The sequence below is a fragment of the Adiantum capillus-veneris genome, chromosome 27, assembly GCF_014529385.1.
Source record: "Adiantum capillus-veneris isolate H3 chromosome 27, ASM1452938v2, whole genome shotgun sequence".
Classification (NCBI taxonomy): Eukaryota; Viridiplantae; Streptophyta; class Polypodiopsida; order Polypodiales; family Pteridaceae; genus Adiantum; species Adiantum capillus-veneris.
The window spans coordinates 24,060,054-24,204,232 of record NC_140957.1 but is presented as its reverse complement, the minus strand read 5'-3'; the positions used below and the strand labels follow the sequence as shown (position 1 = coordinate 24,204,232).

The following is a 144,179-nucleotide window of genomic DNA, read 5'->3' as shown; positions in this document are numbered from 1 at the left end:
CAACAACTTCAAGTGTCTCATTGTTGTACACAATGCATGGCTTCTCCTTATGGTTGGTTTTCACAAGCATAACCTTTGTTTTGGATTCATTCACAGTCAGCCCACGATGCAAAAGTTCTCAAGGAAAACCATAAGCTTTTGTGCATCTTCTAAAGTGTGTGCTAGAAGCACTACATCATCCGCATACAATAAAAGCATGATTATCGCAGTGCAAATACTGACCTCTTCAATGCCTTCTTCTTGCATAAAGTCAAGTACCATTTGTTCCAATTGATCGATGCATAGACCAAAGAGAGTTGGTGACAATGGACATTCTTGTTTAACCCCAATAGTGCTTTTAAAAAAAAATTGAAACTCCTCTTTCCATGCACAATTGACACATCAACTTCTCATAGATTCGAGAAACCGCAAGCATAAACTCACTTGGCACTTGGAGTTCTTCCATTCTTTTCCACAAATTGTTACGTGGAATCATATCAAAAGATTTCTTAAACATGAAGAGTCACAAGATGATCAATGGTGCTATGGTATCGATGAAAAACCGCTTGTCCTTTTGCACGCTTGTCATTCTCTTCAACCCAATCACTCAATTTCATCTCCAACCATTATAGTCCAGTAGTTGTTTACATTCTTTACATCCCTTCCTTTATGCAAAGGCTTGACCAAGTTAGTACTCCAATCATAAGGCATACCATGTTGAAGTGCAAGGTTGAACATATCACACATCCACTCATGTGTAAAATCTCCTTCCATTTGATCATCTCCGGTTTGACACCTTGAAGATCTCCCGCTTTGCGAGTGGCCAACTTTTCAAGCACATCGCATACATCCTCAATAGTTTTTTAAAAAAAGGGCATACATGGGAGTGATCCATAAAATGACATTTTTTCAGCATTTAGTTGCTCATATAATTGCCTACAATGTGTGTACATATCCACAAGACTCAAGTTACCAAAATTCTCAACCTGCTTGCCCTTCAAGTTTCTCCAAAATCTTCCACATGCACTGCATGCCTTTTCTTGGACTTAAAAAGTTGTTGCTTTACTTCCCATCTTCTTCTCTTCTTTTCAATCAATGCTTTGTATGTATGCAAAGGACTTTGATAGTTGCTTTTATCCATAGTTACATCAAGCTTTATCAAAAGGACTTTTGAGCATCTTGACATTCTTTATCAAACCATATTTTGCGTGATATATCTTTGTTGATACCATGGAGATTCTTTATGACAAAGCATTCTTAGGCACAAGAAAATAACTTTCTTGAAAGCTTCCCATTTAGTTTTCAATGGTGTGTCATATTGAAGTTTTGTCATCCATAACGTTTGCTCAACCATTTCAATGTACATTGGTGCTCGTTTGAAATCCATACGTAGTGATAACTTCTCTTCCCTTTGGCTGAGATTATTATGCTTAGTTGCTTCTCCACGTGCAAGGTCAATACATAAGGTCCGAGGTTTGATTTCGGGGTCCATTGGCCAAACATAAAACTCTTTATGCGATACATGATGGCTTAGGAGAGTAGCATATGGTCAATCACACTATCCCCATTATGTTTTCTACATGTAAATCCATTGGTTCCACTCCACAAACATACACCATTGGAAATGAGCATACCCGTGCTAGTACACATGTGTAAAAGTAACTTTCCATAGTGATCCAGCTCTTTCTCATCCATTGAAGTACGATCATACAAGTGAACTTCCTTCAACTCCCTTGAAATGTACGGCATATCAAATTGTTGAGTATCATGTTGCAATGTTTTTGTGTGAACATTCATATCCCCAAATACAATAACATCACCTTCGCCTTTGAAATAAGCAATGTCCTCTTCTAAATCAAAAAATAGCTGATCTCTATCCATGCAATCGTAAAAGGGGGAATCATGATGAGGAATGTAGCAACAACTGGCTACAAAAATGGGTGCTCTTTTTGGTGTCATAATTTTCAGCCATACATAACGTTTGTACTTGTCATCTTTCACAATTGATACAAAATATTCCAATCCTTTCTTAACCATACATGCTACCCCTCCTTGCCCTCTTTGTTTCATGTCGCTCCTTCAAAGCATTCAAGTCCACAAGAGAGCATTTACATTCCTTGACTTCCTCTTCAAGTTATATCAAACGTGTTGTTTGCATCTCAAGTGTCCTCTTGAGATTCTCATTCTCAACCCCACAAGAACCCTTAGCGTGCCATTCTCCATTGCAAGTGCCTGTAAGTCTTCACCTTGTTTGTTTACAGTCTCTTGCAACGATACTAGAAGTATGCCATGATCATGGTTTCCGATGTTGTTGGTTGAGTGGTTGTGTTGCTTGTTACCACATACATGTGGTAGTGATGTGTGTGAACACGCTAGGACCACCGGGGCATTTTTTTCCTCTTTAGGAGGTTTTTTCCCCTGAGCATTGCATATACGCCCATCACTCTAGGGCTATCAATCTTTCCATTGCACACTAAGTAACACACTCTCTATCGCATGTCTTGAGCTTGCTTCGTCTTCTCCAAGCTGTGCGCGTTTCTCTGCAACCCTAATTTCAACAATTGGTATCAAAGCAGGTTGCATCCTCACGGGCTTAGTCGCCAACTGCTCCAACACACGCCTACTCATTTTCTCCGATTTCAGTGAGCTTTGGCAAGCATTCGCAGGTCGAAAAATATTTCGAGATTGCTTGTAGAGCTTGGTCTGCTCAGATTTTTGATTCGGGCTCATTTCGGCCTCCGTTTCCACTACAGGCAGGTCTACACAGGCAATTTCGTCATTTTGTGCAGAATTTCTGTCAGTGCGGTTTTCTGCATAACAGGTGCCTCATAGTCTTCTACGGTTTGTGCTATATAGCAAGTGTTGTTCCTTCTCCGTTTCTCCTATTTTAAGGGCAGTTTTCACATCAGGTGCAGCATTTACCATGGCTGACAACAACAACACAGATGTGTTCAAGATGTTTGTTGGCTGACAATAGGTTGGATGGGGACAATTACCCTATGTGGGCTTATATGATGCAACACATTCTTGTGTCAAAGGGCGTCTGGAATATTGTGCAGGGCATTGATGTGCGTCCTGGTTCTTAGGATGTAGGCGATGTTGAGGATGTTGCAGGTCTTGCTGCAAGGATTGCTGCTATTAGAGTTGTTTTGCCTACGGCAGAACAAGCTTCTTGGGATGTAAAGGATGCGCAGGCTCATGCATTGATTGCGTTGTCTGTGAAGAGCACCATTGTTCCTCACATCCATTCAGCAAAATCTGCAAAACAGGCTTGGGATATTTTGGCTGGTCTTTATGCAAGCCGCAATGAGGCTAAAATTTCTTTGCTGCGTAAAGAGCTGGAGTCGAAGATTATCCATGAGGAATATGATATGGACACTTTCCTTGCTAGTGTCAAGGATATCAATGAGCAACTTATTTCTGCAGGTGAAGTCATTTCAGACAGTTCCCTTGTGCAGACTGTTCTTGATGTCTTAACACTAGGTTGGTAACCTAACAGGACATAAAAGTGTCCTTTCAGGGTTTTGAAAAAAACCTCCAAAACCATAGTAGATCCACTCATTTTGTAAAATCCTTTCATGAGGTTATAGTTCAAGGCCTACTACACATGGAAAAAATAAGAAACTTGTAAAATTTCTTATCTTTTGGTCACACCAAGCCTCCAAAGTTGATGGACCAGTACATTTTCATCAAAACAGTCATTTCTTACGTTTTGTTGCATAAAAATAAGATTAGGGATTTTTGTAGGACTTGAGATAAATTCCCTAGTTAACTTCAATGGGTTGGTGATTAGAACATATGATTACTTCTCACTCACTATTTTTTGTTTTGCCAAAAGAAATAGGTACAAAAAAGTTGAATTTTTACCATTTTGCAAACCTATCATCAAAGTTTCTATAGCCACGCTCAATACAAATAATATATGCATGTTTTCTTAGTTCCCTATTGTCCTTTAGGTTCATAAGGAGCCATGGAGCATGTCAAAATATTAATACATCTCTTACCAAGGGGAATCTTGGGGACAAAGATGAAGTGCTAAATACAGCAAACATGAAAAAACTGGGTTCAACATTATGAGTTATAGAATCCCATAGAAACTATTCAATATCTCGCCAAATTTGATCCTTATGACTAGATATGGCTACTACCTACAAAATGCATGTAGTTGTCACAAGAAACTAACAATATTGAAAAAGCTATAATTGATATACTAGAATGTTTCGTTTTCTTCTATAATTGAAAAAATCAACCATCGTTGTCTACTATGCAAAATAGGGTATTAGGTGCCCCAAAACTCAAGGAATATTAGATTTATGTTACAATATGCGACATAGAAAATCAAAACTGCATTTGGATATCATGAAAGCCACCAAAAAATCATAGAAGAGCTAAAATTGGCTAAAAAACAGGATTTGACAATTTTTGTAATTTGGTCATAACTTACAACTTTAACATTTATTTCTCCCTAGAAGCATCAAGACATATTGAGGACTACTAAAGATAGTTCTCTAGCATTATAGACCTCACAAACATGAATTCTAGAGTGGTATAGTTGCAAAAAGATGAAAAAAGACAAAAACAGGACCCGTTTTTTCACACAGTTTAGGTTGTGAAATGTTGTGCAAGGACAAGGTTAAAGATGGAATTGATCTTCCAAAAAAATGTCAAGTTTTTTTCAGCTCATGAGACAAATTTCTAGACAGATAGCACCTCAAAATCCATTTTGAAACTCTTGACATAATTCAAGGAAAATGGTCACTTAACAGGACATAAAAGTGTCCCAGGACATAAAAGTGTCCCATTACCAACCTAGTGTTAACAGATTCTTACCAGATTTTTGCTAGTACTTGGAGACTAATGACCCAAGAAAATCTTGAAGTTTTCAAGTTTGATGCATTATGCACATTGTTGTTGCAAGATTCACCTTCCAAACAAAACTAGGCAGCGTGCACTTGAAAAGGCTTTTATTGCTTCTCAAAGAAAGGGTGGTAACAGCAATGCACCCACTTCTTATGGTTCTGCTGCGAGTGGCAAAACTTCTGTTCCTAATGCTTCTGCTGGCAGCACTTCGTCTGGCAATTCTGGTGATAAGGGCAAAAAGAAGATGCGTTGCCATTATTGTAAAGCTAATGATCACTTGATCAAGCAGTGTCCTAAATTGAAGGCCAAAGACGCTAAGAAGAAAGAGGGTGGTTCCAATGCAAATGCTGGTTCCACTACAAATGCAGCCATTGTTGAGTCTTCTGTGAAAGGAGACTGTGATGCTGATGTTGATGCAGAATGGGCTTTTAGCGCAGAGTGTACTCACAATCCTGTTGTCCATGATGCATGCTTGTCAGTTGTGCACATTCACATGTGTGGTATTTCGAGAGTGGTTCTACAAAGCACATTACCTCACATCGTGAATTGTTCACCTCTCTCGAGTTTGTCCCTCATGTTAATTCTGTCAATGTGCCAACAATGCCTCTTATCCAGTTCAGGGAGTTGGAAAGATTGTGCTTACTGCTGCAAATGGCAGTTCCTTCACACTTGTTGATGCACTTTATGTACCTAGTAGGATCAAGAAGAATCTCTTGTCTGTATCCGCACTTGCTAGACTTGGACTTGTAGTCAAATTTGTGGATGACAGATGTACAGTTCATGATCTCAGTTTTGGTGATGAAATTGTTGCATCTGGCCTTTCGTGCTGTGGGCTGTATAAGCTCACTTTGTATGACAAGTGTGGAAAAAATTTTGCAAATGCTATTGCAGATTCAAGGGCTATTTCAAATGCAAAACTTTGGCATGCAAGTTTTGGTCATCTGAATTGTGCCAGTTTTTTGCGTTTACAAAAATCTGATATGGTTGCTTCTTTGCCACCTCTTGAAGCACCTGTCAAACATGTTTGTGAAGGCTGTATTTTGGGTAAGATGCAACGTTCTAAGTTTCCAAAGGATGGTTCAGTTCGGGCCACATGCAGGTTGCAGCTTGTGCATAGTGATGTTTGTGGACCCATGCAAACTCCGTCCTTGGGAAATTATCTTTACTTCGTGACTTTCATTGATGATTACTCCAGGCATGCATGGGTATTTCTGCTTAAAGCGAAGTCCGAAGTTTTTATGTGCTTCAAACAATTTCTGGCTATGGCTGAAAATGTCTCGAAATGTACTATGGGCACCCTCCGTTTCGATCAAGGGGGGGAGTATATGTCTCATGAATTCAATGCATTTCTGGCTAGTCATGGGATAAAACATCAATGTACAGTGCTTTATACACCTCAGCAAAATGGTGTTGCTAAGAGGAAAAACAGGTCACTTATGGAAATGGCACGATGTATGGTCAAAAGTCAAGCTTTGCCGCATTGTTTTTGGCTCTTGTATGTGGTCCAACAGAAAGCACATTGTATGTAAAGTGTGAGGGTCATGTACTTCTCATTGTGGTTCTTTATGTCGATGATTTGTTGATCACTGGACCAAATGAGAGACATATTGCTGAATTTAAGGCTGATTTGAATGCTACTTTCAAGATGAAAGATTTGGGCTGTTGCATCATTACTTGGGTATACAGTTTAAGCAGTGTGATGGTAGTATTACCTTGTGTCAGAAAAGTTACATAGAGACATTGCTATGTAAGTTTGGACTTGAGGATTGCAAACCTATTGCCACTCCCATGGAAACAGGTTTGAAGTTGAGCCTACATGATGCTGGCGATCCTGCTGATGTCACTCTTTACCAAACTGTTGTTGGCTGTCTCATTTATGTATGCAACACGAGGCCAGATATTCAATTTGCAGTCTCATAGGTCAGCAGATTTATGCATAGCCCAGGGGTCTAAGCATTGGCAGGCTGTCAAGAGGATTTTCTGCTACCTTAGTGGCACTTTACATCTTGGCTTGTTTTATTCCAAGGGGGAATCATTGCCGCCAGACTTACATGCTTTTTCGGACTGAGATTGGGCTGGTTGTTTTGACACGCGAGTGTCCACAAGTGGTTTTTGTTTCGTGCTTGGAACTTCATGTATATCATGGTTGAGCAAGAAGCAACCTACTGTGGCCACTTTGAGTTGTGAGGCTGAGTACAGGGCAGTGAGTACAGGGCAATCTTCACAGCTACGGTTGAGTGTGCATGGCTCAGACGCGTAATGGCTGATTTGGGTGTTGGACAGGACTCTGCCAACACTATCTACACTGACAGTCAGAGCGCATTGGCACTTGCGAGGAACCCAGTTTTTCATGCTCGCACAAAGCACATTGAGGTGCATTACCACTATGTTGGGGAGAGGCTCTTAGCAAAAGAGATCAGCTTGGCTTATGTACCAACACAGGACAACCTTGCAGATCTTTTCACAAAGGCATTGTCTCATGAGAAGCTCGAAGCTTTCCGCAAATCTTTAGGCTTACTCCCCTTTGTGGACTGATCATGTCCTCAGGGCATGGCACTTCCCTTTACTCATGTGCCAGCTCTCATTCACCGCATCAGTCCAGGGGGGATTTGTTACCATATACATGTGGTAGTGATGTGTGTGAACACACTAGGACCGCTGGGGTATTTTTCCTCTCTTTAGGAGGTCGAGCATTGTATATACGCACATCACTCTAGGGCTATCAATCTTTCCATTGCACACTAAGTAACACACTCTCTATTGTGTACCTTGAGCTTCCTTCGTCTTCTCCAAGCTGTGTGCGTTTCTCTGCAACCCTAATTCCAACATTGCTATCTCCACACTTAGGAGATTTTGGATCAATTTCTACAATGGTTGTGTACCTTGTTGAAGAAGAATAACCCTTGCGAGTGCCAGAAGACATTGTATTTAAAATAAGAGATGAGAGTCAATTTTTCTAAACCTGTTCACTTCAGAATGCTGCTACAAAAATAACTCTGAAAATTTATGTCTTTACATCAATGCGTAGAGGGTGTTGTGCTCTTCGATTGGCTATAAATCACCCAAATCGGAGTTCGGATGAAGAAGTTATGATCAAAAAAGTGAAGTGTTGTCTACCAAGTCAAAAAACGACTGCACTAGAGAAGGGGGGGGGGGGGGGGGGGGGGGGGGGGAAGAAGGGTCGTTCCCATGGGTGGGATGGGAAGAGAGACAGAGAGATAAACACAGGGGGCGGTAGGTTTTCACGGGGGAAGGGGAGAGAGAGGGGGGGGGGGGGGGGGGGGGGGGAGGGGGAATACAATTTATTTTTAAAAAATTAATATGGGTTTAAAAATTTATCAAATATTACTAATAACTACTAAATTGAATATAAAATGCTTTTAAATCTTCTAAACACAATTAAACACTTTCACTCTCATCTTTTCAATCTCCTGCTTATCTTTTCTACTCTACTATCATGTCATGCACTATAGTCTTCTCTTCTTGTAAAAGGGCTTTTCCCTTTACCAATGGGAAGATTATCTTTGGGGTTAAATATCTACAGGAGCATGTTGCGCCACAAAAATTTACTGCATGCAATTGTCATGGTTGGGAGTGAAGAGTTGATCGTGCCAATGGAGAGAACAAGCAATCACTTGGGAGAGGAGTTTTATGTTGTGGACGAATCTCTCTATACAAAGTTTGTGGTGCTAGTCAAAGTTGACACAATCTCAAATTCAAGTGGCATGGATGCTCCCTTGTTGGATGTTCCCTACATATACCTTACTAGTCCAAGAAAGGAACAACTCTTTGGAGAGTAAGCATTGCAAAACTCTATCGAGGTAAGGAGTACAAATAGTATGTTGTCATTTTTTAATGCAATGATGAAGCCCAACACCTTGACGAAGCTTCTTTCAAAAATAGTGGAAATCAAACAAGTGTCAGAAACACCAAAGGTGTACAATAGTAACATGGTGTTTGAGTTTCCACCAACCCTAGGAAAGGTTCATCCAATGTATGCTAAGGAACATAAGTATGATCCACAGCATTGGACCAAACCACAAACCTCAAACATCATATTTTTTGGAGTGTGTCACAAAAGTCAGTGTGCAGGTGCTCTAAAGTGTCTCAATGAAAGTTGTCCCAAATTAGTTAATTTTGGGAAGTCAAACACAATGCATTTCAATGGTAGCATGCTAAAATTGCCTTGCATGGGCAAGTTTTGCGATCGACGTGGTGGCAAGCTTGCATGGGCAAGTTTTGCGATCGACGTGGTGGCAAGCTTACTTGCCACTATTGCGGTCAACCGCCCATTTGTTTGCGTACATGTGATTGCTTCGTATATTATGTCATGCCAAGGGATCAGAGCATGAGCAGATTAATGGTACATCAAGGAACTCGCCAACATGACATGAGGGATGGTTCATCAAAAGGGCTCACCGAATAAAACCAAAAAAATGGTTGTATGAGTTCTCAGTGTGGATAGACATGTAGGCGTAAGAAAGGTACAAATGTGTGTGGCGCAGGAAGTTGTGACAACAACTTCTATGCAAGAGGGGGCTCTAGCCATGTACTTGGTGAGCAAGAATTTCTAAATGTTGTTGAGGCAATGGGTCCCTTGGTGGAGGACAATTGGTGAGGATGTTTCTCTTGTTTGGACATAATATTTCAAAGTAATTTAACCCTGAAATACAGGTTTCAAATATCCATGGTTGCAACTAAGAATGGGCCAACAAAGGAGAGCTTTGGTGTGGACTCCTTTTTTGTGGCTAAAAAGAGATTGCACATATGTTTTTTTTTTCACAAAAGCAGGTTTCTCGGGCAAGGAGTGGAAGGGGAGTGGTGCTTTGTGTTCAAGATGTCTACAATTGGTCCTGCATCTGGATTGAATTTGGTTGATTGAATGTGACAAAGTGGACATGGAGATCTTCGGCACACGTGGGTGTAGTTTGATCACACTCATCGAGTGGTGGATTGGGTGACCATGGCATGCCACTTTTATGATCTAGGGTTTGTTGTCTTAGGAACATATTTCAAAATTTTCGTATATCTTAAGAAACAACCAACAACGTGTTTACTAATGTGCTTGTCTTATGTTGTAGCATGTAGGATCTCCTCAGTATTGCAACTTGGGAGATGAAAGAGGAAGACATGGAAGCACAAATTCTTTTCTGGAAGTGCATAAATGAAGTTACCGAGGGTCATGGATGTGAGAGAGCGAATTTTCATGGATTCATGGCGAATGAAGCTCAAGACAACTAGAATGCAATTTGCACTTTGTCCAATGGTAGCAAAGACAATTTCTTACAACATTAAGATCAATCTTGAATTTTTCATTGGAAACAACAAAGTACATTGTCTCTTCATCTCAACAAACTCACAAAGACATGTGCGAAAAGTGGCATCTAGCCCCCTCTAAAGAGACAGCTGCAGCGGAATCTTGTCTCCTTCGACAATGGTGGTGAAATGAAAATTGCATAGATAAAAACATACCTGCAATGGACTCTTGGTTGAGTTGGTGGGTGGTGCATCCGTCATACAAAGAGGTTTGTTTTTTGAACCCTTCGTCTGCAAGCTAGCTACCATGCTTGCTCTTGGCCAAGTTGGTTCTTGGAGTGTTTGCCCCATCAGCACTTTCCTCTATTGCTGTCATGATGCTCCCCAATGTGCGTATTCAATGTGCAATACACACCACCCACCAACTCCACCAAGAGTCCGTTTTAGGGATGCTTTTATCTGTGCAATTTTCATTTTTCCACCATTGTTGAAGGAGACAAGACTCCATTGCAGCTACCTCTTTAGAGGGGCCTAGACGCCACTTTTTGCACATACCTTTGTGAGTTTGTTGAGATGAAGAGACAATGTACTTTGTGGTGTGTGCCACCATGCTTTGTTTCCAATGAAAAAGGCAAAATCGCTCTCAATGTTGTAGAACATTGTCTTTGCCAGTACCATTGAACAAAGTGCGAATTGCATTCCAGTTGGTTTGAGCTTAGTCCGCCACCATGAATCCATACACTACAAGAGGTTGTGTGCTCTTGTGACGCTGTTAGCGACGGAAATACATTGGGTTTTTATAACCCCCGGCATCGCTAAAACCGTCGCTAATAGCGTCGCTACGAGAGCGTTGCTATAAGCGTCGCAATATAGCGACGCTCATAGCGACGGTTATAGCGACGTTTAAACAAAAGTCTATAGCGACGCTCATAGCAACGCTACAGAGCCATAAATAGCGACAGTTATAGCGACGCCCGAGAGAAATTTTTTTTGGTGACAGGGCATTGAATGCCCTTCCACCCATCAACCATATTGTACTTGATTCACTTTTTAAAAAAAGTGCAAGGGTAGATAATAGACCCAAAATAGTCACCCACAAGACGCATTGTTTGCAAAATTGACAAGCGTAAAATTGACACTTGTACACATCATAGGCAAAATGAATTGATTGGAAAATGTAATAATGACAATTGTACAACATCATAGGCATAAAGAATTGATTGGCAAAATGAACTGCGGTGACAAATATAATAATATACATGGTTCAAAAAGACGTATAAAATCCGTCTCATGATACATAAGCTATGAGAAACCCTAAACTAATGCTATCTAGCTACGGCTAAACTGACGTCGTCTAGTCAGACGTCTCATCGCGTCCAAGCGGCGTATCTGTCGGATTCTACAAAAAAAGACAATAAGACAGCTTTCAGTAAGTATAAACATATAACGACATTTATAAAACAATACAAAAAATAGAAAAGAGTAAACCCTAATACTAACCATGCCGCCGCGAGAACTGAGAATGTCCATCAGGGCGTTTAAGCCCTTCCTGCCTGCGTACTCGCGCTCGTACAGTGTGGGATCACGTCCTGTCATCGACCACTGTCAAAACATACAAAGATTTCATTATGTTAGAATTAAAAAACTCATAAACCCTAAACTATCGAACATAAAGAGCAATGCGAAAACACTTACAAAATCGGCCTCAAATGATGCCCATCCACCGCTCCCCAAGTGGTACGAGCTCCCTGCCTCTACTCGCGCTCTGGCTGCATTCTTTTGTTGCTTCCACTTGACGGGATTCTCGCGCGCTGCTTTCTTCGCATTCTTCCAATCTTCTTTGGCCAGCCAATCTGGCCTGATCCACCCATGCTTGATTGCTTTTTGCACTTCGGAACGCTTGTGTTTGCAGTATTCGCGCATTCAAATCTTCATCAGGTCTTCATTGAAGCGTTGATCCCGTGTTGGAACGGGAAACTCATCATGAAGTATGTTGATGACTCTGTTTTTTAAATCACTTGGTACTTCACTCCATTTGTTTAGTATGTAGTGTCTAAACAGCTGAGAGCAAAGACCACGCATGCGCGAGATCACCTTCTTGCCGTCATCATCCATGATGATGCCGCCGCTGAAGTCGACGGAGTAAGGCAAGCCCTCTGGCCGGTGACGCGTGAACCTGGGTGTCCCTGCAGGGGTCTCTAGCGGCGTGTCGATGGGGGTACGGACGTCAGGTGTCTCCACCGGCGTCTGGGCCCCGAAGCGAGGAGTGTCGAGTGGGGTGGCTCCTGGCGGAGTAGGTAGAGGTGTGTAGCTGCTAGGAACAGTCAGCCGCGCAAAACCTGGCGTAGATGGCGATGTTGTGGCTGGTGTGGGGGCGGGCAAAGAAGGGGAGGGTAAAAAGCCTCGTCGAACACGAGGCGGTGTGGAGGCATCGACGGCGGAATCCCCACAACAACCGCCACCAACACCACTCGAGCGCCGGTGTCTAGACGAGTGTGAAGATCATCTCGTCGACGCCGAAGCTTCGGAGCGCGCCGAATGCTCCGAAAGAGAGGGAGATGCGGATGGAGTAGGAACGCGCGATGATGCGCCAGAGCGATGACGCTCCATGTACCACTGTCTCTGCTGCGGTGACAAAGAAGAAAGAAACTCCCCATCATCCATACCTGCATTAAACACACGAATATTTAAACTTAATATTGAATAAATAGAGTAGACAATGACGCAAAGACCATTAAATACAATGACGTAATGACGCATATAAATACAATGACGCAATGAATTGAGTGAAAGAATAGGCAAGTCGAAAACTCAGAATTTTCAATCAACAGATGTGAGCGCGAGTAGAAAAGAGCGTTATACACCATGGAAGGTACTTAGAGAGCCAGAGCTTTTACAACACGGAGCAAAATTGTTCAAATACAATATTTGTGGCTTTAAGAGATCTCTCTCTCATCCTCGCATAACTCAGCATAACTTCCTATATCTATATAGAGCTCTCCGTTTAAACACATATCCTCTGTTTCATTTTGTAGCTCCTCTGCATGCACCCCATATAGAGTAGTAGCATCTTGATGCTCGTTTGGCACCACCGCAGCGGCTTCTGATTGAGCATCTTCTCTGATCTTCTCCATTGATGCCGTTGTGATTGGCACATGGTAGCCTTCATACGTCCTTGCACTACGAGGGGCTACCTCTATGACATACCACCAGTTTGATGTAGACTTTGTAGGATGAAATATTACCTGCCAAAGCCACATAACTTACATGAGAGCTTTCAAGCACATAACTTGTAAAAGGGGGATGTTAACTATTTACATACTTACTTGTTCACAATGCTCGGGTAGTACGAAAGTGTCTCTTAGGTCAGTCCATTTCTTAGTAGAATCCACCTCAAGAAAACCAGACTCTCCTCTACGCACAGTAGCATTGCGACCCTCCATGATTATCTTGAACCATTGCACGTCGAACAAGTCGACAAAAAATCCTCTGTAATCGATCCTCAAAATCTCTTGCAGCGTGCCGAAGTAAGTGAGTTCCGCCACCACAGGATCTGCATCAGAGGAACGTCGTCAACTAGACTGTTCAAATTTTGCCATGATTCCACAATCTTGAGTAAAACGCTTTTTGTCGATCCGTTCCACCCTAAAATGTCGACCTTTACACCATGTTGCTGTGTATGACTTATACTACAACGAACAAAGATTATGAGTGGCCGTTCAAACGTTTAGAAATAAAGTCACTAGCTAGTCGTACATTGCAAACTTACCTTGGTCGCGCAACCCCGAGAGTACTCCCACTCTTCCTCAGTCACTTCGTCACTGCATTGTTGTGCGCTTTTCAATTGGTTGTGCAACCATCTTAAGCTCATGAATGTTGGTAGGCTCTCCAGAACCGTCGGATAGTGCATCGGTGGTCGTCTTCCCCGTCTCCACTCGATTCGCACCCTTTGTCGCTCTTGCTTTCCACCATCATATTGTGAAATCCACTTTTGCATCACTGGATTGTGAAGCATGCAAAATCGGTTGATTTTAGCCTCTAGATCTTCCATCATCTTCTTCTCAACACCGAGATTGCACATGACAATCCCAGATATGCGCTCATCATCTATGGTTCGCCATAGCGTGTCCCGGGCTTTATCAAATCCGTCTAGCCACTCTCGAATGTACACTAGGGACTCTGATACCAACCAACCTTCTGCCATGCTACCCTCCGGACGTGCCTTTTGACGCACATATCCCTTAAGCGTTTTCATGAAACGTTCTAAGAAGAACATCCATCTGGAATGAACTCTGCCAGCTATTTCCACCTCATCAACTATGTGAACAAGAAGATGCACCTGAATGGTTAGCATGGTAGTAGGAAAATGTTTCTCAAACATGCACACAAGCTCCGCAGCATTTAGTTTGGCGAATGGTATGGAGTCTACGTTGATCTCCTTTTGTGACATCCATTGCACCAGCTTTGCAAGTTTCTAGATTGTGTTACGGATGTCGAGAGACAAACATCCCTCAATGGCAACCGGTAAAATAAACTGTAAAGTATGTGCAGCAATGATATTAAAGTCCACATTTTATGCAATGATATTAAAGTCCACTATGAACGTACCTGACACATTTTATGCCAATCGTGTTACTTCAAACCGGTAAGCTTTCCTTCTTTAGTAAAACACGTTCGGAGCGGGTGCATTACGCCAGTGGGGGTCCGCAAAGATCGAATGGTCTCTTTTACTTTGCGTTCTTGGGCTCCTGTGAAAATCCATGGTGCTTTAGGGAGTTTTATCGATCCATCAGACGCTGTTTGCGGCCAATATTGCTCCATACGATCCACATTTCTAAGGTCAACTCTGGCTCCCAAAGTATCTTTCTTGCCGGTCAGATGGTCCCATAGTAGATTACCCACATTCTTGAATATGTGCATTGGATCGAGCAAGTGATTGATCATGAGTCGGGGCCAGTATGGTAACTCGTACCATAGAGATAGTCTCTTCATCCCTGGAGGCAATCCGTCATCGCACATCTCCTTCTGCTCTAACCATGCTTGTGCAGACATCCTTGGTGGCTCTCTTCCCAAAAAGCCGTCGCGTAACACATGATTCTCTGGAAGATACGCTTGATGACCTTCGTAGATTTGCTTCTTCAGTGAGGGCGCCCTACGTGCATTCAGTCTAGGTCCACATGTGACACATGCTCTGTATCCGCTTGTTTGAAGCCCTGCATGTATACACATGATAATAGATCAACCATGGGAAAAAACAAGATTTACAGTGTCTGAGTGAGGAGTGTCAATAGATCACCTGAGCATTCTGTTAGCCCGGGATAGTCATGCATGGTCCACATTAGAATGCCTTTGATCAAAGCATTCCGTCGTCCTGTGTGTCGGCTCATATCCACCACCTCTATGCCAATCCACAATTGTTGTAGCTCTTCCAATAGTGGACGAAGATACACATCCATATTCCCCACTTTATATCGCCCTGGCACAATCAAGCTTAGCCATAGGTGCCCCTTCTTCGTAGTCAACCACGGAGGAATGTTGTAGTTGACGATGACAACGGGCCATACACTGTAAGATGTTGATCTTTGACCAAATGGATTTACGCCATCCATAGCCAGGCCTAAGCGCAAATCCATACCATGCTTATCCCTTGAATAAGATAGCAGGTATTTGGTTGCCTTACCACCTTGGTAGACAAGCTCGAATATTATCTTCACCCCCTCTAGCTTTGGGATCTTCATATGCCAATTGGTATCCCATTCCCACATCATTCACTTCGACACATGGAAGCTCATCAACATTCTCTGCATCTGTAAATTTTGGAGCATCACTCACACATATAGACTTATCTATGCATATTTCCTCTACCTTATCTTCTTCCAAAATATATGTGCGTATTAGAAACCCATCCTCCCCCATGTAAAACCTGCACCCCCTCTAAATAGGCATGCCCATCAGTAAGAATATCATTACATGTTGGACCATATGTATGTAAGCCACATAGAAAAGCATCAATGATTCCATCATCATCTTGGATTACATAAACATCATGTGCATACCCTTCCTCTACAATACACATAGGCTCTTGCTCTTGTTCATATATATTAGATGATCCATTCATGGTATCCTGTGGAGTCTCCACATCATAATAAGCGTCTTCTTTCTGACTCAAAAACTCTTCACTTATCTGTAAACAATCTGTAGGCATGATATTCCTTTGTGAGCCGATCACAGAGAGCAACCGATAGCTTCTTCAATTGCATCATATGGATTGCTATGAATTTTTTTCATCCGCTTCTACTTCTGCTTTTGATGGCCCTTCATCCTGATTATTCTCCCAAAGTGCATTATCTTTTAAGGAAAAATATGAAAGATCCAAATTAAGCATAAACACTTCAACTATGTATTCATCTTTAGCATAAATTAGTTTCTCATCTTGTAGTAGGCATGAATTGACCAGAGCTTCTAGTTTGGCACTAACAGATCCCTGAACACTCGCATAGGTCGACATCTTCTCAAACAATTGATTATGGGGAATATTTCTTGGTGAGCATTTTTTGGCGAGCGATGTTTTGGAATCTGACGAGCATATTCTAAAAAGATTCTTTTCCTCTCTTCTCAACTTTATTCTCTCTCTTGATTCTCCGGCGGTCTTTCCCCCCCTTCCCCCCCCCCCCCCCCCCCCCCCCCTTCTCTCTCTCTCTCTCTCTCTCTCTCTCTCTCTCTCTCTCTCTCTCTCTCTCTCTCTCTCTATGTCACACACAAGGAGAAGTATACACCTAAATCAATTTACATCAAGATTAGTACTAAGAAAAAGAGAGATTAAAAGAAAATAAACCAAGATAATCCAAGACATCTTTGCCAAAGGCCCAATTTTTACCCAATCTATATTAACTTTGCCAGCTACAATGCATGACGGAAAATGTGTCACAAAATTGTACAATCATGGGCTTTACTCTAAGTTTGGAAATGTACGTTCATGGCTAAGAGCATTGTAGACATGTACTTTGCTTAACACGGGTTGATGTATGAACATGTTTTCATTTTGGCTCAATCCAAGAACTCTTAGGAAAATGAACTTCAAATGCTTGCAAGCCAATAAGATTTTTTCTTGGCCTCCCTGCAGTAGGGTTCATTCTTGATGTGCACCTCATACACCCCCACATGTCCATCTACTGCGTGATGCTCAACCTTGAAGACTTCATGCGCTTTATCTACAATGCATTTCTCTTCAATCACCTTAGCCTTTAAACAAAGAGTGAGACCAATTTTCTTAGTTGCCTCCTCTGAAATGGAAGTCTAAAATTTAACTCTTATGCCATTTCGCAGTATTGAACCACTGCTACCTGCTTTTATTGAAACAAAAGAGGAATCACCTCCACTTTTGGAAGGAGTTTACATTGTTGTTGCACTCTCTCGATCTTTTCAAATTGTCACCACTTGAAATCCTCCTTCAAGTAATACCTCAACTTCTTCATTAGTGAGATTTTTTTCAAGATCAACCGGCCAAGTTGTTGGAGGAGGAGCTAGCCTTGGTTCTATATTATGATCCACCACATAGAAATGAATAACATGTCTGGGACAGAACCAAAACCAATGTCTGAGTAGACCATTTGGATGTTTTGTATGGGCCCCTCAAAGGATGGTGCAGGAGTCTCTTTACTACATGCCACAATATTTTGTCCACATGTTTTTCCACTGGTGGTGGTGCCACTGCATGTCACATGACTACTAAGAGTGGTTCCTCTGATTGCCTTTCATTCCAAAACACAAAACTTCATCTTCTCTTTGGAATTCTCACTCCCATCTACTACCCCTAAATCTTTCGTGAAAATGATCTTCCTTGGCCTTTCATGTGTTGTGCGGTCTCGTTTTTTTGCATTGTACCCTAGCCTATGTGTCAATTCACTCTCAACATCAACCACAATCGATGGCTCTCGCTTTTGCCAAACAATTTCTTTGTCTCCTTCAAGAGGGATGCAAGTATTATACATTGGTCTTCCAAATCTAGCCTCATTTCCTACTCTTATCACTTGTGTTGGACTAGAGGAAACTCTTTCCTTGAGCTTCTCTAGTGAAGGACCCTTTCCAATATGTTTACCTTGAGAGTAAGAAACCGCCTTCATGCTTTGTAGTATTGCATTTGCCATATCTGAAGTACATGCGTCATACAATGAGTTTTTTTTTGAACCCTTCGTCTACAAGCTAGCTACCATGTTTGCTCTTGGCCAAGTTGGTTCTTGGAGTGTTTGCCCCATCAACAGTTTCCTCTATTGCTTTCATGATGCTTGTACTTCAGATATGGCAAAAATTCTTTTCTGAAAGTGCACATATGAAGTTATGGGGGGTCATGGATGTGAGAGAGCAGATTTCTATCACTACAAGAGGCTATTCATATTAGCGACGCTCACACAGTGACGCTCAAAAAAAAAATTCCCGGCGTCGCTATGAGCGTCGCAAATTTACAAGTAAATTTGGGACGCTCATAGCGATGCTGGCTGGGCTAAAAAAAAAAACAGAGAGCGCCCAAAAACTCAGATCTCAGATCTGAGTTTTTCAACGCCCTCAAGCAAGGAGCAGGTAACGCTCTCCCTCTCTCTCTCTCTCTCTCTCTCTTTCTTCTCCACACACACACACACACACACACACACACACACACACACACGAGGAGAGGAAGGAGAGCCAGGTATGCTCCTTCCCTCTTCTCACTCTCATGTTCCCTTCCCCTCTTTCTCTCTCCCTCTCTCTCTCTCTCACACACACACACACACATAGTGTTTTTGAGTGAGAGAGAGAGAGAGAGAGAGAGAGAGAGAGAGAGAGAAAGAGTACAAACATAAACAAAAACGCACACACACATACATAAACAAAGAATGCACACACACATTGAGAGAGGAAAAGAGAGAGAGAGCATGCATAAACAAAAAACGCACACATTGAGAGAGGAAAAGAGAGAGAGAACATGCATAAACAAAAAACGCACACATTGAGAGAGGAAAAGAGAGAGAAAACATGCATAAACAAAAAAACGCACACACATTGAGAGAGAAAGAGAGAGAAACTAATTTAACGTCGTAGGAAACTAATTAAAATTAAAAGACCTAAAGATCTAGCCGACGAGGAGTTGAACTCAAGACCTATTATTCAAGAGGGAAATGGCATAACCAATCTATCATACTTGGCATGGGTGATAGAAAGGTTATACCATTTATCTCTTTTTATTGGCACACACATCCACACACGCGCACACACACAAGAAGAAGAGAGTTATAACGTCGTAGGAAACTATCCTAAAAGACGTTAAAGATTAGGTTAGATATAGACTTACGTTAAATTAGATTTAGGTTTATTTAAGTTAAATTACATTAGATTTAGGTTTAGTTTTAGTTAGATTTACGTTTATTTACGCTAGATTTAGATTTACGTTATATTAGATTAGATTTAGGTCTCCATAGACTGCGATGCCTACATGAAGCGGGTGAAGAAAGCCCTCAATGGAATATAGGGTATTGCTGCCTTCACTCATGGTGGGCTCCGTCGATCCAAAAGTACTGGTGAAATGTCTTCAGAAGATAGGGAAGAAGGTGGATCTTCAGGGCGGCAAGAGTCACTACATCCCCGACAATGACCATCTAGACAACCTCTAGTCATTCAACAGCAACTTCAAAGTTAGTAACAAGAGCAAGAACGGTCCAAAGGGCCAATTGCTGTCGTCAGATGTGGATGGAGATGAGGCAGCGTCACCGCCGGAAGTTAACTCTCACATCTTTAGTGATGAGAATGCCAACTCTTGCTGAGTTATGTGAAAAATTATGTGTTAAATCAGTTTTAAGGTTCTTATAATCCCTGTTAGTTTAGTTCTTTGTTTTTAATATAACATAATTTACGTTAGATTTAGATTTATGTTATATTAGATTAGACTTAGGTTTATTTAGGTTTACCCACACACACACACACACACACACACACACACAAGAAGAAGAGAGTTTTAACGTCGTAGGAAACTATCCCAAAAGACGTTAAAGATTAGGTTAGATGTAGACTTACGTTAAATTAGATTTAGGTTTATTTTTAGTTAGATTTACGTTTATTTAGATTTACGCTTATTTACGTTAGATCGAGTCCATGCAAGAATTACTTACGGTTTAGGGTTTAGAGTTAGACGAACAGTGAAAAGATCTACTGTGAAAAGATGTTAAGATGCTGTGAAGTGCTACAGCTAGAGAAGAGGCAAAGGGGTTTTGTCCACTACATGCAGTATCATGTAGACGTGGGTCTGTAGATTTCTTGTACCCACAAATATAGGTATTGACCAATAAAGACGAGATTATAACCCGGTGGTTCTGATCTCCGTGCACCTCTAGACCGAGGTGTGCGGGGATTGGACATGACTAGAGAATGTGAGGTAGGTAGAGAGAGAGAGAGAGAGAGAGAGAGAGAGAGAGAGAGAGAGAGAGATAAGACGAAGAATGCCAATAGAATATTAAATTTGTTGTCCAGGTTATAAGATTTTTATCCTCATTATGAGTAGTGACGAGGATGTGGGACCGTCCAACCGAAACACCTATCTCTCAACGAGGGTCTTATGTCCTTGTAATCAATGCAAGCATGCTGTGCGATGGACAAGACGTGTTTCTTTGCAGCACGTTCGCGAATTTGGCGAGTTCGATCCATCTATTATAGATCGAGTTGTTGCCAATTATAACTCATCGGACTCTGACGCTGGCCAACAAGCAGCAATCTTGCAACCCAATAGACGTGTTCGCAGGCGCTTTGGTCAAGCAGCATATGTGAGGCCACAAGATGTAGCCTCTGACAGCTCGGGGCATGATCATGCAAAGCACATTCCCAACGAGGCAATGTTTGAGCCCGAGATTGATGAAATGATCGAGACGATCATGGATTCAGAAAGGCTTATCTATGATGATATGAAAAGTGAAGCCGATGCGCCATTGTATAATGGAGCACGTATGTCTAGATTGAAAGCACTCCTGGTTCTTCTCAACATGCAGGCAAAGTTTGGATGGAGTGACACTAGCGTCACAGCGCTTTTCAGGTGATCTATTACAATTAGTTTACTTTAATAAAACTCTAAATGTATAATGATTTGATAGATTTTTACACGACTGTATCATATTTTTATGTTGTGTAGATTGCTGAAAGAGCACATACTACCAGCTGACAATGTGATGCCAGATTCCCGAGATGAAGCAAGAAAGATTTTGCGAAACTTGGGGATGGATTACAATTCTATCCACGCTTGTCCTAGTGACTGCATTCTTTTCAGAGGGGAATACATAGATATCGAGTAGATCTCCACGGGACAAAAATTCCACAAAAGGTTTTGCGACATTTCCCTCTGCTTCCTCGCATCAAGCATTTCTTCGAATGTAAGTCCATGGCCGCCCTAGCATCATGGCATGAGGAGAATAAATCTTCGGATGGTGTGCTACGAATTCCTGCAGATTGCGTAGCCTGGAAACATATAGATGGAACATGGTCGGATTTTGCCAGGGAAGCTCGAATTTTCTATGGTATTTTCCTTATTGTTGATCATGTCAGCAAATTTATGGTTACCAACAGCAAAAGGGAGTAGTTGTTCTTGTATGCATACCAAAAGCCAGATTATTTTACCAATACCAACATGGTTTGTATGATTTCTCTTGATTGAGGATAGGTTTCCATGTTGCAAAGGATAGGTTTCCATGTTTTGCAAAGATTACAAGTGCTTTGTGCTCAGTAATGAAGTTCAAACCGAGTGGATCCAAAAAAAAATTGAAGCAAATTCAACATGGTTGCATAGAATTGGGGCCAAGCTATGGCGTTATGTCATGTGCCAATGCTCCAGATTATGAATGCATTATGGGTTTTTGCAACTGCATATACCAGAAGGGTTTTATTAAGCTCAAATGTTTGGACAGTTTCGGACAGCTTTAAGAAATAGAAGTGCAGCTTGATGTGATGTGAGTGCCTTCTTACAAGGAATGAAGTATGCTTGTTTAGAAAAACGGTCAATAACAATCCAAATCATATCACGCTTGTGAACACTGAGTGAAAAACTAGTAACAAAATTCATTGAAATATGTTTCCAAAGTTTTCGAGAAATGGGGAGAGGGTGTAAAAGTTCCAATTTCTTACTACTACTTTGATCTTTTGACAAATCAAACAAGTTGAAACATACTATTTAACATCACTTTTCATAGCTAGCCAATACAAATCACGACATAAGTTTTAAAAAGTAGCAGCAAATCCTCTATGTCCAGCATAGAATGGTTTGTGCAATTCTTCAATGATCAATGTACAAAAGGTTTAGTTACACTCATTTTTTGTTTGAAATAAAGAAAGTTTTTTTGAATAGTGTATTCCAAAAGTGTGTACACAAAATTGTCAATCATATGCAACCATGTGGGTTTGAAATCATCATCTTGTGCATAAGTGTTAGGCATAGAATCAACGAAGTATCCGTAATGGTTGATAGATGACTAAGAGAGGGTCTTCAACTCAAAGCATCAGCTACAACATTTTCCTTACCATGTTGGTATTGAACGTTGGGTTGAAAAAGTTGAATGAAGGCAGCCCACTTAATATGTTTATCATCTATTAAGGGTTGAGACAGTAAGTACTTGATACTTTGTTGACCAATTTTGATGATTAAATCAACACCCATTAAGTAATGTTTCCAAATTTTTAAAGCGTGATGACAGCAGTCAATTCTTTATCATAGGTATTAAACATTGATTCAAAAGGTTTAAACTTATGACTTATAAAAGTGAGTGGATGGTTATCTTGCATAACAACTGCACCGATACCTTTCCACTAGCATCAGTGACAACAACAAAGAATTGTCTATCAAAATCAGGTAGTTGCAATACAGGTGCATTGATCAAATCATTCTTGATTGCATTAAAGGAACTTTCTTGCAATTCAGACCATGCATAAGGAGAATTTTTCTTTAACAAGAGAGTGAGGTAATGAGATTTGTAAGCAAAGTTACATACAAACTTCTTGTAATAACTGTATAGACTAATAAAAGAATGAAGTTCATACACAATTTTGGGTCTAATCCATGACTGAATGGCTTCAATTTTCTTGGGTTCTATATGTATTCCCTTGCTTGATACAATGTGTCCCAAATATTCAATCTTGGATTGGAAAATGAACTCTTTTCAGGATTCAGATACAAGTGGTTGTGTGCAAGCAGATCAAATACACGTGCTAAGTGCTCTTTATACTCTTGTTACAATTTACTGAATACAAGAATATTGTCAAAGAGTACAATCACAAAATATTGATGGTCAATGAAAATTATGTTCATCATGCGTGTGAATGTGGCTGGTGCATTTGTTAGACCAAATGGCATGACAAGAATTCATAGTGTCCCGTTTCTGTTCTAAAAGCAATTTTGTAGACATCTTGGTCAAACATTTTGACTTGATGATACCCTGATTTGAGGTCGATTTTACTAAAGATGTTTTCCCCTTTCAGTTTTCTAACATATCATCCACTCTAGGAATAGGAAACCTATTCTTGATGGTGATCTTGTTTAAAGCCCTGTAGTCGATACACATACAAAAGGTTCCACAAAAAGTATTGGAGCTCCGTATGGTGAACTACTAGGTCTTATAAGTCCTTGATCAAGGGATTCAGTGATTTGCGTTTGTATCTCCATGTTTGCAGTCAAATTTACACAGCAAGGTGCTCTACAAGGAGGTTCACTACTCGGTATAATATCTATTTTGTCATCTTCTAGGCGTGAAGGTGGAATTCCATGTGGCAGGTTATGCATGAAACACCTTTCAAATTGTGAGAGAAAATCATCATGTGAGGAGTTATGTGAAGTTTTAGTTTCAGCAAAAATTTGATTTACAAACACTATATATGTTTTCCCTTGTTTTCAAATTACTCTTTTGGCTTGAGTGTGAGAGAGAAGTGGAATGATTCAAGGACATGGTACATGTTTTATAATTAATCAACGGATCAAATTCATGATGGAATGGCATTCCCAAAATCATGTCAAGACCATGCAATGGTACTACCAAAAATATACATACTTGTGTAAACTCAATAATGTAAACTTCAACGGTGACTTGGGTTTTGCAATTAAAACAATGATTATTAAAAACAATTTTGACCTTGTGAAGTGAAGAGATTTCACAGAGAGAGAGAGAGAGAGAGAGAGAGAATTGTTGTGCTAAGTACAAAAATAAAATCATGGCTACTGCCATCATCTAAAAGAATGGTGACATTTTCACCCTTGACTATGCCTTGCACTTTAAACAAACTGTGAGGAGATACAGGAGTACCTAAAGATGGGTTCTCATCGTGATCATACTCATGTCCACTTTATGTTGCACATCTAACTTATAGTCATGCATCAATAATCTACAAAGAGATTCGTAAAGCACTTATTAACTATTAACAATCTACAAAAACATATAAATAATTTTGCTGGTTAGTCAAACCTCAAAGATACCAAGATAATACTGTCATTGACATATTTTTTCCAGTCTTTAAGAATGTCAACTGACTTAGCATCCAGGGAATTATAATCTTTTCTTTGAAGAAGGCCATCCTCTAAGACAGAAGCCACCCTCAAGACTTTGTGATCGACACCTCTCAACAATGAAGAGAGTTGAGCTTCAATCTCCCTGAGTTTCTTTGTTTCCAGCTCCTCCTTGTCAACTTTGAGCTCCTCCACTTCTTCCAGAACATCATCATCCTTTATGATTTCCTCAATCACCACTTCATGCTCTTTTTCCTTTCTTGATGGGGGTATGTTGAGGATGTTGAAGGTTTTTCCATTTTCTTTGAAAAGGTAGTCTTGAAATTGCAAATGTCAAAGCCTTTTGTGCTCTCCTTATCTCCCTCAAGCATCTCACCTTCTAAGAGAATCTCTATTTTATTTATAGCATTTTTTCAAATAATACGCTGTAAAATGTATAATCGGAAGAAATCTTTGATCAAAGGTTTCTTCGATCGAATATTTCTTCAATCGAAGAAACCTTTAATCAAAGAAACATATGATATATACGCCTCTTCAATTGAAGGAGCGCATTGCAGCTTTCAGAACATCATCATCCTGTATGATTTCCACAATCACCACTTCATGCTCTTTTTCCTTTCTTGATGGGGGTATGTTGAGGCTGTTGAAGGTTTTTCCATTCCCTTTGAAAAGTCAATCTTGGAATTGCAATTGTCAAAGCCTTTTGTGCTCTCCTTATCTCCCTCAAGCAGAGCATCTTTGTTTTATTTATAGCGTTTTTTCAAATAATATGTTGTAAAATGTATAATCGGAAGAAATCTTTGATCAAAGGTTTCTTCGATCAAATATTTCTTCAATCGAAGAAACCTTTAATCAAAGAAACATATGATAAATATACCTCTTCAATCAAAGGAGCGCATTACAGCTTTCAGTTTGGCAAAGACAGAGGTGACAGAGTAAGCATGTATAATTCCATTTTTCAGTTTTATTTTTAACTTTTTTTTTGGCTAATTTGTGTTGTGCTAGAGGTTCACCTTGCACATAGAACTAGTTTGCAGGTGCCTAGGCCTATTTTGAGGTTGTGTCAACATAGTCACAGTCCTGGAATAGATAGGACATTAGAGCTTTGTCTCGTGTTTGTGTAGACAATTTGTTCACACTCCAAAGTGAGCCATAGGGAGTGTAGAACCCCACTCGTGCTGTGTAGAGGCTCCTTCCTTCCATTTCAGAGATGGGGTAGGGGTTTTGTGATGTGTATGAGAATACTCACACTTCAGAAGCTAAATATACAAAACATATCTAGGATTTTTCTATCCACTATAGTTTACTTTACACGTTAGAGACAGAGCTAAACTATAGTATAAATAAAATATACACATTGCCACATTTGAAGAGTGAAGAATTTCTTTGTTTCTTTTTCTAGATATTATTTTTTATAAATTAAAAATATATTTTTTTTAAGAAATAAAAAACACTATGCACCCACTTTTGCGTGCCCTGCTTCCTACTATGGCGACGGATCAAAAAGAACAAACTACAACAAGACACACAAAATAGATTCAACAAATTTGAACTGCCAATGACCATATCTCATAGATACCAACAAAAAAGATGACATATCTAAACTATAGACGATAGATCTATGCAGATAGCAACAAAAACGATAGCAAATGCACCCTTCCTAGCCTTTCTTACTGTATAGAAAAGAAAAAAATGCAATCTCAACATACAACAAGGGCTTTGATTCGAGCTTGGCAAAGTTTTAACACTAACCTTTGGAGGTCTTTAATGAAGCTAACCCTATAAAAAAAAATTAAGCTCCATTAGATGCACGTTGCTCTTTGATAGACTACCTCCTTTTGGACCCCTATTGAGATGTAACCATCTCTCCTCTTGGTCCCCTACTGAGATAATTAGTCTAGAAGCACTTATTACACATTGCTCTTTGGTAGACAATCTCTTTTTGGCCCCCTATTGATATGTAACCATCTCTCCTCTTGGTCCCCTGCTGAGATAAGTCTAGAAGCACTTATTGCACATTGCTCTTTGGTAGACCATCTCCTTTTGGACACCTATTGAGATGCACATTGCTCTTTGGTAGACCATCTCCTTTTGGACACCTATTGAGATGCAACCATCTCTCTTTTTGGTCCCCTGCTGAGATAGATCTAGAAGCACGTGTCTCTATTCTAGCTCTTGTTCCCATTTATTCTCCCACATTAAATGATCATTTTAATATGAGAAAGTCATTTGGATTAGCTAGATATTAACTTTTATGACATTACCTCTCTCTTGAAATCATAGTCGTCCTCGACTATGAGGTAGAGAAGATAAAGCCTAGTCATTAGTCCATGTTTCTTAGTGGGTAGAGGATCCCTTTTTACCCTACGACATCATTCCAAGATGGATGACTAATCCATTTGGTGCTTGGGAGACTTAGCTGTCACGAGCATGTCTGCTCTTTAGTCCATATCATACTTCCAAAGTAGAGTGACAAGTTCTACTTGGTGTTTGGGAGATGTCGTCACCACAACATGATCCTAAGCATGCATACTTCTTAAATTTTGTGCACAATAAAAGAAAGAGAATGAGTCTTATAAGACAAAAACAATGCTCATTTAAAATGTATTTTCATTTGCTTACTCTAGTGTAGCATTGTAAGCATTGACAAGGTTCATATTATCCTTAAGCTAGGTTCCTTGCATCCATCTAGCATCTTTAAAAGATAATTATTTAACTTAATAAGATATCGTCAGATAATATTATCGTCTCTTAATACCTTGTCTTCATGTCATAGGATGTGTTGGGGTAAAGCCACATGTGGCCGGTTAGGCCAGGTGCCCGCCCACTATACTTATCATTATGTACATAATAGAATAAGAGGGCTCACATATAGAGAGTGAGTTTTAGCCCCTGCAAACACAAGGTCTCCTCTTCTCCTCTCTTTTCCATTGCTATACACACTCACACACGCTATCCTCTCTTCTCCATTGCTATACACTCTTCTCCATTGCTATACACACTCACACACGCTATCACTCGTGCACTTCAGCTGGTATCCGAGCTCAGGGATTGGAAGCACCATTGGAGCTCAACGGGGAAGCAAGCAAAGAAGCAGCAAAAACTGCAGCACATTTTTGCAGATCTATTTTGGCCTATCAAAACATCTTCATTCAAGCCGATTCCTATTCACCTTGGCCGATTTTTTGTCCTCTTCAACTTTGCAGAAGAATTTTTTCTCAAAATCTTTACCAATTTTGAGACACGTCACTCAAATTGCCTGCACGTCCAGGTACACAACTGCAGATTTGTATAGATATGTTTTGACCTATAAAAACATCACATTTTAGGTCCATTCCCGAGTCTCCCAATCGTTTTTTGCGTGGTCCACAACTTTGCAGAAGGAAGTTTCTGCAAATTCTGAACAGTTTGGGAGATATGCGCCGACCGACTGCAGGGTGTTCGAAAAGTTGCAGATTATATATGCCTATTGTGTTGATTTGCTACATTCGGAGAGCTCGGATTGAGCTTCATCATTATCTTGTTTTGCACATTGATGTTTTGTTCTCAGTGAGAAGAGAGTGTGGGTTGAGATTTTCAACAAATTTATGCGCATACGTTGAGAACACTTTGTGGATATATACATTCTTGTGGACTCTAAGGATGCGAGAGTCGGATTCATCACAGGATATGTGCATTGAGTTGTTCGATGAAGCAGATTTCAAGAGCGTGGTGCATGGATTTCCAGAGATCTTTGCAAGAATTTTTAAGATGATTGAGAGCTGAATTTTCAGCTGATTCATATGCTCATTTGATACACATTTGGTACATGCTCAATGCTCGTTTATATTGCCATGTGGATGCACATGATGTGCGCTTTTTGGAGGATGATATTCTTCGCCTTGCAATGGCATATGTTTGCTGATTTTCAGCTCTTTTGAGCATCAATTTTGTGTCATATATTGGTTGGTTTGCATCCAAGTTTATGCTAGTATATGCCTCGCTCATAGAGTGCGGTTGATGCACTTTGTGTTTCGGATTACAGGATTGTTTTCAAAGTTTAGGAAGTTGAGACTTTGGGGCACCTCAAGTATGCTTGAGAGCGGATTTTGTGCATGATTTGCTCATGGTTTTGAGCATGGTTAGATAGCCAAATACTGCTGAAACTCTACCGAAGTTTTCTTGCGAGTTTATTTGTTTATGCGCATGGTTTGCAATCGTGTTTTTATTGCATTTGGCACTCAGTGGTTGCTTTGTCATAGTGTTTTGGCATCGCATTGTGAAGTGTTTTCTCACCAAATTACGTTATTTGACATATATGTGGTAATCTCTTCAGGAGGAAGATTGTTGATGATAGTTTCATCGCTTATCACATAGTGCTCTTGGATTAGAGCGGGTTTTTTGGCATCATTTGAGCGATTTTACTCACTTTGTTTTGTTACATTGATTGCCATACTTGCTAGTACTTCCCTTAGACAGCTTATGCCAGCTTATGTTGTATTTTGACAGTACTTGGTGTATGAGTTAGCCAGGCTCTGGCTATTGTCAGTTGATCGATTTGTGCTTGGTCTTGCCACAGGTTATCGCCATGGATTTGGCATGTACATCATTGTCAGGGTTTGTGCTTTTCCATACAAAGTTTGATGGTTCAAACTTTAAGCATTGAAAAGCAGGTATGCATGATGCATTGACTCAGTTGGGCCAAGTGTTGCCACTACAGGGTATGGATGCTAGGCCAAAGTCTATGATTGACGTTGAGTGGGAGGACTTAGATGAGCTTGCACGTTCGACAATCATGTTACACCTTGGTGTGTCTATCTATCGCATTGATTTGGATGCATGCACAGCTAGAGAGTTATGGCAGAGATTGCGCAATGCTTTTGGCACAAATGAGTCTAGAGAGATGCCTACAATCGAAGGACAATCTTGCAGACATAGAGACGTTGTGTGTTGGCATTATGGTCATACAGGTCATGTACGTAGGCGTTGTTTTCAGCGGGGATGAGACAGTGCAGGAGACAACACAAGAGGGATGCTATCACTTTGGATGACGTGGGAGCAGATGTAGCGTATGTGGCTATGCATGACGGAGATGTTGCCTTTGCTTCCATGTTTACTCTTGACTTTCTTATGTCAATTTTTGACGACACATTACCTTCGCATTGGATACTAGATGTGAGTGCTAGATTTCATGTCACGCTGAGTCGTGAGTATATGCTAGTGATATGCTTGGACGTGTGTGTCTAGCTGATGGTTCACTGCATGACATAGTTGGTGCAAGAGATGTCAAACTATGGTTGCCGAGTGGTGCATCATACGTGTTGCAAGATTGTGCGCGTATGTCGCACGTGTCAATGCAAGGAACTTGCCGATACACCGCGTGTGAGCCACAAATGGCTCCAAGCACACAACAAGCCTAAACTAGGCGCAAAGATGACGATGGTGTGTCACTCACCGCTCTACACTTGCTTCGTGGAGAATTCCTCGCCGCGAAGAAGAGGAAGACGCCGCTACCCCGCGCTCAACCGCCTCGCCACCGTGGTGTCGCCGCAATGCTCAATTGCACTCTCTCTCTCTCTCTCTCTCTCTCTCTCTCTCTCTCTCTCATACACACACACACACACACAAGGAGATGAAGAAGAAGAAGATGGAGATGGAGCAAGAGCACTCTTCAATTGCACAAATGAGAGAATGAGTGAATTTTAGGTTTAGTTGACTTTTATATGAGCTCGCCCCATTCACACTTGGGCGCCCATGCTTAGCCAATGCTTAGCCAACTAATCCCTTGAATGTTCCAGCTAGAGTGCGCCTCTCATTGGCGATCACTCTTACCCTTTTCCTATTGGACCGACAAGCCCGGTACCTGACTCTACCAAGTAAATAATACAATCATCCGTCGTAGGTGATAGGGTGTCCATGATCCGTGAGGGTTAACATGTCCCCCTTCCTGATGTAGATTCCGTCCTCGAAAGCTATTGAGTTGAAGCTCGTTCGTCGAGGTGGAAGAGCATCTGAGATGAATGTCCTTAGCCTCCTTTAGTACACTGCAAAATCAAACAACATTGGCACAGTAATTGCATTCTCATAAGCAATTAAAAAGCATATGCAGTTGTAGGCAGACAATTTGATTGGTAACAGAATTTTAAACCATTTGTCAGCAATAAACATTAAATTTCAATATAATCAAATGCATAAACATATGTAAAGGTAAAAATTAAACAAGTCTGGGGTCGCTAATTTAACGATCGAAAGGTACTAGAGATCGACTATTAATACTATGAGTAAGCTTCTTAATTTTCTTTGGTCAATTAAGTTGTTTAATCGCGAGAGCCAAGTATTTCATGTTCGAGGGCTGACTAGAGGCTATACCTAGAAGACCTTGTAGTTAAGCTACGATAAAAGGAATTTCTCATGAAATCATCGCCTGACTGATTACCTTTTCTTTGACCCCCCAAAGTCTTTTCACAGTGATTCAATTTTGATGTGTGTGCTTATTTTGTATGCCTTGGATTTTTTGCTTTTCAAGGAAAAGCGCCCACACTGGGAACCTCTAGGGCTCTAGTACCATAGGCGATACATGTGAGTGGAGTACCCAATCAAGCTGAGATTTCTCTTCCAACTTAAGATTTTACATTGCGGCACTTTGATTTTTTGTTTGTTCGTTTTCAGCATTTTAATTTTGTAACTTTGGGGGGTCATATAACACTGTTACACCTCCCAAGGCTCATCACACTAGTAAACTCCCTTTATAATACTTAAGCTAAAGGTCAATAGGGACTAAGTCCACTAGAAATCCCTAGTACATTTCACACAATGCTGCCTAAATCGAATTAAGAACCTAAGTAACCATTGATTATTAGGAAGGCATTCCCCATGGTATTAAGAGAAGATCTCTAACACCTAGCTTGGTCAAACTAGCTTAGTCAGACTGCTTGATTTTTAAACCTAGACAAGTGATTATGACAAAAAATTACATTGAATTTAATGTTTGATACTAAGCAAATGCACTGAATATTATGCTACCAATCACAATTAAAGCAGACAAACATGGATGCAAAAAGATAAGGGGCAATGCTAATGGACAAGAAACACCTGTTTGTGTTGATGGTCGCGCTTGATTTGAAGTGTGAACGAGGGAAAGATTCCATGAAGGTCCAAATCCTAACAACAGCAACACGTTCCTGTACACACTAAGAAACACAAAGAATACCTCTAAGAGGCACATCAGTGGGAAAAAAGAACTTTGGTAATCACTCAAATCTAAAACAGAAACACTTCTATCATACTAATCTTACCTACCCTCCATCACTTGAGTGTTGAGGATCAAAGGTGTTTGATGACATAGGTTTTTGTTTCAGTGTACCGGATGTGAATGTGTAGGTCTAGGTCAATGTTTTGACTTTTATTGTGCATACTCGTTGCTAATTGCTCTTGCTCTTTATTATTTTTGTTTTTTGTGAGTATAAGTCTTTATATATACATTCCCTAAGATTGGGAGATTGAGAGGTCAGAGAGGAAGGTTGAGAGGGGAGTGAGTGAATGATGACTGTCAGCAAACACTCCCCCCTTCCTTGGGTAGATCATACCGTTTGAAATGTGCTCGTCACCCTATGAAACCAATTGTTCCAGTTGGTAATAGGTGGGGATTTTTGCCAGTAGTTTTCTATTACCTTAGGTGCCTCGTCGAGTTGCAAGGGTGGTAAGGTACTCTCCAAGGATCGAACTTGAAGTGGTTCATTAGGTGATTCTTGAACACTGGGAGGTGTGGATTTCTTTATAGCTTCATGGAGGTCCACTATTGTAGGTGGAGACTGTGGAGAAGCTTTTACTTCTATGGATGCATTACATGAGGAGCTAGAAGCTTCATGGAACTCCCCTCTTCCTGAGCTAGGTGAAACAAATCGTTCTTTCTTCGCTACCCAAACTAGCTCTGGAGCGAGTGTGTAGCATTCTGAGATTTTTTTCTTTCCACGATCGTCGATTCATTTTTGAGCTACGGGATTGGGCTCACATGGGTCAGGTGACAAGTAATAACACAATCTACGTTTTGGCACCCAGATTTGATCATTTCCTTCATACTAGCCTTGGACTTCCAATAGTCGTTTAGGAATCCATCGCAACATTTTCTTACTTTTCTTGGAGCGAGTGGTACTTTTCTTACAAGGCTTGTGTTTTTTAGCACTAGCTATGGTTGCTAAAGAAGCTTTAGGGACCCACTTGTATGTTTTCTTCGTTACATTAAGATGAGTCTTGTCAGAAGCTATATGCATTGCTTGGAGCATATTTAAGGGTACGGGAATTTCATCCCCCCAGGTGTTACCCAAGTCGTCCCCCTATTTCCCTAAGTGTCTATGGTTGCTGCTAGGTGAACCCAATCCACATTGTCCGACTCAGTCATCCTAGGTAGAACATCCATATAAGGAGAATCTCCCCCAACATCAGTGTCCGCTTTACACGTGTAACAATACTGCAATGGGGCCGAGTGAACTGTTGTGTCAGATCTATGATCAATTATAAACCTGTTTCCTAAAGGATGTGCTCGACCAGTCACAAGATCCACTCGAATGACAGAATCTTGGAATTGCAAGTAGACATGGTTTTTAGACCAGTCATGCACATCTTTGCTTCCCTCATGAAAGGACGTCCTAAGATCATTTTCGATGCCATAGTGTGTTTGGAGAAATCCATAACAATGAAGGTAACTCTTATTTTATGTCCAAAGACCTTGATCTTGAGATCTTCTAGCATCCCAATAGGTTTAACAATAGACCCATTGGCCATCTTCACTACTATAGTTGTGGTGGCAAGGTGAGGTCTTCCCATAGTTTCCCATCAATTTTTAGTCACAATGCTAACCCCAGCGCCACCATCAAGGATTCCCTTCACGGTTAATCCCTTAGTAGTGATTGGTATGGTCGCATTGGATTCATCACCCTCAAAGTATTGTCCCAACTTATTAATAGGTATTTCTATAACAAGGTTCTCATCTAGGTTGGGTTGTGGATCTAAGTGTTCCTCCTCTATTGGCATCTCCCCCGCTCCATCCATCTGTGCAAATTGTAATAGCCCAAACTTCAGTTCTCCATTGAGGAAGGCTCAAAGAGTTGAGACTAGCTCAGGGTCTTTGTATAGTTTGGACATGATGGTGGTTCTAACTTCTGAAGATATGAAATCCATCAATTTGGCAATGTTTAACGGCACATTTTGGACTTCAGTCCCTTGACGTGGGGAAGATGGGATCTCCATTTCTTCGATAGGATCAGGTAGTCCCTCTGTAAACATTCTTTCCATCAAGAAGTGAGTACGCCCACTTTCCCATGACTTTAAGTCACTTTCTTCTTGGATGACACTAGGTATGGCTAAGGGTCTATGGTCTTGGTGAGGTTGTTGTTGCGTAGGGAACACGGTGTCTGTAATTTGGATCTGCATAGGTGCATGTTCTAGACCCCTTTGGGTATCTTCTACCAAACTCCTTAATTGCTTGACTCGCTCAATCTCCTCTGTAGGGTTTGGATAAGTTCTTATCTTCTTCTTGGATCCTGGCCATTGTGGCTCATGAAGATCTTCCTTGTTGGTTTCTATCTTAGTGGTCGTTTTGGTCTCCATGGTTTCTCCTGAATCAGAATCCTCTTCAACGTCATTCATATATACGGGGTCGTCACCAGTCCCTATGTTGGTCTTTGAACTGGGGTCTAACTTCGCTGCTTTTTGCGATCTCTTCCTTCGTGTTTTCTTCTTTTTCTGAGATTGGGCAATTGATGCCGTGTCTTGTTTTTGGAGCATCGATCGTGTGAGTACGTTTACTGGTACCACAGGTGTACTTTGTGATGGCTCCTCGGTAACTTCAATCAAGTTTAATGGCATGATCTTCAGTGCATTTGGATTATTTGGACATTGGGCAATCAAATGATCTATGCCACATCGATTACACATGAGTATCGGCATTGTAGACGTGCTCGCTTGATTGCTTTGCATTAGTGTGGCGTTCTTTTGTAGCCTAATAGGACACTCGGCTACACGATGTGGACCTCCACACTCATAGCATTGAAGAGGTGGTCTCTTAGCAGTGTAATTGATATTTTGGCCTCTTGCAACAAGAGCAGCTACTTGATATACAGGTTTGACTTGTCCCCAATAGTCCTCCATGTAGTATTGTAGACTTTCTTCAAGCACATCCATTCCATAGGCAATATTAGGATCTATGTCTTCCTCACAACCTTCCAAACAAGCAATAGATGACTCACAACCCACTTGATTCACAGAAGTGATTCTCGGATGTGGTGATTGCGGTCCTAGCACTGGAGATGGTAAAGGTGTTGTTTGAACAACATTTTGGGCCCTAGGGACCATGTGTTGTGATGTTTGTTCAAGAGGTGGGGCCGGCATCAATGCACGCACTCGAGGTGTGTCTGTCCATGCTAAGGTTGGTCTATTGACCATCGCACGCTTAAATACTATGCAATCCTTAGCTTGATGACCATACCTACCGTATGCATTGCAGTTCCCATTGAATTTTACCCTAAAAGTAGGGCATTCACTGGTACTATGCGGTCCATAGCATACTGAGCACCATTGTTGCTCCCTTATTGGATACATATGATTGTTTTGCGGAGCACGATTGTCTCTAAGACTCTCTTGAATAGCCTTGGTGAGACCTGCTAAGGCCATCTCATATATCTTTGGCTCCTTAGCAATAGGCTTTAGGGTCATTGGCTGATGCCCCGATGCTTGTGAGCTAATAGATTTAGACTCAACAGACACTCTTTCTCCTTGAATCATTAAATTATCCTCCAATTGGATTGCATTGGTGGTGACTACTTCCCAAGTGGTGATACCTCTAATGACTAAGCCATTGTAGATATCCTCATGTCGTAATCCCCTAATGAATCTATCAAGCAATTGGTTATTGTTGAAGCGCTCATTTGGATTACATCGAGAATTCAATGCTTCAAGCGACTAATAAAGTCTCTCACCGACTCTCCTTCCTCTCGTTGGGCTTTCTAGAGTTGAGAGGCTACACCCCAAAGCACTCCCTCTCATATGTATTCTTTTAAGAACAGTCTCCTAAGAGTAGGGTAATTTGTTTTTTCTTCCACCCTTAGGGTTCTATACCAATCCCCTGCCTTCCCACTTAAGGTTAGGCTTAAAGCATTACTCTTATGTAGGTCATCGTGTTCTCCTAGAGAATCGCATATTTGTTCAAACACTTCGATATGCTTTCTCACATCCCCGTCTCCACTAAATTTTTGTGTGAGCTTGGCTATTTGTACTGCCTTACTTCTAGGCTCTCTATCAGGCGTGTTACGCATATTCTCAGCAATAGATCGACCAATAGCTTGAGCAAATGTTGCCAAGTCACCTAAGTGAGCAGGCACCGTGGATGAAGGCGCTCCAAAGACTACATGTGGAGTAGGTATTGGCATTGGGCTTGGCGCATAGGAAGCCCTTGGGTTCCACGTTGGGTACGATGTTGTGCCATGTGGTGGTCCAAAGTTCATATGTGTGGCCCTAGGCATAGTAGGCGTCGGATGTGACATGCTAATGCTAGCCGGTATAGTCCCATGGAAATAAGAACTTGGGTGTTGTGGTTGTGGAGCATAGGTAGTTGAAACAATGGGAGGGGTAGGGACTACATGAGTACGAGGACCCATGGGTGTATACGATTGGTACACACTTGTAGGTACTGTTGCATGCATTGAGCTACCATGTAGTGGCGCTTTACTAACAAATAAGGTCCGTGGCGTGTTTCTCGACATGCCCATCATTGGAGCAGGCATGGTAGCCATGGTGTCATCAAGGGAAAGATGAGCTAGACTTGAAAAGGTAAAGCTAGACTTGTGGGAGGATGGAGGAGGATCCATCTGACTTACCGAGGGAGTCTCCATTTGCGATAAGGTCGGTTGTTTAGCCTTTCCTGTATCCAAGAATCTCATGAGACCCGTTGAAGGCATGTTGATCCCCTTGTTCTGCCTCTCTAACTAAATGACCCTATGGATGACCTCACAAACTCTTTGTTGTTAATCCTCCACACTAGTAGCGCCCATTGTGGATTGTAGGACATCTAACCAACCCATGTGATAGGTGTGACATGTGTATAGGTCGGTCAGAGTTTCTATTTATAGTTCGTACTCCCAGTTCTCATTTAAGAACGCTCCATCTAGGATTGAGGTGCTAGGGGTGTCCTTTGAACCAGATGCAATGTGGCTTTCTAAAGGTTGGCCCTTAGCGGTTGCTAAGTCAAGAGCACTCGATTGCTCTCTTAGCAAGGATATTGACATAGGCCCTTTCAATTGTAACTCTCTTCGTTGCTCCGCCTTGCGTAAGCTCTCAATTTCCTTTTCCCTCGCTGCAAGGATATATCGCTCAACCTCTTGCACTTCGGCAAGGCATCTACCATCGGGTAATATGACCTCAGAGGGAAATAACTCTGAAGAGTCAGGAGGTGCAATGAATGAAGTTCACATGCACATTCTCTAAGGGCATAGGGTCTACGTTGATCACTAATGGAGAATTTACTTCTCCACTGCCCTCATTTACATCATTAGCTCCATGTTCGGAGCAAGTGGCTCTACTAAAGGTTTCCTTTAGGCGGCTAAGCACGCTCGGCCCGCACTGCGGGCCCATGGCATGCATATCTTGGCTTGAGCTATCGGGATTAGGCATTGGGAAACCCTCCATGACGTCGTAGTCAGAGGAAGAGTCACTAGCCGCTATATTCGGGTCTTGGTTTGTACTACCTTGGGTCCCCGCCGAGGGCTCGGAACCTAAAGTAGGTGGATATTGAGAACTCGTGTAAGTCAAAATTCTCTTTAGTTTCTCCGTCTCTAGCACACGACCAGAGCGCAAATGCATGTGCCTTTGGCCCCCTACAAGCGTCGGCAAATAACCTCGAAGATTAACCGCTTACCTTTTTTAAGCGTATGTTTTCACTCGTGGTTATTACGTTTTTAATGTTTTTTAATGTTTGATTTTTTTTATTAAAGTGTGTGATAGCTCGAAACGAGCGTATCACTTAGAGGGTCGCTGTGTGTTTTACAGCACAATTTTCGGGCATCTGAAGTTCCGTTGGTCCTCAAAAAATCGATTTTTAGCTACGTGTGAAGCTAAAATTCATAATTTTAAAAGGCGACTGAGGCCTAGGCCTGAGCGTGAGCTTGGGCTTGGGCTTGGGTCTGGGAGATATCCCCGATCCCGGTCCTACCTTTAAATTTTATTTTATTTTTATTTTTAAAGGATAAGGTCGTTGCGGCCTTCGCGAGAGCACACACACACTCTATCTACCTACTTCTAACTAATACACCTACTGTTACACACTAACACACTCTATTAGCTCTCACAGATCTACTTCCTACTTACTGTACACAGAAAACTAACAACCTTAATACACAGAGAATAAACACAGTACCTTTGAAAACTCCATTAACAAAGAAAACTAACAACCTTAATACACAGAGAATAAACACAGTACCTTTGAAAACTCCATTAACAAAAAAAATACACAGTACAACACCAAATCCTTCTTCTCAACACACACACACTCCTTCCCTTCCTTTCCTACAATTGAAATTGCACCACAAAAGAAGCACAGAGTGCCATTCAAGCTTAGTGTATGGCATTCCCCGACAGCGGCGCCAAAAATGTGCGCGTATGTCGCACGTGTCAATGCAAGGAACTTGCCGATACACCGCGTGCGAGCCACAAATGGCTCCAAGCACACAACAAGCCTAAACTAGTAAGCTCAAAGATGACGATGGTGTGTCACTCACCGCTCTACGCTTGCTTCGTGGAGGATTCCTCGCCTCGAAGAAGAGGGAGACGCCGCTATGCCGTGCTCAACCGCCTCGCCGCCGTCGTGCCGCCGTAATGCTCAATCGCTCTCTCTCTCTCTCTCTCTCTCTCTCTCTCTCTCTCTCTCTCTCTCTCTCTCTCTCTCTCTCTCTCTCTCTCTCTCTCTCTCGCACTCGCATACACACACACACAAGGAGATGAAGAAGAAGAAGATGGAGATGGAGCAAGAGCACTCTTCAATTGCACAAATGAGAGAATGAGTGAATTTTAGGTTTAGTTGACTTTTATATGAGCTTGCCCCATTCACACTTGGACACCCATGCTTAGCCAACTAATCCCTTGAATGTTCCAGTTAGAGTGTGCCTCTCATCGGCGATCACTCTTACCCTTTTCCTATTGGACCGACAAGCCCGGTACCTGACTCTACCAAGTAAATAATACAATCATCCGACGTAGGTGATAGGGTGTCCGTGAGCCGTGAGGGTTAACAAAGATGTATGCCATGTTTCAGGTTTGACGTAGAGCATGATCTCTTTGAGTCCGGTACGAGACATCATATACCAAGTAGTGATGGATGAGCACAATTTTAGATTGCATCGTGGACAACTAGTCATAGCGAGAGGTGCTAGTGTTGGCATGATTCATGCAATTCAAGTATGTCACGTACGAGACAACATAGTCTTCGTGAGTACGTAGCCATGCAAAGAGTTCTCCTTTGCGGATAGGTTGCATGATGCTCCAGTTTGTGAGCATATTGAGCCAGTTGTGCAAACAGTTGCGAAGTAGGGCATGTCATTCGTGGATACGATGACGGATATGGATGGCTAGAGTGTTTAGGATTTAATCTCGTGATTTAGTCATTCATGGATATGCTTAAGCCAAAGGCTGATGTGTGTGAGTTAGAGCTATGCTCTTGCCACACAGGGTTCAGGACAGATAGATGCTCTTGGTACGCATGTGACATGCGATGGACACGAGGATGGATTCCAGGGATCAGAGTTCGGGTGTCAGGGTGATTTCCATGAGTGGAGTTCTGAGCCAAATTTGACTGAGATGGTCAGATTGACAGATATTGCTAGGATTCCATTAGCATTCAGGAGTCTCATGTATGAGATACTCATCCCGAGACCCGAGATTGCATTTGCGGTAGGTGCATATGCAGTGGGAGCAGTCAGCTGTGTAGTGACTGACGTTGGCCTTGAGCATAGGGGCACTTTGCACCGTATGGTGAGATACCTGCAAGATGTGTGCGGCTTTGGTGAGGAGTATGGTGTCGATCGCTCTATACTTTTCTACAATCAGAGCTGGATGCACACAAATTCAGTGAGCCAATGGGCGTTGGCTGAGGTCATTTGGCTGAGGTCATACTTGTGATGGTCTTGTACAGGTTTTGTATGGTTTTATTTTCTCTCTCACGGCCACATTGGCCTTTACGTGGAAGGTTGTTGGGGTAAAGCCTCATGTGGCCGGTTAGGCCAGGTGCCCGCCCACTATACTTATTCATTATGTGCATAATAGAATAAGGGGGTTCACATGTAGAGAGTGAGTTTTAGCCCCCGAAAACACAAGGTCTCCTCTTCTCCTCTCTTCTCCATTGCTGCACACACTCACACACGCTCTCACTCGCGCACTTCAGGATGGACTCAGATTGAAGTACTTCTTGTTCTTCAATTTTTGGAGGGTCTGCAACAATTGCTTCCTTTGGTGGCGCTCCTTTGTAAGGCTTAATTACTCTCATGGAAAACATTGTTCCAATGGTTGGGCAACTTTAATTGATAAGACATCTCATTGATTGGCTTAAGAATTTAAAAAGGACCATAGTATCTTTTTGCTAGTTTGGCATAATACTCTTGGTGGCCCGTAGGATTCTTGCCCGTAGTATGCCTTAGATGAGCCTTGAGAAACTTTAGCAAGACCCATTTATTTTCCTTAAGGGCTAAGGCTCTTCTGTGCTTATTAGCAACAACCCTTTTTGCCTTTGCTGTGAGATGGATATAACCTCTTTAATCTTTGGAAAAGATTCTTGTGAGTCTCGGCTATATTTATCAATAGCAAAGATCTTCCCATGTACTTGAAGTAGTAAGGGACTTTTGAATCTTCCCTCTTTAACCTCGAAAGGTGCTTTCCCCATAGAAGTATGTACACTCTAGTAGGTACTTCTCTCATTGAGAACGTTGATCTACTTCCATGACATAGACTTTTAGTAGATTCAAGAATCGTTAGATTAGTTATTTTACTTTGGTCATCCGTTTGTGGATGATAGGCCGAAAGAGAAATTTAATCTCTTTCCTAGATTCTCAAAGACACCCTTCTAGAAATTACTGGTCTAGGATCTTTGTCCAACACTATGGATGTTGGCAAGCCATGATACTTGAAAATTTGAGAAAGAGGGTTGCCGTTTGATGTGCCTTAATAGACAGGCATAGAGTGTGTTTTCTTGCTAGCCCTGTCGACTAAAACAATCCAAGTTGCTTCCCTCGATCAAGTTTCAATTTTTGGTATACCACGCATTTTGAAACATACTCTTGTATGTTTACTTTTCACGGTAGACCAACAGAAATCCATTTCTACTCCTTGAAGAGTAGCTTATGAAATCCCTCTTTGCCCCGCATAAGGAGAAGCATGGGATTCATACATGACTTTCTTATTCTATGGGTGAGTAACACATAGCCTATTGCCGTTTAGAAGATAACCATCCTTCAAGGTGAATGGTTCTTTTTTCTTCCCTATTGCAAAGGCTGCAATTACGTACTTAAAGTCTCGGTCAGTAGCATACTCATCTATCATAAAAGATAGATCATTGTGAGTTGCTATACACCACATTTACCCTTGGCTGTTGTAAAAGTGCATCAACCACTTGATTGTGCTTGCCAGCAATGTGAGCAATATGAAATTTAGATCGCGAAAGAAAATTTTTCCACCTCATTTGTTTGACGGATAGCTTGGTTTGCGTCATGAAGTTCTTGAGGTTTTGTGATCCATTCGTAGGATGAATGGAGTCCCCAAGAGATAGCGTTTCCACGTGTGTAGGGCATATAGAATAGCTAGTAGCTCTTTTTCGTATTTGCCCAATACTCACTTATTGGAGTCGAGTCTTTGACTATCATATGCTATGGCATGCCCTTCTTGAAGCAAAATAGCTCCAAGGTAATCACCATAAGCATCACATTGAACCTCAAACGGCTTTGAGAGATCTAGTAGTGTGAGCACACGTTGAGAGATAAGCTTCTCTTTAAGCTTCTTGCACTTTTGCAATCCATGAATACTTAACGTTCTTTTTTGTTAAGTCATGTAATGGGCATGCTATTAGCGAGAAACTTTCTATGAAGCATATATAGTATGCACACATACCTACAAAGCTTCGTACCTCTAGATTCCTTGAATTAAGCCATCCTTTTATTACCTCTAACTTTGTTGGATCCATACGGGTGCCACCTTTAGAGATAATGTGACCTAAATATTGAATCTCTTGTAGGAAAAATTCACTTTTATTTTGATTAATGAAAAGCTTATTCTCTCTCACAACTTGAAAGATTACTTGGTGGTGTCGCTTGTACTCCTCAAAATTTGAGTGGCTCGTGGCACATGAAATCTGTTTTTGATAGTGATCTTATTTAGTGCTCTATAGTCGACACACATGTGATGTGTGCTGTCTTTATTTTGCACTAAAAGTGCTGGTGAACAGAATGGAGAGGAGCTAGGCCTCACCATCCCTTTTTACACCAATTCATGCACTTGCCTCATGATCTCCTCTTGTTGAGCTTGTGAAACTCAATAAGGAGGTTTATTAGGCGGTGAGCTTCCTGTAGGAGCTCTAGTGCATGGTCATCATCCCTCATTTTGGAGGTAGCTCAATAGGGGATGTCATCAATGAAAACATCTTGGAATCCATTTAGGAAATTAGACAAGTCTAATTCCTCTTGATTCCCTTTATTTGCTGCTTGTGAAACCATTGGAATCATTTACAAATTCTCCAACAAAAATCATATACGTAGAAGTAGAGCTTTTCATGGACTTATCAAAAGCAAGCGTATTTACCAGGGATATGGTGTTTCCCGACTCATTAGCATCTATGTACATGCTCTTTTCCCTGTAGGTGAAGTAAATTCTTCTTTCAAGGAACTTCATGTTGGAATCCATGTGGTTAAACCATGGTGCCACAACAATAACATCCTCATGTTTGAGAGGGGAGATGAAGAAATCCTCTTTGTCCACATAGCTTTGGACATGAAGCCTCAATTTTCCAATTAAGGAAGTAATGTTGATAGAGTTGCCTTGGGGAAGAATTTTGAGCATTCTTCTTCTCCTTTGCTTCATTTCGATCTTTGTTTTCCATGGGCTTGGCATTCCTTTTATCCCCAACGAGATAATAGATCCCTGTTCCACTTACCCTATTGCATTAAACAGGCAAACTTTCATGGACAACTTAAGCACCTCTCTTCTTAAGCAAGAAAAGAGAAACCAATAGCTATGATACCAATGTAATGGAAATGGCCCATGAACTTTGAGAATAGCGGAAGGAGAATTAAAGAGAGTTTTTTTGTGAGACTACTTTGAGAACATAGAGGGTAAACTTAATTAGAGGTAGCAACATAACCATTAGACTTAATTAACTTGGCATGAACAATACTTTTGCAAGAGAGAGAAAGAGAGAATCAGAGAAATTGACAACAATTGAGGACCGGATTTATGTGAGCCGGTCCTCCCTCCGATAGGATTTTGCATTATAGATTTTCCTATAAAGAGAGACTTGGTATAATACAATCTTTGTCTTCCTTGTGACCTTGCATCATGAGCATAACATAAACTTGATAAAATCATTAACCATCCCCGGCCTCAGTCCCAAGGCCTCAAATACCTTCGAAGGTGGAGAGAGCTAGCGGGGAATGAGGGTAGGGAAGAGGAAGAAGAAACATTCATAGGAGAAAGAAGTAGTTCCTCACTTATCATCACTCTTCTTGCTAGCATACATAATAGGATAGTAATGAAGATGGAGAAGATGGCAAGCTTAAGCATTGAAGCATGGATCTTGGTTGGATTTTCATTCCATAGCCAAGAGTGTTTGTATAGCTCTCAACTTCTCAACAAGCTTAGAGAAGCAAATGGAGTTCTTCCACTTTCACCAAGTGAGAATGTGTGAAAAATGAGTGTATGAGAGGGTGTATAGCCCCAAGTACCCCCCTAGCTTGCTTTGGTTGACCCCTAGCTTGCTTTGGTTGACCCCTCCTTGTAGCTCAAGCTTGAAGCTCATTGGACCCCTCTAAGCCTAGCCAATCACATGCACAATGCATTTCAAGCAACATGTGTAGCATTAGAACAAGTATCCTCCTTACCTCTTTGAGAGAGAGAGCTTGAAAATATCTAGATATTTGTTGAATTGAGCTAGAAGCTCATTGGACCCCTCTTTAGCCCAGCCAATAGGATTCGAGCATACCATGTGGCTAAGCATAGGGAGAGCCTAACATGTGTCCATGTGCCCCTTGAGAAAGGGGGTGCCCTTTGGGGGAGTGGGAGATTAAGTCAAAGATTCCCCTAACTTTGGGGCTTTCCCCCTCCTTTGTAGGGTCTCTTTTTTACTCAAGTACCTTACCCCCCATGCATGGGAAGCTTCTCAAGCACCTTCCTCATCAAGCATGACAAGCACCTCAAGCACCTTACTCATCAAGCATTACAAGCACCTCAAGCACCTTACTCATCAAGCATGACAAGTACCTCAAGCACCCTAGTCACCAAGCATGACAAGCACCTCAAGCTTGGGTCAGGTTCCCACCTCAAGCACATCCCTAGCTTGTCTAAGGTCTAAGGACTTTTAACACTAACCTTTGGAGGTCTTTAATAAAGCTAACCCTAAGGTTTTTAAAGCTCCATTAGATGCACGCTGCTCTTTGATAGACTACCTCCTTTTGGACCCCTATTGAGATGTAACCATCTCTCCTCTTGGTCCCCTGCTGAGATAAGTCTAGAAGCACTTATTACACATTTCTCTTTGGTACAAAATCTCCTTTTGGACCCCTATTGATATGTAACCATCTCTCCTCTTGGTCCCCTGCTGAGATAAGTTTAGAAGCACTTAGTGCACATTGCTCTTTGGTAGACCATCTGCTTTTGGACCCCTATTGAGATGCAACCATCTCTCCTTTTGGTCCCCTGCTGAGATAGATCTAGAATCACATGTCTCCCGTTTATTCTTCCACATTAAATGATCAGTTTAATATGAGAAAATCATTTTGGCTAACTAGATATTAGATTTTATGGACAGATCTTGTCGTGGAAATATTCCAAAATGACACAACAATGACATGTTAGAACACAAGTCTTCAACTTCCCATCCTCAAAATCATGGCTCACTCTTCAGCCATGCCAATGCTCCATAGCAACACTCAGAGACCATAAATAGCCATTTTATCATAAAAGAGAAACTATAACAAGATTATCAGTATACTGATCACCACACTCAATGCACAACCATAAATCCCATCATCACTGCATACAATAATAAGCATTGAACCATACCACCCAATCACAAGAAATCAATCATAAGGATGACATAAATAGCTACAACAAAACCATAACCATAAAAACCTGAAGACAACCATCAAAAATTTCATAAACAAGTAGTGTTGGCACACAACCATGAAGTACAAAATGATAACCATAAGTACTAGAAAACAACCATCAAAAATCAACATGAGACCCTCAAATTGTGCACTTGCCATAACCATAAGTAAAAAATAGGAAATCTCCTACACATAACCATTACCATGACATGGCATTTTCCATAACCTTTATTGCACATCAGCAAAAACCATAACCATAACTTGGCACAAAAACATCTCCCACAAGAATTGCCACAAAAACATATGCCATGAAAATACCAAGCTGTAAAGATTGCCATACCCATAACTGCGCACCTACCATAACCATAACCATAACCATAACCATAACCATAACCTGGCCCTTGCCATATCCATAAGCAACAAACAAGAACCCCTTACACAATCACTACCATAAATGGGGCATCTTCCATAAGCATAACTAAGCATCTGCCAAAACCATAACTTCATCTGCCAGACCATAAATGTGCAACCATAAGTACATGGCACATAGCCAAAACCATAACAAAAAGGCAACCATGTCATAACAAACCATGGTGCAACACGTTCCAATTTCCAATTCCCAAATGATTATATGGAGAAAGAAAACCCTTATCTTGGCCAAAAGAAAACATGGCACCTGCCATAGTCATAAAATGGTGCCTACTATAACCATAACCACAACCATCAAAGTGGCATCCATAGGCACATCATCAATCATGAAAAGTTCTTGACATAAGCAAGACTACCATAAATTGATGTAGTCACTTGTCATACCCACAAAGTGAATACAAATAGATTACATAACCAGCAAGGTCTGCAACCAGGCACCATAAACTAATCACCATAATACTGCATCATAAAAAGGAGGAGGAAAGTCAGTAGCCCGGCACCATAATACCACACCATAAACCTATCACAAGAAAACAAACAGCACTAGATTCCATAAGATCAAGATCAAGGCAGCCCATGTTGAAGAGACATCATGGAAAAACATACACGTCACAACATGATCCACCTACCATCAGCAAAAGCAAGCCATCTGTCATCAGCTAAAAACCAATCATTAGCAAGAATCCTTCCTGTCCTACAAAAACTAAAAAAAAAAGAATATGAGAAACTAGAAAAGAAAAAAAGAAAATATAATTACAATCAAGAGAACATAAAGAGTACTAAAAGACTTATATAAGAGTGGGCTCATCATTTAGTCATCGCTCTCGAGCGATCATCACAAAGAAAATCCACAACCATCCTTGCATGGTAGTCCTTGAAGCAAGGATCAACACACATTACCTTCTTACACTTACCATATCCCCAAATAGTGTGGGACGGCTTCGACCCTCCACTTCTTTGTGATCAAACATGAGCTTCTTTCAATTTGCAAAGCATCCGAGGGAGTAGGTCTACCTCCTACAATGCGGTAGTTTATATTTGCAAGGTCACACACCATTTTGGCCACTATCTTTGCTGAATTCGGGTGATGGTCTTGTGGAATCATCATTCATAGGCATGCTAGAACCCTTTGGTCTACCCAGATTTTGTGGTTTGGGTGGCCTTCCACGTCGCCTTGCAATTGATGTGGTCTCCAAAGGAATGGTTTCAAGACCAAGAGTGTCAGGAAGAGTATGCCCACCATCCTCTTGAAGATGGTAGAAGTTATTTCTCCCTCCCCCCCGCCCCCCCACACACACACACACAAATGCATTGCATCATATGCATCCTCAAGCCCAAGATTCAACAATTCAACCAGAGGTGCATGGCTAGACTCACCAATTTCATATGTAGAAGAAACAATAGCAGTTGCATGACTTACCTCGTTGCTTTGCCAAGAAGAATTCAACTTCATGGAGCTCTGAACAATATAATCGCAGATGTCATCCCAATTTGTAGCATAAGACTTCAATTTCCCTTGAATTGGCATGCAAGTTTCTGAGTTTTTGTATGAAATTTGCACAATACCCCAAAAAAGAAGACCTCAACATGCTCATCACCATACTCTTGTTGTGCCGAGGAAGCCCCAAACCAGGCCGCGGGTACCTATAGCAAGGTGCTTTCTTTAGCTGCAAAAAAGTCATAGAGCATCCAACACGCTTGCATCTTACGTGTGCAACAGAGTAGCAGCGTTGATTTAGCTCCATGAGCGCTAGAAAATCCCTCCTCTACAAGTCTTTCTTGGCCTCTGTTTCTCACAAAATGAGCTACCCATGCACTACCCTACCAAAAGAGGTTGAATTGGCACTTTCAATTGAAGCCTTTGGGTCAATGCAAGATATGACAGGCCTCAATTCCCCTCAATTTTCAGTCCCCCATGCACAAATTGGAGCCTTTGGGGGAGTACATCTCTCAATAACGCAAGTGAACTGTGCGACAACGCTTCGTAGAAACCATAAAGCTGTTGTATCATTACGGGCCAGCAGGCACTCTGTTGGCGAATGTGATTTGGGACACGATGGGCCTCTGCGTGCCCCGATCGGCAAATGATCACCGGAGTATAGCATAGGATCACTTTTCCTTGTAATAAAGTCAACATGTCGACAAGGTAAACCCAATGGGCTCCCCTCAGGAGGTCTGGTCGTAAGATCAGATACCGTCCAGTGGGTAGAAGACGATATGAAAAGCCCCCAGCTTGCTTTACTAGGTAGGGTAAAATAGGCAGCGAAGGTAGATAGAGACATATCTATTCAATGAATCGCCAACTTGACCTTTTGAGTTGGGGGCGCGGTGCTAACTCGTATCATGAATGACGAAGCGCGAAAAGACCATAGAGAATTGACAAGTGCATGGAGTTTTCTATAATTTCATTGTTTAATTGCTTAATCACTCAAATTAGAAGGAATACAAATATGCTAAAAAAAATTCCAAGTTTTTTAAAGTTTCTTCTAACATGCTCCAATTGGTCAATTTATGTTATCATACTTGAGTTTTTAGAATTAATTTGTCAAACTTTGTCGGTTAAAAGGACATAAAACTATCCTGTCAACAACCTAGTGTTAACTTGACATTTTTGGCAATGCAAGATAAAGTCTTGAACATACCCGTATTAATCTGGCCAATAAAATTGTGGTCGTACGAGTGTATAAGATTTCTTTATGTCTGGGTGCCTTGCACTAGGACTGTCATGACATTCTGTGGAGTAGATACCCACCATCTGTGGAAAATTTCTTCCATCTCTGCAGCTCATCACTTGAAAGAGGAGAACAAGAAAAAACACACTACCAATAGTGGAGTGAGAAGGATCCCTCATTTGCACAGGGCTCCACACTTTGGAGTATGTTTCATCACGCTCATATTTGCCTTTGAAAGGTTCCAAAAACTCACTTTGAAGCTCTGTAAAGAGAAGAGAGTTGATATCAAGCATACGGCTAAGAGCATCAACTACCACATTGTATCGTCATTTACGATATAGAAGCTTTGCATCATACTCCTGAAAAATCTCAGCCCACTTGACCTTTTGAGCCTTCAAATTGGTTTGTTGTGTAAACCACTTTATACACTCATGGTCAAATACAATCTCAAATTGAGCCCCATATGATCTTGCCATGTTTTCAAAGCAGACACTTTTGCATAGAGTTCTTTGTTGTAAGGAGAATAATTATATGGTGCAAAATCAAGTTTCTTGCTTTCAAATGCAATTGGCCTTCCGTCCTGCAAAAGGAGGGCTCCAATAGGACGATTACTAGCATCTTTCTAGCACAAACAACTTCATAGGGTCCACAATAGCTAAAATAGGAGTTATAGCTAATGTGACCAAACTTTGCTATTGAGATTTTCCCTAGTGAAAAGTTTCCCCCTTGGCTTTCAGTTGGTCCGTCGTAGGAACGGAAATACGAGCATAGTTTTAAACAAATCATCAACAAAATCCTGCAAATCCCAAGAAAATTTGAAGCTCTTCTAAATTTTTGGGAGAAGGCCATATGTGAATGGAATCCACTTTGGATTTATCCATATGAAGTCCAGGAGTTGAAATTACATGTTTTGTCATAGTAATTTGAACACCTACTTTAGATGTTGTAAGTGCTCTTCCTTAGAGGCACTATACACTAGGATGTCATCGAGTAAATGATAAAAAACTTACCGTAATATGGTTTCAAGAGACTATCCATAAGCGTCATGAAAGTAGCTGGCGCATTGGTCAATTGTGAAGGGCATAACCCAAAACTCATAGTGTCCAAACCGTGTTTGGAAAGCAGTTTTGGGTATATTAGCAAGCCAAATGCGAACTTGATGATGCCCTGCCTACAAATCTATCTTTGTAAATATACAAGCATGGGTGAGTTTATCAAATAACTCATCCACTCTAGGCAATGTATACTTGTTCTTAACAGTGATTGTGTTTAGGCAACAGTAGTTTACGCACATGTGCATACTACCGTCATTTTTCTTCATCAACAAAATGGGAGATGCCCATGGTGAAGTGCTATGTTGTATGAACCCTCTATCGAGGAAGTTAGCAAGTTGATGTTCCACCTCAATAGCCTCAAAATGACTCATTTTGTAGGGTGGTTTACTAATGGGTTTACTACCTGCAACCACGTCTACAATGTGTTGCACAATACATATCAACGATGACCCTGGTGGCAACTCATCTGGAAACACTTCCTTGTATTCCATAAAAATTCTTTTTATTTACTAGCAACATTTACTTGTTTTGGTGATAGAGAAGTAGACATAGGTAGAAGAGAAGAGAGAGGCATTGAGGAATTATCATTTATTAAAACATTATCAACATTTGACAAAAAATGACACAGTGAGTAAGACACAAAGAGTTATTCTATTTCATCTTGAGAAGAGAGATTCATAAGCTCGTCTGTACAAATAAGTGGCGAGGAAGGAATATCCTTTTTCCCCAACAGCAACACATGCACGCCATTGGATTCAAAGATCAACTATTATTGTCATAGTTGCCCTTTAATGAAGACCCTAACTCGTATAACCACTCCCGACTAAGTACCACATCTGCCTGATCCATATTCATGACTTGAAAATTCAAGGACTTATGATATCCTTGAATCTCTAGTGGTACATCCTTTACTTGTGTATCCCACACCTAAGCATCATAGCCATTAATCATAGCTACCTTGTAGTGGTGCGAACTAGTAGTCTGGGGCAAATTGAGCCATTTCACTAACTTATAATTAATGAAATTGTGCAAAGCACCATCGTCTACCAAGATTTTCACCTTGTGACCTTGGATAAACCCATGTATGCGCACTAGCTTGTGTGGACCAAAGATTAGCTGCCACATTGAGGCCGCAATACACCACTCGTGCACCACTTCAGCATGTATTACTTCCACATTGGAAAAGCAAGAAGGGGACTCAAGAGGCAGCAACTGCACCATGTGCATCCCTTTCTCTTTACCTTGGGCTTTGGGACAATCCTTTTTGCCGTGTCCACTTCCTAAACAGTTAAAACATAGCTTTTCCTTCTTTGCTTCCTCAACCTCTTCACTAGACAGATGCCCCCTAGGCTCCTTGGGCTTCTTGGATGCATCAGATGTAGCTACTATAATTTTTCTCTTATTATGCCCATGAGATATTCGTGCATTTGCATGTGAAGTGTTTGGCAATGTGTGTTATGCAATGCTTTTTCCTCAGGATCATCACGTACATGCGCTTGCACTATAACTTCCTCAATCATCTTGGGGTCTTGGGTTTCAATGTGCTTCTTAAGCTCTGGTGTTAACCCACGGATGAACCCAGCACGTGCCAGAAGGCGTCTAACTTGAGAACCACATCACAATAGTATGAGATATACTAGCAATGTCTTATATTGACGAATAGAGCACTTCTCCCATGCATACCAATTTTTGTTCGCTTCATTTGTGGGCCGAAATTCCTTTGTGAATACATCCTCAAAGGCCACCCATGTCTATGGTATGATGCCCTTCTCCTTGAGTGATATCCACCATTTATAGGCCTTACCCTCTAGTGTTATACTTGTTTGTAGTGCCTTAACTGCATCTTGAGTGTATCTAAGATCATAAATACCATCCCATTTTCTCATGAATATATTCACAGTATCTTTGCTTCACTCCTTTTCCTCTCCTCAAAAAATCGGTGGCTTCGTATTCTTTAACAAGTCATCCACCTCTTTTTGAGAGAGAAGGTGCAACCCCTCCAGATTGGAGCCTTGCTGCAGAAGCAGACCAGGGGTGCTCTTGCCAGGGTCGATGAAACCATAGTATACTCATTAACTAGGCCCTTGGCCAACTATTGCATGAATTGCACAAACATATTATACATCTTTGTGACATTTGCATTCAACTATGCAAGTTGGACTCTAAAACAGTCATACGTGTTTGCAATGCTCTAAATTCTTAGATGCCAAGTAATTCGATGCTATCATCCGGCCCAGTTTTCGCACGGGCACCCCCCTTGAGAGTGGCCGACCGCAAGGCATCGGTAGGCAAAACTAAACGGTGCAAGGTTCTCAACAGGGGATTGGTTTCGAAGGAAGAACTCTCTATATGACACATGCACAACGATAATGAAATGCAATACAACAAAGCACAAAGGCTATATCTTACTTGTTGGGAAAGCACATTGGATCCGGTCTTAGCTTGGAGATCCTCATGAACATGACAAACAACACTCCAACAAAGATTGTGAGGATGGTCTAACACGTTCACTACAGGAACTCCCATCTATCGAGGTGAAGTTACTTTGACGGGAGATTGCAAGTTGGCCCGCCGCAAAAGGAAGCAGAACACAGTAATTAATGTGGAGGATAATTCCAGCAATCGACTAGAGTACAATGTGCACACTAAACTCAAGAATTTACAAGATGCCTTAGGAAGACTTAGTTTACTGACACTACTCCTAATAGGAGGTCAGAAAACAAGGAAGAGTATGTGGTGGAGCAAAATGTGAACGAGGCTTTTTGGGCGATACAACGCACCCCGATTGGCAACAAGGTATCACGGAGATTAAAAAAACAAGGTGTGGAAAAAACCATAGAGAGTTGTTTTGAAGGAATCCCTGTACCTTCATTTGAGGGCTACCACAAGTATCTTAATTGTGTGTAATGGCAAATGATGTGGTGCTATCCAAATCATGTGATTCATTGTTACATGGTGGAACACAACATAGATCGAGTGCCCCATTCTCCACCAGCATAGGTCCAGAATCTCTTGGGATTTACTTGATGGAGGAAGAAGTGCTTACTTGAGGGCGGGTACACGGTGGGAATAAGCAAGGTTCAAAAGCAATGTAAAATGCACCGACAACAACTAATACTAATGCAGGTCCCTCTGCGGAGGAGGGTGGAAGCAACACAAGTTACATATTCAAAATGGGATCCGAGTGAGATGCTGGTCATCAATTTTAGAGGAGGCATCCAAATAAATAAGAAAAGCGCTTGAGATGAAAGCAAGAATCATAGAGGAGGTTGTGTGATTGGAGAAAACCCACAAGATTTTTAAGTTGCTTTCATATAAATATAATAGGAGGGCCACTTCTAAAGTCTGGACATTAAAAGAGAGCCCCCTTGCAATTGCTCCAACTTTGTAGAGCGTAAAGAGCAAGGAAAGCATTATCTTGCTTGTAAGCACTTGTACTTTGTGTTTGTTCGTGTAGTAGGCTTGAACCAAAATGAGCATATGTTCATTCATCAACCTATTCTAGAGGGCTATTCGCTCTATCTCATTTTTTTAGTGCGAATCTTCCACGATTCCTTCGTCCTGCCTTTGCCAGTCTCTCACCTACAAGGGGTTCACACATGCATCTCAGCGCTCCGCCCTCCCTTCAACTACACGCTGTTTCCCCTCGTCGTCACACTCACTCGCAAACCGCCTCAACGCTCTGCGTACTCCCCTCATTCAGGGTGTGTGCACATTGTTGCCCAACCAAATCTCCACTTGTTTGCAGGCCCTCCTCTCTTGTGCCGTCGGCTGGCCCACCCCGTACTCCCTCTTCTCCTGTGCCGTCGGCTCGTACTCCTCCTCTTCCATTGTCGCACAAAAAGGCCTGTCCACTTCGATCTACAAGCAATCCTCGTTGCTGCTCTATGGTGGTGCGCCTAGCGTGCTCTGTGCTCCTGCGCGGATAGAGAGAGAGAGAGAGAGAGAGAGAGAGAGAGAGAGAGAGAGAGAGAGAGAGAGAGAGAGAGAGAGAGAGAGAGAGAGAGACTCCACACAACACAACTATGCGGTATCGCCCGCTTGGAATCTCTCTCCTCTCTCCGCCTGTTGGAACACAAAGAAAACAAGGAAAATTACCAAAACACCATTGCAAAATACCCTTCAAATTTCAAAAATTCCCAAAGTACTCCCAAATTCCCAAAGTACCCATAAAAATTTTGGAAATCCCAAAATATCCTTAGCTGTGAAAAATCGTAGCTTTTCATAAGAAGACTAGAATTTGAGTTGGTTATGTAGGCTTCGGAGATGAATTGCTTGATTAATTTTAGACATAATTGCCCTTTTTGCAAGGCACTCAAAAATGGATACAAGAGTATTCTGCGATTTTTGTAATTAGAGGGGTAGTTTGGTAATTCTCGCTAAGTTTTACTAAGAGAGAGAAATACCTCCTGGCACTGGCACGTGGAAAGAGGTTTTCTTTTTCTTTTTTTTCCCAAGCCAAGGGATCTTTTTAGATTCCATCTAATTCAAACGTTGGGACTACCTATTCTCCGAGTTAAGGAGGCTCACAATGCTCTTAGACAATATGGAACCTACCCTTGTATTGAGTGGTGGAGTACACGCTTCCCACAAGTGTGTAACTGGCTTCAACCAAGTTTTGTCTCTTTTCAAAGCCCCACATCATAAGGAGAGAGAAGGGAGATTGGCAAAACTTGGCACACAACCACTCAGACTCTTCAAGGACTTTTTTACCCCACCCTCTTTGATGTATACCCCCCACCACGGTACACGAGGGAGCTATCTACATTACATGACCTGCCATCAACCTCTCTCAGCTATTGTATACTTTAGTCAATCAACTTGTGCACGTCTAGTGCTTTCATTCTAGTTTTGTCATTTGGGTTTTTCCTTTTTTTTTTGGAGTTGAGAGAGGAGATTTCACATTTGTAGATTGAGTTTGGCCTCTAGAAGACACTAATGAAATATATCTCTCTCTCTCTCATCTAAGCTTTCAACATTTGAACTAGCCCCTTGTTCACCTTTAGGTAACTCCAATTTTAGCAACTTGATCCAACAATCAAGACTCCGTGGGATCGACAATCCCTAATCTCAACCATAGATCCCCAGGTGAGAGAGAGCGAGAGGTGTACATAGGTTTGGACTCTCGTGTAACTTCTCTCTCACGTTCCAAAGTGATTCGAGCACAATATTCTTGACCACTCGTGCATTAGATTCTTCAGCCTCCTGGTTACATTACACGCAGCGCTCTCTCTCTCTCTCTCTCTCTCAGGCGCGCATACACGCACCCTTCATCGGCCCAGTATGTCCGTAGGAGTCCTTGCCTTGCAGGGCTCCTACAACGAGCATGTAGCAAGTAAGTTTCTGCGTACTTTGATTTCTTCCAGCAAGCTTCTCTGGGGCGCAGAGCTGAACTGAACTGACACCAGTTTTTTGGATGTAGCTTTAAAGCGGCTTGGTGTAGAAGCAATCGAAGTAAGGAAGCCAGAACAACTTGAAGGGCTTTCTGCTCTGATTATTCCAGGAGGGGAGAGCACGACCATGGCTAAGCTTGCTGCTCAGTATAATCTTGTACATTGTCACCTTTTAAGATGTTTGAAGCGTTCGTTTTCCTAGGCTAGGTTTCTTGGTTATTGAAAGGTTACATCCTAGACATAAGCACTCATATAGTTAACAGTAAGCTAAATTTTTTGACAGCTTATAAAATGGATGGTCGATAGTCACTCGTAGGTAGTGGTCAAGGCAGTAAATTGATAACAATCATGCTGTTTGCGATGATCCTAGAGTACTTGCGTAGTCTTATGAGTATCATTAATACCTTGACCTAAGCCCGCCACTTTGAAATGTCTCATGAATGCTTGGAACTATGTCATGCCATGGTCATTGCTCAATGTGTTTCACTGGCCTTGAAACATGAATCTGAGACACGAATCAAATGTCTTTCCTCCGGACCTCATCTACAACTCCAAATCCTTGTCTACATGCAATTTAAATGACCGCTTCAAATCTGGAATTTAGTGCTGCCGGTAGACAACCTCGCTGTACTTTCAAAACCCGCACCAGATCCTCAGAAACTCGCTCCAGATGCAATGATACCAGATCTAACTTGCACAAAACAGAAAGCTTGATAGAATTAAGGTTGCATTTTGAGGGCCAGTGGTATCCTGGCCTCTCTTTTATAAACACTTGGCCCCAAAAGCCCTCAAAGAAGTTAAAAATAACTTATTATTATCACAATGTGCTAGACGCACGTTAAAGCATCTGATATCTTCATGTGGTGCACAAAAGCAACTGACTGTCACCCTGACTGTCATCCTGAAAGTAGCCCTCTTTGTTAGCATGCCACATCGGCACGTTCGTATTGCCATGTCAACAATCTTTCGTGTAGCTCTTTGACTTGCGGTGGGGTTGCATGTTTACTTGGGCGTCTAGTTCGGTTTCGATTTAGCCTTTACTTTGTCCGGTTCAGTCCGATGATGCCATGTCACTATTTTGTGGAAATCCCTCCCCCCCTCTTGCAAAAAAAAAAAAAAGTGTACTGAGTATGTGCTACTATGGTCCCTTTTAGAAGTATTCTTTTGTTACAGCTGGATGGTGTGGCATGACTATACTGGACCCAAAGAGTATTAACTAGAATCGACCAGCCATAAACCATAAAAGTCAATGATTTCAAAATTTGACGCCAAAAGTTAGGTGCCCAAGTGCCATTTCAACAGCCCGCACTTTGCAACCCAAATTTTACCGCAAATCACATAGCGTTTTGCGGGTGGCTACGGCTAGATTTTGGTCAGCTGCAAGAGTCGGTAGTTTTTGGATCACTTATTAGAAGCCAAAGGGTTTTTGACTAGCTTTTGGGAGCTTTAGGCATCAAAATTGACCACATGGAAAAAATTATAGCAGTTTTGCGCTCTGATTTGCGTGCCGATGGTGGCTCTCGAGCTCCCGCACCTGTAGGGTTACTTATCCTTTGATTTAAACAAGATTTCTTGCGAGAAATCTCTCTAAGACAGCCCGTTAGCGCGTGTACTTGCTTTGAATCAGTGATTAGTTGATTCGGTACCTGCGCAAGAGGCTCTTGCCTCGGAATCGAGCATAGAATCCCCACAACTCTACATAACAGATGAAAATCCCTTGAGCCCTTGAGCTGGACATCACGACTATGTATTCAAAAGGGGAAGAGATGCACGAGAGCGGAATCATTGTGCTACATAAGACAGAGGAGAAGGCAAGCTTTCCATTAAAGTTGTGATCACGTGCACCCACTACTCACACACTCAATAGTCACTTAATGAGCTCAAATTAGCCTCCACTCTCTTTCTCTCTCATATCGATTTTGGGCGCTCCACTTTCGTGATGTGTCTTGCAGATGACTCTCCAGCGACAAGTATCTAGTTTGTGATTTGGTTTATTTCCTAGTACCCACCAACTTATAAAGTCTTGTCGAGGGGCTTAATAAAAAGTTAAATGACTTTAATTGAGCCTAGCCGCTTCTTTACTAGTCAGATGTCAGTGCCGATCGGCCCAACCATCTCGTGGCTGCCTGGCCCTGACTCTTGTGGGTGAAACTCTTGGCCAACGGCCATTTCACACTGGCTATGCAATGCCTAAGCATTTGTGATTTCAAAAAGAAGGTCCCAAAATTTATAAAAAAAAAGCAAGGGAAGGAAATTAACAAATAAGGTTAGTGTTTGTCACGAGAGAGAGAGAGAGAGAGAGAGAGAGAGAGAGAGAGAGAGAGAGAGAGAGAGAGAGAGAGAGAGAGAGATTGAAATGTTATATTAAACGTCTTCAAAAGGCCAAAATGACATATGAGACCAAACTAATACAATCCTGGTGAATCTTATTCAATGTCCGTGTACAAAAATAAAACTGAAGTGAAGTAAAGTGAAAGACTAAAATCATCATTATTAACATCATCATCAGTGCCAAGGATTCTTGGCATTGGGCATTGTTCGAGAAAGTACATCGGTTGTTGAAGAGTGTCACAAGACGGGCACCACGTGCCAATAGAAAGAACAGACTGAACAAACTTTTAGTACTTCAATAACAACTGAACTGAGAGAGAGAGAGAGACGACACGCGACACCGAGTGGCAGAATTCCACCCCAGAGAGTATTGGCCCCAAACCTTGGCGCGTCGTATTTCTTTATATTGCATCAACACAGTACAAGCCGGTACTCCAGACTCTGCACCTTCTCCATGAAGCATGCTAGAGAATGAGCCCTAACCTCATATTTAAAGGCCCTTGGCTTGAAAAGCAGTTACAGTGAAAAGCCTTTAAAACTCAAAAGCTTCTGGTCCCAAAAGCTGCCAGCGTAATTACGGAAATCCATATAGCCTGCCACGTCATCAGCCAGGGTAACGTCTGGAACTTTCGTACAACTGCCACGTCATCAGCTTTGAGTGAGTGTGTGTGCATCCTGCTTTATTTTAATCCCTTTATGTCACTGGGGCCCCATCGGACGGGGTCCCCATAAGTTGGTAGGACTTCTTCTTCTTCTGCTACTTGTTCTTCTTAGGGTTTAGGCCCCTCGGCTGGCATCTGTAAGTTGGCTCCATTCTTTAGGCTTTGACACGTTAGCAGTTTGTGACAAAGAGCTTTGTCAATGGCCGCCTCTCTAAATAGTCATACTGGGCGTCTCCCATGCGCTAGAATAGTCCCGATCTTCTGATGGAGCCTCCGTTGTTAGATTTACACCACTTTGCTGCTACAGGTCTAGCGAACTTCCTTGTACGGCTAGTGTCTCCGGGCTTGCCACCCATAGCATAGGTTGTACCTTGTCCGGCCGCTTGAGTTTGGGGCCGGTCGCTTACTTGAGTTGGGCGCTCACCCTAGGCACTCATATATATGGGGTCAAGGCATTTTGTAACTAAGTCAGACTTTGTAAATAATTAATTTATTTACGAGAAAAGAATTATCTGATTAGTTGTGTGCACATCAGAAAAGATTTAGCAGTTCTGGGGCCCCAGGTGCGCCCAAGTTTGGGGCAGTGCACCTAAGGGAGACCCTGGCAGAAAATACCCTGAAGCCCTAGCGATTGGGAAATCGGGTTTTCAATGAAGGGGTAGATAGTAGCCTCAGATTTCAGGCTCAGAAAATTACGCGCGCTAGTGCAAGCACAGGAATGAGATGGGGTCCTTAGAATAATAACCCTAAGGCCTGAATCATTTTACGGCCTTAGGATAAGTCAGTTAAGGTATTTTTAAATTGTCTATGCTGGACCAAATGACCGGACAAGTGCGAACAAGTAATGCAAGAGCAGTGTCGGTACGACATTGCGCTGGGGAGCAGCTAACAATTTCATTAGTAGCATCTGTGTGTGCAGTTGTGAGTTGATTTGCACATTTCATTAATAGCCTAGGGATTTTTAAAAGTGAAAGTTGAAGGGTTTTTAAAGTTATTAAGTAAGTGTGCCATACCAATGCAAACTAACTCTCTCACTCTCACCCTCTCTCTCTTCCTAGCGCCCCCTCTCCCTGATGGCTATTTAGGAGGCCCTACTCCCCCATTTTCAGTGTTGGCAGTGCTCCTATCCCCCCTATTGTGAGTATGCCCTACGCATTGGAGCCCTCCATGGAAGCTTGAGAGTAGCCCCTTGTGACATATGTGGTGGCCTCGTGCTCCCATTGTCTAGAACAAGGGCTCTCATAGCCATAGCCAGCTTTTGGTGAGGTTTCATCGCGAGAAGTTGCAGCAGGCACTCTCTTCGTAGAGTGTGGTGGCTGTAAATTCCCTGTTTTCAGCCCTTAATCACCTCCTTTAGGTTGAATTTCAGCAAAATACATATAGAATCTAGTTCTTCTCTTCCTACACTACGCGTACACCAAGTTTCGTGCAATTCCATCGCGGAAAAGGTCTCTTTTTCGGCTCTTGAAGGTGCTCAGGTAACATTTTCAGGTTATGTGCAGAAAATTACAGCAAGCATTTGTGCGTGCATTTTGCGTGTTTCTCCCTTGTTTTTGTTGCAGGAATAATTATGCATAAAGGGACTCAGTTAGCGGAAGGTAGACTCTCATTTTTGAGAGCTTCCGTTGAGTGTTGTGGAAGATAGACTCTCGTTTTTGAGAGCTTCCCAAAAATCTCATAGCAGAGGGAAGATCCTCTCAGTATTCAGAGAGTAGCGTTTGCACTCTCTCAGTCAGAAGCAGAAAGAAAGAATAGAGGATGGGCTATTGCCCTGTTCTTGTGCTTGTAAAGATTCTCCCTTAGTAGTAAAGATATTCTCTTTATGGGGGGGGACCAGCCCATCTTCTGGTCCCCAATGAAATGTCAAGCTTTTCCTCTCTCTCTCTCTCTCTCTCTCCAATTCTCTTGAGTATTTGAAGTACAATTAAAAGTCAGTTTACGCTTCCGTATTTTTTTGTGACAGTGGTATCAGAGCAAGGTCATCTCTCTCTTCCTTAAGGGATTGACGACTCTTGGCAAACTGCAGAAATGGGAGGACGCGAGATAGAGTTCTCTCTCCTTCAACAGCAGATGGAAGAGTTGCAAAAAGCTCTCTCCCATCCAGAAGTCCAAAAGATTCTCCATACTCTTGAGAAAGGGAAGGAGAAAATGCCAATGGGGTCGGGAGAAATCCTGCAGAACCCAAAGGCGCCAGAACCAAGGAAAGATCCTTTGATTGGAACCTCCCGCATGCACGAGAGGCACAGGAAACCTCCAGAACGTCATGTGCAGTTTAACCCAAAGGTTCAAGAGCAGGATCCCCGTGATTCCCCTCAGTTCTCTTTGATGAAGGATCTGGATGACATCGTTGCTCCGGAAGACATGTTTCTTGACGATCTGTCGCAACAAGAAGTGCATTCAAGGGAAAAGACTCCTGTCCATAAGGAGTCTAAGCATAGAAAGAAGGAGCACCATACGAAGAAGCACCACAGGCAGAAAACATTCAAGTCGGGAGACAAAGATGTGAAATTCGACACCTACAATGGACGGCGTGACAATGACAAAGCCGCCAATTCGAAGTTGCATTTGCTGGGAATTTTAAAGAAAGATCCAAGCTTCGCCATGTTAGTATGTACTTGAAAGGCACCGCCAGCAGTTGGTGGTTAACCCTTATCCTAGAAGATCGCAAACCCCAAGATTGGACTGCTTTCAAGGAGGAGTTCTACGCACAGTTCCTTCCTCCAAACTATGAGGAAGAGGTAAAGAAAGAATGGGATCGACTTTCACAGTCGGAGAACGAAACTGTTCCACGCTGTGGATAGGTTTTGGGACGTTCTCTTGAAAGTCACTCCATTCAAGAAGATTGACGATTCGGAAAAGATGCGCAAGTTTGAAGCAAGATTGCATGAAGCCTTGCAAAAGGCTATGAAGCTTTACCCTCGAGGTAACTTGGAGATACTTATGGAATCAGCCCGCATAGCTGATGGAATACATGACAAGGGTACTCCCAGGAAGATGGAGCAAAGCACTTACCATGCTCTCCATGAGCAGCCTACCTCTTCTACTTCTTCTCAAAAGAAGAAAAGAACCGCCTCTGAAGCAGAAGCAAAGCCAAATCAGCCCAAGAAAGGGAGATATCTCTCTCCTGCTGAGTTGCGAACCTACATTAGTGAAGGAAGATGCTTCAAGTGCGGACAAGTTGGTCATATGAAGGGTGACTGTCCTACCAAACCTCCACAACCACCCTCTTCCAATGCAGTCCCAGATGTACAGGGAAATACAACCAAGGATGGAAAAGAAAGAGCTCTTCTCAAAGCTTGGGGTAGTATCAACAACCAACAGGCTCTTATTTTGTTTGACCGTGGCAGTACAAACAACTTCATCTCTACCAAGCTAGCTGATGACCTGAACTTACAGCCCAATCGTTTTGGAGTTTCTATTCAAGCACAATCTGCTTTCAAAAGGCAGAACTCAAACTCTACTCCAATCATAGGGAAGTTGAATCTAAAGGTCGACGACTACAAGGATCAAGAGTCTTTCTTACTAGCTTCACTTGAAGGATGCGATGTTATCTTAGGAATGCCTTGGCACTACAAGATGCATCCCATTCCGGACTATGTTCAGAAAACCTTATCCTTTGCTCATAAAGGAAAGGAGTATCTTGTACTTGCAGATGCAGGTGATTGGCGTATCCCTATCGCCAATCACATTGCCATCAAGAAAGAAATGAAAAAGTGTGTTTCAGTGTACTTGATTTTTGCAAGAGAGAGAGATGTGTCTGTTTCACAACTTTCTTCCTCTTTAGAGAAAAAAAGACTTAAGTTATTAGAAAGTTATAAAGATTGTTTTGCAGATGAACTTCCAAATGAACTCCCACCTTCGCGACCTGAGGATCATACAATTGATTTGATCCCAGGAAGTTCTCCTCCAAATCAGCCCCCTTATCGAGTTAGTCTAATGCAACAAGAGGAAATTCTCAAGCAGGTTAACGAACTTTTGGAGAAGGGCTTAATAAGGCCTAGTACTTCTCCATATTGTTCACCTGTCTTGCTAGTACAGAAAAAGGATGGCACATTCGGCATGTGCATAGACTATAGATCTCTAAACAAGATCACAATCAAGAATCGATTTCCAATCCTTCGGATTGACGACATTCTTGACAAGTTACAAGGAGCAAGTGTTTTTAGTCGTATAGACTTGAAGAGCGGTTATCATCAAATCCGCATAGCTCCTAAGGATGTGCATAAGACTTCATTTAGAACAACCTTCGGGTTGTATGAATTCTTAGTGATGCCTTTTGGACTCACTAATGCACCAGCCACATTCAACAGAATGATGGATAGAATCTTCCACTCATATAGAAGCTTCACAGGCGTTTTCTTTGATGACGTCTTAATCTTCTCCGAGACGGAAGACGAACACTATAAGCATCTCGCCTTAGTGTTTGAAGAATTACGCAAACAAAAATTATTTGTGAATGCTAAGAAGAGTGAGTTCTTTCTAAAAGAAATCCACTATTTGGGCCATATAGTATCTCACAATCAGGTGAGAATGGACCTTGATAAGATTTAAGCAGTTGTAGAATGGCCTACGCCAACTACAGTAGATGATGTACGAAGTTTCCTTGGCCTCTGTTCTTATTATCGGTGTTTCATTCGAGCTTTTGCCGCGATAGCAAGTCCCCTCCATGACCTGACAAAGAAGCGGATTCCATTCCATTGGGGGTCTGGACAAAAACAAGCTTTCGAAAAGCTTAAGTATCAGTATCTACTCAGTCACGGACCTGTTCTCACCGTCCCTTATCTTCGCAAACCTTTCGAGGTATACTGCGATGCATCTGGAGATTGTGTAGGAGCAGTTTTGAACCAAGAGGGTCACGCAATAGCATATGAAAGTCGGCGCCTTAAAGATGCAGAGTTGCATGTCTCCATATACGAGAAAGAGCTAATGGCAGTAATTCATGCTCTCTCCATTTGGAAACACTATCTATTAGGAGCTGATTTTATTATCAAGACAGATCATCAAAGTCTTCGCTACTTTCTCACACAGAGAAAGTTATCAGAAAAGCAGATGAGATGGGCCAACTTTCTTTCAATGTTCCATTTTCAGATTTTACATACTTCTGGAACGAAGAATGCAGTTGCAGATGCTCTCTCTAGGCGTCCAAAAGATCAATGCACTAACAACAATTTATCATGAGGAACTAGAATCTCTCAGCGAGATGTATCCTCAAGATCCAGACTTCGCCACAATTTGGGCAGATCTTCAAGCTGGTCACTCAAGGCCACCTTATTCCATTAGGGATAATACGCTCTATCGTCAACAAGCAATATGCATAGCTCAGCACTTACGACAGAAGGTGATGGATGAAGCCTACAATTCTCCTTATGCCGGGCATCGGGGAATTGCTTCCACCACTAGTGCCCTTGAAAGGTATTTATTTTGGCCAACACTCCGTGCGGACATTGAAAAACATGTACGTGAGTGTTTAGTCTGCCAAAAAGTAAAATATGACAGACATAAAGTTTATGGCAAGCTTCAGCCGCTCCCTGTGCCTAACACGCCATAGGAAAGTATTGCCATGGATTTTATTACGGATCTTCCTAGATCCAAGAATGGAAATGATGCAATCTGGACTATAGTAGACAAATTCAGTAAGCAAGCACATTTTCTTCCAGTAAAGAAGACGATCAAAACTGATCACATGGCTAGAATATTTCTAGCTCAGATTTTTAAACACCATGGATTGCCAAAGACTATTGTCAGTGACAGAGATCCCCGCATGACTCGTCTATTTTGGCAGGCATTGTTCGAAAACTTGGGAACTAAGCTTGATTTTTCATCAGCTTATCATCCTCAAACAAATGGTCAAAGCGAAATCGCTAATGCCACTATTTTAGATCTCCTCAAGTGCTATGTTTCGGAACGACAATCCGAATGGGAACAATACTTACCAATAGTTGAGTTTGTGTATAATAATACCATACATTCCTCAACTGGTAAAGCTCCCTTCGAAATTATTTATGGGAAGCCACTCTTACTTCCTATTATGGTGACCAAAGAAAACATCTTCGCCGCAGATGAATTTGTGCGCAATATTGATATTGCCCATCAACAATTAAAGCAAGCGATTCTTCGTACTCGAGCAACAGAAGAGAAAAGCAAACAAGCACAAAAGGAATCTCAATCTAGAAAAAGGACAATATGTCCTGCTTCGGTTTGAGAAAGCTAGATTGAAAAAGCGAGTCGGAAAAGGGAAAGTTGTCAAACTTTTCCATAGATTTTACGGCCCTTTCAAAATTACAGATAAAGTCAATGACGTGACTTTCAGATTGGATTTGCCTTCTAACTGGCGCATCCATAATGCTTTTCATGTCAGTCTCCTCCGACTGTATGTTGGACCTCCTCCAGTGGCGCCAGTACACGAAGATTCTCCAGAAGTCGAAGAGACTGAGAAACTCCTTCAACCTGAACAGATAATACACCACTCGGAGAGACAACTCAAGTCGGGGAGTCTACGTCGAAAGTATTTAGTCAAGTTCAAGAATTACACTCCTTTAGATGCAAAGTGGATGACTGAGTCCGATCTTAAGGACTACCCAGATATCTTGCACAGTTATGTTGACGCTCTACAATTGAGGTCAACTGTAGAGAACCAAGAGGGATGTAACTAAGTCAGACTTTGTAAATAATTAATTTATTTACGAGAAAAGAATTATCTAATTAGTTGTGTGCACATCAGAAAAGATTTAGCAGTTCTGGGGCCTCAGGTGCGCCCAAGTTTGGGGCAGTGCACCTCAGGGAGACCCTAGCAGAAAATACCCTGAAGCCCTAGCGATTGGGAAATCAGGGGTCCTCAATGAAGGGGTAGATAGTAGCCTTAGATTTCAGGCTCAGAAAATTACGCGCTCTAGTGCAAGCACAGGAATGAGATGGGGTCCTTAGAATAATAACCCTAAGGCCTGAATCATTTTACGGCCTTAGGATAAGTCAGTTAAGGTATTTTTAAATTGTCTATGCCTGACCAAATGACCGGACAAGTGCGAATAGGTAATGCAAGAGCAATGTCGGTAGGGCATTGCGCTGGGGAGCAGCTAACAATTTCATTAGTAGCATCTGTGTGTGCAGTTGTGAGTTGATTTGCACATTTCATTAATAGCCTAGGGATTTTTAAAAGTGAAAGTTGAAGGGTTTTTAAAGTTATTAAGTAAGTGTGCCATACCAATGCAAACTAACTCTCTCACTCTCACCCTCTCTCTCTTCCTAGCACCCCCTCTCCCTGATGGCTATTTAGGAGGCCCTACTCCCCCATTTTCAGTGTTGGCAGTGCTCCTACCCCCCCTATTGTGAGTATGCCCTACGCATTGGAGCCCTCCATGGAAGCTTGAGAGCAGCCCCTTGTGACATATGTGGTGGCCTCGTGCTCCCATTGTCTAGAACAAGGGCTCTCATAGCCATAGACAGCTTTTGGTGAGGTTTCACCGCGAGAAGTTGCAGCAGGCACTCTCTTCGTAGAGTGTGGTGGCTGTAAATTCCCTGTTTTCAGCCCTTAATCACCTCCTTTAGGTTGAATTTCAGCAAAATACATATAGAATCTAGTTCTTCTCTACCTACACTACGCGTACACCAAGTTTCGTGTAATTCCATCGCGGAAAAGGTCTCTTTTTCGGCTCTTGAAGGTGCTCAGGTAACATTTTCAGATTATGTGCAGAAAATTACAGCAATCATTTGTGCGTGCATTTTGCGTGTTTCTCCCTTGTTTTTGTTGCAGGAATAATTATGCATAAAGGGACTAAGTTAGCGGAAGGTAGACTCTCGTTTTTGAGAGCTTCCGTTGAGTTTTGTGGAAGATAGACTCTCGTTTTTGAGAGCTTCCCAAAAATCTCATAGCAGAGGGAAGATCCTATCAGTATTCAGAGAGTAGCGTTTGCACTCTCTTAGTCAGAAGCAGAAAGAAAGAATAGAGGACGGGCTATTGCCCTGTTCTTGTGCTTGTAAAGATTCTCCCTTAGTAATAAAGATATTCTCTTTATGGGGGGGGACCAGCCCATCTTCTGGTCCCCAATGAAATGTCAAGCTTTTCCTCTCTCTCTCTCTCTCTCTCTCTCTCCAATTCTCTTGAGTATTTGAAGTACAATTAAAAGTCAGTTTACGCTTCCGTATTTTTTTGTGACACATTTCATTATCATCTGAGCATTGTACGGGTCTTCTTGTTCTGGTAGTCATGGGGGGACTGATCACCCCCCCTCTTTCCTACACCGGTGGTTTGTGTTCTACCGTCTCTCTCTCTCTCTCTCTCTCTCTCTCCCCTCTCCTCTCACGCTTCCACACACGTTCACTCTCACATGATGTTAGACGCCAATCCACATGGTATCAGTCGCCAGCGTTGAGGACGCACCTTCAACAACGGGTACTCTACCCAAGGGATCAGCAACAGCCAGCGTTTCTGTAAAAGGAGCACAAATCTGCGAGATGCACCAGGCAAGCGATGGAAATCAGTGTTTTTTCTGTCGCGGAGGACCTCACCTCAACCTGCATTTTTGCATTTACACCTGGCATTTTTGCTTCTGGCTGCCAACGTTATTGTTTTTGGGCAATTTCGTCGTGGAAAACCTCCTCCTTCCATTAGCATTTTGGGGTGCATCAGCGTTTTTTGCAGCAGAGGGGGGGCAACGCTCAGCTTTGCTCCACCAGATCTTGCCTACGACACACGGCCTTCCGCTCCGGACCCTGTTGGGAGCGTACAAGCATGCTGATAATTGTTGGACGGTAGCGTCTTCATCACCTCGCAGTTGCGATTTTGGGTGGATAGCAGCCACATGGTTTGCGTTTTTCCCAGAGGATGAAGTTACCTCCTGCCAGGATACCATCCGGTGGTGGTCCGTGCGGTCTCTCGATGACTGCTGCAGTACACGATATCTTCGACATTGGCTTGATCATCTATGGGCGTACGATCCTTAGGAGATCTATTCATTGCAAGGAAAACGGAGAAGATACTGTGTGTTAAATGATGAATTTCAACTTGAACAAATTCATAGCTAGCGGAGATCTCATGAATGTGATACGAAGGGCGTCCTTGTGGTTTCTTTTCCTACTTTGCAGGGCAATCTTTAATTTGGTGGCTTGTCTGACCACAACCAAAAGAAGCTCCCTTTTTCATTGATAACATTCCTAGAATTCTTCTCCGCTTGGGCACCACGAGGAGTGGTGTCGAGAAGGTCTCGACTGGAACTTGGACTTTTGTTGGAATCGGGGCTGCCTTCTTTAAGTGCCCTCACCTGATTGGTAATTGTCACCAGGAGGTCGAGGTCTATTTTTCCTGTTGCCTTCCGTAAATAAGTACTAGATATTTTTATTTATTTATATTTATACTTGTTTTCTCCGGAACTTTTGAAAAGGTGCAAGTGGACATCGCGGCCGAATAGGTTTCTCACATCGGGAGTTTGGGTCGGTCAGTTTAGGATTGGTCGGGCCAGTTGGCACTGAATTCTGATGAGTATGGAAGCCTGTGTGCCCAAATGAAGTCTGGGCCACTCGGAAAGTCACTTACAACTTTATAAGTCAGTGGGAACTAGGGAATTAACTCAAAGGGGCAAAGTGGACACTTGGCAGAAGGAGAGCAGCCTGCAGGACACCTCAGCAAGAGGGGGCGCCCATTTTGAGGCTGGTTTTTGGTTCATTGACCTACAGTGTGTGTGTGTGAGTAGTGGGTGCAGGTCTATAGCTTTAATTGAAAGCTTGCCTTCTCCTCTGCCTCATGTAGTGCGATGACTTGCTCTCATGCATCTCTTTCTCCCCTTTGGCACATATGGTAATGCCCTACTAGTTGGGCTACTCAGATGAATATGTACAGTTCTGGGGGTTTATGCGCGTTTGCCAAGGCAAGAGCCTTTTGAACAAGAACCGGATTAGCTAATTGCTAATCCCCCATAGGTACGCACAGTTCCATCGCGAAAGATTGCGAGTTTGGAGAGTTTCTCGCATGAAAACTCGTCCAATTCATAGGGGAACTGTCCCATTGCGTGCACGAGCCCTTGGGACACGCGTAGACGTGCTCGCTCCGCTAAAAACGATTCGAAACAGGGAAGTATAGTCTGCTGTGTTTTTCTGCAGGTTTAGGGTTTTGCACCTAAACTCCAAGGGAACACCAGGGGAGCCTCGTGAGAGCCTTGGGATGTGTGTATAGGCTTTTGGGCACCCGGCAGTGAAAAACAGAGAATTACAGCCCGCTAAATTTCTGTGACAGCAGCTCACCAGAAAGCTTCCAGATAGCGAGGGAATCCGCCCTAGACAGGTACTTTTGACCTATAGGGGTTTTTGCGCTGTTATATTGCCGAAATCAGGTCGGAAACTTGCGTTTGCAGCCCTCGCTAGGTTTGAACAGCTTTGTGAAAGCTTGTACTAAATGGTCGGATCGTCTACGTTAAATTGAATAAAGAAATACCGAAAGGGGCGCCAGTCTTTGGGGCCTACAGGGTGTCGGTCTCGTGTGCGCAGTGACATTCTAGTCGCTGGACACATCTGTGCTCTCTTTCCTTCTCATTGCTATGTGTAAAGTTAACAGGTAATTGAAATAGTACCGCCCTCTACGTTGTACATGCCGATTATATGGTTCCATCGATGGGATAGTCACTTTTTCTTCAAAAATTACAACGTGGATTGTTGTGGGTGAAAGCAACACTGAGCTTGTCGTTATGGTAGAGAAGAGAGACCAAGTACCTGAAGAGGGATCTTCCTCACATGGCACAGAGAAAGTTCCTTCAACTCTTCAAGAGGAGGACAGGTTGTTTAGAGCTCAACTGCGTTGCTGCAAGGACATGTTTCGGCAGTTGACTAGCAAGCCAAGGATGTAGGAGTTCTTACAGGCTCCGACACAGGGGTTTGAGCCTCCTATACAGGGCATGATTGAGCCGTTGCAGGAAAAGGAGATTTCCAATGCGCAGAGGACTCACGATGCTCGAGGGAAAGCCCATGTGGTTGAGCAACTAGCAGTGTCCAATGATCCAAAGCAACTTGCTTTAGCCGGACAGGAACCGTTTGTGAATGGTCAAGGGAGTAATGAACAGGCTATGCGTCAGACCCTTCCATTACCTAATACTTATCCTGGTTATTTTGGAGGTGGTTCAGTGTTTCAAGCTATGGCTGGACCTTCCACAGGTTATATGTCAGGGAATGTGTTCGGGACAACCCTATGTACGCGAACATGGGTGTCCAACTAGGATTTCGGGGTGCCTATGGTCAATTTAGAGTGCCTGGAACACAATTTGGTATGGCTGGTTTTTCGCAGCCATACGCCCAAAATGCAGATATGACAGGTAAAATTGGTGATGCGAGTGCTGGAATGGGCAATCGTGGAGCACCACTTTTGCAAGCACCTGTTTATGACAACGTGGCTCCTTTGAGTCAACCTAAGGATTACAAGGAAGGTGGGCAAGGAGTGAAGTTTGAAACTTTCAAAGGAACTGAGGATCAATTGAAGGCTTTTGACCTTCATACAACAGTTCGATGCAACTTATGCTGGAGGAAACTTCACAGAGTCTTCGAAGATACGCAAGGCTGCCACTTTCTTGAAAGGGAATGTGCTTCAATGGTGGACCGCATTGTTGAACTAGGGCAAAGTCCCAACAACGTGGGTCCAATTCAAACAGCTTTTTGCGCTTGCATGACTGACAAACGCTTTTGAAGTGGATGTGATGACAGAATGGCACGAGTTGAATGCTAAACAGTGTGCGAATCTGGAAGAGTACAGTTTTGGGCCGCACTGTTGCCAATCACCTCTTACAGATTTGTGCCATTGTCAGAACAGATTGAGAAGTACTGTTGCGGATTGCCCAAGAAAATCAGGGCTACTGCACAAAGACTATTGTCATGAATATGTTTCAGTTGATTGAGAATGCAAGAGTGGCCAACAATCTGCTGAAGGGAGATTCCGATGGATTTAATAGCCACAAGAAAGGGTCCCAAGGCAAACAATTTTCAGCCAAGGGCAATGTTGCAGCAAAGCCTTCTGTGCCTCCCACAAACAAGCCCTCCAAGGAAGAAGCTGATACGTCCAAGAAGCAGTCTAAATCTTCTTTGGGACGAGGACAAGGACAAAAAAAGGCATTTTTCTGGTAAAACTTTTGAAGAAAGGAAAGCGCTTAGAGAGGCCAAGAAATGCTACATTTGGAAGAGGAAGGACACTTTGCAAATGAATGCCCACAGAAGAAGTCACAGGATAAGGATGACAAGTCAGACCATAAAGGGAAGAAGCCAAAGCCGAGTGCAGGACTTGTCCCAGATTTGGTTGGAGACCGGCCAAACATAGATGCCACAGAACTGTGCAGAGCTTGGGGCAAAGTTAGAGACCAGACAGTGTTGGTTTTCTTTGATCCAGGAGCCTGTGCAAATTTCATATCACCAGAATTGGCATCAAAATTGGGCATTCGTGCAGAGGAGGTGGGTATGACAGGGGAAGCAGGTTTGGCATGCCCAGGTCATTCAGAGCCTGTTACTCCCATTTTGGGGAAGCTTCGTCTGCACATTCAAAGCTATGTGGATGTGGAAGAAGTTCATATTATGCCACTTGAGGGTTGTGATGTCTTAGTGGGTATCCCATGGTGTTACAGGTTGCATGCTATGGTGGATACTTACAACAAAAAGACTACCCTTGTACATAGAGGAAAGACTCATGTCCTTGATGTAAAGCTTAAGGGCGAGTGTGTTTCAGTTGTTTCTGCTTCTACTATTTCATCTGTAATAAAGAATCATCTTTCTGTGTACTTGATTTTTGCGAAGAAGTACCTGAAGTTGTATCTAATTTGTCTACCTTAGATAAAGACATGTCAACTTTTTTGAGTGGTTTCAGTGATTGTTTTTCGGACTCTTTGCCAGGGGAGTTACCTCCTGAGAGACCTGAGGATCATACCATAGATCTTGTGCCAGGTTCTAGTCCACCGAATAGACCACCATACAGGGTTAGTGCAGCCCAACATAAAGAGATTATGAGTCGGGTCAACGAACTTTTAGAGAAGGGACTGATCCAGCTTAGTTCATCCCCTTTTTGTTCGCTTGTACTCCTAGTGCAGAAGAAGGATGGTTCATGGGGCATGTGCATTGACTATCGCGCCTTGAATAAGAATTCCATCAAGAACAGGTTCCCCATACCGAGAATAGATAACATTCTTGATCGGCTTGAGGGAGCGTCATTATTTACAAGGATAGACCTAAAGAGTGGCTACCATCAGATACGCATTAGGCCAGAAGATGTTCATAAGACTGCGTTCAGGACAACATTTGGTCTCTATGAGTTTCTTGTTATGCCATTTGGTCTTTTTAATAGAATGATGGACATAATTTTTAGACCACATAGAAACTTCATGGGTACCTTCTTTGATGATATGATTGTCTATTCAAAGTCCGAAGAGGAGCATAGGGATCACTTGACTGCAGTTTTCAATGAGTTACGTAAGAACAGGCTACTCATTTATGCGAAGAAGAGTGAATTCTTTTTGCAAGAGATCCACTTCCTTGGGCACATTGTTTCAAAGGATGGGGTATGCATGGATCCCGCCAAAGTGGAAACAATTAGGTCATGGCCAAACTTGAAGTCCGTACATGACATTCGAAGCTTTCTAGGCTTATGTTCCTACTACAGGAGGTTCATCCGAAATTTTGCTGAGATTGCTTCTCCACTCCATGCACTGCAAGGAAAAGGACTTATTTTCAAGTGGACAGTCAAGGAAATTTTAGCCTTCAAACACTTAAAAGAGAAGCTGACTTCAGATCCGGTAATCATTTCGCCAGATCTTTCGAAACCTTTTGTGGTTCAGTGTGATGCGTGTGGCCATAGTGTGGGTGCAATTCTAATGCAGAATGGCCGAGCAGTCGCATATGAGAGCCTAATTTTTTTGAAGATTGAAAGAAACTTGCAAGTCTATGAGAAAGAATTGTTGGAAGTAATTCATGCCCTCACTAGTTGGAAACAGTATTTGCTAGGGGCTGATTTTGTTGTCCAAACGGATCATCAAATCTTGCGATATTTTCTCACTCAGACGAAGTTGTCTGAGAAGCTATCTGAGAAGCACATGCTATGGGCAAACATCTTGTCAATGTTCCATTTTCAGATTGTGCATGTGCAAGGGAAAAAGAACGTGGTGGCTGATGCGTTGTCACGAAAGCCCCAAATTTTAGTAGTGTCAATACCGTACCATTGTGAACTAGACGAAATGAAGACACAATATGCTGAAGATTCAGATTTTGCAAGGATCTATGACCAGCTTGTTGATGGGCAACATCATGAGCACTATATGCTTAAGAATGACTTTCTCATGATGCATGGAAAGTTATGCATTACTAGACAATTACGGCCAAAGATTTTGATGGAAAGTCATGCTCCACCTTATGTTGGGCATTGTGGAATTGATGTGACAGTGAAAGGGGTCGAGGCATTTGTCTACTGGCCAGCTTTGCGTCAAGATGTTGACACATTTGTAAGATCATGCTTAGTTTGCCAATAAGTCAAATTTTTGACAGGCAAAAGCAACCGGGATTGTTGCAGCCATTGCCGATCCCTGATAGGCCATGGGAAAGCATAGCAATGGACTTTATCTTTGATCTTCCAAGAACACAAACAGGCAATGATGGGGTATTGACTACCATTTGTAGGTTCGGTAAGCAAGCCCATTTCATTCCTGTGAGGAAGAAGATAAAGTCAGAACACATGGTCAAGATATTCATGAGCAATATCTTTAAATATCACGGGATGCCTCAGTCAATTGTCAGTGACAGGGATTCACGAATGACGAGTCTTTTTTGGAAGGCATTGCTTGAGAATATGGGCACTACTGTAAAGTTCTCCTCTTTGTTTTATCCGCAAACTGATGGACAGTCAGAATAGGCAAATTCTACTGTCCTGGATCCGCTCAAATGTTATATGTCAGAGCACAAGGCAACTTGGGAACACCATATCCCATTGGTTGAATATGCTTACAATAACACTGTGCACACGTCAACAGGTAAGGCACCATTTGAGTTAGTGGAAGGAGGGAAGAAAGTCCCGCCCATTTTGCAGACTAAGGACAAGATATTTGAGGCAGACAAGTATGTACAAGATGTGGACGAAACATACAGGAAGATAAAGATTGCTCTTGAGAAGACTCAGGCTAAGCAAAAGAAAGCTGCTGATCGTCACCGTCGTGAACTTGTATTTTCACTAGGTGATTGGGTGCTTTTACGCTTTGAAAAGGCCAGGTTAAGGAAAAGGAAAGGCAAGGAACGTTTGTTTCCTAAGCTCAATATGCGATATTATGGTCCTTTTCAGATTTTGAAATAGATCAGCGATGTAGCTTACAGGTTGAAGCTACCAGAAGGCTGGAAAATACATAATTCTTTTCATGTTAGCCTTCTAAGACCCTTTGTTGGTGATGTGCCAGAGAATATGCTTGAAGAGGAACAACCCGGAGCGGAAGAATTGGATGAGATCCTTGTTCCTGAACAGATATTGGCACATAAGGAAAGGAAGGTTAGAGGAAAGGTTGCAAGACGCTTGGTGAAGTCCAAGAACTATCCATCTTTGGATGCCAAATGGATGGAAGAGTCTGAATTGGTTGATTCGCCTCAGCTATTGCAATTATATCTTGAAGCCTTTCAAATGGAACCCACAGTGACTTGATGTTGCTTTTTTGGAGCAAGGCAAGAGCATGATTCATGATGCTCAACAGAGTAGTTAAGCAATTGTATCTACTCTTTCCATACAGAATTTAGTTGGAGAAGTTTGTGCTTGAGAGTACACTAGAAGACTTCTATGCTTGATATATGTGTCGTAGCTAGGTTGGTGGGATTGTTTAATCGTCCAACGCTACATTTCCGGAAGCATGTATATCTTGGATTCCCATCATAGAATATATGTGATATCAGGAGATACCGCATGTATTATTGGCATGCAAGCGAGGTCGCTTGCAGTATTTCAAGGGTGGGTTGTGTCACCAAGAGGTGTATTTTTCCTGTTGCCTTCCGTAAATAAGTACTAGATATTTTTATTTTTTTTATTTTTACTTGTTTTCCCCGGAACCCTTGAAAAGGTGCAAGTGGACATTGCATGGCCAGTGTGAAACAGCTACTGCCTAATAGGTTTCTCACATCGAGAGTTTGGGTAGGTCAGTCTCGATTGGTCGGGCCAATTAGCAATGAATTCTGATGAGTATGGAAGCCTGTGTGCGCCAAATGAAGTCTGGGTCACTCGAAAAGTCACTTACAACTTTATAAGTCAGTGGGAACTAGGGAATTAACTCAAAGGGGCAAAGTGGACACTTGGCAGAAGGAGAGCAGCCTGCAGGACACCTCCGCAAGAGGGGCTGCCCATTTTGAGGATGGGGCTGGTTTTTGGTTCATTAAGTGACCTACAGTGTGTGTGTGAGTAGTGGGTGCAGGTCTACAGCTTTAATGGAAAGCTTGCCTTCTCCTCTGTCTCATGTAGCGCGATGACTTGCTCTCGTGCATCTCTTTCTCCCCTTTGGCACATATGGTAATGCCCCACTAGTTGGGCTACTCAGATGAATATATACAGTTCTGGGGGTTTATGCGCGTTTGCCAAGGCAAGAGCCTTTTGAACAAGAACCGGATTAGCTAATTGCTAATCCCTCACAGGTACGCACAGTTCCATCGCGAAAGATTGCGAGTTTGGAGAGTTTTCTTGCGTGAAAACTCCTCCAATTCACAGGGGAATTGTCCCATTGCGTGCGGGAGCCCTTGGGGCACACGTAGGCGTGTTCGCTCTGCTAAAAACGATCCGAAACAGGGAATTACAGCCTACTGTGTTTTTCTGCAGGTTTAGGGTTTTGCACCTAATCTGCAAGGGAACACCGGGGGAGCCTCGTGAGAGCCTTGGGATGCGTGTACAGGCCTTTGGGCACCCGACACTGAAAAACAGAGAATTACAGCTCGCTGAATTTCAGTGACAGCTCACCAAAAAGCTTCCAGATAGCGAGGGAATCTGCCCTAGACAAGTACTTTTGACCTATAGGGGTTTTTGCGTCGTTATGTTGCCGAAATCCAGTCGGAAACCTGCGTTTTCAGCCTTCGCCAGGTTTGGACAGCTTTGTGAAAGCTTGTACTAAGTGGTCGGATCGTCTACCATAAATTGAATAAGGAAGTATCGAAAGGGGCGCTAGTCTTTGGGGCCTACAGGGTGTCAGTCTCGTGTGCGCAGTGACATTCTAATCGCTGGACGCATCTGCGTTCTCTTTCCTTCTCAGTGCTCTGTGTAAAGTTAACAGGTAATTGAAATAGTACCGCCCTCTACGTTGTACAGGCCGGATATAGTAATTAATGGGCCTTTTCTTCTCATAGTTAAATCCATTTATCAAATGGAAGGTTTGGACTTTAGCTACAACATCCTCAACTTGAGTTGGGGTCTTAGCTTTGATGAGATCCCAACGATAATCCTCATGCAAGCCCAACAGGAGTCAACTTTGAAGAAGGAAAGGGCTTCCTTAAAGGTAGTGGTTCACGTTAGAGTCTTCATCAAAGACTGTAATTTGGAATAAGCTTCTAGAGGATCCATTTTTGCGAAATTCTTTTAAATTTAACACAAAAATCAGCCCACCTCATAGGCTTTTTTGTCATATTACACCACCAAGTGAAAGCCAGATATAGAGGAATCGTCAAAATCCTCCAATCATCTAGATCACCATGCAAGTCAAAATACGTTGTCCACTGATGCTAACTCTGTATTCTCTCTCTCTTCACCAGAGAAATGAGTAGTTTTGTAGAGAAAAGTTGTTGTGGGTCCACTCCGAGTATGCATATGACGCAACTTGCGTTTGTAGTTGCTAGGATCGTCTCTGAGTCTTAGAAAAGCGCTCATTTATCGACCGTGTGACAATTTCGAGAGCAACGACACGATAATGAATATTCTGTATAGGCCCCTCAAGAGACGAGAGACAAACGTTCATGAACATCTTTAGTTTCGAGAGCCGTTAAACGTTGATCCAAATTTTGCAATGTAGGCATGATCCATTGATAAAGTGCATGTGTAGACGAAAGTTGTGTGTAACCTGGAGTAGCCTCATGCTGTGAGTGCAAAAAGAGAGGAGTCCATCTCTAAAAGTTGATAAGAAAAAACCAAACTTGCTTTGAAAGACGGTCTTTTTGAAAGCTTTCGCATCATGAAAAGCTGAATTTTTTTTTATGGCAGCGTCAGCAGAAACGTCCGAAAGATTGCAGGTGATGGCGGGAGGGCAATCAGGAGTGAGTAGAGGAGGCTTGGGAGAGAGGCCGGAGAACTTGAAATGAGAAGTTCTGAGAGTTTTTTAGCTCTCTCAAGTGGTTTCTTAATGTTTGCAAGGTTCACATTAATATGGCCAGATTTTAAGAGTTTGGCCAACCGCAAATTTTGAACATTAAGTTTATTGATTTCTTACCAAAGAGGTTCGTGGAAGATAAATCGAATGAGCGTTGAGAGGGAAAGTGTCGAGATGAATGTGCTAGGTGTGGGCACATGTGGGCTCTAGGAGATTCAATTGCCCGCGCTTTCTTTGGTTAGATGACCTCTGCCAGCGCCAACCACGCCATAATTCCTCTCTCTCCCCCTCTCTATTGAGTTGAAAGAGTTTTTGACAAGGAGGCCGACCCTAAAGAAGACCGGCTCTTTCCTTGGTGATGACCTTACTCTTTCACAACTTGCTCACATGAAGGAAGTCATGCCGGAAATTAGGGCAAAAAGCGAGAAGAGGAAGATGACCTCTATAGAGATGGGAGGGTGGTGATTGTAGAGTGACGCTCTACATGATCGGGTGAGACCTATGGGACCAAACTTAAGATAGCAACTTGGAATTGTAATGGGTCTCTTGGACTTGATGCGGGAACCTTTGAGAACAGCTTCAAAGACTGAGACGATAGTTTTCTATTCAAAGACTCACCAGGCCCCTCGTCAATTGAGGCCACATGTGATTGGGTACAGATGGGAGATAGCTTGTCGTACAGAGACGAGATCTGAGCACAAGGGTAGAGGATCAAGAGGAATAGCAATTTTATTCAAGGAGGAGTTACAACCACCTTTGCACATTGTTCGGAGAGATGACTAGGCTAGATACATGTAGGTGAGATTGAGGGTTGAGGCAGGTAGATTCCTTTACATTGCTCCCAGCACATCGGACTACGCCTCACCCAGAGGTGATCTCCATTCTCTGTGTTGGATGATGATGATGTATGGGATGGCGACATTATCTTTTTTGGGGATTTTCTCAATGCCAGGACGGTAATCACCAAACAATTTTCTATGATACCTTTGAGGAGATGCTAAGAGAGTTGGATGCCAATGACATGGGAGTTAACGATTGTTCACAAAATAAGGAGTATACAGAGTATGGGAGGTACCTGACGGAGATGGGGATTGTACATGGATTGGCCATCCGTTATTGCTCAGCCGAGCTTTATCTCTAGTATTCTGGACTCACAGTTGGACCTAGACCTATTGGTCATTTTGACGCTCACCATCTTCTTCCAGTTTAGTGTAGCACACATGCCATGGGTAGCAGCACCTACTCGATATACTTTTACCCTAGAGACAAACGCCTATGCACAGAGGAGCCGAGGCAGGCATACCTACGCTCTCAGCCTGAACAGAGGTGATGTTCTAGGAGCATGCCTTAGAACAATTGGTATGATGAGTACAGAGAGACGAGAGCCCGACTTAAGAGGGATGTACTCATCAGTCACAGATAGTTCACGGTTTCCTTCTGGCGCCTTTGGTGCGACAGAAGAAGCGGGCATTGCTGGCTCGACTAGAGCAGGTTTTATACCAATTATTTTTGAGCCAAGACCTTGGTGAGGCATGGAGATTCTTTCATAGCCACTCTCCCGGTCACAAAGTGACGACGTGGCATGACCTAAAGGACGGACTCTGGACAGAGAGGGGTCAAATCCCTAGGGAAAGATGCAGAATCCGATGGGGCCTAAGGGACACACGGATTAAAAATTGCATGGAAGGCTGATGACATGGCAGCTATATGGACGTCCTCGTTTTATGCTGCTAATGTGGCAGGCCGTACGCAAATCGCGCTGGCAGCTCTAGCGCTAGCTTTTGGGCCCAGATGCTTTTAGTCTTGAAGCTTTTCATGTACATTGCTTTTGGAAGGCCGAGGGCCTATAAAATCATTGCCATGGCTTCAATCTTGTGAGAGTGCGCGTGTGCGGAAGCGTGAGAGAGGAGAGAGATAGTAGACCACAAACACAAGATATAGTGAAGAGGAGGGGGCGATCAGCCCCCCACGACTACCATCAACCACAAGACCTGTCAGTACATTAGATGATGAAAGTGGGTACCCCCCTGGCCCCATAAATAGGTGCCCAAGGGGAAGTAGGGCAATGCCTAGAAAATTCCCCCACGACCCAACAAGAAATAAATGAAATATGAGGGCGCCCCGACAAGGTTGGTGGCCAGCCGGACAGTGCAATCTAAATGCATATGCAAAGGGTGGGCAGTCCAAAGGCACACTACCCGTGCAAGCATGCCCTAGACTTGTGAAGCAGTAGAGTGGTGTAAGTCTAACACCCCCTCTCAGCACCTGATGCTGAACAAACTGCATGAAGCCGAAGATGTGAGGCAAATGATGAAGATGTCTGCTGCAATGTCCATTGAAGGACAATTCTCCGGTGAACTCCGCGAGTGTAGCAACAGTCTGGGGTGTCACGACCGCCAAGAAATCTCCATGGTAAAGTGCCTTCACGAGCAGTGTAGCAAACTGTTGTACTCCGCCGATACAGGGTGAAAATACTACACGAAGGTTCCGAACAGAGTGTGAAAACAACCCCTTGTCGTAAAAGAAGTGCCAATAGACTTGCAAGTGTCCTACCCATTAGGATCTTTGGTGTCTGTAGTCAAACTGTCTGGAGAAAATGGGGAGGCCCAAGAACTGTCATGAGAATGACCGGAAGCTTGTGAATGCATGAACCTGCAACCGAGTGTGGCTTGGTGGCTAAGCTGTGTAAAACTTCAGGAAGGCCAGATGTAGCAATCTGCGCCGTAAACATCCTCTGAAACAAGGAAAGCCAGACTAAGCAGTCTGCACTGTAGAAGCTACCGTAAGTTGCAGCAGTCATCGATAGACCGCATGGACCACCACCGGATGGTGTCCTGACAGTAGGTAGGGTAATCCAAGATGAGGGGAAAGCCAAAATCAACAGTCTGCGCTATGAAGGGCCTTTGAGAAGAGGTGTGGTCAGACCAAGTTGTCTGCACCGTAATCATCTTGTAGAAGTAGGGAAGCCAGACTGAACAGTCTGCACTGTGAAGATCTTTTGAGAAGAGGAAAGGCTAGACCAATCTGCCTGTGCTGTCTTGCCTGTATCTCGTGCCTCCAATCCTCCGTTGTCAACCAAAACAGAATCCACGCCAACGTCGTTGCCAAACCGCATCTCGGTGTGGCTCTCAATGTGAATGAACTGGGAGTGGCCTACTGCCCAGGTCGGGGGATAAGTCTGTCGTAAGGTTACCGAAGGTGAGTGTAAGCAACTCTGAAGGTAGCAATCCAAATGATCAGGAGTGTAGAAGAGCAGCTGCACTACCATCCAAGCCAAGCTCCGTGTGACTCCGGATGTGGGTGTGTAATGATGCTTGATCTCCCGCATCTCGCGGGTAAACTCTCCAAGAGAGTCCAAAGCACTGAAGTCCCACTCCAGTGTGTAGATCCAAGCAATGAACCTGTCCAAGAAGAGATCCAAGATCCTCTCCCTAAGTTCATGTAGATGCTCCTGTGTAAGCAAGTGATCTGACGTGTCGAGGTCAAGTGGTAAGTGTCTGTCCACCTAAGATGGTGGTGCTTCTTTGGGAATGACGGAATCCCGTATGCCATGAGCATGGTTGTGAACTCCTCTAATGAGTGCATAGGTTTGTCCATACAAACCACGTCACCACCCTTCTGGAGTGCGCAACCGCCGAATGATGGCTGGAAGGACTGGATCTCCCAAGGATTGTACGCCCATAGATGATCATGCCAATTTCGAAGATACCGTGTATTGCAGCAGTCACTGAGAGACCGCAGCAGCGACCACCATCGGATGGTGTCCTGGCAGGAGGTAACTTCATCCTCTGTGAAAAACACAAGCCAAGTGGCTGCTGTCCACCCAAAAACGCAACTGCGAGGTGATGAAAACGCTGCTGTCCAGCGATTTTCAGCGTGCTCGTACGCTCCGGGCATGGTCTGCAGCGGTGCAGAGGGTTTAGGGAGGGCTTATCTCTGTGCGCGCAGCCGTCAGAGGGCTGAAAACGGAGAAAACAGCAAGGGTTTATGGCTGAAATCTGAATGATTTGAAGAGGAACAGGACCGGCAAGGCACCGGATGCCGAGCCGGTGTGGAAGGCAAGATGTGAATGGGCATAGCGCTCTCCCCTCCTCTGCTGCAAAAACGCTGCAGCCTGACAAAAAAACGCCAAATGTGGTTGAAAAACGCAAGTAGAGGAGAGGGGTTTTCTACTACAAAAAGGCCCAAATAGGCCAGCACTGGCAGCAAGAATGCAAAACGCTATGTATGAATGCAAAAACGCAGGTTGAGGTGAGGTCCTCCGCGACAAAAAAGCTCCTGTTTCTTTGCTTGCCTGACTAATGCAAAAAACGCTGGCTGATCTTCAGAAAACGATGGCTGATCTGATCTAGGGAGGAGTACCTGATGCGAGATGCGCCTTGGATCATCGAGAGCGTGAAGCTCTGATACCATGTGAGAGTGCGCGTGTGCGGAAAAGAGAGAGAGAGAGAGAGAGAGAGAGAGAGAGAGAGAGAGAGAGAGAGAGAGAGAGAGAGAGAGAGAGAGAGTATCGTCCTCAGAGGTCAAATATGACCTATGGGACTAAATGAACATGTCACATGGTGTGAGTGGAGGTCATAAGTGACTCTCGATGCTCAAAAATGGCTGAAATGAGCGTCGCAATAGAGAGTCCACATCGTGGTTGGGAGAGGAAGGTATGTAGGGAGAGCTCATGGCTGAATATATGGGGAAAGAGGACCTAATGTGGTCAAAAGCTGAGCACTCAAGTAGTGTGTGGTACTCACTCTCTCACACTTGACAAGGGCATAAGGTGCAAAGTCGGTGAGACTCCTCGCCAGTGCCCCAACGTCGTGTCTTGCAGTGTAGAGAATGGGAGCTAAGACGAAAGGAGGCAATGGTGCGGATCGCACTCAACGGGATGGGCTCAAGGATGTAGGGATGGGTTCGGCTATCTCGTTCGGAGAAGAAGAGAGATTTGTAGTTCGGGGCAATGTGTGTGGTGTAATGGCTGAAGCGAGAACCTCCAGATTTCTCCCAAGCCGTGATACATTGGCGTTGTAAGAAGGCCTCATTAACTTGGGAGTCGATCGACGCATCCTTGACCAAGTGACATGCATCCAATCTTCCAAACCATTTCTTGATGTCAAGCATCCACCCCGAACTTAGTATTTTGCTCCTGTATGTCTTTTGGACCTTTGGACTTGCTTCATATGCGATTCTAGGAAGTCGATACAAAGGGCTACGTTGTGTCTTAAGCATGTACTCCACAACCCTTTGCATGCCCAAGATCTCAATGGGAAGCGATCCGGACTCAAGAAGTAAGAGCATGTAGGGTGTTTGTGTCTTGACTTGGAGAAAGTGGGTGAGAAAACGCTTTTGGACATTCTCAAACTCTTTCCAAGTAGACTTCCCGATGCTACAACCCCACACCTCCAGTCCATAAAGAAGCAGCGGTGTCACCGATGTGTCAAAGAGGTACTTTTTGAGAGCTCAACACTTGATCTCTCCAGCATTGCACATGCTCTCAAATGCATAATAAGCCCTCTTTCCGGCTTCCAAGCGACGCATTGCACAATCCTTCCATTTATGATTGGATGGAACCTCAAGGCCAAGGTACTTGAAGCTATATACCACTTCAAGTTGCTCATTGTTGTATACAGTGTATGGATTTTCGTCATTGAGGGGCTTTACAAGCATAACATTGGTTTTGGATCCATTCACGATCAGCCCGCTATGTAGGCAAAAGCGTTCCAAGACACTCATAAGCTTTTGTGCATCTTTTAAGGTATGTGCCAAGAGCACTACATCATCGGCATAAAGCAAAAGCATGATCACCTCATTTCCGATCTTAACCTCTTCTGTGCCTTTTTGTTGCATAAAATCAAGAACCATGCATTCCAATTCATCAATGAGTAGCCCAAAGAGTGTTGGGGAAAGTGGGCATCCTTGTTTGACACCAATGGTGCTTGCAAAAAATTCTGAAATTCCATCTCCCATACGTAGTCGACATATCAATTTTTGGTAGATGTGAAAGACTGCATGCATAAATTCTCTCGGTACTTGAAGGCTTCGCATACGTCTCCAAAGATTTCCTTGCGGTACCATGTCAAAAGCTTTCTTGAAATCCACAAAGCAACAGTACAACTTTTTTCCTTTCAATCGAGACGCTTCCATAAGAACTCGAAGAGTGACAAGGTGATCAATAGTGCTATGATGCTTCCGAAAACGTGCTTGGCCAAGCGCACGTTTGCCGTTCTTTTCAGCCCATTCACTGATCTTCATTTCCATGATACATCCAAATAACTTTGCCATCAAAGAACCAACCATTATAGTGCGATAGTTGTTCACATTGATTACATCTCCTCCTTTGTGCAAAGGTTTGGTCCAATTTGCACTCCAATCATGAGGCATGCCATGTTGAAGTGCAAGGTTAAACATATCGCGTATCCAATATCGTGTTTTCTTGCTTGTTTATTTAATCATTTCAGCCTTAACACCTTGAAGGTCCCCTGCCTTGCGAGTAGCAAGTTTCTCAAGCGCGTAGGTAAACAAGGGAGGCATAAACAGAAGGAAGCTACAACACTCCATCTTATCAACATTGGGTTGCTCATAGAGGTTCTTGCAATGTGTATACATATCGTCAAGAGTCAAGTCACCAAAGCTCTTAACACGCTTGCCTTTTAGATTTTGCCAAAACTTGCCACATGCATGCTTTCTCTTGCGCTAAAAGAAGTTGTTTTTTGACTTCCCACCTTCTCCTCTTTTTTTGAACAAGTGCTTTATATGTGTGTGAACGTTCTAAGTAAACTTCCTTGTCTTTGCTTACATCCAACTTTAGCAAGTGTTTTCGGATTTGATAACATTCCATGTCAAACCATTTCTTCTTGGTGCTACCCTTCTTAGACCTTTTGCAAGACGCGTGTTTCACCGAAAAGCATTCCTTCGCACAAGAGCAAATTACTTCTTTGAAAACTTTCCACTTGCATTCTAATGTTGGGCTCTCTTGATTCTCTGTCATGCTTAACATTTGGTCCACCATATCGGCATATATAAGTGCTCGTTTGAAGTCTAAACGTAGGTACGAATGATTCACATCATGATTGGAGGCTACATGCTCGGGTCTTTTACCACACTTGAGGTCAATACATAACATCCTATGATCCGATTCCGGATTTCATTCACCAAGTGTAAAGCTTTGTATGCATTCTAGAGTGGCTACCGAAAACAATATATAGTCAATCATGCTATCACCATTGTGCTTTCTACATGTAAAGTCATTGGTGCCTTGCCATAGAGAGACACCATTTGCAATGAGCATTCCGGTACTATTGCACATATATAGAAGTGACTTTCCATAGTGATCCAGTTCTTTTGCATCATTAGAACTTCGATTATACATGTATGAGTCATTCTTCTTGAGACATGCGGCATGTCGACTTGTTGTGTGTCATGCTGTAACGTATTTGTGCGGGCATTCACGTCTCCAAAGACAATGACTTCACCCTGGTCCTTGTAATGAGCAATGTCTTCCTTTAGTTTAACAAAGGACTGATCTCTATCCATATCCAAGCGAGCATAAAAGTTGGAGTCATAGTGAGGAATGTAGCAATTAGCCACAAACATGACTTGACCATTTGGTGGGCTGATTTTCAGCCATAAGTAGCGTTTATACTTATCTTCTTTGACAATGGAAACATCTTTCAAACCCTTTTTGGTCATACATGCTACGCCTCCTTTGCCTCTATGTTACTTTGCATTTTTGGCCCACATCAAAGAATGCACATTGTATTTGTCAAATCCAAGAATTCGTTGTGCATCATGCTCCCATGTTTCGACAAGAAGTATCACATCGGAGTCATTGGTAAGCTCATCATTGCCAATTCCCACATTCCATGGATACTCGTTACAATTTCAAAAGCTTATTCGCAAGCATGAGTTGGTCTCATAGATCATGTGTCCCTATTTGTTGGGTGGACTTCCATCCTCCTCAAGTGACTTTTCTTCTTGAGACGACACCTTAACCTTCTTGCTTCTTTCCTCATATGCTTTGTGACGTACATTTTGTTGCATAAGAGTACGATCCTCATATACATTACAACCCGTTCCTTTGAGGTAGATTCAACTATTGTCAAGGATGATCTTTCTCTTTACCTCATCAGGCATGGTACATACAATAGGTCTTTCTCCCGAGAGAGAAACTCCTTGTTTTCCAACTCGATGTGCACCATAAGCCATGATTCCAGACATACCAAAGTATGTAGCAAAAAACTCTTCAATAGCAACTGCAAGAGATTGGGGTGTTTCCATGCTTTCCTCCTTGATTCCATGAATGACGATGTTCTTTGAGCGTTTTTGCCGTTTTTGCAATTCTTGAGTGTCCACATTCTCTACATTCTTTGCTTGGACAATGGCTTGCGTGATAGGAGATGTAGAAACCACATTATCCTTACATATATCAGCCCATGATTTGGATGCATTTCTCATCTCACATCCATCATGTCGTATTGTATCTATCATTTCCTCTTTCAATACATGATCACTCTCCACTTTGCTCAGGCGCTCTTTTAATACATTCATGTCAACAAGAGAACGCTTACATTCTTGAACTTCATTCTCAAGATGCATCAAGCGTGTTGTTTGTATTTCAAGAACCTTCTTGAGGTGCTCATTCTCCATAACGAAAACTCTTAAAGTGCCATTCTCCATTGCAAGTGCGCGCAGCTCTTCACCTTGCTTGTTGACAGTTTTTTGTAATGAGACCAAGTAAGCCATGATCATTGCTTCCGTTGTTGTAAACGACATGGTTGGATTAGCATCCAAATTCCTTGGAGATTTTGCATCATTTTCCATGGTGAGTGTGGATTTTCCACCCTTGCGAGTTTTGTCTGACATTGCCTTCAAGTCGGCAACAAAAATGCAAAGTTTTGACAGTAGACCACAAACGCAAGATATGGTGATGAGGAGGGGGCGATCAGCCCCCCATGACTACCATCAACCACAAGACCTGTTAGTACATCAGATGATGGAAGTGGGACCTAAGTACTCCCTGGCCCCATAAATAGGTGCCCAAGTGGAGGCAGGGCAATGCCTTGAAAAATCCCCCACGACCCAACAAGAAATAAATGAAATATGAGGGCGCCCGGACAATGTGGGCGGCCGGCCGGACAGTGCAATCTAAATGCATATGCAAAGGGTGGCCAGTCGAAAGGCACGCTAGCCGTCAAGGTGATAAGGTACATAGGGTACAGTACGTATTCGGTACGACCGGTACGTAGTATCAAATGGATAGAGTTGTTAGGTACGTAAAATTCGTAGGTTTTTTTAACGAAAAGCCAAAAACCTACAATACGGTTTGTACTTGATAAAGAATTCATAAGTATCACTCCAAGGATGTTAGTTCACTATTTTACAAACCAAGGCAAAGCTTTCATACGAGTTCCTAATCGTGCTTGCCCTCCTATATTCACCACCGCAATGACATTCGTGCGTGGCATGTGCTTTACAGATGCAAAGTTGTGTCGAAATGTCTACAAATTAGGCGTTGGGTTAAGGCTAAAGAAGGGCAAACCAAAAATTGCCGAGGCAATAGGGTTTATTTTCACACATTACCCACAGCACCGCCCCCCCTCAAAAAAAAAAAAAAAAACGTACAACACGAATAGCGTACAGACGTACCGAACCGTACAGATCCGTACGTACGTACGGATCCTACCTTGCTAGCCGTACATGCATGCCCTAGACCTGTGAAGCAGCAGAGTGGTGTAAGTCTAACAAGTCTCAGGCAGATAAGCTTGGGAGCATTGCTGAGAAGAGGACCCTTGGACTTTGTGCTTTGTGAAGCATTAAAAAAAAGCGATACCAAAAGGCTGGGGCGAGTCTCTTTGGGCACGGAACTTCGTCGTGCCGTGTCGTCTCTCTCTTAGTTTTGTCAAGTTCTTTCAGTTTTCTCACGTGTGTGCTGGTAGATTCTCGGCTTGGAGTGTCCAAGTCTATTATAGTGGTATCAAAGCTCAATCGATTCTTCTTCTATGAAGGATCCGATCCCTTTACTCACAACACACATAGATTGAGTCGATGAATCCTGCTAGGAGGAAACTGCGGTACTAGACCACTCTCCAATGGACATTGTCCACCTTCGGAAGATTCGGAAGAGTACGGCTTGTCTCCACCTACTGAGTACAAAAGAATGGAGATGCATCATCAACGGTAGGGTGATGCTTGTGCCCAACAGATGCTTCAGTACTCCAAGGATCCCCATTATGCGTAATTTTTGGTCAAGCATCCACTTGATGAGATGCACTTCAGATGGCGTCACAACTCCAATCCAGGAGTCTAACACATAGCTCTAGTGCAGGAGTGTGCAAAAACTTTCATTGCCACAACTTCATTGTTTGTCCTCCTCTACTCCTACTCCTTCGTCTTCCGACTTTAGTACCCGCACCATCTTGGTGCTGCAGCTGCCATGGTTGCTGTCGTGCCTTGCTCATGAGCTTTATTGAATGAAATGCAAATAACACTAATGCGAAATGATAAACTACTGCAACTAAAATTCCTCCCCTTGAAGTGAGCTTTCTAATCTCCCAATCTTGTTGGGTTAAAGGCCTAAATAACCCCTTTTTGTACATTTTTATACTTTGTCCAGGTTCATATTGACCCAAAACTCACTTATTGAGTTTTCCCCAAAAACGTGAGCTCTCTCTCTCTCTCCCTCTTCGTTCTATTAGCGCTTCCCTTTTGCAACACAGTGCCTCCGCTTCAAGCCTCAAGGCCTGCACATCTTCGCGTGCTCTATCACTTGCACACACCGCCGCGCGCTCAACAATTGGTATCAGAGCCAGATTAGGGTTTCAGAAGCTTTGCGCAGAAGGCTGGATAGTAGGCGAAAGGCTTCTCTCGCGTCAAATTTCCGCTTTCATCACGAAGCCCCTTGCTTCCGGTGTCACCTAGGGTGATTAGGGTTTCCAAAACAGCCTAAAACAGGCTGAAATTAGGTCAAAACAGGTAAAAACCAGAAAATTACAGGTCAAAACAGCAAAACGCAGGTGTGCTAAATCGATTCCCGTGAATGTCCCTTGCTTTTCCCACTCAAAACAGGTCCATTTGATGCAAATTGATGCGCCAAAACAGTAAATTTGCAGAAAATTCAGAATTGGACTGTTTTTATGTACACAAATTGAGGTTTATGTACGCCTTTTGTGGGTTTATGCAAGTACGCATTGGGGATACTTGTTAATTGTTGAAATTTTCAGCACATTGTATGCAACGTGCGGTACATTGTGATCACTGAAAATTTTCAGATTTTGTGTAGACACTTTCTGTTGCATTTTTATTCGTGCAAATCTCCGCTGGTTCCTCGTCGTCTGATGCCAAGAGCTTGATGGAAATCAAGCGATTTGACGGTACAGGTTTCGACCTATGGCAGGACAGGATGCAGGGGATTTTGTTCCTCAAGGATTGTGAGGACGCCCTTTTGGCTGTAAAGCCTGAGGATATGCCGGATGAGGATTGGGCCAAGCTCAACAAGAGGGCAAAGGCCTACATCAAAATGGCGGTGACTGATGACATTCTGGTAGACATAAAGGGCTTGGACAGTGCACATGCAATTTGGCATAAGTTGAAGGCCACTTATGAGAATGCCACCCCTGTGAATCAGGTGCATTTGATGCGCAAACTGGTGAACATGATGATTGACGAAGCAAAGTCGGCTTCTGAGCACTTAAGTGCTTTCACGAGTGTTATGAGTCAGTTACAGGATACTGGGCTTCAACCTTTTGATGACAAGTTGAAAGCCATATTTTTGTTGATGACTTTGCCAGACTCTTGGGAAACGCTTGTGGTTTCTTTGAGATGTCATTGATGCATTGCTAAGTGCAAATGATGGCCTTACACAGTCTTGGATAGTAGACTCGGGTGCCTCATTTCATGTGACTCCATCTGTGGAGTGTTTTGCTTCTTATCATGCAGGCAAGTATGGCAAGGTTTACCTTTGGGATAACCATGCTTGTGACATTGAAGGAATGGGCACTGTGCGCTTGGCATTAAACAATGGCCAAGAGTTTATGCTTAAAGATGTAAGGTATGTACCAGGCATCAAGAAGAGTCTATTGTCTGTTGGCCAGATGGATGCACAGGGTTATACAACCATTTTTGTTGGGGGTTCATGGAAGTTGCTTAAGGGATCAATGCTCATTGTCAAGGGATGCAAGAGTGGTACATTGTATTATTTACATTGCAAAGCTTTGCCTGGCAAGTTTCTTGCAATGGCCGAAGTTGCCTCTCATTTGGAGTTGTGGCACAAAAGACTTGGCCATATGAGCCAGAAGGGACTTGATGTGCTCTCCTCTTTAAAGAGGGTTGATGTAAGGGCACCAAGTTAGATTTTTGTAATGACTGGTTGTATGGTAAACAAAAGAAGTCTTCTTATTATTCTGGTGTCTTGCGCAAAGCTAATGCTCTTGATTTAATTCACTCCGATGTATGTTCAATGCCTGTTAAGTCTTTTGGTGGTGCATCATACTTTGTTACATTCATTGATGATTGCACTAGGAAAGGCTGGGCATATTTGTTAAAGAATAAGAGTGAGACATTTAATGCATTTAAGAGGTTTCATGCTTTTGTGACCACGCAAAAGGGTAGTAAGCTTAAATGTTTGAGATCTGACAATGGGGGGGAGTACACGTCTACTGAATTTCAGCATTATTGCGAAGAATATGGGATTAAAAGGGAGTTGACAGTCCCTTATAAATCATCTTCTAATGGTGTGGCTGAGAGGTATAACCGTACTTTATGTGAGAGAGTGCGTTGCATGTTGTCCACGGCTAATCTCCCTCATGGGTTTTGGGGAGAGGCTTTGAAAACTGCAATTCATGTATGCAATCGCTCTCCTAACAGTACGCTGAAAAATGACATTCCAGAGGAGGTTTGGTCTGGCAAACCTGCCTCTTATGATCATTTGAGAGTGTTTGGCTACGAGGCTTTTGTTCATGTTCGTAATGACTCGAGGACAAAGCTAGATGCCAAGTCCATCCAAGGACTCTTCCTAGGTTATGGGGAAGAGGGTGAAATGGGCTACAGGATCTGGTTGCCTCAGTTTAAGAGGGTAGTACGCAGTCGAGATGTAGTGTTCAATGAGGCTAAATTGCTGAAAAATGCTACATCTTCTGAAGTTGACAAGAAATCGGTCAAATTTCAGTCTCTCTTGCCACCTATTGATGTTGAAAAAGAGCCTCAGGATGCATTACCGCAAGCTGAAATTGATAATCAGCCGGTTAACCTTGAGCCAGAAGAGGTAGGACATGATTTAGATGCTCCAAATGAGGATGGACAGCCACCTGACATGGCTGAAAATGATTTTCAGCAGCATGAGCATGCTGAAAATGAGTTACCTCCTGATGTAGAACTTGTGCCTGAGAATGTAGATCATTGGGTACGCAGGTCTATTCGTGTCAGAAGGTTGATATAGCGCTTTGACCCCTCTTTGCATCATGTTATGTTGACAGATGAGGGAGAGCCTCTTACATATAAAGAGGCAAAATCATGTGAGTTAAGCAGTAAATGGGAGCTTGCGATCCAAGAGGAAATCAAATCTTTGCATGCAAACAATACTTGGGATCTTGTGCCATTGCCTGAAGGAAGAAAGGCTCTTCCTAACAAATGGGTTTACAAGGTCAAATGTGTCGATGGAAAGCCCAAGTATAAAGCAAGGTTAGTTGCCAAAGGGTATTCACAGAAAGAGGGGATTGACTTTCAAGAGATCTTTTCTCCTGTTGTAAAGCTTACGACATTGCGTGTCCTTTTTGCTCTCGCTGCAGTGCTTGACTTAGAATTGAATCAAATGGATGTAAAAACAGCTTTTCTTCATGGTGACATTGATGAAGATATCTACATGAAGCAACCTGAGGGTTTTGTAGTTCCTGATAGAAAGGAACTTGTATGCAAACTAAGAAGGGCACTGTATGGTTTGAGGTAGTCATCACGTCAGTGGTACAAAAAGTTTGATACTTTTATGCTGTCTCAAGGCTTTAAACGCAGCCATTCAGACCATTGTTTGTATACAAAGAAGGATAATGATGGAAGTCCTATAATCCTTGTGCTATATGTAGATGATATGTTGATTGCTGGGAAGCATAAGTCTACCATTGATGCTCTTAAACGTCAGCTGAATTCAGCTTTTGCAATGAAGGATTTAGGTGATGCTGAGCACATCTTGGGCATGAGAATCAAGAGAGATAGAAAGTTGAAATTGCTGTTCTTATCTCAAGAAAAGTACATTGCTAAAGTACTTGACAGGTTTAACATGGCCGAAGCTAAGTCACTTGTAGTACCTTTACCTCCACACACAAAACTTAGCAAAGCCGATTGCCCAAAGGATGGCGTGGCAGTGAATGCTATGAAGGGAATCCCTTATGCATCAGCTTGTGGTTCTCTTATGTATGCTATGGTTGCCACTCGTCCTGACATTGCCCATGCGGTGGGAGTTGTTAGTAGATACATGTCCAATCCCTGCAAAGCACATTGGGAAGCTGTGAAATGCATTCTGAGATACTTGTCAGGTACACAATCTAGGTGTATATGCTATGGCAAAAGTGACCTGAAGTTACAAGGCTATTGTGATGCAGATATGGCAGGTGACTTGGATACCAGGAAGTCCACTAGTGGCTATGTGTTTGCTATTGCTAGTGGTGTTGTCTCTTGGTGTTCACGACTGCAGAAAATTGTGGCATTGAGTACTATTGAGGCTGAATATATTTCAGCCACTGAGGCTTCTAAAGAGGCCATATGGTTGGGCAGACTTGTCAAAGAGCTTGGTATGCCTGCTAGTACTCCTGTCTTGGGATGTGATAGCCAAAGTGCTGTCTATTTGGCCAAGAATGCCATGTTTCATGCACGGACAAAGCACATTGATGTGCGATACCACTTCATACGACAGGTATTGGAGGATGGTCTAGTCACCTTGACTAAGATTCACACACAGGATAACCCTGCAGATGTTCTCACCAAGAGTCTTGCTAAGGCTCAACATGAGCATTGCATACAGTTGGTGGGAGTTGGTTAACTTAAAGGCGTTATTTATGCCTTTAAGTGGGATGTTGTTAGGTTAAAGGCCTAAATAACCCCTTTTTGTACATTTTTATACTTTGTCCAAGTTCATATTGAACCTAATGAACCTCGACACATTTTTTAAAGGTCACTTATAATAAAAGTGGGAAAACCCAAAACTCACTTATTGAGTTTTCCCCAAAAACGTGAGCTCTCTCTCTCTCCCTCTTCGTTCTGCTAGCGCTTCTCTTCTGCAGCACAGTGCCTCCGCTTCAAGCCTCAAGGCCTGCACATCTTCACCTGCTCTATCACTTGCACACACCGCTGCGCGCTCAACAAATCTCTCATGGTGCAGTGGAGTGGTCTTAGCCCAAGGTCAATGTCTAACTCCGCACATGACAATATCCTCGATGATGGATGTGTAAACATACATGGAAAAGTTGTGCTTGGATGCAAATATTTAACTTTGAAATTCTCCCAAGAGACTATTCCTCTGCTTCGCTTGTGTGAAGTACATCTTCACCTCTTGGGTGAAGTCACACTTCACACTAGAGAAGCAAGGAATAATGCTTTTATCCTTTGCCTTGAGATTTTCTTGATCCTCCTTCAATACTCCTTGTGAGCAACCATGATAATAATCTTCAGCTCTTGGAGGTTGAAACTCAAAGCAAGAAAGGGGTCTTTATCAAGAAAGGGGTCTTTATCAAGGTTGAGGCTTGAGGAAGCTCTTGCTTATGGGAAGAACCCCACAGGAATGCACTCTTGAGTAGCGAGGGCTTAAGTGCTTTGGAGAGAGAGACTTGGGCATATACCATTGTGGGAGCAAGGCTTAGTGGAGCTGACGGGCATCATGTGCTTTGTTTGATATGGTTTGACGTCGGGGCAATGAGCAAAAAAGAGTGGCCAAGCGCTCGACGAGTCCCTTGCGGACCCGCCAGCCTTCCCTCATTGCAATGCACCACCACGCTCAATTCCGACCGACTTCTCCCAAAATAGGCAAGGGGTTTTGACCCAGAAACCTATGGGTCCCCAATGCACTTAAGTAGACAAGCCAACCACGTGGGCTTCAATGCCTTGTCTGGGGTTTTCACAAAATATGCTTTTATTCTTGGCCGAGCAGTATAAACACACACACACACACACACACACACACACCTATTTTAATAAGGGAATTGAATGGGATGATTCTCTTGGATTTTGGGGTTTAAGGGCTCATTACAGAGCTGAACCAAAGAGCTTTAAGCACAATCTTTGAATGCAAAGGGTTGAGCTTTCAATTGATTATGAAAAACCATTCCAATGGGAGGTGGATTAAGCGAGAAAACTACATGCAATGCAAAGCTTAGTCACACAATCCTTCTTTAATTGATGATGATTTCACCAAGGAGGGTAGTGGCTAACAAGGTAAAACTTTGTGGCTCTGCTTTGCATCTCCACGCGGTAGAATGCCATAGAGAGAGCTCACACATGAGCATGTCAACGCAAATCGTGGGCGTCTGTATAGCAAACTGCCACGCCAGCATGCCCACACAACTTCTTTAGTGTGTGTTTTATTATTGGACGGGGTCCCATAAGTTGTTGGGGGTTAGGATTAAAATCCTAACCTATTATAATAATTGGACCACTTGGGCGAGAATCTGTTAAGTTGGTGAGGACTTCTTCCTTTTCTGCTTTTGGTTTAGGCCCCTCGGCTGGGATCTGTAGGTTGGCTAGGTCTCTGGGTCTTCAGTGGCTTGACACGTCAATAGCTTGTGTCATCCCCCTTCTTGAAAGAAAAGTAATTGTCCGCAATCTTATCTGCAAAACAACTCAAGTTAGATTAAAAAATATCCGAGGGTCAATTCCGAGGGTCATTTAGTTTTCTCATTCCATATCGGAGCTCTTGATATTATGGAGTAGCAAAATTAGCCATCACGCCCACGCCGCACTGATCTGTAATGGGTGTCTTGATGCACTAAAATTACATACCAAGGTAGTCTCACCCAATTAGGAATATTGAGTGGTTGGCACATCACGATGCTTACATATGTATGTTACAAGAAACAACAAATAGTGCGGCTAAGCACTCCTCCCAGACAGATTAAGCATGAAGTTACTCAACAACTTCCTCCTAACTCCCCCAACAAATAACCTAAAAAGGTCCGGGCCATGAGCTTAGAGGACTGATATAATCAAATGCTCCTCAGACCGCAGCCTGCGTCGCGTGGAGGCTCGATATACAACTAAACGCTCCCCAGACCACTCGCCTGCGTCGGTCAGAGGTTTTCTAGCATACAACTAAACGCTCCTGAGACCACCAGTCTGCGTCGTTCAGAGGTTCTACATCAAACATGAACACCCCTCTAAGGAAAGCCCGAGCCGAAGATATTTAGAAGACAACAAAAAAAATCAAGCATTCTAAATTGGCAACAAAACAAGTCTAAAACAGTTCATTTCTATTTCAAACAATTTTCAAACAGTATTGTCAAACAAAGTTTAAAAAGTATCTTAACACAATACAATCTGAAAATCATTCGGGGTTGGTTTCTGTTAGTCAAACTTTAAGGACGACTTGCTTGTCGTTTTGTTGCAAAGTGATGGTGTAGTTCCGAGTCTGGATGGTTGCATCGTTCTTGTTGTGCCAATGCATGCCCAAAAGAGCATCACAATTGCCCAACTTCATTATGTGAAAATGTGCTTTGCCATGGTACCCTTGGATTGCGATTGGAAGAGCACCAATGAGAGGTACACCTTTTTGAGTTTGCCCGGTGGCTAACTCGGCTTCAAGTTCTCCAACAAATTGATCATACTTGAAGTCCATCTGCTTCAGGTTTTTGGGATGGAGAAAGTTTTCATTGGCTCATGGGTCGAAAAAGATAAGTGCCTTGATGCCATTTATCTTTCCATGGGCTTTGCATAATTTGTTGGATCCTTCCAGAACGATGTCGTAAATGTTGGGGATAAGTCCCACGTAGTTTTGGCTCTCTTTGTAGGTGATTGTTTTCGAGGCGTATCCCCCTAGTAGGACAATTGTTGTGTGTCCCGTTTGGAAGCATTCAAAGCAACGACCTTCTTGTAGCAGGGCATCTCGTTGGCGTCGAGTCAAATGAGGTCTGGCTACTTGAGTTGAGTAGTGGGTCGTTGGAATCGAGGATTCTGAGTGTCGGTCGGTTGCGTTTCTGTAACAAATTCCAATTTTCCTTTCATAAGTTTGCAAGCAACCGCAACATGGTTCATGAGTTCTTGCATAGTGGATACTTGTTTAGAGAGACAACATTCTTGTAATGGTGATGGTAGTCCAATTGTATAGCGCTCACATTGGTCCTCCAAGGGAATCATCTTGAAGAAAGACACCTGAAGATAAACATCAAGGAACCTTTGGTTGTGGTCTTCCATGGTTTCCATGGCGAGCATTTTCAAGTTGCCCCATTCTAATAGAATCGGTTGCTCGAATAGGGAGGTCATGTAGCTTCGTGCAAAAATAATCTTGAAAGCCTGTCAAGTCCTTGGTGCATACAGGTGGGTAGCAATTGAACTCCACCATTGCATAGCATTATCTTTGAGAAATCTCTCGGCTCGAGAGATTTTGCATTCTTTTGTGTAGTTCTCCAAGGCATAGATGTTTTCAAACTATTGCAAGAACTGCAAGGCTTTCTTTCTATCGTTCACCCAGGAAAAAAGTGAAAAATTTTACTGTAGTTCCCTCATCCTTGAATCCTTTGGTTGATTCGGTGCAACTCCAGGATGTGGATAATAATAGGGAAAACCATATGGACTCCAACCTTTGTATCCGGTGGAGGTGGTGGCAATGGCGGCGGTGGAGGCGGGTACACGTCAAGAGATTGAACCATATTCGTGAAAACTCCCTCGATGGGAATCAAAGATTGAGTAGGTTGTTGATTTGAAGCCCTAGTGCTTTTTGGTGTCGGAGGAGGAGGAACAACCTGAGGCAACACAGGTAGCAACATGTAATTCAATTACTGTGGAAAGCTCAGCAGAATTCGGAGATTCTGCTGAGGGTGCTTTGAAAGAATGTCGCGAAGCTTGTCAAGGAGAAATTGCAAATACTCGGTAGAATTCAGAAACACCATCTTGCTCTGTCTGTTCTTGGGAGGATTGGTATGCTTTCAAAAAAGCACACGATTAAAGCTCTCATACCACTATAACGGGACAGGCACCACGTGCCAACTGAAAAGAACAGATTGAGACAGACGTTTAGCACTTCAAACAATTGAATAGGAAGACAGAGAGAATCCACACGAGGCATGGAGTGGCGGAGTTTCACTCCCAAACTGCAATGGGCCCAAATAATGGCACCCTTTTTGGTATTTCTTTATATTGCTTCAACAAGGTACCACTTTGTGGCTCTGCTTTGCATCTCCACACGGTAGTGTGCCAGAGAGAGAGTCCACAATATGTTTTTAAAGGCCCTTGGCCATCCAAAAGCAATTTACATGAAAAGCATCAAGATGAAAAGCATTTGGTCCAAAAGCTAAGCGCTGAAAGTTGCTAGTGTAATTTGCGAAAATCCCTATAGATGCCACATCAACATGTCAGCACAAATCACAAGTGTCCGTACAACGGGCTGCCACTTCAACATGCCCACACAATTTCTTCGGTGAGTATGTGTTTTATTATCGGACGGGGTCTTGTAAGTTGTTGGGGGTTAGGATTAGAATCCTAACCTATTTTAATGATTGGGCCACTCAGGTGAGAATCTGTAAGTTGGTGAGGACAACTTCTTTTGCTTCTGCTAGGGTTTAGGCCCCTCGGTCGGGATCTGCAGGTTGGCTAGGGTCTCTGGGTCTTCAGTGGCTTGACACGTGAGCAGTTTGTGACAGAGATAAAGAAAAGATGAGTCCCAGTGTGGGCAGAAGAAACCAATGGAGATTTTGGCAAATTTTTGGCGGCGAATCTCAACAGAGTGGAGTACAAACGTCAATTGCAGGTTGACACGTGTATGAAAAGATTGATCAAGTACTCCAAAGACCAGAAATACGTGAATCACCTGAAGAATTACCGGCTTGATGAGATTCACTCGAGATGGCGAGAGGCCGTCAATTCTCCTCTCAAGATTGTAACGAAACAGAAAGAAAAGTTGAGTGAAGAAAAGTAGAAATTGTATATGTAGAAAAAGTTTGAGAAAGCTCTTGAAAAGAAGACAAACAAGTTAATGAAAAGCTTAAAGCACTCTTGGAAGAAGAAGGAATCAATTGGTTTCCCCCGGTTATTTAGGCGTGTTTGTTTCAAGGACGACCCAAATTTTTCTTCATCTCTAGAGAGTTTCGACAGTTCGTTGTCGTCTAGTTCCAATGAGGATGAGAAAAAGCAAGAAAAGCAGATTTTTGAAAAAGTCTAGAAGCATAGGAAGCCATCTAGCAGTTCAGAGGAGGAGAGTTCGTCCTCTTTTGACAGTTCGGACAATGAGAAAAAGAACAAGAAGACTAAGGAGTTCAAGGATGGAGGTCAAGCAGTCAAGTTTGCACGTTTTCAGGCTACCAAGGCACCCATCGAGCCCTAGAATTCATACAACGGTTTGACATTGCCTTCTCAAGAGATCGTTTCTCGTAACGCTCCAAAGTACTAAGGGCGTTATCTTACTTGAAAGGAACTGTACAAACATGGTGGTCTACTATGTTGCTACACAAAGAAGCGCTTAAGAAGTGGGTAAAATTCAAGAGAGTTTTCACTTTTGCTTGGATAACGAAAGCATATGAAGAGGATGCTGTCATGGCTTGGCATCATATGAAGAAGGAAGACACTTTGGATGAATATTGCTAGAGGTTTTGGGATACCTATTTGCGAGTGTCCTCGTTTCAGAGGATCACTTTGAAGGACCAGATTGAGCGGTTCCTGTGTGGATTGCCAAAAGAGATTCGACGGTATTGTCTGCAAAAGAAGTGTGACTCCATTCAGAGACTTATTGGGACATGCCAAGCAAGGTTTTGGTATGCATGCCGGCTCATTGACCTATCCTACGGACAAGCCAATGTCCACCTCAATGGGGCAAGAATCTTCCAGGAAAGAGAAAGAACCAAGGGAACCGGATAAAAGAATTCTGAAGAGTAAGAGAATGAGCTGATAGTGCATCAAAGGGTTCTGATGAAGCAAGGGAATCTACTAATGGTTCACATGAGAATTCCGATGATTCAAATTGAGGACAGGGGAGGCTAGGGGGGCTACCAACAGGGCACAAGAAAAGAGTAGAGCAATAAGCTAGGTCCACCGATAATTTGGTCAATGGCACTTTGGCTCTCGATGCAAAGTGGATGGGGGAGGAGAACATTGCAAATTCTCTTGAGTTTTGAGGTGTACCTTGAAGCTTTCGGATTGTTAGTAGTGTCGATGCCAAAAGTTACTGATGAATTAGCAGGTTGAATCTGGTGCGGTACAATAGGGGAGCCACTTGACTCTTTTGTCACAGATTGCCTAGATTGAATAAAGTCACTAATTTCTCCTTGAGATTTTAGGAATACTAACAAGCTGACAATATTTTGTGGAATGAATTTATGAAAAGATGTACCTTTAATCAGAAATTTCCTTGATTGAACTATCACGTGCGCACTTCACTTGCGCTACGTGGACATGTTTTGTCACAGTCTAGCATGATCCAGTAGCTTAGGACTGAGCCTAACACTTTTGTGAGCCTCTAGCAGGACGTGCATGTCTAGGCCGATCACACTTGCATACCCTCTCTTGCACAGGACAACATTTCATCATGTAGGCATTTTACCGCGTGAACCATCTCTAAAAGGTCATTTATTAATAAGTGATTTTTCATTTACCCTTGTTGGAATGTAGGTAGGCAAATGGCTAAAGGAACTATAAAAGGAAGGAGGAGGCGCTAGTAGAGAGCAGAAGAAGCAGAGCAGGCACCCACCTGTAACAAACTTGGACACGACACAACAGAGATTCACTTCAAAACAGTTCACAATTCACAATTGATTCGACACAGCCCGGCGGAGTTCTGTGCCTAGAGATGTTGGTCCCAAAGACTGGGCCCTTTCGGTATTTCTTTTTGTATTAATCTGTGTTCAAAGTACAAGAGAGTGGGAGGGTTCTCACTCTCAGACTCTACGTCCAGATGCTCTGAGTTGTGAGGGCCCTGCCCACTTATTTATAAGTTGCCCATAAAGCAGAGCCCCAAAAGCTTTCAGTGAAAAGCCTTGCAAAATAAAGCAATTTGATCCCAAAAGCTTCTCAAAATATTGCGTAGAATTCAGCTGGCGTAAAAATCATTTTCCATACAGCCATGCCACGTCAGCCTGCTGCTGCGTTTCGCGTCGCAAATAATGAAAGGCCGTATGGTACTACCACGTCATCATGTCAGCGGGTTTTCCGGGTGCTGCCAGTTGGGGGTTGTGTGTGTGTGTGTGTGTGTGTATCTGCTGCCCCCACTTCAAAGTGTGTCCAAGGGCCAACCACGTCACCAGTTTGTGACACCATGTCACGTGCACATATAACCCTTTGTGTACGTGGACAAGCTACTTCATGACATGGGTTCAATTCAGTTAGATCAGGAAGTGATCTGGCACTTTTGTGAGTCTGTTCGCAGACCGTGCATGTCCAAACACTTAGATTAAATGCATATCCTCTGGTTGCACACAACATGATCATCAGATTACAGTCAGAACCCATCAGTAGCATTTTTACAGTGCATAGACCTATTTTCCCTATTTTTGACATTTTTCACTTATTATTTTTAAGTGACTTTTGTTGGGAACTAGGTAGGGCAATTTTGCTAAGATAATATATAAGCAACCTAGCACTAGCACTATCTGGCAGAAGAAGAAGGAGAGCATCAGGCACTCAAGTGCAGCAGGCCCTCTAGAGACCCTTCTCAACAAGAACCCACAGCAGAATCCCAACGTTTTCTTCAACCAAAACGCCAACACATCACCAGCGTTTTCAGCCTCAGTAGACCAGCGTTTTCAGCCTCAGCATACCAGCGTTTCAGCAAGCCATAATCAACCCTTAGCCAACATTTCCAGCCCCATTTGGACAGCGATTACAGCCATCGATAGCCGTCCAAAACAACCATCAGATCCATCGATTTTCAGCCGTCAGATTCAGTTTTCAGCCATAGTCTCGTCCTCGTCGTCCATACCGTCGACATCGACATAGCCATTAGACTTGCATCATCATCATTGTATCAGATTGTGCAATCAATAGTAGACCACTCTTGCCATCGAGAGTGGGGCCCTTGGAGGAGGGTTTTACAACGTCTTGTGTCGTATTCTCTTATCTCTCTCTCAGTCTCATGCACTTCCATTCACAGTGTCCATTCACTTTGTTTGTGTCCATTGCACTCTCTCACTAAAGGAACGAAAGGCTCTCCCTTCCATAAGTAAAAGGAACCCTTGAGCACAGTTCGGAACACTCATCTTGAGCAAAGTTCAACATTCATTCCGTTGCACCTTACATTGGTATCGGGGCTTTGGCAGTGTTTTGTATCACTCAAGGAAAGAACCACAAGGATTTTTTTTTTTTGCTTGTTGAGGTCGCACGAACCCAAGTTCACTTAGGCGTGTCGATTCCTAATCGTGTTTTTGAAGAGTGATAGGAAACCCAAGAAAGAAGGGCTTGTCCAGCCTCCCCTTGTGCCTCTTTTCACTCATTCAGAGCGGACCGTGCACTTAGCGGCCGGCCAATTGACGCGAGGTGGGAAAAAGCAACCTTGGTATGAGCGCAAGGCCGCCAAGGGGTGTGCTCCGAAAAAGAGCAGAACTCGAGTGAAGAGAAGATCCTTCTCTAACACAGATTGCAAGCGAAAGAAGAACCTCAAGACCCTCAAGAACTCAAAACCCCCAAGAACCCAAGTTCCTTGTGAACTTAAGAACCCAAGACCACAAGAACCCACAACTTCAGTGGATGGTCATCACTCGAAGCGGAATGGATACTTCGCTTGGAGGTGATGAGCATGAGAGAGACGAAGAAGAATTTTCCCCACCAGGAGGTTTTTCCGTTCCTCCTTTTTCTCATCTACGCCAAGGATTGCACCAGATCCTATGGAGGCTTGGTGCAAGACGATGATGGACATGATGACAACGTGGCACGAAGCAAGAATGCCAGCCATGGAGCGTGAGCGCGAGCAATTACGCTTGGAGGCCAAAGAATTTGATTACAAGTACGTAGAAAGAAAAACACAATTGGATCACAAGCAAGTTGTTCATTCTCCATCTCTCATTTCTAATGTGCAGACGAAGATTGAAAAGATTCGGGAAAAGAAGACTCTCTCAGCCTCTTCTTCTCCAAAGCATGACACACAGGATTTGCATGATGATTTCGATGATAATGACAAGCATGATGATTTGCATGATGATCATGATGTGATTTCTCACGAGCATGATGATTTGCATGAAGATGACGTGATTGTTCACAAGAATGATGGATTAGTTGATACTTTTTCTAATCTCATTGTATATTCGATCAATCACAAAGAACCGATCTTGGCTTTCGAGTTGAGGTCCACAGAACCCCCACAAGAAGATTCAATCGATCATCAAGAACCGATCTTGGCTCTCGAGCCTAGGTCCAAAGAACCCCCATAGGAAGTACTGTGTGTTCGCATGATTAGTTAGCACGAATTGTTTGAGTGTTTCATTCGTGATCGTTTCCTGTATTTTAGTCAGCGTCTTCATGTGATCCCTTTTCTTAGGAATGACATATTGTACGTTGAGCACGATTCACTCATGAATGAGCACGGATGTATGCGGATTATTCATGAAAAGCTGAAAAGTATGCATTCAAAGAAGTCACATTCCATGTCTCTTCCTTGGCACGACAAGTGGTAGAAAGAGCACATGAAAGTATGAGCACCAAGCATGGGCATTTCCGTTGTGAATTGCCATAGTTGATTGCTTTAGATCAGAAAGACAAGATTCGCTCTCATTGTTTGCACGTGTGTGGTGAACGGGTAGGCACTCTGTCTATGTGTTCATCTACATTGCATGTACACTCTTTGAGGAAGACAAGATTCTTTCCAGTCACTTTACATGGAATGGGTATGTTCAGGTTTTTGTGTTGGAAGTGGTTTCAGGAATTTTCAGCCTCGGAGATTCTTGAAGAAGGTAGACGCATGACTATAGACGAAGTTGAAGCATCGAAGAAGTCACATAAGACTTTGTGTTGCCTAAAGAACCAAGCATTGCAGACCTTTATGAAGTTCAAGTATCGCATGACCCACGCATCAGAGTGGGCCGGCGAAGAGTCCTTTCCACGATTCAAGACGTTGTTGGCGATCTTTCTCGACGCCATGCAGTTCGGTACCAGTACCTCACTTTGAAAAGGAGGGGATGTCACGTGCACATCTAACCCTATGTGTACGTGGACAAGCTACTTCATGACATGGGTTCAGTTCAGTTAGATTAGGATGTGATCGGGCACTTTTGTGAGTCTTTTCGCAAAGCGTGCATGTCCAGACACTTAGATTAGATGCATATCCTCTGGTTGCACACAACATGATCATCAGATTACAGTCAGAACCCATCAGTAACATTTTTACAGTGCATAGACCTATTTTTCCTATTTTTGACATTTTTCACTTATTATTTTTAAGTGACTTTTGTTGGGAACTAGGTAGGGCAATTTTGCTATGATAATATATAAGCAACCTAGCACTAGCACTATATGGAAGAAGAAGGAGAGCATCAGGCACTCAAGTGCAGCAGGCCCTCTGGAGACCCTTCTCAACAAGAATCCCCAGTAGATTCCCAGCGTTTTCATCAACCAAAACGCCAACACATCAGTAGTGTTTTCAGTCTCTGTAGACCAGCGTTTTCAGCTTCAGTAGACCAGCATTTTCAGCCTCGGCATACCAGCGTTTCAACAATCCATAATCAACGTTTCCAGCAACCCTTAGCCAGCGTTTCCTGCCCCATTTGGACAACAATTTCAGCTATCGATAGTTGTCCAAAACAGCCATTTGATCCATCGATTTTCAGCCGTCAGATTCAGTTTTCAGCCATAGTCTCGTCCTTGTCGTCCACACCGTCGACATCGACATAGCCATTAGACTTGCATCAGCATCATTGTATCAGATTGTGCAATCAATAGTAGACCACTCTCGCCATCGAGAGTGGGTCCCTTGGAGGAGGGTTTTACAACGTCTTGTCGTATTCTCTTCTCTATCTCTCAGTCTCAAGCACTTCCATTCACAGTGTCCATTCACTTTGTTTGTGTCCATTGCACTCTCTCACTAAAGGAACGGAAGGCTCTTCTTTCCATAAGTAAAAGGAACCCTTGAGCACAGTTCGGAACACTCATCTTGAGCAAAGTTCAACATTCATTCCGCTACACCTTACACACCAACAGTCAGGCAGCACCTCAGGAGCTCTAGCATTTTCTCAAGATCAGCCCAGCCTTTTCAGCATCAGGAAATCAGCGTTTTCGGTTTCTAGCCTTAGCCTCACGAGGACCCGCAACATCTTTGTAAATCCTTGCCGGATTTCCCATCAGCACCCAGATTAGCCTAACATTTTTGGTTTCAGACCAAAACGGCCAGCGTTTTGCAAATTCAGCCCAGATCAGCCAGCGTTTTTGCATTTCAGCCCTTATTCACCTCAGCGGTTGTAGATCAGCCCAGCAGTACCGCCACAATAGCAGGTCCACAACGGATTTCCAAGGGTTTTAAGATTTTAGCCTTGACATTAGGACAGAGAGAAACTTTGCAAATAAAACCTGTAACAAGAACTAACACTTCGAACACACACGGCTTGGAAGCTAGAGCACTCCAAGCAAACGCCGACAACCTGTTGGCCCCAAAGACTGGTGCCCCTTTCGGTATTTCTTTATTCTTATAAAAAAGGGAATAAAACCTGCGATTTCCTACAAGCTGTCCCACATAATCCAGGCTGAAAAAGACATGTTCTGGCCTGATTTTGGCAGCATAACTGTACTAGGAAACTTCATAGACAAAATCCCCACTCAATGGATGACTTTCGCGGCGCATACAAACACTTTACAAAACCTGGCGAGAATCTGCAGCACGCTGAATTCTCTATTTTCTGCCATTGAAATTGCACTAGATCACCACCACGTCCTTGTGACATGCCCCCGTCTTGAAATGGCAAACGTCCTCGATTGCATGCCATATATACATGCCATTGATGATCTTGTGTTGTTAGCATGCTTTTATCATCGCATGTACCCGCAAGAAAGGTCATAACACATGATACAAATGACTTAATGAGACCTTCATACTTTTGTCATTTTCATCTATTATAGAAGTGAACATTATACCTTTGACACTTGAAGAGCAAGTTTAGTAGTTAAGTCTAATGTAGTGCTTGCTTTGCTGCAATGGTGCAAAGTGCAAGGAGAATTACTCATGAGAGTCAGTGAGAGGTAATGGTGTGAGAGCTCCAAGTTCTAACGTACAGAAATGCAGGAAGTGCTGCAAAACTTTGGGCGACTTGAGCAAGTGTTGCCTTGTTGATTTTTGTTTTCGGTATACTCTTGGGAGAAGGTGAATGACAACCTGCAATTCGTTAAATGAACCACCCGCACACGTGCACCAGTAGATCAGAGAATCACCCACATAAGGTACAGTTCCCTCTAGGTATTGTCAGTCCCAAAACTTGTACCACGTGTGGTAGTTGTTTACTTGTATCGATCAGCAGGCTGATACCAGAGTTTCACATGTGACTGTACTTATCAAGACAGAGAGTCTTGGAGAAAAATCTTTCAAGGGCTGTGAGGGCTATTACAAGTAGAGCAACCTTTGAAGAGTTGGACAGCTCCACTTTGTTGCTTTTTTTTTTGGGAAAAGCAGAGCTTATGATCCCATCTGTTGGCCACAAATGTGAGTTTCTGGCTGCTTGCTGGAGCTTTTTGGAAACCTCAGGTCAAGATCTTCGATCTGATATCCATAATGCATCACCTGCCATGTCATCACTACAACTTATCAGTGCTAACACATCATCACTGCCACATCATCAGCTGATAATAGGAAGGTTTGTACGATTGCAGCTGAGCTGAGGTTTACAGAGATTTTTTTCCACTGATAATTCTCTCTTGTTTTAATGCAAGATCATGGTTTGTTTTTCCCAATCATGTGTGACATTCTGGGTAGAATGCTTTGCTACTCTTATTTCACACGAATGGAAGTAAAACTATGTGCATTTCAGTATTTTTCGTTGGGTTTAGATTTGAGATGTATCAAGATTCATCAACGATTTGCTAATTTTTTTCAGAAATTTATTGTGTAGATACCTGCACTGAGGGATTTTGGATCATCAGGGAAGCCAATATGGGGAACCTGTGCAGGGCTTATCTTTCTGGCAGACAATGTACTTGGTAGGAGGTTGTTTTAAGTATGCATAGATGATGCTTGTTATGTTCAAGAACAGGGTTTGTTTAAGTTGAAGTTTGGGGTGTTGATGCAGGTCAGAAGAAAGGTGGACAAGACTTAATTGGTGGTCTGGACTGCACTGTGCATCGCAATTTTTTTGGCAGTCAGGTACAGGATTTTTGAACCGAAGTGAAGAAGAGCCATCTAATCATAAGAATGATGCCTTGTTTAAATTGTCTCTGAGTGTCTCTTTAATGGGGTGTTTCTAGCTGAGCTGACCTTTTGTATTGGTGGGGTGTCATTTTTAGCGTGGCTGGGACTCGTGTTGTTGTGATCATGTTTGGATTTGTGACCGACTGCAGGGGAGAAATCCCCGCCGTTAAAAACTGAGTCATAGTTTTGCTCTTCCATCCACTTTGCATCCATAGGTGGATAGTTCTTGAACCTCACCAAATAGCATCTTACAACATGTCCCTTAACTTTTCTTTCTTTATGTGCCAAAATCTGCTTAGGTACTAAGGTCTCATCAAGTTCATGGCTGATCCTCCTGTGGCATATCTTCTGGCACATCACCCACAAAGGGTCTTAGAAGACTCACGTGAAACACATTTTGAATCTTCCAAGTGTTAGGTAATTTCAGCCTATAAGCAACATCGTTGATCTTATCAAGCACTTGAAAAGGCCCATAGTAACGCATGCTGAGCTTCGGAAACAACCTTTCTTTGCCCTTCATCTTCTTTAACCTTGCCTTTTCAAACCGTAAAAGTACCTAATCACCAGGTGAAAACAGTAAGTCACGACGGTGACGATCAACAGCCCTTTTCTGCTTTGCGTGAGTCTTCTCCAAGGCAAGCGTAATATTCTTATACATTTCATCCATGTTCTCAACATATCGATGTGCCTCAAAGATCTTGTCCTTTGTATGCAAAATGGGAGGAACCTTTTTGCCACCTTCAACAATCTCAAAAGGTGCCTTGCTTGTGGACGAATGCACCGTATTGTTGTACGCATACTCAAGCATAGGCAAATACTATTCCCACTTGCCCTTTTTATTTGACAACTAACATTTCTCAGATCCAAGACAGTAGAATTAGCCCCTTTTGATTGTCCATCAGTTTGTGGATGAAACGAAGACGAGAACTTGAGCGTAGTGCCCATCTTGTCAAATAATCCTCTCCAAAACAAGCTTGTCATGCGAGGATCACGATCACTGACAATCGATTATGGCATACCATGGTACTTAAAACACATTGTACATGAACAAACGTGCCATCTGGTGAGATTTTATCTTCTTCCTGACAGGAATAAAATGGGCCTGCTTGTTGAACTTGCAAATAATGGTCCATATACCATCATTCCCTATCGGCGTTCTTTGAAGATCAAAGATAAAATCCTTAGCATGCTTTCCCATGGCTTATCCGGAATCGGTAGTGGCTGTAATAACCCTGGTGCCTTTTGCCTGTCAAACTTGACCTTTTGGCAAATCACGCATGCTCGCACAAAGGCATCCACATCTCTCATCAAAGTAGGCCAATAAAAGAATGTCTCTACCGCTTTCACCGTCCCATCAATTCCATAATGCCTTGCTCCTTCATGTCATCAAGCTCATGATGATAAGGAATTGACATAGCTGAAGTTTGTGGCTTTCTTGATAACACATCAACCACAACATTCTTCTTGCCTTCCACATGCATAATCTGGAAGTGGAACATAGAAAGAATGTTTGCCCATCGCATACGCTTTTCGGGTAGTTTTGATTGTGTCAAGAAGTATCGCAAGGTCGGTCTGATGATATGTCTAGACAACAAAACCAGCACCTAACAGGTAGTGCTTCCAGCTAGAGAGCGCATGAATGACAACGAATAACTCTTTCTCATAGATTTGCATAGTCTTTTCTGGCCCTTGCAAGATTCTGCTCTCATAAGCTACTACCCGACCATCTTGCATTAGCACTGCTCCAATGTTGTTGCCACACGCGTCCACTAGACCACAAATGACTTCCTGAGGTTTGGTAAAACAATCACGGGATCTGAAGTGAACTTTTCCTTTAAGAGAGTGAAAGCTGAAATGTCTTTTTGGGTCCATCTGAAAGTGACCTCTTTCTTTTGCAAAGCGTGAAGAGGTGAAGCCATCTTTGCAAAATTCTTCATAAACCTTCTATAGTATGAGCACAATCCCAAGAAGCTTCGGATATGGTGCCAGTCTTTAAGTCTGGCCATGTCTTAATAACGTCAACCTTTGCGGGATCCATTCGGACACCATCCTTTGACACTATGTAACCAAGAAAGTGGATGTCTTCCAAGAAGAATTCACTTTTCTTAGGATTGACAAGTAACCTGTGACTGCGCAGCTCTTCGAACACAATGGTCAAGTGATGCCTATGCTCCTCTTCATTCTTCGAATAGACTATCATGTCATCAAAGAATGTGCCAACAAACTTTTGATGCGAGCGGAAAATCTGGTCCGGTCCATCATCCTATTAAACATAGCAGGAGCATTATTTGTAAGACCAAATGGCATCAATAAAAACTCATAGAGACCAAATGTCGTCCTAAACGCAGTCTTGTGCACATCCTGTGGCCATATACGAATCTGATGGTACCCACTCTTAAGGTCTATCTTGCTGAAAATTGCAGCACCCTCTAAACGGTCAAGAATATCATCAATCCTTGGGATAGGAAACCTGTTCTTGATGGTATTCTTATTCAACGCACGGTAGTCAATACACATGCGCCAAGAGCCATCCTTCTTCTGCACTAGGAGCATTGGGGAGCAAGAAGGTGAAGAACTAGGCTGAATCAGCCCCTTCGCTAAGAGCTCCTCAACCTGGCCATAATCTCTTTTTGCTGAGCCGCACTAACCCTGCAGGGAGGTCTGTTTGGTGGGCTACACCCTAGCACCAAATCTATCGTATGGTCCTCAGGCCTCTCCGGCGGCAATTGTGACGGTAATGAATTAGAAAAACAGTCACTAAACTCTCGCAATGCTGACCTTTCTTTATCTAACACAGATAAATTTGACCGACAACTATATGAAACATCTTGTGCAAAAATCAAGTATGCAGAAAGATGATTCTTAATTATAGAAGTGATAGCCGAAGAAGCAAATACAATAGGGACACACTGCCCTTTGAGCTTTACATCCAAAGCATGAGTTTTGTCCCTATGGTGAAGGGTGAACTTTTTATCGAAGATATCCAGCACGCCATGTGTTCGGAACATCCACGGAATTCCCAACAACGCATTGCACCCTTCCAATGGCATGATATAGAACTCTTTGGTGTCCACAAATGATTGAATATGTAGACTATCTTTCCAATGATGGGAGTAACACACTCTGAGTGGCCAAGACATGCCAACTTTGCCTCTGCCGTTTAACCGATCTCTTCAGCTCTGATGCCCAGCTTTATAGCTAATTCTGGTGAGATAAAGTTCGCTTTGGCACCTAGATCAAAGAAAATAAGTGCCATCTGATCTCTGACTTTACCCCATGCTCTGCATAACTTGCTGGCATCCGTACTTGGCTCGTCACCCACCATGTCTGGCACTAAACCTGCCGTGGGCTTGGGCTTCTTTCCTTTCTTGTCCTCTTTATCATCGGAGTCAGCTGAGTCAGTTGGTCCTTTCCTCGAGCGACTTACGCACAAAAGGCTTCCTTTTCTGTTTCTTTGCCTGTGCTCCAGAAGTCTCGGCTGAGTCCTTGTCCTTGTGGACCTTTTCTGACCCCTGTGACGCTTCAGGAGCTGTTTTCACAAAGGGCTTCTTTGCTAAATTTTCCTTTTGCTGCCCCCCTTTCACGTTGCCCGGAAACCCACTGTCCTCTCCCTGCAACAAGGCAAGACCAGTGTTGGCAACTTCCATAAGCCGAGTGAGGGTAGCCACTTTGTTCTTTGTACAGTAATCGCGAAGCCCTATAGGTAGCCCACAACAATACTTCTCAATCTACTCTGTCAGTGGCACAAACCTGTAGGAGGTTATTGAGAGCAACACTTTACAAACCTCTGATTGTACTCCTGTAGTCTCTTGCAAGTAGCCGCAGTGAGTTGGTGCCAATCCGTCATGACATCGGCTTCAAATTCATTTGGCAACCACACAGATGCAAACATTTGCTTGAAGTATACCCATGTGGCGGGTGCATGTCCTTGCATCAACAATGTTGTCCACCATGTAAGTGCATTGTCTTTCAAGAAAGTGGCAGCTTTCCTGACCTTAGAGGCCTCTGTAAAATTCCCTCTTGCATAATCTGTATCAAATTGCTGGAGGGAAGTAAGAGCCTTTGCCATATCCTCAAAGCCACTGAAAGTGCTAAACTTTACAGTTGCATCACCTTCTTTGTAGGCTTTTGGCTTTTCCAATGTCCCCAAATTGTCATAGGGAATTGTCTGCAACATGTGCACTATAGTAGGGGTCATTGGCATTCCTTGGCCATTGACATTTTGCGTCGTAAGTGCCATATCTAACTGCTGTCCAGAAATTCCGCCATGCCAAAATTGCCCTGTGGCACACCAAATTGGCCCTGATTGCATGCCGATATTACCATACATGGGGTTTGGCATCATGCCTTGCATACCCCCTAACACTGTTCCTGGCATATACTGCCGTTTTCCAGGCGCATAACTAGCCATACTTTGGAACACAGATCCACCCCCGAAATACCCAGGATGTACCGTGGGTGGTGGAAAAACTTGATGCATTGCTTGGAAATTGGTTCTTTGTCCATTTAATGTAACATGTGGACACTGAAAGATGGCGGGTTGAACTGGCAAAACCCGTGGAATTGGCGTCCTAACCACTTGTTGATGGATGAAAGGAACCTGTCTTGGAGCCCCTGACTCTGCAACATGCGAGTGCTCCCTATCCTTCTAGGACGCATCAAGTACCTGGCTTGAGCCTCATGGGGTTGGTAGGAATAAAAAGGGCTCAAGGGCTTCACTCTTCAGAGCATCTGGACGCAGAGTCTGAGAGCCGAGGACCCGCGATAGTTGTATTATGATCAAGCATTATTATAAAAGAAATAGGGAAAGGGGTGCCTGTCTTTGGGGCCGATCTCTCTGGGCACGGAACTACATTGAACCATGTCGACTCAAATTGTGAAAGTGTGTGAAGTATTTTAAAGGATTCTCTCGTGTGTCGTGTCGGATTCTCTGCTTGGGGTGCTTGTGACTTTGGTATCAGAGCATCATGCGTGTGCTTTTCTCAAAGGTTGTCAAAGCATACCGGTCCTAACAAAGGGCAGACAAGGCACTTGGGCACTTTGAAAATTGTTAGTGAAGAATCTTCATTTCCTGACCCCGGATTTATTAGCCACTCCCACCCTTACTTCGTCACGCATCGGGCCGGATCTCGTCTTCATGGCTCTGTCTTACAGGGCATAAGCCTTAAAGAATCCTAGATTACACATGGGTTCTTGTGGACGATAACAACTCTCGGTGGGCAGGCAAAGAAAAGTTGAAACCCGGCGCGGGAAATGAAGAGCAGAATGAAGAACAAGACCTTTAAAAATCTCTTCATCGGTTGAGAATTTGGATATGTGACAGAAGGCAAAGTTGATCCTCTCAACAAGCTCTACGCATTGACGCGAATAGATCTTATATCCAACAACTTTGAAAAATTAGGGTTTTTGCAGAAAATTTCAGTCTCTGTGGAATAAATGTTTTTGAAAGCTCTTGTTATCTATGTGCAAATAACTTCTAGGAGCGAGGAACATGCATATGAAAGCATTTAGAAACATGGAAGTGGACCTCGACTCTTTTGCAACGAGGTTAATCATTTGCTTAAAATTTTACCTGTTTTGCAGGTGAAATCGGAAATAAGATGATGACGAGTTGGGAGCAACGACAACTCTAGAATGAACCCGATCACGATAAGAATTATGAACTTTGAATGAATGATTCTAGTGCATCAAGATTCCATATGAATGAGATGATTGGATACTGTGGTGAGCGCATCAAGAGTTCTTGCGGGATGAGATGGCTACACAAGGATCTAGGAGCATCAAGACTTCTAGACGGATGAGATGACTATATGATTGAAACATTGTGATCAGTATGAACTAAGTGTGTGGTGAATGAACTTTGAAATAGGAATTTCCGAAGATGAATTTGATTTTTATGTATGAGATTAATGTTCTCCCAAGAACTTGCTAGATGTCTACAGATAATAGGTGAAATCGATGATAATGGATGACGAATTCGTAGCAGTGACCGCTCCAGAATGAACCCGATAAGTATCATGAATTTTGAATGAAAATAATGGAAGAACCTGCTATTTGCAAATAGATAACAGGATTAAGAATGAGATGATGATGATTTTCGAGCAGTGATAGCTCCCGAATGGAACTATAACGAATTATGAATTTTGAATCACGAATGATTCAATGGAACTGTCGTGAGCGCATCAAGAGTGCCTACGAGATGAGATGGCCACACAACTAGAACCGAATGATTGGACCACTCTGTTCAATATGAATTTACTGATGGATTGCGATCCCTAGAAATGATAACTTGCACATGACAGTGCTCGAGTCCAAAATCTCTATAGACATGATCGCAATAATGATTAGTTAATTCGACATCAGTGAGGTCCGAGATGGATCTAGATGCGATTACTAAATACGTTGCTAGCAGTCATGGTCTGAGGTTTGGAATGAATCTTTCTGTGATTGATTTGATCTCACTGTGATTTGAACGTGATCTGATTGTGTCAAGTGATGTGACTGTCGTCTTTGTAGAAATGTTGGATTGGTGTCGTCTACTGCATCGGTACTTAGAGTCAATTTCTATTGAACTGGTTTATGGCTTATGTCTGATTTTACAGGCATAATCGAGGATAATTACAAGTCTTTCAAGAGGGGGGTATGTCACAAAATGATGACGTGGCAACCTTGCCTGGACACACACGCACACACAATGACTCTGCAGCAAAAATGCCACGTGGTAGCAGTATGGACCCTCGCAAAACGTGTTGGTAGGTTGACGTGGCATATTGTACGGAATCCCACTTTTTGCGTTGGTTGATGACGTGGTAGCCTTTACAGATTTCTGCAATTTGCATTGGTTTTTTTTGGCAATTTATTAGGACAAGTTTCTTTTGGGGTAGTTTGCTTTTGAGTTTATGTTTTTTGGGACTCTGATTTTGGCATCCCTTGTAAGAATAAAAAGGGCCCAAGGGCTTCACTCTTCAGAGCATCTGGACACAGAGTCTGAGAGCCGAGGACCCGTGAGAGTTGTATTTTGATCAAGGATTAATATGGAATGTCTGGGGAGCGTTTGGTTGTATGCTTGAAAAATATTGTTGTTGTGACTCCCGGCCCGGACCTGGATGGTTATGCGGGAGGAGTATTAAGAAGTCTGAGCAGTGGTTACTCTCAGCACCTCCAAACGATGCAGGCTGCGGTCTGGAGGGCGTTTGGTTGTAAAAGGCCTCTATATCTCCCGGCACGGACCTTTTTAGGTTATGCGGGAGGAGTGATGAGGGAGTGGTTGAATATCTCTCGGCCCAGATCTTGTTAGGTTATGCGGGAGGAGTGTTCATTGGCGACTTTATGTTTCTATGTCTTGTAACATGCATATGTGAGCATTTGTGTTGCATTGTGATGTGCCAACCATTGAATATTCCTAATTGGATGAGATTGCCTGGGTATGTAATTTTAGTGCATCAAGATACTCGTGGAAGATCAGTGCGGTCTGGCTGTGATGGTTAATTTTACTACGCCAGAATATCAAGAGTTCCGATTTGGACAAAAGGAGAAGCCGTATTTCCAGGGGCAAGGGACGCCTGGCCCTAGCTCTGGAGCTTCCAGCGACAATGGTGGCTCCAATCCGACGTGGATTTGAGGCAGCAGTTACCTCTGTGTACTCTTGAGGATACTTCTAGATGACTTCTGGTGCTCCATTTAATGGAGTATCATGCATAGTTTCTCATCACCCTTGGTTTCCTTGCCCACTTCTTGCGACCTTTGGATGGTGTGCTGGATGTCTTCTTAAACCATTTTGGCAGATGTACTCCTGAGCCACTTTGTTGGGTTGCTTTGTCTTTTGGATTCATGGTGGCTGAGCTAGCCGCAGGGAAAACTCATAAAGCTGTACCAGTGATTGATGCCCTTCCGGTCAACATCCAAGTGTACCACCTACTTCAATGGTTTGGCATGCATGTGCGGAGAGACTTTAGCATACAGATAATAACTTCTGTGTACCAAGTATGATATAGAGATTACAGCATGGGAGAGTATAGGATCATAGTGTCGCAATGATCTTCAGGCAGAGCATTTGATATATGCAGCTAGCACCTCACCTTGTTAATAGTTTCACCACTGTCTGTGGTGGGCTATGGCTTCGGTATTTCACAGGAGCATGGGTTGGGTATTGATGGCTGTTGTGCCTAGCAGAAAGTGAATAGATGTATCTTCCTGGTCCTGTTTTTCCATGTATGTGTCCTGTTTGGTAGGCTGGCATTGTGCTGGACCCTTATCCTAGGTCATTTTAGGGTCAGTCCTCTTCTTTAGGGTTTTTGGGGTTCTAGGGCGCATCACTAGTCGGCATGAAGGAGTTGAATGATATCTCCGTGTAGTGAAAATCGCGGTATCTGTTCTGTGTACATCCTGTGACAGTGAGGCAGTGACACATATGTGACTTAAAAGGAGAGAAACTAGAAATTTTTGTTTTGGTATGAGACAGGCTTTATTATTATTATGTATATATTCAGCATGCCATGCTCATTTCTAACAGCAGTAGTAATTTTTTATTCAAAATTATGGTTTAGAATAATCCTATTACTTAATTTTAATTATGGGTACACAAATTTCACTGAGTTTGTTGTTACAGCTCTACAGTTTTGAGACTGAACTTGCAGTGCCTGCACTAGCTGCAACAGAAGGTGGACCATCTAGCTTCCGCACAGTTTTTATCCGAGCTCCTGCTATCTTGGAGACAGGTCCTGCTGTCGAAGTGTTGGCTGATTATACTGTTACCAATGGGGTGAGTGATAAAAAATTTTCCTTGTAGATTTCCTTTGTCGATCTGCAAGATGTTTTCTGAATATTGTTCATCCCATGGCTGAAGAAAAAGCTTTGCATAGGTTTCAAGTTGTTATATTACATCTTTGCTTATTTTTGTGCTTATTAAATGCATAGGATGAAGGTAATAATGGACAGAAGGTAGCTGTTGCAGTCAAGCAAGGCAATCTTCTAGCGACGGCTTTTCATCCGGAGCTTACTTCAGATTCACGATGGTAAGGTCCTTTTACTTTGTCTTTTTCATCTCTCCCCCTCTCCCCCCCCCCCGTCGTCCGTACATCTCAATACGCTGCACCTAATTTTCCCCTAAGCAGAGGGCCTGCTTGTAATATGCAAGCACAAGGGGTGCTTGCTTAAGGCAAGCAAGGGGTTAAGCTTAGCTTAGCAGGGGGGCAGCTTGCTCCTCTCTCGTTATGTTGGCTGTGATGTATGATAGAGGGAGGTCATTGTAGTCCAACATTCCCATCAAAGCAAGTAAGAAGATGGCTAAGGACGATAGAATGACGAGAAAAGAGGTGGAAGCGGCCATCAAGAAAGCCATTTTGGCACACAAGAAAGCAACGGATAGGGCCCTTGACATCGTCAATAGGGCCCTATCGGAGAAGATCACAGCGAAGTGTGCCTCTCTCAAAAGCAAAGTGGAGGCACGAGATGAAGAAATCAACAAAGTAAAGGAAGAGTTGGAGGATATGCTCTCCCGGACCAAGTTTGAAGAAGGCCAAATTCAGCCCACCATAGTAGATGAGCTGAATATTATTAAGGCATAAGTGCTCGAAGCGGAGGAGGAGAAGAAGGCACGTGAGACCATTTCATGAGTAGAGATACTCACCCGCACCAAGAAGCAAGTAGAGGAAGCGGACCAATGGATCCTAGTGGTCAAAAAAGGTAAACATGTAACCCCCACTCCCACCTCTATTATCAACATGACAAGTTGAGGAAGAGCAAAGAAGGAAGGCATGCACTCTACATGTACTAGTCCCGAGTGTCAAGGACACCAACAATGTCGACGAGGAATTGAAAAACCTTTTATGGACATATGGGAATCATGGAGCAAAAACACCGGAGTATGGAGATTGGACAAGAAAGGAGGAGGTGATGGGGGAACCTCCAAGGAACGTGCTCTAATCATTCATTTTGCTACCATAGAAGAGAGGAAGGACTTCCTTAAAACAGGGATTTTTTTGGGAGATGATCTTACAATGTCTCAACTAGCACACATGAAAGAATGTATGCCTAAGATCTTGGCTGCCAGAGAGAGGGGAAAACTCACCTTTTATAGAGGAGGCAAAGTGGTAGTACTTGACAGACGCATGGCATGACGGTGCGAGACCTATAGGCACCAACCTAAAGCTCGCGGTATGGAATTGCAATGGCTCATTATGATCGGATGTCAGAGCATTTGAGAATGATTTCAGAGGGAGGGACATGACTTGCTTTTGAGAGACTCATCAGAGCCCAAAGAACACACTTTTGAGGGTAACTGGATACAAATGGGAGAGCACATGCAGACAAGTGGTGTAACAGACTTGGACACTCCAAGTTGAGAATCTACCACGCCACCACAAATAATCACTTCAAACAGTTCACAATTCACAATTGATTCGACATTGGCCCAGCGGAGTTCTGTGCCTAGAGATATTGGCCCCAAAGACTGGCGCCCCTTTCGGTATTTCTTTTTGTATTAATCTGTGTTCAAAGTACAAGAGTGCAGGCAGGCGCTCACTCTCAGACTCTACGTCCTAATGCTCTGAGTTGTGAGAGGCCTACCCGCTTAAAAACAGAGCCCCAAAAGCTTCAAGTTAAAAGCACTTGAAAAGTAAAGCAAAAGAGGCTTCTCTCTCTCTCTCTCTCTCTCTCTCTCTCTCTCTCTCTCTCTCTCTCTCTCTCTCTCTCTCTCTCTCTTCCTTCTTGCGTAGGAAAAGCAGCCACGCAAAAGCTGGTTAGAAATCCTGCGGCAAAAAGCGCCGTGATTTGCGGACGTCCGTACAGCTTCCACGTGGCATCATTTCCATGAATTGCGGGCCTGTCCGTACTGCAGCGCCACATCAGCATTTTCAGGGATTTTCCACGCCAAGGGGGAGGGTGTGTATGCGCATACAGGGCAGCCACGTCACCAGTTTGTGACATACCCCCCTCTTGAAAGCATTGTAATCGCCCTCGATTACGCCTGCAAAACAGGCAGAAGCCATAAACTGTCTTAACAGACATCGACTATTAGTACCTACGCACTAGGAACACACATCTAGCACATGTACCAATCGACAGTCACATCACACGACATCATAGGACATCACAGGACATCACATGACAAATCACATTCAACATTCATTCGGATCTCAGACCATGATTTATCGGCAATGCAATTAGCGATCGCACCTAGATCCACTCAGGACCTCATAGATGCTCGATTGACTAACCCCTATTGCAACCATGTCTATCGAGATCATTCAGACCAAAATGCTGCAGTTATTTCGTCTATCAGTTCCTGCACTTAAACAAGTCGAGAATAAATCAGTTTCATATTCAGGAATTCCATTTTATAAAGTCATACAGTAGAATACTGTCAGCTCTTAGTATCCCTGAAGCTCAAAGAGACATTAGTGACTCTAGTATTCAAAAATCGAGGCATCTGTTGACAAAGGAGCGGAGTAACTCCCCTCTTGTGCAAACCCACTGTACCAGATCTCTTGCCAAGTTGAATTCTAGGTTCCATTTGGAATAGACTATGCTAAACCAAAAAGCTTCAAGCTAAAGTTTCACAATTTGAGGAGTATCTGCTAGGTTCTCCTCCTCCATCCACTTCGCATCCAATGCAGGATAGTTCTTGAATTTAACCAAGAACCAAGAACCACCTTCTGATTTACCCTTATTCTTTCTGTCCTTATGTGCCAATATCTGTTCAGGAACAAGGATCTGCTCGTTTTCTTCTACTTCGGGTTGCTCATCAGGCTCCCCATCTTCAGGCACATCACCTTTAAAAGGTTTCAACACTCACATGAAATGCATTGTGAATCCTGCAAGTGACAGGCATTTTCAGTCGGAGGAGACATCATTGATCTTTTCGGAGATCTGGAAAGGTCCGTAGTATCTCATACTAAGCTGTGGAAAAAGCCTCTCCTTTCCCTTCTTCTTTCTCAGGCGTGCCTTCTCAAAATGTAAGAGCACCCAATCATTCTCCTTCAATTTCAAATCGCAACGATGGCAATCTGCTGCCTTTTCCTGTCTTTCTTGAGATTTTTGCAAAGCCTCGCGGACCTTGGCAAAAGCCGTGTCCAAGTCGCTTGTGTACTCATCGGCTTCAAAAATCTTATCTTTCGTGCTTAGAAAGGATGGAACCTTCATAGCACCTTCAATAATCTCAAATGGCGCCTTCCCCGTCAAAGAGTGTATCGTGTTGTTGTAGGCAAATTCCACCAAAGGTAGATATTTTTCCTATTGAGTCTTCTGATCTGAGATGTAAGACTTCAATAAATCTAAAACCACTGAATTGGCAATCTCAGATTGCCCGTCAGTCTGCGGGTGGAAAGATGACGAGAACTGCAACTGCGTGCCAATGTTCTCCCAAATTGCCTTCCAAAACAAACTCGTAAATCTGGGGTCTCTGTCAGAGACAATCGTCTCGGGCATGCCATGTAATCTGAAAATTTGGGCCACAAACAGTCTCGCTAAGTGATCCGGCTTGATTGTTTTCTTTACTGGAATGAAATAAGCCTGCTTGCTAAATCTGTCAATAACAGTCCAGATACCATCGTGACCACTGTGTTCTCGGGAGATAAAAAATGAAATCCATTGCAATACTTTCCCATGGGCGGGTGGGTATGAGCAAAGACTGTAACAATCCTTGTGCTTTATGCCTATCAAACTTGACCTTCTGGCATACCAAGCAACTGTGCACAAACTCGTCCACATCCTTTTTGAGTCTCGACCAATAGAAGTATCTCTACCCCTTTCAAAGTGGTAGCAATTCCGCGGTGACCCGTAAAAGGCGGACAGTGGCATTCGGTCATAACCTTTTCCCTCAACGGGTGTGTAACGCACAACATGGTTTTCTTCATCAAGTAGCCATCCGGAATGGAATATCTTGCTCCCGTCTCCCCATCCCGTATCCATGTAAAGATATCTGCAAAATCTGTATTGTGGCATACTGATCGACCATATCCTCGAAGCTCCTATGATGTATCACAAAAATAGCCAGAACCAACGGCTTCCGAGACAAAGCATCTGCCACCAAATTCTTCAGTCCTTGCACATGGAGAATCTGGAAGTGAAACTGTGACAAGATGTTCGCCCACCGCATCTGCTTTTTTGAGAGCTGCTTCTATGACAAGAAGTAGCGTAAACTCTGATGGTCTGTGAAGACAGTAAAATCCGCTCCGAGTAGGTAGTGCTGCCACTGAGTAAGAGCATGGATAACCGCCAAAAGCTCTTTCTCATAAATCTGTGCTGTCAATTCCGACCTTGAGAACAATCGGCTCTTGTAGGAAATGACATGGCCTTCTTGCATTAAGACCGCACCCAGACTACGACCACAAGCATCACAATGTCCTTCAAATGACTTCTACAAATCCGGCAAAGTCAAAACTGGTCCGGCAGTCAATTTCTCTTTCAAAGTCTGAAAGGCAATCACCTCTGTGGGTCCCCACGAGAAAAGGACTTGTCAAGATATGCAAAGGGGAAGCAACCTCTGCAAACTTCTAATGAACCGCTTGTAGTACGAGCACAATCCCAAGAAGCTTCTAACTTCATGGACATTCTTCAAATCGGGCCAATGACGGATAGTCTCTATCTTGGCCGGATCCATCTGCACTCCCGCTGCTGGGACAATGTGTCCCAAAAAGTGTATCTCTGGTAGGAAAAATTCACTTTTCTTTGCATTAATCACCAAGTTGTGATCTCGTAATGCCTGAAAGACTTGAAGCAGATGTTCTCTATGTTTTGTCTCATCCTTGGAGAAAACAATGATATCGTCAAAAAAAGTGCCAACAAATAGTCTAAAATCTTGTCCATCATCCGGTTAAATGTCACAGGAGCATTGGTTAGGCCAAAAGGCATCACCAAAAACTCAAATAATCCAAAAGTTGTCCGAAAGGCTATCTTGTAGACATCTCTCGGCGCAATTAATCACTTCAAACAGTTCACAGTTCACAATTGATTCGACACTGGCCCGACGGAGTTCCGTGCCTAGAGATGTTGGCCCCAGAGGCTGGTGCCCCTTCGGTATTTCCTTTTTTATTAATCTGTGTTCAAAGTACAAGAGTGCAGGCAAGCGCTCACTCTCAGACTCTGCATCCAGATGCTCTGAGTTGTGAGAGGCCTACGCGCTTATTCAAAAGATTACAAGGGATGCTAAAAGAAGAGCCCCAAAAGCTGTCCCAAAAGCTTCAAGTTAAAAGCGCTTGAAAAATAAAACAAAAGAGGCTTCTCTCTCTCCCCTCTTGCGTAGGAAAAGCAGCCACACAAAAGCTGGCCAAAAATCCTACCGCAAAAAGCGCCGCGATTTGCGGACGTCCGTATAGCCGCCACGTGGCATCATTTCCGCGAATTGCGGGCTTGCCCGTACTGCAGTGCCACGTCAGCATTTTCAGGGATTTTCCATGCCAAGGGGGAGGGTGTGTGTGTGTGTGTGTGCGTACAGGGCAGCCACGTCAACAGTTTTGTGACAAGTGGCTTGTAATGAGCACAATAGTAGAGGATCAAGAGAAGTAGCAGTGTTATCTAGAGAGGAGTTACACCCTATCATTCAGGTGGTTCGTAGAAATGAGAATGCCCTCTATATGTGTGCTCATTACAAGTGGCTTGTAATGAGCACAATAGTAGAGGATCAAGAGAAGTAGCAGTGTTATCTAGAGAGGAGTTACACCCTATCATTCAGGTGGTTCGTAGAAATGAGAATGCCCTCTATATGTGGGTCAGAGTCAAAGCAGTGAAGGGCAGAGCTCACTACATTGCCATATGCTACCTTCCTCCTAGCATATCTCAGTATGCCTGCTATATGTGGGTCAGAGTCAAAGCAGTGGAGGGAAGAGCTCTCTACATTGCTATATGCTACTTCCCTCCTAGCATATCTCATTATGCTTCACCTAACGGGCAGTCACCATACATGATACTAAATGAGGATATTGGGAGTTCTAGAGGGATGGAGATGTCATCCTACTCTGGGATTTCAATGCTAGGACAACATGTCATCAAGCATCCTTCTTTGACACTTCCGAGGAGATGTTGATAGAGCTAGACTCCAAAAAGATGGGGCTCTGTAGGACCTCAGAGGATGCTAAGGAGTTGATCGAGTATGAGATATACTTGATTGAGATGGGCACAACACATAGCCATTTTGAATGGCCTTGATAAATACTCCTCTTCAGGCAGCTTTATGTGCTTCCCTCATAGACATGGTGCCAGCATTATGAATCATGTTTTGGTTCCCACATCACTTATACCACTCATTCAGGTTTTATCAGTCTTGCTCAGACCTATTGGAGTGGCTGTAGATCATGCTTATATATCATTTGTAGTAGATTTTACTTACACTATTGGTGGCTTTCATCACGTAGCACATCGCCATCCGAGATACCACTTTTGTTGAGAGACAGTTGGAGTGTATACAATAGAGTTGTATGGTGTTCTTGCAGGGGATAGACCCTTGTATGAGCTCATCCAGATATTGACGGAGATGATACACACAGCCGCAACCATAGCTTTTACCCTCCCAGGTTACTGAGAAAACACGGTTTGGGAGCATGCCTCACAATGGTTGGTACAATGAGTGTCGAGAGACGAGAACCCTGCTCCAGAAAGAGGAGACATCTCGCATGGTTAGTCACATATACGTTTCCGACGCCTCACGACGAAAGAAGAGAGCTTTCTTAGCTCAGCTTGAGAGAGAGAGAGAGAGAGAGAGAGAGAGAGAGAGAGAGAGAGAGAGAGAGAGAGAGAGAGAGAGAGAGAGAGAGAGAGAGAGATTTATTAGATGCTCTGGAGCCAAGACTCTAGGAAGGCTTGGCAACTCTTTAGAGAACACTCACCCTCTCCAGGCATTACTTCTACAAAGACAAGGACACGATATGCGTCCTCTCTGTAGACGGTATCAGAGCGGTTATCATTGCCGGACCCGCCAGAGCCCTAGTGTCACAAACGGGAGCGCATAACAATATAAAATATACTCGGATAAATAGAATTTATCACTTGATACTGAAGCCAAAGGATATAGAGAGAAATAAATAGAGAGAGAGAGAGAGAGAGAGAGTGAGAAGATCGACACAGTACTTGGACCAGAAGATGGGCTGGTCCCCCCCCTTAAAGAGAATCCTTTATTAGGGAAAATCTTTTTACAAGCACAAGAACTGGAGAAAACCCCTCCGTTCTAAATCTTTGACTCGATGGTCGTTCCTTCCCGTAAGGGAAATCCGAGAGAGGAGCTCTCAATCCTTTTTCCGCCTGTACTCGGAGTCGAGACTCCACAGACAATTTCCGAATTCCGTTCCCGGCATTCCCAAGCGTAGGCCGAAGCCTTCTCGCTTCTCCTTCGCGATGAAGTACCTGCAAACACGCGACAACAATTCGTACGGCGAATCCACAATAGATACTTGTCGCCCTTGCGCGGGAAAAGCGACTTCCGTGCTTCCTAGTCTCGCGCGATCTCTCGCGTCTTTTGGCAGCAGAGTCTTCGCATCTTCTGGCGGCAGAGTCTTCTCTTGCTGGCGTTGGTAACCCCCTTTTTGAGTGAGGGCATGTGGTGCTTTTATAACTCCTTGACCACGGCACGAATAGCTGCTCGCGTAGAGATCACAGCCGTTTTTTTTTTTTCTTTTTTTTTTTCTATTCTACCCAAAATAGGGAGTGAGAATTCGCTGGCTGGTTTTGTTGCTTTATTTTCTAACTGGCTGTCCACTAATTAAGTGGACGGCCGGCATATTTTAAAATTGGTCTGAACCTGCCCAAAAACTCAATAAAACCTTATAAGTTTAAAACAATGCTTTTCATAACACTTCCCAGGCGTCCCTGGATGCAACCACATGCACAAATCCAATGAAAGAAATAGATTCCTCGCGGCGATACTAATTCAATTACTTGTTAACTTTACACACATCATTGAGAAGAAAAGAGAGCACAGATGTATCCAACAACTAGACCGTTACTGCGAACACGAAGACCAACACTCTGTATGTAAGGTGCAGCAGAAGTGAATGTTGATAGTGCTCAGGATGAGTGCTCCGAACTGTGCTTTAAGGGTTCCTTTTACTTACGGAAGGGAGAGCCTTCTGTTCTTCTTAGAGAGAGTGCAAGTGCAATGATCACAAACAAAGTGAATGCTACTGTGAATGAAAGTGTTGAGAGAGAGAGAGAGAGAGAGAGAGAGAGAGAGAGAGAGAGAGAGAAGAATACGACACCAGACGGTTCTCAAAACCCCCTAAAGGGCCCCCTCTCTATGGCGAGAGAGGTCTACGCTATAGATTGCACAAATCTGGTACAATGGTCTAGATGCTATTGATTTGATGATGACAATGTCGATGACGACGATGAAGTCTATGACGATGACGATTATGGTGTCATCGTCAAGTCCGGGATATGCGACGACGACGACGAAGGTGTGGTCGTCAAGATAGGGACTGCGATGACGATGTCGACGACGATGATGGTGTCGACGACGATGGCGTCAAGGGATCTGCTGCTGTGGAGGTACTGCGGCTTGAATCTGCAACTGCTTCGTTGGGGTTGAAATGCAAAGACGTCGGCTGATCAGGCTGAAATCTGAAAACGCTAGGCTGATCTGGTGAATTCTGAAAACGCTAGACTGATCTGGGACTAGATGGGGAATCTAGCGAGGATCTACAACCGGGTGGGAGCAGGTTCACGCGAGGCCAAGGGCTGAAAACTGAAAATGCTGGCAGAACTGGTTGAATCTGCAAACGCTAGGCTGATTTGCTGAGAAACTTTGGGCAAGCTGTCTGGTTGCGCTCTGCACTTGTGCACTGAGCTTGTCTTCTGTTTTCTGCTTCTATTGGGTGCCCACTATGTTTCTTTTATAATTCCTTAGCAAATTGCCCTACCTACTTTTCCAACAAAAGTCATTTATTAATAAATAAGTGAAAAATGTGTACTTTGGCAAAAAGGGTTCTATGCTCTGGATAATGCTCATGATGGGTACTAAATGTCATGCTAATGATCCTGCTGTGCGCAATCAGAGGGTATGCAACTATTCTAAGTGCGTGGACATGCACGGCCTGCGCACAGGCTCACAAGGGTGCCAGAACACTTCCTAGGCTACCCTGAACCCTAGACCTGGAATAGCTTGTCCACGTACACATAGGTTAGATGTGCACGTGACACTATAGGCCCCAAAGATTGGCGCCCCTTTTGGTATTTCTTTATTCAATTGAAAATAGATGATCCGAACACTTCGATCAAACTCTCACCAAGCTGTCCAAACCTGTCAATGGCTGAAATCGCAGGTTTCCGACCTGATTTCGGTAGCATAACGGCACCAAAACCTCTGTAGGTCAAAAGTACACCTCTAGGACATATTCCCTTGCATTTTAGAAGCTTTCCAGTGAGCTGTAACAGAATTTTGGTGTGCTGTGATTCCCTGTTTTGTCACTTCCAGGTGTTCAAAGCCCTGTATAAGCATCCCAAGGCCTTCCCGAGGCTCTCGTGGTGATTTCTTCCAGTCTAGGTGCGAAACCCTAAACGTGCAGAAAACACATTAGGCTGAAATTCTCTGTTTAGATCGTTTTAGCGGAGCGAACACATCTATGCATGTCCCAGGAGCTCCTGCATGCAATGGGACAGTCCCCCTGTGATTTGGACGAGTTTTCACACGAGTAAACTTTTCAAATTCGCAATCTTTTGCGATGGAACTGTACGTACTAATCTGGTACTTGTTCTGAAGGCTTTTGCCTTGGCAAACGCGCATAAAACCCCTAGAACTATACATGGTCAACTTAGAAGCCCAACTATTGGGGCATTACCATATGTGCAAAGAGGAGAGAGAGATGCGTGAGAGCAAATCGTCGCGCCACATGAGACAAGGGAGAAGACAAGCTTTCCATTAAAGCTATGATCACCTGCACCCACTACTCTCTCACACACTGTTGTTCACAACGAGTAAAATCAGCCTCCACTCTCAATTTTGGGCTCCCCCTCTTGGGAAGAGCTTTTGGAGTGTGTGTGTGTGTGTGTGTGTGTGTGTGTGTGTGTGTGTGTGTGTGTGTGTTGGCTTGCAGGTTGCTCTCCTACCACCATGTGTCGAGTTTGCCCCTTTGGTTTAATTTCCTAGTACCCACCAACTTATAAAGTTGTGACTTGTCGAGTGGCCCAAATTCCATTTCGGCGCACAGAATCTTCCATACTCATCAGAATTCATTGCTAACTGCCCAACCAGTTCTTGACTGACGGACCTAATTCCCGATGTGAGAAACCCATTTGGCCGCAGCCGTTTCACACTGGCCATGCAATGTCCACATGCACCTTTTCAAGGGTTTCAGAAAAAACAAGTAAAGGTAAAACAAATAATAATATGTAGTACATATTTAAAGAAGGCAAGAGGAAAATACACCTCCTGGTGACAACCCCTCATGTGATTGTACCCCTCCCCATATGTTTTGAGATGATGTATTATGTGATGGAGGATGTTGGGTAGGCTTACATACCTACCCTCTCTAGATACCCTCATTTACTTCACTTTTATGTTTCCTAGACATTTACTAGAGTCACACATGGATGTAACCTTTTGGTCTAATAGGTCATTTTGGCCTTTTGAAGACGTTAATATAACATTTCGTTTCATTTCATGTCATTTCTCCCCCAGAAGGTAAGGAGCTGACAGGGGAAGTTCATTGAAGAAGCAGAGGGGCAGTTTATTGTGGAAGCAAGGGGTTAGCTCACAGAGAAGCAAAGGGGCAGCTTGCACAAACCCTCCCTTTCCTGATCTGCTCACCGGTTACAGCAAATTCACTGCTGAGTTTCACTTGTAGACTAGGACAGTGATACCATTAGGAGAGGAGATCCGAGAGGGGCCCCCTTGGTTGGGACTATAAGACAGCATCCCTCTCTCTTCCAAGCAGTGGATGGAGAAGAGAAGGACTTTTGCTTCAGCCAGAACCCACCCATACCTCTACCTGTCATTGCAAAGCAAATAACATGGGAATCTTATCTCATGCAGGAGATGAAGGAAATGCAAGCAAAAATGGTAGCTTTCTCAATGGAGGTATCTTGTCAAGAGTGGCTCATGGGGAAGCTGTAATCATTTGGACACACGTGCTTGGGTTTCTTGGAGAACATGTGTTTTTCCACTTATTAAGTGGCTTGAGAATAATCGATCGTGAGGTGCAGAGTTAACCATTGCTATCCAAGCTCGGGTTTCTTCCCCAGAAACAAGCCCATGGAAGATTTTCCTATGCCATGCTTTGCCTGGAGCTGCTCCTAGTCCCTTCTGTGGGCTTGGGAGCATGGTGGCTTTGCTGGCAAGTGATTTTGGTGTGGACCAGTACTACCCTATGTTTTGATTGTTCATGTGGGAGTCTCTCCCTTTGTGTTAGTTACCGCATTTGAGGAAGTCTTGAGTTCAACTCTCCTTGTCAGATAGATCTCTAAAGTCTCTTGGGATAGTTTCCTGCTACGACGTTAAAATTCTCTTCTTCTCTCTCTCTCTCTCTCTCTCTCTCTCTCTCTCTCTCTCTCTCTCTCTCTCTCTCTCTCTCTCTCTCTCTCTCTCTCTCTCTCTCTCTCTCTCTCTCTCTCTCACACACACACACACACACACATGCACGCACAGGGCGAGTTTTGTTTTTGTATGCCTGACAAATACATCAGACAAAACTTTAAGGGTGCTAGAGTTTGAGCAAACACTCCAAAGTTTTTGCCAAAAGAACTCAATTTCAAAAAAGATCTTGCCATCACATTGATAGCTCTCCGCTTTCTTTTGCAGGCATAGCTATTTTTTGAAGATGATACAAGGGCAAGCAGCTTCTGATGTTGTGTGCTCAACAAAATCAGGGGACCGAATGCCCGACCCTGTGGTGCAACGGAAGGAGCTGCCAATTTTTCGAGGTTCAGACCGTTTAAGTTTTGAGCTGTAACATTCAAGGGCATTGTAAATAGAATCATGCAATAGAGGCGAATTTATTATCGATTTTATTCTTTAATACCTTCAGACGAGAGCCAATCCGGGTCTGGAGTGCTTCAGATAATTTTGCACATTAATAAGGAAGGGGAAAGGTGTTGTATGTGAATTATTGAAGGTGGATTTTTGAAAAAATTGTTAATTCTAAACTAATGGCCCCCACCTACAGGAAAAGGCATAATCCCTTGCTAAATAAGGTGTGCCCCACATGCTTTACAAAAAAAATCCATAGGTCTCCAACAGATCATGAGAAGAGCAAGATTATCTTGGTAAATTTTTTAGCTATACACATCTGTTTGATGTTTTTTTACATCTTCTCCATTTGCCATTCTCATTGATTGAGGAGGATAAATTGGAGAATAATTTATCCTTGTTGAGTGATCAATAGAATAATTAAGCTTTGCGAGGGAAGGGAGTAGGAATGTGATAGCAACATTGAATACAAGATGGAAAAACATTGGAGATCTTTATTCACTTCAAAACTAATTTCTGATTGTGATATGGATACTTCAGACCCATCTACATTAGTGCTTCTTACTATGTGGACATATATTGGAAACAAGGCTAAGGCTAAGGATCTTAATAAGGTCTCATATTACAATGCATAGGAGTGTGACCTAACCAATGCTAGACAATTATAGTCACATAAGCATCTCCATATAGGTGCATAGAAAGGTAGTTTTAGTGCATGTATCCACAAAACCAAGCACAAGAGTGCCAATGTGTCATCTAGCCAATGTCACTCAATTGTTGTGCTCAAAACCTCCTTGTATGAGCGTCTCTATATGGGAATAACTCCGTAGGCTAAGGGAACATCATGGTATCTTTTGTAGGTAAATATTGTGAGGTGCTATAGACATCAAATTTTATCTCCTCTTGCCTAATTGTAGCACATGATCATTGTAGTGATGACATTAGTGAGAATATTGTAGTATTTAGTCAATACTAACTGCTATTGGAGATGGTGATTATACAATCATGTGGATGATTACCACAAACCTTGCAGTTCCTTTAATAGGTGTGTCTAGGCTTATTCTAGGTTCATATAGGTGTGTGTGTGTGTGTGTGTGTGTGTGTGTGTTGAGAGAGAGAGAGAGAGAGAGAGATAGAGAGAGAGAGAGAAAGTGACTTGAGGACATTTGCCTTGCAAGTAAGAGGCATGCAATGGCTAATACATTAATTTTTTCTTTAGACTTTTCAAACAGCTTATAGCAACCAAGTAGGTAGCTATGTTGCTTTCAAAAAAACATGGCCAATGTCATGCTATACAATCAAAGTCTTGTTCACCATGACTCAATCATGCCATTATCCAAAAACATTAATTGCACCTTATTAAAGAGAGAGTGTGGACTTATAATTTGAAATACTAAGCCTCAAACTACTTCCATAGAAAGAGTAATAAGCTTGCAATCCTCAAGCCTAATGTATGAAACAATGTTTCAAGAATCTATCATTGGATGGAGATCTTTATATCATTGCTTAATTTGAATGCCCATATTAGGATGCAAGAGGGCCGACAATATATGAGCGACATTTGGAAAGGTGAGTATTATGTCATCCACGTATAAAACAATCATCAAAATTACATAACCCGTATATCTAACATACGAGTTTCTTATAGTCTTGACTATTTAAAAAATCTTGCATAGTTAAGTATGCAAGTATCATCTTGACCCAAGGAAGGGCCACTTGTTTCAAATCTTACAATGCTTTCTTGGAGTCACCCATTTTTTCCCCCCATCATTTATGAACAAAATCATTGGTCTGCATCATTAAAAAAAATTCATGGTGAATTCCTAGTCAAACACAATTCAAAATGTCTAAGTAAGGTACACTCTAGCCTTCACCTATAAGCAATTGCAAAAATCCTTTGAATGATTTTCTTATAATTATATGTAGGAAAAGTCAACTTTCTTTTTCAAAACCTAACCTTTTTCACAAGCCTAGCCTTATAGCAATCACCAAAAAGCTTACATTGGATTCATTGAGGTATAAATTGACTCTATCAAGAAAATGGCTGAAAAACTATTGCCACAATTGAGAACAAAAGCATGTTTAATTTGTATGAAAAACATATTTCTTTAACCTTACATTATTGCAAAAGAAATAGGCTCTTTGTCATCATATGTAGTCGAGACCAAAAAAAAAACATAACAATGTGATGCATGTTCTAACCATAATGAGTATGATCAAGAAAAGGCTCAAAAAAAATAATGTCATGCAGAAGTCTTCACTAACCATTTAGGTGTTGGCATAGACTCCTCAATTCCTTTCTCTTTGCATCTAGGGTGATGAGAAGCAAATAGGATTTTCCCTACCACATCTAGTAGAGAAAGAAAATGCATGGCAATCTATTGAATATGGTGCTTATTAACAACCGTAGCAAGGGCAATGATGCAAAGTTGCATCCAATTGAATATCATGTAATGTTTGCATAGCCTCTTAGGTTCTCATTGGTGGGTACATGTCCATTAATTATATGCAAAAAAAGCATCATTCAAGTCCCATGAGCATACATATAGTGCTTTGATACATGAAAGAAAAGACTACACCATCTTTTTAGATGAATAAAAAACATCATTCAAGTCTCATGAGCATACATATAGTGCTTTGGAGACAAGTTATTTTTTGAATTGACAAGCCAAAAACACAAACATGAGATAAAAAAAGGTTTCCAACCATGCTAAGCAATGGTCTTCGATGCATCAAAAATACATTTTCTTTAGTAGGATGCAAAAAGAGAATCAATTCTTTTTTTTTCAATTTAAATATTGAAAACATGCATTGATGTGGAGAATACTTTCCTCATGAGCACAAATTGAAAACTTCTTACAAATTGATCATTTGAGTTTCCAAATAAATTTTAACCTATAAACCTCTACGAAAGATTCAAGTCTCCTTGTTTTCACTCTATTCACTCTTTTCTTGGAACTATCTACCTCTTTTATATTTGAAAAAAATGCCATACATTTGTGGTGAACATCAGATTGAAGAATGCAAGTGGGTGTTGTTGAATGAGAGAATTATCATATTCAAGCCACATAAGGTTATCTTTGCATAACTTGAATATTCTAGTGAAAGTGTATGTATTGTTCTTGAGTAGATAATATTGCCTTCAAACTTCATAATGAAAGTTCTCATGAAATTCAAGAGAAGGAAAGGGATGTTAAAACTCTTTTTCACATGTTGCCACCCGTAGCCATGTGTAACATGGTTGATTGGAAGTCCATCCAGCCTCTTTAGGAAATTCTAAGCCAATTTAACTATGTTGGATATTTTTTAATTAAACAATCCTAGGTAATCATAATTTACAATAATCAAGACAATGGCTTGGGAAAACTCAAATGCGAGAGAGCGCCATGCAAGGTGGCAACAATCACGAGTCTGGAGCGGGAGAAGATGGGCCTGAGCCCGTCGTTTTTATCCTCTTCACTGCACCTCCTTCTTCCTCACTGTGTACCTCTTTGATGTGCAAGCCCGGTAGAAGAACTCTTTCCTCTGTTGATGGCAGCATCTCCACGGGCATCAAACGTCTTCTTTCTTTAAAAAATAGTCGTTTTTTGTATGTATCTAAGCTCTCCAGATCCTCAAGTCTTGCCGCCAGAGCCTGAGCTGTGTAGGACATGAAATAGGGGGCTCTGGGTGCTTGGCACCCATACCCAATGCCAAAGACGCGTAGAGCAAACATTTTCTCTATCAGAATTAGCATTTTTGCATTCAGTGGCAGTGGATACCCACCACACAATCCTGTAATAACTTTCATTGCAAACAATGGGAACTTTGCATTGTTCTCAGATTATTCCTTGTGGTATATTATGATCTAAAAAACAATATTAAAACATTCTTAGGTCATAAGTGAGATGCGTACAATCGAGTCAAGTACTTGAATTGTTTCTAGAAACCTTTTTGTGGTTGAAACGCCCGATGTAGTGAGACAACATTGCCTCCTTGCCTTGTACTCTATTGACAAGCCCTTGTCGTGAGCCTCCTACTCTTTTAAGAAAAATATCATCATACACAAGCACCTCGCAACAAGCAGACTGATCTCAACATTGCATCATTGGGCCATCTCCAAAACCATCCGAATGCCTTCAAAAAATTACCATTTGATTCTTGTCCATTTCTAGCATGGACCTTCCCCACAAATGAATAGACTGACTATTTGCTACCTGGGATCTAGGTGCCACATGGATACCTATGTTTTCCAAGCCAAGTTGTCTTGTGGTTGATTGGAACTGCTCATCTGTTGGCAATACAGCTTCTCCGAACTTTGCTTCGTTGAATGTATCTATGATCAATTGCCCCCCTTAAGTGAATTGTGTGTCATGGTTGTGCTAGCAAGGAGATGTTGGTCCACTCCATCATCATCCACAAGTCCCATCTTTTCCTTGCAAAAATTTACAATTGCAGCTAGGCAATAGTCCTCCCGTATAATCAGCTCATGCATGATATCCGTGAGCAGAATGTATTGAATGTTGCCGACCATAACAAAGCTGGGATCACAGTTCAGAGGCAAAGACCCTTCCTCATTTGGGCTTTCTTGCTTACTTCCTAATGATGCATTCGTAAGAGAAGCAAGAGTTAAGCCTACATCAAATGTTTCCTTGAATACCTCTACCTGCTTTTCTTCTGGGTCAAATTGTACCTCCACATCCTCTAACTCTTCCTCCGGTGCCAATGGGAAACTACCAAACTTTGACGACTAGGAAGGATTTGACTCACCATCCATCAACAAGCACAAGTAACCAAGCGGCACTTTTTAGAGTGCCTTAGATATTTGTCTTGGACAAGCAGTGCATCCGAGGGACACATTTCTAGACAGCAATTCAGTCTCCTTGTCGCACACTTCTCAGGGTCAAGATCGGTTGGGTGCACATATCTCATGCCATCAATTATCAAGGAATTGTCACAAATGACTGCTTCATACTATTGCAAATACGTTTGTAGGTACTCAATTGAGCAATCAATGATCCGTTGGATTCAAAACTCTACATTAAACATAGAAGATAGCTCTGATGCACAATGATGAGCACGCGCGCTGTATAAGAACGTGAACAGTTTTTCTTCACATGTATCCTCCCCTACATCATCTGTCGCTAGGACTATGTTTCCCATGATGAAAGAAAAAGCAAGCCAAAACTACTATATTATATTAAATGGTATTTGTTGTCAAAACCAAGCCAATAGTGAGCATGGAGAATCCCCAATGGCCCCTAATCGCTAGCTTCTGACCCATGTGATTTTGTCAGTACAATTCACGTTGATGTGTGTTGAAAGGACATGGATACAACATGAATGGGGCCGACATAATCACACGGGTCATAACCAAGCTACTAAGGGCCTGTGTGTTAAGGTCATAACAGGTAACGTGATGAGAGTCAGAACTAGGCGAATAGGGGCTTGAAGAATCCCCCATGGTCCCTACTCACTTGCTTCTGACCCATGTGATTATGTCAATAAAATTCACGCTCTATCTATGTTCTTTTGACACACGTCATGTTATGAGAGTTAGAACCAGGCAAATAAGGGTCTGAGGGATCCCCCAACGCCCCTACTTGCTTGGTTTTGACCCAAGTGATAACGTCAGTAGAACTCACGCTGTACCCATGTCCATTCGACACAAATGGTCCAGAACATAGCATTAAATGTTATTAGCAATAGATATGTAGGCCCGCTCACTCACTATGCCCAAATATAGCATTCAATGAACGACCATAGCCTTGCATGGTCACACTAGGAGTTATTATTCCAACTATGCCTTGAACCTCACAACTTTGCATGGAGAATCTCAACTAATTCGTAAGATTTGTAACTATGCCAATTTCGGTGTTGTGAGCCTTCTAATTTAACCCTAACGACACCTCTCGACCCTTGAAGTGTTGTTCCCCTTGTGCCCTAACCCGTGACGTAGTGGCTTTAGTGCACACAGAGGTGAAACACACAGGCAAAGGAGGTGACGCAGTGGCTTCGGTGCCACACACACACACACACACACACACACACACACACAGAGAGAGAGAGAGAGAGAGAGAGAGAGAGAGAGAGAGAGAGTTTGCAATATATCCAATGCACCGAGGTGGATGGTGATGTGGAAGGTAATAGCCTCAAAGCTTTGCAGGTTGTCGAGAGCAAGATCTCGGGAGGTGGATGGTGATGCAGAAAGCCTCAAAGCTAGGGAGGTCATCGAGAGCAAGATCACAAAAAGTCAAAGACAAGGGCGATGGCGGTGCTGCAGTAACAAACTCAAGGCTTTGGAGGTCCCTCAATGCAAGATCGCAGAAAAGGCAAAGGAAAGGGTGATCTATTTTGCCTGGAGATGGAGATGGCGACTACAACAATGATCAGTTTTTGACACCAAACGTAACTCAAAAAAGTTACGTGGGTTGTTGTCACAAGGACGACCATTTTGGAAGCAATAAACAGGCTCATGTCTCATGCGGTACGATCGGCCAACCACATTCAAAATAGTAATGATGCTCATTTAAGAGGTGTTACCATATACATGTGGTAGCGATGTGTGTGAACACACTTAGGACTGCCGGGCATTTTCCCTCACTAGGAGGTTTTTTCCCCCATGCATTGTATATATGCCCATCACTCTAGGGGTAACTTATATTTCCATTGCACACTAAGTAAAACACTCTAGTGTGTGCCTTGAGCTTCCTTTGTCTTCTTCAAGCTGTGTGTGTTTTCTTACAACCCTAATTCCAACAATTGGTCTCAGGGCAGGTTGCGTCCTCCTGGGCTTAGTCGCCAACAGCTCCAGCACACGCCTGCTCACTCTCTCCGATTTTTCTGAGCTTTAGCAAGCGTTCATAGGTCGACAAATTTTTTGGGTAAACTCAAATAGCTAAGTCTGCTCAGATGTTTTATTCGAGCTCATCTCGTCCAAAATTTCCACTACAACCAGTACTGCACATGCTATTTTGTCATTTTGTGCAAAAATTTTGTCAATATAGTTTTCTACATAACATGTCCCTTACGGTCTTCTATGGTTTGTGCTATATAGCACGTGTTGTTCCCACTTTCCTTCTCCTCTTTTCGGGCAGTTTTCACATGAGGTGCAGCATTTACCATGGCTAACAACAATGCAAATGTGTTCAAGATGTTTGCTGCTGAGGAAAGATTGGATGGGGACAATTATCCTATGTGGGCTTATATGATGCAACATGTTCTTGTGTCAAATGGAGTTTGGAACATTCTGCAGCGCATCGATGTACGTCCTGGTTCTAAGGATACAGGGGATGTTGAGGATGATGCAGGTCTTGCTGCAAGGATTGATGTTGTTAGAGTTGTTTTGCCTACGATAGAACAAGCTCATTGGGGTGTAAAAGATGCGCAGGCTCATGCATTGATTGCATTGTCTATGAAGTGCACTATTACTCCTCACATTCGTTCAATGAAATCTGCAAAAGAGGCTTGGGATATTCTGGTTGGTCTTTATGCAAGTCGCAATGAGGCAAAAATTGCATTTCTGCATAAAGAGATGGAATCGAAGATTATGCATGAGGAAGATGACATGGACACTTTCCTTCTTGGTGTCAAGGATATCAATGAGCAACTTATTTCTACAGGAGAAGTCATTTCAGATAGTTCCCTCGTGCAGATTGTTCTTGATGTCTTGCCAGATTCTTACCAAACTTTTGCTAATACTTGGAGACTTATGACCCAAGGAAATCCTGAAGTTGTCAAGTTTGATGCATTATGTACATTGTTGTTGCAAGAGTTGCTTTCCAGAAAAAACAAGACTAAACAGCGTGCAATTGAACAAGCCTTTATTGTTGCTCAAAGAAAAGGTGAGAACAGTAATGCGGCCACTTCTCATGGTTCTTCTATGAGTGGAAAATTACATGTTCCTAATGTTTCTACTGGCAACAATTCGTCTGGAAATTCTAGTGATAATGGCAAAAAGAAGATGCGTTGCCATAATTGTAAAGCTAATGATCACTTGATGAAGTAGTGTCCTAAGTTGAAGGCCAAAGAGGCTAAGAAGAAAGAGGGTGGTTCCACTGCAAATGCTGGTTCCACTACAAATGCAGCTATTGTTGAGTCTTCTGTAAAAGAAGACTGTGATGATGATGTTGATGCAGAATGGGCTTTTAGTGCAGAGTATACCTATAATCCTGTTGTCCATGATGCGTGTATGTCAGTTGCTACAGATTCACATGTGTGGTATTTTGACAGTGGTGCTACAAAGCACATGTTACCATATACATGTGGTAGTGGTGTGTGAACGCACTAGGACCGCCGGGGCATTTTTTCCCTCTTTAGGAGGCTTTTTCCCCCATGCATTGTATAAACGCCCATCACTCTAGAGCTATCTATCTTTCCATTGCACATTAAGTAATACACTCTCAGTTGTGTGCCTTGAGCTTCCTTCGTCTTCTCCAAGCTATGTGCGTTTCTCTGCAACCCTAATTTCAACGTATCAAAGCAGGTTGCGTCCTCCCAGGCTTAGTCGCCAGCAGCTACTCCAGCACACGCCTGCTCACTTTCTTCAATTTTAGTGAGCTTTGGCAAGCGTTCGTAGATCGACAAAAATTGCAGCTTCATTTCGACCTCCGTTTCCACTACATGCAGTACTGCACAGGCTATTTCGTCATTTTGTGCAGAATTTCTATCGGTGCTATTTTTTGCATAACAGGTGCTTACAATCTTCTACAGTTTGTGCTATATAGCACGTATTGTTCTCGCTTTGTTTCTCCTCTTTTCGGGGAGTTTTCACATCAGGTGCAGCATTTACCATGGCTGACAACAACACAGATGTCTTCAAGATGTTTGCTATTGAGGATAGATTGGATGGGGACAATTCCCCTATGTGGGCTTACATACTGCAACATGTTCTTGTGTCAAAGGGCGTATGGAATATTGTGTAGGGCATCGATGTACGTCCTGGTTCTGAGGATGCAGGTGATGTTGAGGATGTTGCAGGTCTTGCTACAAGAATTATTGTTATTAGAGTTTTTTTGCCTACGGCAGAACAATCTAGTTGGGATGTAAAGGATGCGCAGGCTCATGCATTGATTGTGTTGTCTGTGAAGTGCACCATTGTTCCTCACATCCGTTCAACAAAATCTGCAAAACAAGCTTGGGATATTTTGGCTGGTCTTTATGTAAATGGCAATGAGGCTAAAATTGCTTTGCTACATAAAGAGCTGGAGTCAAAGATTATGCATGAGGAAGATGATATGGACATTTTCCTTGCTGGTGTCAAAGATATCAATGAGCAACTTATTTCTGCAGGTGAATTCATTTCAAATAGTTCCCTTGTGCAGACTGTCCTTGATGCCTTACCAGACTTTTGCTAGTACTTGGAGACTTATGACCCAAGGAAATCCTGAAGCTGTCAAGTTTGATGCATTATGCACATTGTTGTTGCAAGAGTCACTTTCCAGAAAAAACATGACTAGACAACTTGCAGTTGAACAGGCTTTTATTGCTTCTCAAAGAAAGGGTGGTAACAGCAATGCAGCCACTTATGGTTCTGCTGCGAGTGGCAAAAATTATGTTGGTAATGCTTCTCTGGTAGCAATTCGTCTGGAAATTTTGGTGATAAGGGCAAAAAGAAGATGCGTTTCCACTATTGTAAAGCTAATGATCACTTAATCAAACAGTGTCCTAAGTTGAAGGCCAAAGAGGCAAAGAAGAAAGAGGGTGCTTCCACTGCAAATGCTGGTTCCACTGCAAATGCAGCCGTTGTTGAGTCTTCTATGAAAGAAGACTGTAATGTTGATGTTGATACAGAATGAGCTTTTAGTGCAGAGTGCACTTACAATCCTGTTGTCCATGATGCACATGTCACTTGCTGTAGATTCATATGTGTGGTATTTCGATAGTGGTGCTACAAAGCACATTACCTCACATCGTGAATTGTTCACCTCTCTCAAGTCTGTATCTCATGGGAATTCAATCACTTGTGCCAACAATGCCTCTTATCCGGTTCAGGGAATTGAAAAGATTGTTCTTACTGCTGCAAATGGTAGTTCTTTCACACTTGTTGATGCACTTTATGTACCTGGGATCAAGAAGAATCTTTTGTCTGTATCTGCACTTGCTAGACTTGGACTTATAGTCAAATTTGTGGATGACAGATGTACAGTTCGTGATCTCAGTTTTGGTGATGAAATTGTTGCATCTGGCCTTTTGTGTCATGGGCTGTATAATCTCACTTTGTATGACAAGTGTGGACAAAATTTTGCAAATGCAGTTGCAGATTCAAGGGCTATTTCAGATGCAAAACTTTGGCATGCAAGTTTTGGTCATCTGAATTTTGCCAGTTTGCTGCGTTTGCAGAAATCTAATATGGTTGCTTCTTTGCCGCCTCTTGAAGCACCTGTCAAACATGTTTGTTTAGGCTGTATTTTGGGTAAAATGCAGCGTTCTAAGTTTCCAAAGGATGGTTCAGTTAGGGCCACATGCAGGTTGCAGCTTGTGCATAGTGATGTTTGTGGGCCCATGCAAACCTCGTCCTTGGGAAATTACCTATACTTCGTGACTTTGATTGATGATTACTCCAGGCGTGCATGGGTATTTCCGCTTAAAGCAAAGTCTGAAGTTTTTATGTGCTTCAAACAGTTTCTAGCTATGGTTGAAAAACGTCTCAAAATGTACTATGGGCACCCTCCGTTTCAATCGAGGGGGGGAATATATGTCTCATGAATTTAATGCATTTCTGGCTAGTCGTGGGATAAAACACCAATGTACAGTGCCTTATACACCTCAACAAAATGGTGTTGCTGAGAGGAAAAATAGGTCACTTACGGAAATGGCACGTTGTATGGTCAAAAGTCAAACTTTGCCGCATTCTTTTTGGCTTGAGGCCATCATGTGTGCCACTTATGTACTAAACAGGTGTCCTACGAAAGCTTTGCAGTCTATTACTCCATATGAAGCATGGCATGATAGAAAGCCTTCTATTGAGCACATGCGTGTTTTTGGTTGTTTGGCATATGCTTTGGTGCCACAAACACAATGCAGAAAATTGGATGATAAGTCTGCCAAATGTAATTTTTGTTGGTTATAGTGCTGAAAGCAAAGGTTACAGGTTGTATCATCCGCAAACAAAGCGTATCCTGGTTTCACATGATGTAGTGTTTGTGGAAGATTCTGTTCGGCCCTTGCTGTCATGTACTAGAGACAGTAATGTAAGCTCACAGGACATTTATGACACTTTGTTGCCTCTTTTCAGTGGTGGAAATACAAATGTAAATTCCAATGAGGCAAATGTACAACCTATGGGGGTTTCAAAAACTGTTACAGATCAGCCTATTACTGATGCACATGTACATGATGTACTTGATGAGGAAAGGGCTGAAAATGAGCAGGCTAGAGGTATGCCAAAATGGCTGGTGCATACATTGCGTGACAGTAAATTGGATGCACCTTTGTCTAGTCGTACTCGTTCAGGATCTAGCCATGCATCTTATGCATCAGATTGTTATGCTTTGGCTGTGTCTAGCTTACATGATGTTGAGGAACCTCTGTATTTTGATGAGCACAAAATTCAAAAAATTGGATGGTTGCCATGCAATCAAAATATGATGCACTCATAGAAAATGACACATGGACTTTATGTGATTTGCCTATTGGCAAAAAGGCCATTGGTACGAAGTGGGTGTACAAGTTGAAACGCAAGGCAGATGGTGAGATCGATCGCCATAAGGCTCGACTTGTTGCAAAGGGTTATGCACATCAAAAAGGCATAGATTATGAAGAGACTTTTGCTCCCACTTGTCCTATGACTACTATGCGTTTTCTATGTGCATTGGCAACTCATTTTGGTTGGGATGTACATCAATAAGACATTGTTATTGCTTTCTTGAATGGTGACATATTTGAGGAAGTTTATGTAACGCAACCTCGCGGTTTTGTCAAGAAAGGACAAGAGGACAAAGTGTGCAAATGTAAGAAGGCTTTGTATGGGTTGAAGCAATCTCCTCGTGCTTGGTATGAGAAAGCTGACACTCATTTGATCAAACAAGGCTTTCGTAAACAGTCCAACGGAAAGCACATTGTATGTAAAGCGTGAGGGTGATGTACTTCTCATTGTGGTTCTTTATGTTGATGATTTGCTGATCACTCGACCAAATGAGAGACATATTGCTGAATTTAAGGCTGATTTGAATGCTACTTTCAAGATGAAAGATTTGGGGATGTTGCATCATTACTTGGGTATATAGTTTAAGCAAATTGATGGTGGTATTGTCTTGTGTCAAAAAAGCTACATAGAGACATTGCTATGTAAGTTTGGACTTGAGGATTGCAAACCTATTGCCGCTCCCATGGAAACAGGTTTGAAATTGTGTCTTCATGATGTTGGTGATCCTGTAGATGTCACTCTTTACCAAGTTGTTGTTGGATGCCTCATTTTTGTATGCAACACGAGGCCGGATATTCAGTTTGCAGTCTCACAGGTCAGCAGATTTATGCATAGCCCAGGGTCTAAGCATTGGCAGGCTGTCAAGAGGATTTTTTGCTACCTTAGTGGCACTTTACATCTTGGCTTGTTTTATCCCAAGGGGGGATCATTGCCGCCAGACTTACATGCTTTTTTGGACTCAGATTGCGTTGGTTGTTTTGACACACGAGTGTCCACAAGTGGTTTTTGTTTCATGCTTGGCAGTTCATGTATATCATAGTTGAGCAAGAAAACAACCTAATATGGCCACTTCAAGTTGTGAGGCTGAGTATAAGGCAGTCTTCACATCTACGATTGAGTGTGTATGGCTCAGACGCCTTATGGCTAATTTGGGTTTTGGACAGGACACTGCCCATAGAAAGCACATTGTTTGTAAAGAGTGAGGGTGATGTACTTCTCATTGTGGTTCTCTACGTGGATGATTTGTTGATCATTGGACCAAATGAGAGACATATTGTTGAATTTAAGATTGATTTGAATGTTACTTTCAAGATGAAAGATTTGAGGTTGTTGCATCATTAGTTGGGTATATAGTTCAAACAGTGTGATGGTGGTAATGCCTTGTGTCAAAAACGTTACATAGAGACAAAAGGCACATGCAACTGGCCATCCCACGGCTTCCATGTCAATGAGAGATTTGTGAGCATTGGAGAGTGGGCATGTGATGGGCCAATATAGTGCACTTCTCTGCCTGCAGAAGATTGTAGAACGCTACCTTGTTGAACTCTTCAATGATGGATATATCCTGGCTGCCCATGCCCATACGCGTCACAATTATATCACAAGATTTTTACACACTGCGGAGGTTGTGTTTTTGCTACGATGGGTTGCTTCATCCAGTACGTATTTGGGACAGTATAACCATGGATATTCTTAACATTCCCCCTCTCCATCCTTGTGCGTGACAAACATGCCTTCAAGGGTTGAAAGCAGCAGAAGATCCTGATCATGGGTTGAGAGGAACAATAAATCCTCAGCCCAGACAGATGGGCAGGCAAATCTTGATCCTGAGGGAGTACTCGAGCCAGGTACATCTCCACTCCAGCAGCCGGAGCTGGCCAGGGATCAGTCGGAGCCAGCCAACGAGGAGTTAGAGCCAACCAAGGAGGAGACTGACCCAGTTAAGGTGGAGACTGAGCCTGTTAGGGAGGACCAGCAGGAGCCAACCAGGGAGGGGCATGAGCTGATAAGGGAGGAGCCTGCCTCAGTTAAGGATGAGACTGAGCCAGTCAGGGAGGAGCCAGCACCGGAAGAGCCAGAGACAACTCAAGAAAAGCAAGGGGCCTCTTCTTCGCGAGGGCCAGCCAACGTAGAGTAACGGCCAGCCAACACAGAGCAATATCTTCTACCAGAATACTGAAATATTGTAGAGAAAATCAAAGAATAAAACAAAGAGGAACTATAAGTTTTGGTCAGTTCTACGCCTCTTCCTGCACAGATTCGTCATTTTCAACCTTGATCAATAAGATTTCCTATGCTTGCGCGATTTTTCCAATACCAACGCAACGGATTCCGTTGTCAACATTGCTATGTGGTATGTCTCAAGTTCATTATTAGTCATGTTGTTGGGGTAGAACCAAGCGAATAGGGGTTTAGGAAATTTGGAGGCCACCTATTTGCTTCGTATTGACCCATGTCTTTGCAACAATGAGGGTCATAACCAATAAAATGGGGACCCTCATGAAGTTTTTGAGGCCCCAATTTGATTGGTATTGACCCAAGTCTTTGTTGCAGTGATGGTCAGAACCAAGCAAATGGAGACCCTGATGAATTTTTCATGTCCCTAGTTCACTTGGTATTGACCCATGTCCTAGCGGGAGTGAGGTCCAGAACCAAGCGAATAGGGACCTTCATGCATTTATCAAGGCCCCGTTTTGCTTGGTTCTTACTGTACATAAACCAAGCAATCTAATTGCTAGCATGTATTCATGTTAGGCACGCGATCTCGCTTCTGCCCGGCGGACATTCAGGACAAAGTATACATAATAGATATGCTTATCTCACCCTTGCTTCAGAACAATGGTGTTTCCTTTATGGCACTGATGGGTTGGTTCAACACAGTAAATTGGGATCTAGCATGCATTTTGTCACTGCATACAATCAATTGTGAGTTTTGTCTTGAAAAGTAAAAACTATGTTGGATTTAGGATCTTTTTCTTAATCCTTGATTGTTTTGGTGTTTTCTGTGTAGTGAACATTGGAGCATGTTATTAATTGATATTGAAGATACTACAAAAACTCCAAGTAAAGAACGGGGTTCCATGGGCGTGTAAAGACGTAAGGCCCATCTTTATGCATTTGCTAGTAGTATCTATTTGTAATGCTTTACTGAAGCAAGCGCTTAGGTATGTAGTGCCGCAAAAAAAAATTGTATGATGTCTCGAGCACATTTTGTTAGAACGTGATCTAGGGACTGCCACTCAGCACCAACGGGTCAGCGTGCCCATGCAAGTTGATGACTATAGCTGTGGGTGGCTGACGTACGTGTATGAATGATATGCTCCTTGTTAGCCAAATTTTGGATGTACCAAATGTAAGTAGGCGTATTTTTTCAATGCATGTATTGCTGCAATGTTTGTATTAAATGAAGTAACTTCTTTACTTACTTTGTTATTGTCACGCTTCTACAGGACTTTAATTACATAACTATAGCCCCTATGATGTGTGCAAATTTTTTGTAATGGCCATTCGGCATATTATAATCTCGGCGCACATATGGTCAAGAGAGGAAAGCGCCCAAGTTTAGGAGTTCGAACAGGCCCGCATTGACAACATCACGAAGCGGCACCAGCAGACTCAAGACAAGGTTCAAAACATTCAAGAAGCAATCAATCAATATTATGCGTACTTCACAAAAGTAGAGGATGGGGTTACACATTAGTAGCAAGAGCGAGAAGACAAGGAAGCTTCACACATGCAAGATGCATGGGAATCCATGGAGGAGGCCCATGCATTTGAATGACGTGAAAGGGTACCCAAGACCAGCGTCCCCTGAGGGAGAAGGAGCATCAATCTAGGGAAAGGGTAGGGGAGTATTGGTAGTAATCGAGGGAGAGGCAGGGGAACATGGGAGCAGTAGAAGAGAAAGGGAGCATTAATTATCACTCTTTTGTATACATTTAGAAAGAAACAGCACGATTTTGTAAAGTTTTGAAACAATGAAAAGTATACATTTTTGAGACAATGTTTGAGTGGCACAAAATGTCATTTTGGAGTGCACATTTTGGATTGCATGGCATTAAAACTCATTGCGTGCACAATGTATGTGACCTAGCTTATGGTGGAAGCAATCAAGTGAAGTGTATTTGAGAGGGACTCCTTGCAAATGTTGTTTTCTCCTTGCATCTTGGAAGTACATTTCTATTGTTGAGACTGAATGCATACACTTTTGACAGAAGTGGAAGGTCTTCATATGTAAGATCTACCATGAGTTTTGTAAGGTTTGTACTTGACATTATCCCACTAAGTAGATGATATCTAAACTAGTAAAATGCCACTATGAAATTTTGAGAGCTTATAATGTACTTGCAAATTATGGACTTCTTTTGCAAAATACAGATTTTGTCATGTGACTGTTTCATATCCCAATTATCATCTAAAATTTCCAAACAGCTCTCAGACTTGCAAATGAACATTGTTGTGGTAGTTCTTATTTTCTCATCAAAGAAGAAATCTACAAACACTTCAACATGCATAAATAGAGTGAGCCTAACAATCTTTGTAGAAATAGAATACTTGAGGGACTTCTGTATATCCTAAAACAACCTATTTTTGAAGCTCTCACTAGTTTGGGAAGTTGGCAAGAGACCAATCCTTGTTGTCAAAGGATGGAAGTGGCAAAGGAGTTACACGACCCCAGCCAAAGGATATTCTAGGTTCCAAATATGACAGATCTTAAAAAAATATTCCATTACCTGCAAGCTCATTGTGATGTCTTCCTCAGTACATTTGCTCACCAGTAAATGCGTTCCAAATATGACAGATCGTAAAAAAAAAATCCATTATCTGCAAGCTCATTTTGATGTCTTCCTGGATACATTTGCTCACCAATAAATGCATAGAAAGCATTAAAAACCCCAACTATGCTCTCAATTGTGGTTGTCAGTCCGTCATGTTCGAAAAGCATTGCATAAAACTCTCGTGTTTGACACTACACATACAAATGCACAAACACAGCATGGGAAAAATAAGGAAAAGTTTATAGTAGGTGCATTTGATGTGTCCAAGAAGCCCCAAGGGCATAGAAGCCATATGTCTAGTGAAGAGTTTGGCAAGCATAAGAAGAAAAAGTTATGTTTTCATGTTTAGGGAGTGGACATGGAAAAAAGGATTGTTCGAAGGGAAAATATGTTGCCCAAGGTAAGGAGAAAGTGGTGCACATGATGCAATTGCTACCTCTTGATTCCTCCTCCCATTTCTCCAATGTGGAATTAACACACCGAAGTGCATGAGTGTTGCAACTATCACAACCTCAATTTGGTGACCAATCTTTGGTCCACATGAGTTGGTGTGTAGACATGGATTTATCCAAGGTCACATGAGTTGGTGTGTATACATGGATTTATCCAAGTTTTATCCAAGGTCACAAGGTGTGAATCTTGGTAGACAATGGTACTTCCCACTATTACAAGGTAGCAATGATTAACGGCCATGACACCAAAGTGTGGGATACTCAATTGAAAGATGTACTTTTGGAGATTCAATCATACGTCCTTGAATTTTCAAGTGATGAATATGGATTGAGTAGATGTGATCCTTAATTGGGAGTGGTTATATAGTTTAGGATCATCATTAAAACATAGCTATGAGCATAATAGTTTGATGTTTAAATATAATGGCATGTACATGATGTTGTTTTCCCCTAGAAAGATGCTCCTTCCTTGCCACTTATTTGTATAGCCAAGCGTATGAATCTCTTCTCAAGATGAACTAGTCTTTTTACGTTACTCATTGTGTCATTTTCTGTCAGATGTTGATAATGTTTTGAATGAAAATTCCTCAACATGGCATGCTTCTCTCTCTTCCCTTCAACTATGGCTTCTTCTCTCTCTCCAAAACAAGTAAACATTGCTAATAAGTTAAACGATTTATTTATGAAATACAAAGATTTGTTCCCACATGGTTTAACACCGGGTGATAGCTGACATGTGTTGTGCAACATGGCATAGATATGGTTGCAAGCAGTAAACCACCCTATAGAATGAGTCATTATGAGGTGGAACACTAGCTTGTTGACTATCTTAGTAGAGGGTTCATACAACTCAGCTCTTCACCATGGGCCTCTCCTATCTTGTTGGTGAAGAAAAAAGACAATAGTATACGCATGTGCATAAATTATCATGGTCTGAACGCAATTACTGTTAAGAACAAGTATTGATTGTTGAGACTAGAGTTATTTGATAATCTCACCCATTTATCTTTATGAGAATAGGTTTGAAATCATGGTATCATCAAGTATGAATTAGTCTTGTTGATATACGCAAAGGTTTGGACACTATGAACTTTTGGTTATGCCCTTTGGGTTAACCAATGCGCCCACAACTTTCATGATGCTTATCGATAGTGGCTTGAAACCATATCTAGGCAAGTTTGTTATCATTCTCCTCGATGAAATTCTAGTCTATAGTGCCTCTGAGACAGAGCACTTACAACATCTGAAGGTGGTGGTTGAATTGTTATCGCAAGATAAGTTATATGCCAAGGAATCAAAGTGTGATATTCTCAAGGAGGAAATTCACTATTTAGGGCGTGTGATTTCAGTTGTTTGGGCTACCTATAAATAAGTCCAAAGTGGATGCCATTAGGAGATAACCATCTTTCAAAAATTTGGAAGAGTTACAGATTTTCTTAGGATTTGCAAGTTTTTATTGAAGGTTCATAAAAAACTATGCTCATATTGTTGTTATCAAGACGGGCCAACTTAAAGCCAAGGGGGAAACCTTTTAGTGGAGAGAAGCTCAACAGAAAATTTTTGATACTCTCAAGGACTCATTAGCTATGGCTCATATTCTAGCTATTGTGGACCCTTTGAAACCACTCATATTAGAAACAATGCTAGTAACCATACTATTGGAGTTGTCCTTTTGCAGGAGGGAAGGCCAATTGCATCTGAAACCAAGAAGCTTGATTGTACACGGCAAAATTATTATACTTATGAAAGAGAACTCTATGCCATAGTGTCTGCTTTGAAAACATGGCAACATTATTTGCATGGAGCTGAGTTTGAGATTGTGTTTGACCATGAAAGTATTGAATGGTTTATGCAAACAAATTTGAAGGGTCAAAAGGCCAGGTGGACTAAGATCCTTCAGGAGTATATGCAACACTTTGATATTGTAAATGAGGATATGATGTGGTAGTTGATGCTCTTAGTCATATGCCTGAGATCAACTCTCTTTTTTTCACTGAGCTTCGAAGTGATTTTTTGGAATCTCTCAAGGGAAAATATGTGGAGCCATGTGAAAATAAGGGATCCTTCTTACTCCAATGCTAGTAGTGTGTCTTTAACCTCCACATCCAGTTCTTCTCTTTTGAGCGATGAGCTGCACAGATGGAATTATTTTTCCATAGATAATGGGTATCTACTCCCCAAGGAGAGAGTTTGTGTATCGATGGATGTGGAAATTCAGCACAAGATTCT

General features: G+C 42.7%; 1 protein-coding gene across 1 annotated transcript; it reads left to right on the top strand.

Annotated features, from left to right (window-relative positions):
- Positions 1-54,233: 54,233 nt before the first annotated feature.
- Positions 54,234-125,230, top strand: PDX2 (pyridoxine biosynthesis 2). Its single transcript, XM_086502608.1, has 7 exons — positions 54,234-54,410; positions 54,498-54,625; positions 103,909-103,996; positions 104,086-104,159; positions 112,813-112,965; positions 113,121-113,218; positions 124,927-125,230. Exons 1-7 carry the CDS (start codon positions 54,359-54,361, stop codon positions 125,075-125,077), a joined length of 744 nt encoding a protein of 247 aa, XP_086358734.1. The 5' UTR covers positions 54,234-54,358; the 3' UTR covers positions 125,078-125,230.
- The last annotated feature ends 18,949 nt before the right edge of the window (positions 125,231-144,179 follow it).

Bases quoted from the DNA above. Each gene is read 5' to 3' on its own strand.
- PDX2 (XM_086502608.1), top strand. From the start codon at position 54,359: ATGTCCGTAGGAGTCCTTGCCTTGCAGGGCTCCTACAACGAGCATGTA. The intron at 103,997-104,085 runs GTAGGAGGTTGT...GTGTTGATGCAG, and splicing joins TCTGGCAGACAATGTACTTG to GTCAGAAGAAAGGTGGACAA. The intron at 104,160-112,812 runs GTACAGGATTTT...TTGTTGTTACAG, and splicing joins GCAATTTTTTTGGCAGTCAG to CTCTACAGTTTTGAGACTGA.